Here is a 144179-nt window from a genome sequence, read left to right as displayed (position 1 = left end):
ATCTACTTTGATAAAGTCTACTCTTCACCGCTGTGTAATCAATTATTGTAAAAGTAAATGTTATCAGGAAATGATCAGACAGGAGAGGGTTTTCAGGAAACACTGTTAAATGTTCAGGTTCGATGCCATATGTTAAAACAAGATCTAGAGTGTGATTAAAGTGGTGGGTGGGTTCTTTTACATTTTGAGAGAAACCAATTGAGTCTAATAACAGATTAAATGCCATGTTGAGGCTGTCATTTTTAGCATCTACATGGATGTTAAAATCACCCACAATAATTATTTTATCTGAGCTCAGAACTAAATTAGATATAAAGTCTGAGAAATCAGACAGAAACTCTGTGTAAGGCCCAGGTGGACGATAGATGATAACAAGTAAGACTGGTTTCTGAGTTTTACAGCTGGGGTGGACAATGTTAAGCATCAGGCTTTCAAATGAATTAAAAGTCTGTCTTGGTCTTTCATTAATTAATAGGCTGGTGTGAAAAATTGCTGCCACACCGCCCCCTCGGCCTGTGCTTCGAGATTTCTGGTAGTTAGAATGGCTCGGGGGTGTTGATTCATTTAAACTAACATAATCATCCTGCTGCAACCAGGTTTCTGTAAGGCAGAGTAAATCAATTTGTTGATCAATTATTAAGTCATGTACTAACAGAGACTTGGAGGAGAGAGACCTAATATTTAATAATCCACATTTCACTGTTTTACTCTTTGGTTCAGATGTGGATACTGTATTGTTCTTTCTTTGTGATTGTTTATGTTTAAGTTGTTTGTTGCTGGTTTTTAGTTTGTTTTTTGTCTTTTTGGAAGCTGACACAGTCTCTATGGAGATGGGTTTTTGGGGGGGTAGCAGGAGGAGAGAAGCTGCAGAGAAGCGTGTAAGACTGCAACTCTGCTTCCTGGTCCCAACTCTGGATAGTCATATTTTGGGGGGTTTAATAAATTTGTCCATATTTCTAGAAATGAGAGCTGCTCCATCCAAAGTGGGATGGATGCCGTCTCTCCTAACAAGACCAGATTTCCTCCAGAAGGTTTGCCAATTATCTATGAAGCCCACATCGTTTCTGGGACACCACTCAGACAGCCAGCAATTTAAGGAGAACATGCGGCTAAACATGTCACTCCTGGTCTGATTGGGGAGGGGACCAGAGAAAACTACAGAGTCCGACATTGTTTTGGCAAAGTTGCACACCGATTCAATATTGATTTTAGTGACCTCCGATTGGCGTAACCGGGTGTCATTACTGCCGACGTGAATTATGATTTTACTGAATTTACGTTTACCCTTAGCCAGCAGTTTTAAATTTCCTTCAATGTCGCCTGCTCTGGCCCCTGGAAGACAATTGACTATGGTTGCCGGTGTCTCTAGCTTCACATGTCTGAGAACAGAATCGCCAATTACCAGAGTTTGACCCCCGGCGGGTGTGTCGCCGAGTGGGGAAAAACGGTTAGACACATGAACGGGTTGGTGGTGTACCTGGGGCTTCTGTTTAGGACTATGCTTCCTCCTCACCGTGACCCAGCCGCCCTGATTCCCCAGCTGCTTGGGACCTGCCGGGGAACAGCTAGCGGGGCCTACGCTATTTTCGGCTGCACCAGCTACAGGGGCCTGGCTAGCTACGGGTGAATGAAGGGTGCGAAGCCGAGTCTCCAATTCAGTAATCCTGGCCTCCAGCGCTGCAAATATGCTACATTTGTTACAGATATCATTACTGCTAAAGGAGGCCGAGGAGTAACTAAACATCTGACACAATGAGCAAGAAAGTGCAGGAGGGACAGGTGAAGTAGCCATGGTGCTAATGAGTCGGCTACGAGCTAGGCTAGGCTAGCGAGACAGTACAGAGACAGTGAGTGAATACTTTGGCTATAAATTAGGTAGTGAGTACACAGAAAGTGTGCTTCGGAGGAAGCACGTGAAGATTATACTATGAAAGAAGAATGTATTTAAAAGTTGTTAATTAAATCGCTAAGCAAATAAGCTACTCAGAAACACCACTGTGTTTGAGCAGGAACAGGAAGTGATACTCTACCACAGAGCGAGCGAACACCAAGTGACAGCGCCACCAAGAGTCCTGGTGGCTGGACATCAGCATCCAGCCACATTCAAACTCGGTGAAATCTCCAGTTTTCCTCATTCCGGTGTTTGCTTTGAACATCAGCAGTCATCTTGATGGTCTCGACAAAACTAAATGTATTGAGTAGATAATTGTATTAAAAAGCAGGTGAACACTTGTACCTAACAAAACGGTACTTGCACTTAGAGCTGCTGCCCTTTCTCTTTACTAGTTTATCTGTGAGCCACAGATTACTCCCTTTGCTCTTCACTGTCACGCAGGATGTTTCCTGACTTCTATTCCAGTTTATTTCCACAGCTTTGTGTAGATGCAGTCAGGGAAACATTATTTGAACCCCAGCTGATTTTGTAAGTTTGCTCACTAACAAAGAAATGATCAGAGTATAATTTTAGTGTCGGTTTATTTGAACAGTGAGAGACAACAATAATCTAAACAATGCATTTCAAAAAAGTTACAAATAAATTAGTATTTTGATGAATAAAATAAATATTTGATCCCCTGTCAATCAGCAAGATTTCTGCCTCCCAGGTGTATTTTATGCAGGTAACGAGCTGACATTAGGAGCCTTCTCGGCTCGTTACCTGCATAAAAGAGAGCCGTCCAGAGACGCAATCAATCTGTCCAGATTCCAAACTCTGCACCATGGCTAAGACCAAAACGTTTCCAAGGATGTCAGGGTGAAGATTGTGGACACTCAAGGAATAGGAGTAGGCTACAGGACCATCACCGAGCAGCTGCGAGCATAGCATCCTGCTCGCAGGGTCTCTCTGCTCAGGAAAGCCGCCGTACAGGCCTGTTTGAAGTTTGGCACTGAGCGTCTCAATCTCAGAGGACGATTGGGCGAAAGTGTTGTGGTCAGATGAGACCGAAATTGAGTGTTTGGAGGAGGAAAAAATGTCAAAAATGAAATCTAATACAAACATCACTCTGCTTCTCTAGCTTTGAGCAGGAGGTTCTCGGTGGGCCAGTACCAGTATCAGGAAGTCCACCTGTCATGGAGGCAGTACCTGTAGCTCTGGCTGTCCCAACAGTTCCAGTGGTGCGACCCATTATAGGAACCAACACCTACAGACAGGTTTGTGTGTTATAAAAGGATTGGTCTCGATGTGATTAATAACAACAGCACCCTCTCTCGCTCACACACTCCGTGGTCTTTCTCAGGTCCAGCAGACATTAGAAGCCAGAGCTGCAACTTTTGTTGGACCTCCACCACAAGCCTTTGTGGGACCAGGTAAAGACAAATGCTCACATGGCAAGAGTGTCACCATCCAGTAAAAGTCTTCCTCACCTGGAAGCACGCTGACAGTTAGATCTGCTGCTCGTGGTTCGGTCCGGCTGCTTGCGTTTGTGTTTCAAAATATTTGGATGGAAACCAAAGCTGATGAAAGCTGTAGCTGGAATGGATAACGATATCAGCTGTTTCCTCAAAAAGTACTGGAGCACTGTAACCAAAACAATTTCCCCGAGGGATCAATAAAGTATTCTGATTGTTTTTGATGCATGTTGTGGTGCTAAGATTCATTTATGACTGACCAAAGTTTAGAGGCTTAAGCAGTATTTCAGATGCCGCCACGCTGCGCTCACTCCTGCTCTCTCTGTGTCAGTTCCTCCAGTACGACCTCCTCCTCCCATGATGAGACCGGCTTTTGTTCCACATATTCTGCAAAGACCAGGTAATTTTTGAAGACTTGGTGTTTTTGCCTTGTGGGTGTGTCTGAACATTACATGTAGCATATAGTGTATGAAATCTGCCTTATTTGGAGCAAACAACATGCAGACTTGATGTTTCAGGACAGGGTGTTGATACAGCACAGGCTGATCACTCAAACTCCAGCTGAAGACGGAGTTTAAAGGAATCTGCTGAAAACACTAAGACACAAACCAGTCAGATGGGTTTGCAGAGTGTTGCGAAGCATTGAAATGGTTTCATAAACCAGTGTAGATGAAGTTTGTCCCAGCTGAACATGGATTGTGGGTTGGACTCTGTGTTGTCAGGTGGTCCGAGGCTACAGATGATGCGTGGTCCTCCAGTAGCACCTCCTTTGCCACGACCTCCTCCACCTCCACCCATGATGCTCCCTCCTTCCCTGCAGGGCCCAATGCCTCAGGGACCATCTCAGCCCATGGCTGCTCCACCTCAGGTTCACAAACACGAGTCTGTGTGCAGACTGCTTCATGTCTTACTGAGATCATGTAAAATGGACGAGCGCCACCTCGAACCCTCTCGTCCAAATTTGTCTCTTTCAGGTTGGTGATATGGTTTCGATGGTGTCAGGCCCACCTACGCGACAAGTAGCCCCACTTCCTGTCAAACCAACACCGTCAATCATCCAGGCAGCACCAACTGTGTACGTTGCTCCTCCTGCCCATGTTGGACTAAAAAGAAATGAAGTTCACGCTCAGAGACAGGCCCGAATGGTATTTTGATCCGTGCATGACGCACACATTTGTTTTACGCTGGATTCTTTCAGATGTACAGAACTTGTAGTTTCTGAGGCCTTGTGATCTGGGTGTTGCAGGAAGAACTGGCAGCGCGGGTGGCCGAGCAGCAGGCTGCAGTGATGGCTGCAGGTCTGCTCAGCAAGAAGGAGAGCGAGGACAGCGGCACGGTGATTGGACCTAGTATGCCGGAGCCTGAACCCCCCCAAACTGAGGTGGATTTCTGCAAAACACTTTGCTCTTTACTTTGTAACGAGGAGCGAGAGCCCGTAAATATTTAGACTGTGAAGCCATGTAGCAGGCGACGTGCTGGCAGTAACACTGCACGTGCCGCCGTTTCAGGGGTTATATGCATTTTTAAAATACTGGTGAATGGAAAACTTCTACGTTTAGTGCTGTGGGCGTAGAATTATAAATATTATTCTACAGCTAATTGCCTTCAACATCTAACATCGTGACCCAACCAATATGTGGGGACATTTATGAGTTTGCACATTTACAAATGAGATATTTATTTATATGAAATAATGTGTAAATCAGTATCTGTCACAGATTTGGGAATTTCTTTTGTTTAAGTTTACATTTTAGTGTTTTAGGTGCTGTTACAAATGATAAACAATTAACATAGAATGGTAAACAATATAAAACAATGTTTATAAGGTAAGTATTTAAAATCAAAATGCATACAATCAGAGTACATTTCAATGAAAATATTTTGAATATTACAGAAGTAGAAGCCAAATATTTGCTAATTATCAAAGCAAAACAAATGTTCAAAACACCTGGATACAAGCTGTTCTTTAACAGGACCATGCTTTGCTTTGCTGTTAGCGATAACGCTAGCTACCCACATAGCACAGCATTAGTTTGTTGTTATGGCCCTCTGGAGCTGCCGCTGCATTAACAGTGATGACTGAGTGCTCGTCTCAGACTGGATAGTGTGGAAAAGTAAATGTCTTCTTTTTAATAATTGTATTCAAAAAGGTAAACTTTCATATATTATTAAATGTAAAGTAAAATATTTAACGATTTTTTTTATTTTTGTTGACTGTGGTTCATCAGCAGCATATCAGATTATTAGAATATATCATCTTTAATGCTGCTGACTGTCCTGGTTGTCCAGATGATGCTTGACAACAGCAGTTTCTACCCAAAGTTAAACTTTGTGTGTGTGTGTGTGTGTGTGTGTGTGTGTGTGTGTGTGTGTGTGTGTGTGTGTCAGCATGTGGAAACTACTACTGAAGACAAAAAAAGGGCAAAATCGGAGAAGGTGAAGAAGTGTATCCGCACAGCTGCAGGGACGACCTGGGAGGACCAGAGTCTGCTGGAATGGGAATCAGGTGCAGCTCCACCAACTTCACTAACAGTAATAACAGAACAGAGACAGCTCAGTGTCATTGTTGGTTTTTTCAGTTGAGTGATGTTCTTCCATCAGTTGAATGCAGCTAAAGTAAATGCATTTAAAAAAAGGTGTGTTTCAGTAGCCATGGTGATTTTAGTTTTTCATGTGTAACATCAGCAGAATTGTCTCCATGTTGCAGATGACTTCCGTATTTTCTGTGGTGATCTTGGTAACGAGGTTAATGATGACATACTGGCCAGAGCCTTCAGCAGATACCCATCTTTCCTCAAAGCTAAGGTCGGGTCATTTGTCTGTTCGTCTTTCTTTTTTCTTCTTCTCCTAACAAAAAGACGATAACTGAGTTAAAAACGAATGACACGCTTTTAAAATAAGATTAAAATGTTATGGATAGATGAGATCAAATTAGAACAATTTGTGTAGAACATGACGAATATGGAAATGATTCAGTCAGAAGTAATCCTGTGTGGGCGGTGACCTCTGACATTTAGTTGTATTTTCATGAGAAATAAGCAGCAAAGTGCTTGGAAGGAAGAGACGAGCGGAGACGCCTCAGGTGAAGGAAAACGAGAAGCTCTGTAAACTGTGGAGCTACTCTGACCAGTAAAAACACAAACACCTGAGTAAGCTTCAGATTTCATCAACTATATTTAGTCGACTAAAACTACATAAATGTACGTTTCTAAATTTTGATTGAAGCTAAATTAGATTTTAGTCAAGACACTCAAATGAAATCATATGCTGTCAAATTCAGTTGGATAGGATATCAATTCCCTGAACATTTAACACATACGCTGTAGGTAAACAATGTCTTCCATCTGGATTTATTAATATCTGGTAACAGATGAAAGCAGAGTTGGAGACTCCTCAGCTTCAAGCTGTAAACGGTTCATGTCGTCCTCCATGAAAGAGCCTTTATGGCAGCTTATATTAAAGGAACGCTGTTCAAGAGGCAGTAAAAACCTTCATGTTTGTTGTTTGTGCCTCAAATGTAACAAAAACCTGAACTCAAGGTTTTCTCAGGGGAAACCACTGATCTGGCAACCAGTGGATTTTCAGGGCAGGTGCACTGGTTTGACCTCTGACTGGGATTCTGCGAGGAGTTTGCAGAACCCCAAAATATTTTACTGTCATCTGCAACAAACTCCTGCTGTTGGTGCAAGGAGTGGCTGCACCTGCTCGCTCGGAGTATGCTGTTTCCTCCCACAGCCCAAAGGCATGTTATTTAATTAGCAAATATTAGGGTGCGTTGGGTATAAAGTACTGTTAAAAATACAACTTCTCTGTGGAAGTGTCTCGTGTCACCAGTTGGTGGGTAACATGAAGTCATTACTAGGGCTGGGCCATATCATACCGTTCACGGTAACACCGGTATAATGTTGGGCAACGATAAGAAAATGAAATATGGCGATAGAATATGGGTAAAACGCGCATGCGCAGTGCCTTTGTTTTCATACGCACATGGCGGAAAAAGCATGGCGGCGAATGAGAAGGGAGAAAGCGGATCGTTGAATGAATCCATGAACCAGAACTGGTTTGTAAAAATGCTGCAGCTTCACTGGTGTGGAACTGGTTTAGCTTTCGTCCGTCAGATACACAACAAAGCACTATTTTTGGTAGCGCATGCTAGCGGGCCGCCGTTATTACCGCGTTGTTTGGAAAATACTTAAAATCAATCCTTTGATTTTTCTGAAAATCAACAGTGCCCCTTATAATCCCGTGTGCCTTATGTATGAACTCTGGTTGTGTTTACTGACCTCGAAACCATTTTATGTGCACGGCGCTCGAAAATCTGTCAGATGTTTCAGTACGACTTTGCTGAGCTACGAAGCCGCACCGCTTGATGGATTGTCGGAGCCTTTTGGTTAAACTGTCAGACAGGAACTTGCATTTGCACTGTTACATTTTTATATAACTTTAATGCACATAAACAGCTGCTTGTTCCAGTGAAAATACATTGATGGGTTTTTTTGCACTAATAAAGTTGTGGAGTTGTAAAGTATTTTGTGTCAATTATATCGTCACTTATATCGTCATCACAAATTTTCAAATGTATATCGTGATAAGTATTTTGGGTCACATCGCCCTGCTCTAATCATTACTGTGTGTCAGCAGGTGGTCAGGGACAAACGGACTGGAAAAACCAAAGGCTACGGTTTTGTGAGCTTCAAGGATCCAAATGACTACGTGAGAGCCATGAGAGAGATGAATGGTGAGTCTCACACAGGCTCTCGCTACAGCTGTTGTTACAGGGCATTTGGTACCATCCTGGCACTCTTACACTTCTTTCCCTCTGTTTGTCCAGGGAAGTACGTTGGTAGCCGTCCCATCAAACTGAGGAAGAGCATGTGGAAGGACCGCAACATTGAAGTGGTTCGCAAGAAACACAAAGAGAAGAAGAAACTGGGCCTCAGATAGTTTCCAGTTTGTGTGTGGCCTCAAGGCCAGACTGTGAGATCATGACCCGGTCCATGGACTCATAACTTTTTGTTTTCCTTCTAAAATAAAACCAATATTTTTAAGATGTTTGTTTTACGTGATGTGCTTACATTGTATCTCTACTGACTGCCATTGTGATCAGTTTATTTTGGACGAGGCAGTGGTTCCGTCTCCCTTTGGCTTGGAAAATTATTGGAGGGACTTTACAATAATGATTTGGTGCAATATACAATTGAACTGGAAGCCATGAGAGAAGGCTCTGCAGACAACAACTCAAGAGCTAAAGAGGGAAAGATCCTCATGACAATTCAAGGCTGACGAAATAAAGAAAATCACTTTATAACCGCAGAAACACAGGCCTACGTCTGAATGTTTTTATTAATAACATTGGCTCAATGAAAAGGCCTCAGCATGTGACATGGTTAACTGTCAGCATCTACAGGGAGAAGTAAACGCTGTTACTTACTGTCATGGCAGGAATTTAAAGGCTGGATGCACACGCTGATTTTTGAGGGAAGAGCTTTATGACGGCGCTGCAGTAACAACTCGACTGGTGTATGTGCAGGTTACATCAGCTTATCTTTATCAGCAATTACATTCAAAATAAATGCAATGAAACAAAAACAAAGATCTTAAATGTCAGGTGGCAAGTTGGCCATTTAAAGTGAAACGTTCTCATATCTGTGTCGCCACAGACCATCCAATAAAAACAATGGGAACAAAGGCTGCACAACCTGAAGCAGCTGCGCGGTGACATTCAGCCGTGTTAACACAATCTTGAGTTACACAGGCAAAAATATAAAGTTTCAGATGCATCTTAGATTCAAACCGCTGCAGCTGACATCAGTGAGCGCACTTTTTCCAAACAACGTCAGATATGTCTGGATGATTCAAGGCATTACAGGTGGTAGAAGATTCAAGCCCACATGAATCCCATGATTCATAGCAACCAGCTTCATCATACTACAGTTCCCAACAACTCCTCCACAGCTGTCCGTCCACTGAAGATGACATCATTCACTGACACACCATCGTAACAGGAACCAGTCAAGGACAGGGCTAGGTTATTGTTCTTTATGAAGCCACGCATGGACTCTGGGAAGTAGACAAAATAGCATTAAACGATTTGTCATCACACTTTGTTGATGTTTAATATTTAAACGGATTCATACTCACCAACTCTCTGAAAGTGTCCTTCATAGTACTGAGGTATGCAGTCCTGTTGAAAAGATGATCAAATATAATTTATCTCTGTTAAAGTAACTCAAAGTGCAGTATTGGTATCTCTCAACCAGAGGCCTGGGAGGGTCCTGTGCAGGATCTCAGCAGTTCCTAAGACTGCGCTCTTATGCACACAGATCTGGGATGTTGTTCCCCGGATCTGCTGGAGCCACTCGCCTAGCTTGGGGGTCACCGCACCGAGTGCTCCGATTACCACTGGGACCACCGTTACCTTCACCCTCCACATCTTCTCCAGCTCTTCTCTCAGTCCTTGGTACTTCTTGAGGTTTTTGTGTTCATTTTCCCTGATGTTGCTACCATTCGGTATAGCTACATCTACCACAGCTGACAGAACCTCTATGCTATGAACCCATACGCAAAGGTTCAAAGACTATCCAGCACATATTAGCAGGACATCCCAGTTATGCTGCAAACAGCTGATTGCAGTTCTTGCTGCCAATGGTGGCACAAACAGTCATTAGTTTTCAGGTGGAATGACTTCCTCCAGTCAAAGGCAGGAATGTTTGGATGGCCTTTTTCTATTAATAAATGAAATCGTTATTTCAAAACTGCAGTTTGTATCTGTTCGTCTGAAACATGTTTACATGACGATATGCAAAAAAGTTATTGTCCTTCAGAAATAGGAAGAGATCCCGCCATGATGACATCCGACAGAGATCATCTGACTCCTCGTGTGGCACAGTCGTGTGTGTGTGTGTGTGTGTGTGTGTGTGTGTGTGTGTGTGTTATATAATATGTGGGGTCATACCCTGTGCAGAATCACTCGACTCCAGCTGGGTGCCGCAGTGACTCCGAGGTGGCAGCGCACCGCCTCAGTGGCTCTTGATAAGAGACGCTCCGCTGTTGCAGCTTCTGGAACCCCAAACTCCTCCTCGAACCAAGCCCCGCCCATCATTACCTAGGAAACATGATGAAAAGATATGACAGATAATCACATGTGAAATGAGTGGAAGTGTTGTTGTCATTATAAAAGCTGAGTTCTTCAAATACTATGAAGATATGCTTCAGTGCTTCCTGTAGTACCCCCCCCCCCCCATTAGCACAGGATACTCCAAAGCAGTGTGGTGTGCAGAACAAGTTCATGTAAATTCATATTCTCATTCTAAGTTAACGAATCCAGTCAATCTTCCACGTTCCTTAGATCACCATGAGCTGGATGAGAACCTGCACAGTTATACTTGTAAACAGGTGATCAGGCATCCAGTCCAAGTGTTTCTGGGAAAGATACTGAACACCAGATTATCTCTGATGCATCCATCAGAGCAGTGTTTCCCAACCACTGTGCCATGGAAGACTATCTGGCTCCACCTGATTAGTACTGTAAGCAATCAGTGTGAGTAACAGTTACATTTTATTCCACTAGAGGGCAGCACAACCACCTGCTCTAAATGTGCTGCCAACTGCCAGTAAAACAGAAGAAGACGAAGAAGAAATGACATAATAGTCATGCTGTGAGACGTAATAGCAACAGATAAATGTCTGAAAAGAAAAAGTAGTGTAACAAGAAAAGACGACCATGATCACAAATCAGTATGAGCCACAGTGAAGATGCTGGCAGGCAACAAATCTTCCACAAGGCTGCATCGACCAACTGTTACACACAGAAACACACTGTGAGTGACGCAAGGTGTTGTTCGTCTGTACCGTCAGTCTAGTAGTCTGTCCATCTGGTCTGTTGTGCTGAGGGAAGGGAACAGAGTCATAGACCACCCCGAGCAACCCTCGGTCCTCCGATGACGGGACGAGGTGACCAAAACCCTGCCAACACACACACACGGACGCACACAGGTTTGAATAAGCTTGTGTGCAGTCTGTCTGATGCTCTTTTCTCCAGGAATCAGAAAAGAAGTCAGTGTTTGCACTGGAGGCTTCAGTGGCTCACAGAATGAAAGCGATGCTTCAATATAGTTTGTTTTTACAACAGTGAAAATCTTCTTGTATCTGGTAATCTCAAAATTCAAAGAAGTGTTTTTTGTGCTCTCCTGTATTCTCACCATTACAGGCAAGATGGAGCCGTCATACTCCAGATTGACCACAGCTACTGTTACTGAGGAGATGTCCTGCAGCTGCTGGGTAAGAGGTTGGCAGGAGCGGGGCAGCACTGAAGAAAGAGCTGTGAACAGAGAAACAAGGGCTCGAAAAAGGAAACTTTTAATGTCATCCTTCAAATGATCCAGAACACTTGGTGTCACACAGGCAGGTTTTCGAAATGGGGTCGCCGTCGTCTTACTGGAGAACTTGAATGCTTACATGTTCATAAAATCGACCAGCAGTTGGAAACCATCCTGCCATTTAGTGCTAACTCAGCGGGTTCAGCCGCGACTGATGGCCTGAGAAACAGTGTGTCATTACCAACGTGTCATGATGTAAAACCAGCGAGCTCAACCATCAAAGCTGAGAGGAAGCATTCTTGTGCGTTTGAATTCAAAGGAGACGATGTTAAAATGGATGTGATGATAAATCTGAGTGAGACTAAGTGAAGTGTATCATATGTGACAGGATTTCTACACTAAGAATGAAACAAGAAGAAAATGTCATGAAGTTACTTTGAAGTTTAAAGCTCAGCTCTGACCCACGCGAACGGTGCGGCTGGATGTTGGGCAACAACAGTGATTGGGTGTCCAGAAAGAGACGCCAACGTTTATAACAAGCACCGCCCAGCACTGTGGACGTGTGAGTGGATTTGTGATTTTTCCATGTTAGCGTAGAAATTCAGGAGGATTTGGATTCCTTCTGTTTGTGTCTACAAAACTACTTCCAAGCGCTCGACTCCTCGCCGACAGACTACATCCACATAGATGTGGCGTGTCCTCTTCTTCTACCTCCCAGAGGTCAGAACAAAGTCCGCATTAGTTCACAGCAAGCTCGTTAAATAAGTATGATTTCAATCATGTCACTGGTTGCTTCTGTGATTCTTACCATTTGATTCAGCTTTTGGTCTTTTTAAAATGCTTTAATAAGATATTTGCATTCAAAAGGTCTAAATTGTGGACATTCCCTTTTAACCCTTTGTAAAACAAAGCTAACAATGAGTATTGAACTACATTTGTATAAATAGCTCTTACAGGTCACTCCAGTCTCCAGTTAACAGACCCTAGTGGGTCAGCTTCCCGAGCCACTAAACTAAACCTAGTCGTACTGCAAGAGCAGCGATCTACAGCGGCGCTGTCGCTGACGTTTCTGCGAGGCTGCTCGGGACCCCGGTTGTGGTCAAAGCGAGCGGGGTAGACACCTGGAGGAGAGCGGCAGTCTGAACTGGTCGAGTTCCCTCACCCGTCGGCTGCACCTAAGTTTTGCAGCGGCTACTGAGGAAGAACCGAAGAGCAGAAATAGGACTTTTTAAGCTGACGGCCAATCTAGACTTCCTGTGTCGGAGTGCTGGTCCCACAGAGCAAGAATTTCAAGAGCACCTTTAGAAATACACGTAGGAAATGATTTTACCCACTGTACAGTCACAAGCTGTGGGTAGTGAGAGAAAGGATGATGTTACACAAAGCAGTGGAAATCCCTTACAGCTGTTGTTGCACCATCAGTGCTTTACAATCATACTTGCCTTTAGCAGGCAGTGCAGAGATGATGTGGTCGGCTGATAGGACTCCATCCTCCAAACGGACCTGCAGACACACGCAGACAGACACACGCAGACAGACACACGCAGACAGACACACGCAGACAGACACACGCAGACAGACACAGTTAACTTGTGTAGACCAAATAACAACATTACTACCCTGATGTTCAACCTGCTGGTGATGCAGAGATAAGAAGAGATTGATCTGAGCTCCCTTACAAAACCTCATGGCAGCACAGTCCAAGTTCACATCCTTCTTTCTTACGGTCGTTACTTCCTCGTGCTAGCAGGCGAGGGAATCAGAACATTACACATTCAGGAAATGTGAAACCTTGCAAGAAGCAAACAAACTGCCATCCCCGACACTACCATGTCTGATATGATGGTACCAACATAACACACCACTGCAAACCACCTAAGGTTTAGTTAAACGTCTTTAACCTCCGCACTAACCTGCCAACCAGAGGCTGAAGGATCAATCTGCTTAACAACAGCCTCTTTGTGAAGTTGCACTCTCCCACTCTGTTGTAGGTTCTCTGCAATGGCTTCTGGAAACGACTGCATGCCCCTCTTCAACGACCACTGTGCCCACGACTCCTTCTTAGATCTTTTAGCCAGAGGGCCGCGGGTAATCACCTGAGCCTCACCTGCAGGTTTCAAACATACAACCTTAGTCCTGCAATAAAGACAGCACACTTCACTGGTAGCACAGAGGAAAGTGAGACAGCCTGAAAACGCTGAATCCAAACAAATGATGACAGCACACAACAACCATCTGTTAGCATCAATGCAGGCAGAAAAATAGCCACGAAGAGCCAGCGTGTAGAACCAGAGCTCAAATCAATTATTTGATTTTATGAGGCTAAACACAGACGTTTAATCCTGACAAACACGTCAGAAAGTCCTGGGAGTGATTTTAAGATCAACTGGAAGTGCAGTGCAGGTAAATGGTTGCATGTACTGGGAAACTGTCAGAAATGGTCAGAGTGGAAGTGTTGGAGTGTACCTGAGCCCAGCAGCATTCCCAGGACGATGGAACCTCTGTGCTGCTCTGCGTTGTAGAGGACAGGAAAACAAGAGCGCACACTCAACTTCCTGCAGTCCCCTGCAAATACACCCCGACACAAGCTGTCCACAGCTATGTCTGCTAACTACACACACACACACACACACACACACACACACACACACACGTTACCTGTTTAGTTAAGTGAATCTTATGTAATTACTGTTAGAGACTAGCTTCACGTCTTCCTTACTAAATACACTCGTGTTTCCAAATGATAATCCTCGCTGCATCATGAGTGTGTCACCTCCCTCATAAAGAATGAGATAAACAGCTGTCAGGTATCTACACCTGCTCATTCAGACTTTGGTTCAGTCTGAGTTTTTGCCGGCCTCCTGGTCACGCGTCAGCTCTTTGCTTCAGAACCTTTAGATCTGCCTACAGGGGTCACTGGGTTGAATGTTCAAGCAGCTCTAATCTGAATAACGACTGGGGTGCATGATCAGGCAAGCACACGGGAGTTTCCACTTTAACTGAACGGCTGCTGCGGTTTTGTTTCTTTTAGTAAGGAGTTTTTTTGCAAAAGCAAAAGTGCAACTGAAAAACATTTGTCTGGGTTTGATAACATGTAAGTATATTGCTGATGAAAGGAGTCTTATTGAAGTTATTAAATCAGCGAAGTTTTTCCAGACTGAACATTTTGAGACTGACATCAGGTCACTTTTGTTTGGGTTTCTTGTTGCTATATTTAATAATAATAATAATAATAATAATAATAATGGATTGGATTTATATAGCGCTTTTCGAGAACCTCAAAGCGCTTTACAATGCCACTATTCATTCACTCTCACATTCACACACTGGTGGAGGCAGCTACAGTTGTAGCCACAGCTGCCCTGAGGCAGACTGACAGAAGCGAGGCTGCCATATCGCGCCATCAGCCCCTCTGGCCAACACCAGTAGGCAAGTCGGGTAAAGTGTCTTGCCCAAGGACACAACGACCAGGACAGAGAGCCCAGGGATCGAACTGGCGACCTTCCGGTTACAGATGCGATTCCCAACCCCCTGAGCCACGGTCGCCCCCGTTAGCTGGTGTTAGGTCAGTAACTTGCTTTCAATGATGCCGTTTGATTTGTGGCTCCTGTTGCATCTCTGTTTTTGCCATGTTACCACAGGTTTATTGAAGCGACTGTGTGTGGGGCTTGTTTACTGACACAAAGTTCTGCTCACCTCCTTTCCTAGCCTCCTCGAAACGAACGAATGGACTGACTCGTCGTCGTTCTTGGTTTTATTCACCAGGATCTCAGCAGCGACGCTCAGCAGCAGCGGCTGAGAGAACGGTGGGACTGTCCGCACAATCCCACTGAAGGAAAAATGCACAAGGAGACGGAGAGGAAGACGGAAAGTTACAGGTTACGCTTCGTGATTTCATTTGAAATATATGTATATTTAAACAGCCGGTCGACATTCAGCAGCACATCATGCAAAATCAATGTTTGGTTGATTCAAATGTTTGTAAACACTCACCTGATTCCTGACGGCATCTTGTGCAGCTGACCATTAACATACAGGTATCTGTTTCTGGAGGCAACGTGGCTGTAGCTGACCGGCAGGAGCTCCTCTCCAAGACCCAAATCATCCACCTGCACACACACACACACACACACACACACACACACACACACACACACACACACACAGACACACACACACACACACACACACACACACACGCACACACACACACACACACACACACACACACACACACACAGACACACACACACACACACACACACACACACAGACACACACACACACAGACACACACACACACACACAGACACACACACACACACACACACGCACGCACACACACACACACACACACACACACACACACACACACACACACACACACACACACACGTCCAGGTTTCAGTCTGTCGTGGTCAGTTCAGCTCTTATCAACAGTTGCTGTGATTTGGTCTCAGTGTTGCTGTTATGATATGAACTCACCATATTGAGCGTGTTGGAGCCCACCGCCCCTGCAGGTCGAATCCCTCTGGGTCCATGTTCAAACACTGCTCCATCTGATCTCCGAGTGGACCACAGCCAACCTCCAAAACGACTGCTTGCCTCTAGAAGGATGACCTGTTTGGATATTTAGGTTTAAATCCTCTCAAGATGTGCGCAGCAAAGGCCAAGAAATGAAAGACAAGTGAAACGGAGGTAAGAGGCACAACATCTCATATAAACATCTTAGTGACCTTCCTGAATCTTCATTTGCATATCTCATGTTTTAGATGTTCCTGGAGGACATAAAGCCCTGCACCTGCACAGGAAGTCCTTTAATCACTACATCCTTTCACACTGGACGCAGCCCTGAAACCCACTCGTGTCTACAGGTTTCGCCGCACATTAAGTTTCCTGCTGCGCCGAGGAAAGAGCATCACAAGCACAGATGTGGAGCGTGATATACTCGTGCATCGACCACGGTGCGTGGCGATGCACTTTCCCGCGACCAATAGAAGCAAAGCCTGCAGAACACATGAACGTTCTGCACACGTCCAAGTTTGGTCAACTTTTCCACATACAGGGACCTCCAGAGTCCTTTCAACGGCTCCGTGGACCTCGGGGGACTATTGTGGAAACGACACAGTCTTCACTAGTCGGGACAGTTTCAGAGCTTTAGTGCTGATGAATGAGTGATACATGTTTTATTAAACATTTGGATATAAAACGACACAGACCCTCGTAGTGGATACAACGAGGGACACAATTTTTTGAAATGAAGGAGCATCTCGTACACGCAGAGCAGCTGCAGAGCAGCTGCAGAGCAGCGCGCTCAGCGCAACACAAAGTTGGGTCATTCGCTGTAGCTAGCAGTGAGGTCAGCGCACTGATGTGAAACAGCCTTCTTATATAAAGTGTCCTGAGATAAGTGTTAAATAAAAGTGAACAGAACTGAGCACACAGGACTTCCTGCCCGTCTTAGCGGAGGACATTTTACCAATGGAATTCCTAACCACATCTCGAGGTTTCACTTCCTGGTTTGATGAGGGTTAGAAAAATGAGGGGCAGGGTTTCAAATCCAACTCTGGACTAAACAGGGAGCCAGTAAAAGAAGCTAGTGTGGGGGAAACACCACCTGCCTTTGTTCCTGTACTTACACTGCAGCACGTGGGATCCGCTGACTCCCTTTCAAGCGCGCTTTTCAAACAGTAACAAGCAGGTTTTCAGCTCACTGTCACAGGGTGTTTCTAACATCTGCCAGATGTAATAAGGGTGCTCGAGAAACTTGCTTCATACATGGAGGGTTTTTGTTCCCAGCTTTTTTCTCCTAATCAAACAAAGCATGTGTTACCTTGGTAACCTGGGGGCTCTTGCACAGGTAGTAGGATGCAGCCAAACCCCCAATCCCTCCTCCAAGGACAGCGACTGTTCTCATTGGCCAACTGCAAACACAAATGAAATCAAGAAGAGTGAATAGAGTGAATATGCTCGTCCGGTTTTTGGACACACGTTTGTTTTGGGGTTTTTACGCCACCATGGTGAACGTGACATGAAGAACCGAACTTAAAGGTTTAACATTAGAATGACTGGATTAACCATCCATCTCCAGACCTCTTAACTCTGCTCTGTTGTGAGATTCTGAGGGGAAGTGAAACACCTGCTCATGTGAGCTAACAATCCTATATGTTTAATTCAATATTAGAGACTAAAGCTGAACCTCTGCTTCATGGCAAACAGACTGTAGGATAGACAAGCTGTGAAACATACTGATGGACCTGAGCTGGGGTGGAAATTAGGACCCACCACTGGCCAAATGTGGGTAAATTTATGAAGTGGCGTGTAAATTTAAAACAACGCACAAGCCACCGTGTCAGGTTTAAATTAAGTTACGGTGTTCATACTGTGTTACATCAGTGTGTGCAGGTACACATGTATGATACACTGTAAGAAAAAATGTACTGTACAGAAATGTAACAGAGTTAATTAATTAGTTAGTTGGGCGATCGTGGCTCAAGAGTTGGGAGTTCGCCTTGTAATCGGAAGGTTGCCGGTTTGAGCCTCGGCTCTGACAGTCTCGGTCGTTGTGTCCTTGGGCGAGACACTTCACCCGTTGCCTACTGGTGGTGGTCAGAGGGCCCGGTGGCGCCAGTGTCCGGCAGCCTCGCCTGACACTGGTCAGTCAGTGCGCCCCAGGGTGGCTGTGGCTACAATGTAGCTCCATCACCAGTGTGTGTGGATGTGTAAAGCGCTTTGGGGTCCTTAGGGCGCTAGATAAATACAGGCCATTTAAGAATAAATGATACAATTCATAAGGTTTGGTTGTTCTGGCCAAATGTTACACACAGAAACTAGCAGCTGGTAAAATGTTTGGAAGATTTTTATTTCCAGCCCCGACCTGAGTGTAGCTGATAGCCGATAGCTGGTAAAGATATAGCCGACAGTTGGTTTATCAGGCCTCTCACTCTGTCACCCTCCACCCTGTCAGTCTGTCAGCAGTCTGTCCAACCGCCCACCTTCACACAAAGAGCCCTGCAGCCTGGCAGGAGGCTTTTTGTGTAGTTGATACTTAAAAGAGCAGAAATAAAGGAAAGAATTCCAATTTTCTGTCCTTGGTGTGTCGCCTTTATCCTCAGTGGATCAGTGAGCTGTCATTTGTGAGATGTGGTGAAGCCAGCCGCCTCTTATCTGACGCGTAAATGTAAGCTTCGGGCACGCGCCTCTCCTTCAGTGATGATCAGACTCACACACGCGTATGCGCGTGCACACGTTGCAGAGTCTGATTGCATCATATTCATATAAAATCATCCTTAACAAACTTTCAGCACATTTTCTCTCATCAGTTTCATCTCAAACTGCTTTAAAAACTGTAAACAATGTGATGTCATGATGTGACGTCATGTTAACATTTTATTAAAACTCATCTGAATTTTTTTAATCATGTTTCAGCACAGATGTGAGCATAACTGCCCTTTGGTTTTTTTAATATTGCAGCTGACAGACATGAACCCAGATGTTACCGGACCAGAGGAACGACGTGCAGAAAGTTCCACAGCAGGCGCGTTTCTACACCGTGTTGAGCAATCAAAGCGCTTCACGTAACTTGTGCAGTCACACCAGCACAGGTGGCTTAGCTAACTAACATCTGCACACATCCCGTGGATGCATCGGAGACGAACACGGGTCAGTATCTCGCATGCAGACTAGGCTCGAACCAGTTCTGCCACCTGAGCTACAGCCACCCACGCGCAATGTGTGCGTGCGCGAGTCTACAGACGCTGCCGCACAGCCTAGTGTAGACGCGCAAGAAGGTTTACGCGCCGCGTAAACATGTCAGCAGAACTGTGGCACGCTGCTGACATTTCCAAACAACCCGACGACAGGTCACAGTGGAAAGTGTGAACGAGCGTACTTTGGCAGGTGGACGATGCCCAACACCATCCCCGTGAAACAAACACGCGGGCTGTTACAGAGTCTGCGCCAACAGCGGGCAGAGCCGCTTCACGGTCAGCGTCCTGCTGCCGAGCTCGGGCTTACCTGTAGACGAGGCACGGCAACGAGTCCGCGCTCCGCAGCCTCCACTCACGACCACAATAACGCTTCCGACTTGTTCTTGATTTTAGATTTTTATTGGCAGCTGGCAAACAGCTGAATGGTGCATTACTGCCACCAACTGGTGTGGAGTGTGGTCTGGGTCTCAAATCCAAACAGCTTCCCCTCTTTTTTAAACTGAAATAAGGCCTGATGACCTTTGATCACAAAGGTCCTATTTGATGTTTATGTTACTGAGCATGTTTCCTCCTCTCCACAGTAGTCACACTCCCCGTATTATGTTTCCCCATCATGAGTAGTGTAGTGGTCAAACCAGTATGTCCAAATCTCATTCTTGATACGACCACCTCCTCTCTCCTACTCCGTCCTGTGGCTCCCATCCTCCTTTGAATTCTACACAGCCATCGTCTCTTCCTTTCTTCCTCCCACTGTCTTTGCCATCTTTTCCTCACCTCTTGCCTGACCATACTCTTTATCTCTGCCTGGCCAAAGCTAACAGCCATGTCAACCACCCCATGTTTTGTGCCCTTACTTATTTCCTGAGTCCACAGTGCGCCGGAATCCATAAACACACCTGTAAGTTGCATCATGTGTGCTCTGAAACGTGTTTGCTGAATCTCTGCTCCACCGTCTGAGTGACTGTAGACGGACCAACGATGAGCTTGAATCTGAACGAATGACTGCATGTAATGGGCTCATGCCTGCTACCCACTGAAAGCTTACAGTATTGTGAGCATTTCTCCGGTGTATACTGAAAGTCCATCATTAATCCTTTTGCCTATTTCAACCGTAAACTCCGGGACCACAGCTACACCAGTTTGACCAGCTGTGTTTGTATATATTTGAACATAATTATAAACTGGTCAATGAAATTCTTCTTTTCCAATAATGTGAAATCTACTGTGGCATCAGGAAGTATCCATGGAGGTGTAGCTGGTAACGGCCCTCTTTGACTGATGTCTAACTAATCCAGTTTAAATTCTGTTGCTCGCCGTCCCACAATCCACCCAAAGCTCTTTGTTTCCCGCCTTTCTTTCTCCCAGCAAGGTTTGATTACTCCTTGTGTTGGAATGCTTCCAACTTTCAGACTCCTTCAGAATAAAAGTACATCCTGACAGGAAAGAGTTTCCCGTTTTGACTTTACTGCTGCCAACTGGTTCAGGTGCGACTCAAATAACAGCAGCGCAGTTTAACAGTGCAGGTGAAAAGGTCAGTATTTGCTTTATTCATGTGGCCCTACTTCTGCTGGGTTTCAGGTTTCATCAGAAATGCTCAGCGGGCACGAGGTGAAGTACTGCCAGCTAGGACTCCTCGGTCTTTAAGGCTTTTAGGGTTAGAGCACAGTCAGTGTGCATGCTTCAGCTTTTTAGTGAGGTAGAATCCCCCCAACATGCCCCTACAGGACCACTAAAGTTTAAAAAGCAAAACAACAGCAATCGGACAGTCTGCGCAGTTTAAATTACAATTTAATTCCTGACAGATTTGCTTCTTTGTCGCAGCATCTTTTTCATTGTCATGCAGAAAAACAGTCGTTCTCCTTTTGCTTGTTTTCTTTTTTCCCAGCAGGTGATCCTGCAGATCGTCTTTTCTCACTGTCCTGCTTCCCCTGTTTTTCTTTCCCTCTCCTTTTCTCAAACTTCTCTTGTCTACGTCTTTCCCTTTCCTAACCCCAGTCACGTCTGTTCTGACTGTAATAACTTAAAAGTTAAAAATAAATAAATGAAATTATAAAGCTCAATCGAGTGGACCAGTATAGCAAAGCTGTAATGATCCACTTGGGAACATAAATCTGTGGGACATTTTTCTTGGCCTTCAGTCAATAATTCTGATGCTACAGTGCTGAACGGGACGGCAACAAAAAACAACAAAATCAGAGTTTTACTTTTCAAAAACTACTAGACATCTGAAGGATCCTAAAGATGGAAAATAATGAAATCTTCCTATGGGGACATGATGAGATGCCAGTCTTTGAAAAATGAGAACTGTGACATATTGAACTGCATGTGAAGCAGCTTAATCAACAGGCAGCTGTGGTGCAGCCAACCAGACTGAATCTGTGGTCCAAGCCTCCACAGGGCTTTGAATCTGTTGGAGCTAAATCAATCTGCAGGACCAGATCAACTTGATCCTCTTCTTAAGTTGGCTGCAGATTTCATAGCTGAACCACCAACTTACATTTTTAATCTTAGCCTCTCAGACAGTAGAAATCTGCCTTTGTTGAAATAACTACAGGTCCATATCTAAATCCTCTGTTTTTGCAAAAGTTCTAGAAAAGCTTATTAATATTAAAAGACCTGTTTGGACAAAAATTCAGTTCTTTCCCAACATCAGTGGAGATTCAGACAACAACAGCACAATAACCGCTGCATTAAAGTGGTTAATGACATCATTGATGTAATGGGCTGTTTTAGTCAACAGACTAAACAATGTTGGTCTATCTGTAAATGCTGTAAGCTGGTTATCAAATTACTTGTCAGCAAGAACACACTGTGTCCATGCTGGGTCTTCTTCCTCTTTCCCCCCACTATCCAAAGGAGTTCCTCAGGGCTCTGTACCAGGACCGTTGCTTTTTTCTCTTTACATAAACAACCTTTGAGATAACTTATCAAATGCTGCATTCCATCTTTATGCAGATGATAAATTATCTCTTGTTCATCTCCTTCAGTAGCACAAACCCTGCAATTTCTGCAGTCTGCCTCTGATGTCGTTCAGTCCTTGAACTCAACTTAAGTTGGTGTTAAATGCAGAGAAATCCCAGTTCATGTTATTCTCAAATGGCAAAGAGCTGCTAGCTACGTCTCCTAAGATTAAAACCATTCAAGGAACTGAAATTGAAATGTTCTTACGAGTATCCAGGGACCGTTATAGATCAGAATTTATCATGTTAAAACTCACATTCAAAGGCTTGTGTCCAAGTTTAAACTAAGCGACTTTTTTAGAAATCGATCCTGTTTCTCCCTCCAAGTGAGAAAACACTAGATTCATGCAAGTTTTTTCTTTCTTTTTACCTGTATTGGATTACGGTGACGTGCTTTTTATGAATGCACCTGCACCCTATCTAAAGAAATCTGATACCGTCCACCGTTGTGCTTCACGTGTCATTACTGGCTATAGGAATCGTGTACATCTTTGTATGCTGCTGCTAAATGTCCGTCTCTGTATATCCACAGACCTTCCCATTGGTCCATTGGTTGGTCTTTATAAATCTCTCCTTGGGCTGGTTCCCTCTTATCTGTGTGTTTATATGTGGAAAACAACCAATACAGGCTTCGTTCTCATAATATCAGACAATTGATTGTCTCAAAACTCAGAACAGAATTAGGAAAAAGGGCTTTTAAATACGCTGCCCCTGCTTCCTGGAACATCTGCAGAAGGAACTGAAATAGTCAGAAATGGTTCCCTGAGGGGAGTTTAGGTCCATCTCAAAGGAACAAGAGAATAATTCTTTTAGTGTGATTGTTTTAATGTTGCTCTTAATGACCTGTTATTGTAAACCTTTCACGTTTGTGCAGCATATTGTATTTGTTTTCATTCTTATGTACTTGTGTGGTACATGTATTTTTGACTTTTGCTGCCATGATGCCAGGTCATTGAAAATGAGATTTTTACCTGGATAAATAAAGGACTAATAAAAAATATATAATAAAATCTTCAGGACCAAACCCGAATGTGCAGGGAAGTAACTCTCTTATCCACTTTGGAAAACCCCAACATACAGGATTCAAACCAGTGGCTATAGGGATGCTCACCACGGCACATATTCACTGAGAGGAACTCCCAAGTCCAGCAGAATTCATTCCCTCTCAGGGAGACTGGTTTCCAGAAACCTCTGCTTTGAGGTGCACATGGATATATCAAGCCAATATCTCTCAACCTCAGATAGCAGTTCAGATACCTTCCAACCAGAAAGCTGACAGTCTGTGTTCCCAAGAACGTTTCAGCAGTTGTTTGTTGGCTCACCAAGTAGCTTTGGACTTCCCTGATCCCGGCCCCACTCCTGTAGGACAGGGCGCTGGTGACTCCACACTAAGTAGCACATTAATAATCGCTTTTGATGTAGAGAGCTATAAAAAATAACCCAGTGAATAACATCAAAATGAAAGCAATCGTCTCCTTGAGCCATGCAGGCAGTTTAACTAGGCTGCTTTCTCAGAGGTTGGATTTCAGCATTCGTCACGTTTTGTTTTTGTAAACAAGCTTTTAAAACTTTCACAAAAAGACAAAACTTACTGTAAACACCTGTTTTAAGATTTAAAACTGTTGTTAACCATAATCTTAAAAGCACAGGTTGACATGTGATTCTTTTAAACCAATCATCTGACAGTCGTAGTATATAAAGGGTACAACCTCCATTTTGTTTGTTTGAATGTTAGCTAAAAAGTGCTGGTATGAGTGTGCAGGTGAGCGCAGCGTGAAAGAAGAAAGCGCTCAAAGCACCACACAAGCATGATTCCCTGTAAAAGCTGACGGGTGAACCAGAGTGGTCATATACACGCTGAAGGCGTGTATCTGGGGCCAGGTTGCAGGGGCAGCAGCCTAGGCAGAGAAGCCCAGACCCCCAGCCACATCCCCAGCTTCTCCAGGGGATCACCAAGAAGTTCCCAGGCCAGCTGAGATATATAATCCCTCCAGCGTGTCCTGGGTCTGCCCCGGGGCCTCCTCCCGGTGGGACATGCCCGGAACAATCTCGTTCTTTTGGTTACTACCCAAAGCTCGTGACAACAGGTGAGGGACGAATTAGATCCACAGGTAAATTGAGAGCTTTGCTTTTACACTCAGCTCTCTCGTCACCACAACAACAGCATCCGCAGCACCAATCCGACTGTCGATCTCTCGCTCCCTTCTCCCATCACTCATGAGCTAGACCCTGAGATACTTAACCTCCTGAGACCCGAACTCTTCCACAGCAGCATTTTTAATTCCTCTTTGATATTCGGGCACATTGGGGCCTGATGAATGTATTTTTTTTTTACCTTACCTTTGTTTAAAGTTTTGATACAACAGTAGCAGCACGTCCTTGTAAGTGGATATCAGGCCCTTGTAGAGCAAAACTGAGTATTTTGCTCTTTAATCGACAGTACTCTTGAAGAACTGTCAATTTAAAAAAAGCTTCCAGCAGATTCCTAAATATCAGACTTTGATGATGAACCTTTTCTGCAGAGTGTTTGCTCTCTTTCACTCACAGCTGAAAATCTCCATTCAGGGAAGGAGGCACGTCTGTAAGATTTAAAGTCAGTTGAGGAAATCGCTCAGCCCAGCAGCGCGATCTACAGAATCTTTGTTCCCAAGTCCTAACCTACGAATGAGTCGGGCGAGCTTCTTACTCAGAAGTGCGGCTGCTTCTTTCCATCAGGTCATCACAACAGATCCATTACTTGCAGGGCCAACATACTGTACATCCAGTTTCTTTGGCAATGACCTTCATAAGTGCAGGGTGCTGCAGACATCAGAGCCAGCGCGTAGCTACAACTCAACAAGTTCAAAGAACAACACACAACTCACCTTTGTAAGGTCAGTGATCAGGCAGTGGTTGACATTCAGTAGGAAGTCTCCTGATGCCCAGTTCCTTTCTCCTACTTAGTTTGTGGTGGTATTAGCACCGAGCTAACAACTACAAGTGTACCACAGCTCATTCTCACGCCTTTAATTAAGACAAAAACCTTATTGTAGCCTGTTTCATGTGTAACAGCTGTTATGATGACATGTTTCATTAATTCAGTGGATATCCACACAGAAAGTGTGGTGGCTGTACGAGGAGCAAGGACGGAAAATGAGAAGTGCAGCATTCAACCTGACAGGGCGCGACGATCAGATCAGGAGGAAGAAAAGCAGAAAGCTGATGTTTGTTTGACTTTGGTGTGCAAAAGTATACTCTTTATTCTTATTATATATCCAACTTTATTTTGCCCCAACCCTTACCCTCCACCCAGCCCCACAACCAGTGGCATTCCCATGTCACCAGTTACTGTCACTGTTACAATAGCCAATCAGAGCTCACCTGCAGAAAGAAGGCAACCAAACAAAGAAGAGCAGAAAAAAGGGTTACTTTCAGTTTGTTTTTTTCTTGTTAAATAGTAATAAATACATTGAGATGCAGTGGTTCTTACTTTATCCTTTTCTCTTAAGCAGAAGGGTTAAAAAGTTTCTTTTAAATTTCTGTTTCTATTTCTTTTTCTTTTTTTATTGATCTGTGTTGGATCTTTAGCAGCAATCCGGACCAGTTGTCATGGTGATTAGCAGCACAGAGAGGAGGAGCTGTCTGGAGGAGAAACACAACAGGAGAAGGAGAGGAAGAGGAAAGCAGGGAGAGCGTGAGGCGGAGAAGGAGGAGGAGGAGATCCCTGTGAGTGTCAGCAAGGCATCAGTGTCCCGTGACCACCTCCTCCCTCCGTCTCCCTCTCGCTGTCCGTGCTGCTGCGACCAAAGAACATCAGAGGAAGAACAAACGCAAAGAAAAACGAGAGAGAATCCGCCAGTCCTCAACCACAACCTTTCAAATCGCCCCGTCTTCTTCGTGTAGCAGTACATATATATACACATACATATTATATATATATGTATGTATGTATAGCCTCCTGCCTGCATTTACACCTACTTTCAAAATGGGTCCTTTTCACTTCAACTGTGACCTGACTTCGACGTGTCAGACTGATCAATAGACACCGTCCGTCCAGACCAGCGAGGGGGGGCCTGCTACAAATCTGATCTCATATCTTACAAACACACATGCACGTGTGCAAACATGAACAGACCAATGCGAGCACGAGCCCTCCTTCAGCTTACAGCTACTTTATGGAATAAAATGCAAAAACTTCTCTCTCTTTCCCCTTCATCCTCCTCCTCCTCCTCTCCAGACTCAAACAACAACCACACAGAACACACAACTCCTCAAACCCGAGAAAAATCAAATGATATTAATCAACACTAAAATTAATAAAAACAAACTGGTCACAATCATTCCTTTCCAGTTACAGGCGCGACAAAGACAAACTAAAACAGGAAAAAGGAGTTTCCCAGCATCCTCCTCCTTCTTCCTCCTCCTCTCATGCAGTACAAAGTCTCCTTCAGCACAAAGTTCACCTCTTTGTCTCTGAACTCTGGCTGTATGTGTGTAGTTGTAGTAGTTGTAGTTAAAATTGTATGGCTTTAGGGCATGGTTCAGGTTTTATCAAGAGTTGGCTGGCCCCTCGTCTGAGTCCGGCCTCCCTCTGCCTCCCCCAGTGGGGTTATTGTTGTTGGAGGCAGGGTAGTAGTCTTCAGGGGGCTGGGCTTGTGGCCCTGGGGCGGTGGGAGCCGTCCGAGTCCGGAAGGCAGACAGTCCGATTGGCAGAGCGAGGGGCAGAGATGCAGAGCCAAACTGAGAGGCCTCCATGGAAGACACCGCCCCCAGGTGGTGCAGCCCCAGGGATACACTCACATCCATGCTGTCACTCATCTGGGGCGAGGATCCCTGTGGGCCCCCCCCTCCGCCGATGCCTGTCTGTCCACCCTGCCTCAGGCCACGGCCACCATTCCCATGGTGGGAGTAAGTTGGGTGTGGGTGGTGGGGCGGGTCCAAGAAGTGGCGCTGGTGTTGTTGGGAGGCAGCTGGCTTATGGAGCAGCAACTGGGTGTATCCTGGATCCTGACCCCCACCTCCGCCATCACTGCCTGGCCACATTCTCATCTGCTGCTGTGAGGGAGCCTAGATGGAAAAGAAGAGAGACACGGTCAGTGGGTTGGGATTATAATGGGACCAGTGACAGCACCAGCTCTTTTCCACAAGCACCGACTCAACTCAGACACTTGTTTAAGCTACTCGGCCAGGGTTCCCATCGGGCCGTGTAGAGATGACTAAATGCCACTGATTGGCCAGGAAGCGACCAATCAGTGGACTGGTCGGCTACATGCAACCACAAAGACGGCGCGCTCCGACGTTTTTGTGCCCGGCGGCTGACGACAGCATCCAGACAGAGCGAGTCGACTGTTTTACACACAGATGACATCACGGCACTTTCAGGCTGCTTTGCTATAACAACCCCACCCACACTCAGGTGGTGCTTAACAATTGAAACCAAGAGCAGAGTTGAGTCAGATGGTGCCCAGCAGGTGCTACTGGAAAAGAGGCTTATTTGATGAATATTATGGGAACTCCAGTAAGATTTGGATGGTTCAGTTCCAGGTTACAGAGAAGTCCTTTACAAACAGGCTGGAGGACGAGCGTTTAAGGACAAATATATCATGATGAATACTGGTTTTCATGGATGGAAGTGAAGAGTTTGCTATGCTTATACTGTTGTCTTTCACAATTTTTAAAGTCAATATGCAGATTTTCAAAATAAAACTACTCAAAAAGGATTAGGGTCAGAAAAAACTAGTGTGGCCAAAATATTTCATCACTGCCAACAGGAATGAAGCTGCTAAAGTAATCTGACCCGGGATAAACATTCCTGCAGCAGCGAGTGACTGATGCAAAGGTCCTCATACCGTCTCAATAATTCTCTGTTATTGTGTATGCAAACAGTGACAGTGGTACCTGAGGGCTGGTCATCTCATAGTCTGAATGTGTAACAGCAGAGTTGTAGTAACGATTACTGTAGCGGTAGTTGCGGTTGTCATTGGAAGAACCACTGGAGCCACCTGGAAATAATTGACACCAACATTAAATTCACACTTGAGCACAGCTTTACTTCATGGATATACTTTTAGCTAAAACAAGCCATAATGCATTCATTCTGTGTGAACTAAAAGAAAGACATTTACAAAAAAGAAGAAGAGGAGGGGCGTGGCTTCAGTAGGGTGGTTAGAAGGTCCCGCGCCTCTGTCGGGTATGTACCCCGCCACGAACGCTGGGCGTTCAGCTCTGACTCGTAGCGTGTTTGCGCGACGCTGAAGAAGACTAAAGAGTGGATCTGCTTTTCCTGTCACCGAGAACGAACTCGCCCGTCTCCTCACTTTCATGTTCATCAAGAAAACTATGAAAACCTGACTGAGAAATAAAGTAATGTGCTGACAGGGAGGGTGACCGTGCTGCAGTGTTTAAGTACATAGACCCTCCACTGAATATCACTGGGTCACATCAAATCTGTATTATGAAGCAGTAATAAGCATCTCACACACGCCCAGCAAACAGCATCCTCTCAGCTGTTTCACTACACTCCTGCCCCGGTCTACTTGATCCTAACAAAATCCTGCTTGAGACATTTTAGGGATGAAATCTAAACTGCTACCATTTCTTTGGACCTGTGACAAGGATGACATATTCCTCATTCTAACAGATACGGGAAAAAGTTCAAGGAAAGCTGGTGCAGAAAGAGAAGAGTCTACATTACCAGAGCTAGAAACAGAGCTAGTAGTGGAGGCAGAATGAGAGTGGTCCATGGCAGGAGAGGTGGATGTAGATGAACTAGTATTGGTTCCTTCATCTGTTGTTTTCTTGAAGAAATTGTGCTGCAGGGCGTAGAATGGCGTGATGCGGCTTTTAGGGTCGTAGTCCAGCATGCGCAGGATCAGGTCTGGAAGAGGACAAACACTGACATAATGATGGTGGCCAGCTACAATTGTAGTGTCAACCCCGTGATGTTTCTTGTGTCCCTCGCCCTCACTTGATATCTGCTCCTCATGCTAACTCCACATAGAGGTTCAGCGCTTTAATCCACGACCACATCCTTTCAGTCAACTCCCACAGGCCAAAGACAAGGGTAGGAACATAAACCAAACACTAAACTGACAGCTTTGCTTTCACACTTAACAGAGAATGATAGCCAGGACCCACTCCATGAGCCAAAGGTGTGGGGAAGCAACCCTTTTGTCCACTGGGGAAACCCCAGTGCAGCGAACTGGGAGGACACAAGTATACCGACCCCTGACTCTTACCGATGAGCAGAATCCAGCCCCATCTCCGGGACAGTGCTTCCAGAATGCAGGCTGTGCCCTGAGGTGAGCCCAGCTATAGCTTTCTGGTACCTCACTCAACAGCTCAGGCTCCTTCCCCTCCACAAGGAGGCTTTTATATTTCCACAGCCATTTTGACCAACCAGGGACAAAGTGCCGAGTCCTCCACCTTTGACGGCTGCGCACTGGCCTACATGCTGCTACTATTTACGCTATGCTTACAAATGAATATAGATTTCATCTATACACATCACATTAGAAGAGACACCTCAGGAGGACATTTACTGCGAGAATAATTTACACAACTTTAATCACTCATTTATATTTGTTGTTTCCACCTCCATGAACTTGTTTACATGAATATTAATGCTCAGTCCTGCAGTAATCATGCAAATGCCTACCTTTAAACTTTAGGTAGTCACAAGGGGCGTGTCCTGGCTCTCCTGCTCGCCGGCCCCCTGGACCCCCGGTCTCAACACCCAAAATCTCATGTAGACGCCGTGTGGCTGGGGGCTTATACTCCTGGAAAACACAAAAACACACACACGCTATGACTATTAAGGAAAGTCTGTGAAGTTCCAATAACAACATGAAGGCACGCTGTTCTTCAACACTTTGCTCAGGACACAATACTGAGGTTAACACTGAGACTCGTATTCTAATGAAAGAAAACTTCATTCATTTAGCTCCGTTTCCCAAACTCTGTCGTCTTGGAGACACAATAGTCCAGGCTTAAAGCTGAAACTGCAGGAAACAAAGGTCCTCCATGGTGGATAAAATCTATGAATCCTTCTTCACAGAAAGCCTGTGAGGAGTCCTCAGCTTGTTCGGTGCTTTGCACTTTGTACTGGGTTGGGCCTGTTTTTGTCTTAATTTTTAATGGCACAGATTCAACGAGGTGCTGGAAACATGCCTCAGTGATTCTGATCCATAGCAGTGTCTCATCGATGGCTGTGTATTCATGAAGCAATCCTCCAGTTACACCACCTCCCAGAAGTGCTGTATTAGTTTGTGATCTGGACCATGTGGAGGCCCTTTGAGTACCGTGAACTGACGGTGGCATTCAAGAACCCAGCCTGAGAGGCTGTGAGCTTTGTGACAGGCATCAGGCGATGGCTATAATGTGATGATAAAGGGATGGACATAGTCAGCACCAATCTCAGGTACCGTGTGGTGTCGTTGTGGTACTGAGTCGATACAAAGTGCACCAAGAAAATATTCTGCACCCATTAAACCACCACCAGCCTCAATTGTTGATACAAGGAAGGGTGATGTTATGTTTACACCCGACCATCCACGTGTCACAGCAAAAACCGAGGTGATGAAACATTTTCCATTTTCTCTTGTCAGTGTGGTTCTGCTGCTGCAGCTCGTCTGCTTCATGATTCCAAGTGTGAGCACTCAGAAACACTCTCCTGCCCCTGTTATAGCTTCGTCGTAACAGGTGTTGTGTTATTTATAGTCACTGTCGCCTTCCTCATTATCCTCTCATATCTGGCATTAAGAAAGCATTTTCAGAGCTGCTGCTCACTGCACATTTTCTCTTTTTCAGGTAAACCTGATGGTTAGAGAAGAACACCCCGTGGATCCTCAGGTAGAAACAGAACACACCAGAAGCCATGGCGTGTTTAGAGTCACATGTCTTCCCCAGTCTGATGCTCAGCTTGAACTTCAGCAGGTTATCTTCACCATAGCTCAGCAGGTAGAGCAGGTCATCTATGAATCATCTACCAACTGGAAGGTTGGTGGTTTGATTCCTGGCTGCTCCGCTCTGAATGCCAAATAACCTTGGGCTAGATACTAACCCACTGCAGTATGAACGTGTGTGTGACAGCAGGACGACAGAAAGGACTTGAACGGAAAAACGGGTGAACGAGGCAAGTTGCTTAAGTGCTTCGAGCGCTCAGGTAGAGTAGAAGGGTGAGTCCACCTGGATATCCTGTGTTAGTCAACACTTGGAAAGTGAACTGAACTAAATACACAAGTTAAAAATTTTCCACATGTGAAGTCAAAACAGAAGCAAACTTTACCTTCTTGACATCCTTGTTCTTCTTCACCGTCCACAGACCATCTGACAGCTTGTCAAAATACTTCCTGGCTTTAGGAGCTGCATCCAGCATGTGGCTGGGTGGAACTCCCAGAACCTCCACAATTTTATTCATCTGGTCAACCTACACACACACACACACACACACACACACACACACACACACACACACACACACACACACACACACACACACACACTCTTAATGTGGACCAAAGTAAGAGCATACCACAGACATGCTGTTGCAAACACATGCGGTCTTCAAATTCATGCTTCTCAGTACAATCTCAAAGGAACTAAGAGTAGACTGGAAGAGACAGACTTTCTGTCATCGTAACAACCGTGTCTACAACGTGGCCTCTCTACGCTAGCTTCTTAACACATCTAAATGGATGTAGCATAAAACACTGAGCACGGATGAAGGACATCCCCGATTCAAGCCCGACACTACCCGACACGTGTGTTCACGCTGGTGTTGCTGTTACCTCATTGGAGCCGCTGAAGAGAGGCTCCCCTGTGTGCATCTCCACTAGGATGCATCCCAGAGACCACATGTCGATAGCCAGGTCATACGGCATTCCCAACAGAACCTCGGGAGAGCGGTAAAACCTGCTCTGGATGTACTGATAGATCTAAGAAGGAAGTGGAGTTTAGCAATCTGACACCAAGACTTGACAGTGTAGCTATTTAACTGAACACATGCAATCACATTTGACCACACATTCATACCTTGCTTTATTCTATACACTTTAAGCACATTATCAAGGGTTGTGGTCAGAGCAGGCATGAATGTCATGGTAACTTTTTCCCACAACACAGAGAGAAGCTAACTGCTGTTCATGATTAGCAAGAACACAGTGTAGAGTAGCACTTCTTAAAGATTTAAATGGATCTGTTTATTTTTGTCCCTGCATGTAAACTTTTGAGCCTTGTGTGGATCAAACGTGTGCGCTCAGTTTTGTTGTCCAAGCTGCAGTATTGTACAATTATTCCATCACGGAAAAAGGACAGTAAAATTTTAAAAAAGCCCAAAGTTCCCATGACATTCATGCCGATGAGATGATGACAGCTGTGTCTCTTCTCCATTCCCACTAAAGCTAACCTAACCTGTCTTTGGGCAGTGGGAGGAAACCCACACAAAAACTAGGAAACCTCTTATCATGAGCCAACAGTCCTAATTATTCTGCCATCGTGCAAGCCACGCTACTTGGTATATTTTCCAAATGTGAACGTTGTGAGTAACGGGGAGTGATCCTAGTAGGTGAGCAGCGTTTATAAAGAATCATATCTGGAGTAAGTGTGCTCACTCTCTGTCCAAGCTGGCAGGAGGATCCAAAATCAACTATTTTGATGGCTGATCTCTTGGGGTTACACAGCAGTATGTTCTCTGGTTTCAGGTCGCAGTGGATGATTGACAGCTCCGGAGTGGCCAGGAATAATAGTGCTGTAGACAAAACACCAACATGTGTCAACAATATTATGCAAACTGAAGACACGTATAGTCTAAATAAGTGCACATCATCAGCATTAAACCTGCATTTACTGCACATTTCTAGAATTATTACCAGTGTTTACATATCGATCAGTAAATGTATTCAGACACCTGCCTCACTACACATGAATAACTGAACTGTTTAACATCTTTTTATTCCCTGATAAACATGTAAACAGTAGCAGGGATTGCTGTTTCCATCCTTAAGAGCTGAAGGTGTGAACCTTGGATGAGAGAGGCTGCAGGGTTAGGCCACTAACCCAACCCCACTAACTGCTTTGGACTGTGGGGGGAAGCCGGAGCACCGGAGAGAACACGCCAGAACGGGAGAACGTGCAAACTCCACACAGTGGAATCGAACTGAGGACCGTCTCCTTGTGAGGCTAGTCACCGCCGTGCTGCCCAACCACACCACATTTACAACCATTTATTCAAATGTGTTATTGTTACTTTGTGGTGCCAGCTGTGTGCTCAGTTTTAAAACGCTCGCCGTGATTGGCTCAGTCGTTCACGGTCAGCGCTTTGTTTAAGCGTAACTACAGACCACGACTATCACACATGCTTCCAGCACCTTTTGTGGAATCACAAGTACAAACGCTCAGCCTCAGTGTTGCAGCTGCATGTCGTCTCTATGCACCCACCTGTACAGAGCTGCTGTGCAAATTTCCTGGTGAGGTTGAGGGAAACTCCTCTGAAATTGGTGTTCCTCAGCAGATCGTACAGGTTGTAGCTCAACAACTCAAACACCAAACAGAGATGGTTCCTAAACATAAAGTGACGCTTCAGGTGGACTGCACAGAGACAGATTGACAGACAGACACAAAGAGACAAATGGGAGACATGGGGAAAAGTTAATCCACTGAATCGTTTAAAAATACCACAGTTTTGAGACGTTTCAGTTTCAGGTGTCAAAGGTGAGGTGAAATATTTAATATGTTTTTTGATTATTCGTCATTCCCATCTATGTCAACATTAACGGGACAGATTTGTTATTTGTTATTTGTCATTTCAAATGCAGGTAGTAAGTGCTTGCATAGACAGATCTTTGTACTTAAACAGCCTCAGCATGATAGGAGAGCGCACACTCTAAATACCTCGCATGTTTGATTTCTGCTGTTCAGCAGCCAGTGTTAGCAACAGTGCGTGTGCACACTAACAGATGTGTGTGCACAGAGAATAAATGTAGTAAAGGGCCCCCTGTGCGTCTGTAATGAACCAAGAGAAGCTGTGTTGTACAGCAGTGTACAGAGTGTGTATCTTACCTATGTAATATTTCATCTCAGTGTCGTGCTTGTTCATGAGCTCCAGCAGGCGTAGTTCTATCTGTGCCTGGTTCAAAAAAGCCTTTTTGTTCTTAATGATCTTAATGGCAACCCACTCCTGCTCATGGTGGTCGTAGGCCTTCACCACCTGTGGACACATGAACACATGTTACATCACAGGTAGTGAATCACTCAGTTCAAGGACAGCCAAACACTTCCTGTCTGACTTTGTCCTGTCATGTACACAATACATGTAGCCTGTGTCATAACAACAATGGCTTTGCCTTTGATTTCTTAATGTAACGCAATCTACTGATTACAATTACTGAGTGCAGCTCCCTGTAAGAGCACGTTGGTTTGTTTGCTGTAATCAGTGACCTTCAGATGTGCTGCTGGCTGTCGCTGGGTTAGCCATACCGACGCTTTAGCTCTGTACATGACAGCTTTTACTAATCCTTCACACAGAGTTTACTTTCAACTTTTCACAGAGACATGGCCAAATTTCACTAACGGCAGAAGCCGTCAAATAACTTTAGTTCAGACATTTTGGACTTTGCGTCCGCAGTAGTAACAGAAGTGGAGAATGTTTCTTGTGGAGACCTCACCTGTCCGAAAGAGCCTTTCCCAATCAGTGAGTCTATCTCATAGCGGTCCAGCCACTTTTCTCCATTTTTCACAATGTAGTCATAATTGTCATCGTCATAGCCATCGTTATAGATTTTTCTCTCCTTCTTCGTGCTGCTGTCCTCAGGAGGGACCTGCTGGGCCCGCCGCTTCTTCTTAGTATAGTACACCTGTGGACACAAACACAGCTCAGGCTCTGCTTCACAGTACATCTGAAAGCAACAAACCCAAATAACCTGTGCACCAGCAACCAGCTGTTACTGCGCTGTTCTTCTCGGGGTGTAACAGCAGAACTGCCTAGATTAGCCGTCTCTTAAGTGGATGCTGGATTTCAGTGCAAAAAATGACGTTCACATCAATGACCTGTGGCGCACAAGTATAATAATAATAATAATAATAATAATAATGGATTGCATTGCTTTTCGAGACCCTCAAAGCGCTTTACAATGCCACTATTCATTCACTCTCACATTCACACACTGGTGGAGGCAGCTACAGTTGTAGCCACAGCTGCCCTGGGGCAGACTGACAGAAGTGAGGCTGCCATATCGCGCCATCGGCCCCTCTGGCCAGCACCAGTAGGCGGTAGGTGAAGTGTCTTGCCCAAGGACACCACGACCGAGACTGTCCAAGCTGGGGCTCGAACCGGCAACCTTCCGATTACAAGACGAACACCCAACTCTTGAGCCACGATCGGCCCATTTCATGGATGAAAAACTATAGATCAGCGCTGCTGAGGGTTTCCTTGCTTCAGAGAATATTTTGTTTCCTTGCTATAAAAGCTTGTTCTGTTTCGAGGTCTGCACTCTTCTGGACAGAGATCTCAGATGTCGTTTCTTGGAATCTGGTGAAGCCACTGGCCCAGTTTGGGGGTCAGTGGTCCAGTTACCACAGGCACCACTGTTGCCATCATCTTCCACGTCTTCCTGCGATCCTCACCCAGCTGTTGGCATTTCTCAACCTTCTTGTGATGCTGCTATCACTTGGTATAGCTGCATCTATCCCTCCGGTTGGTTAGCCAAGATAGCAATCTCTTTACAGTCAGTCTCCAGGAAATTTAAGGTGATGTCCTCTGAACTTTTGGACTGTGACTGTGTGTGTGGTCCAGCTTTTACAAATGCAGTGGGACCAGAGTCTGTTTAGACAGTTACATTTTCCATTTTTAGGTAAATCACATGTAAGGTTTACAGTAAGTCTCCAGGAAATCATGGCGACACAATTTAAAGTACAAAATAAAAGGGTGTGTGTGTAATGTTACTGTTTCATACCTCATTGATGTGCTTATAAGTTTTGATGAGGTCAACAGAGAGTTTTCTCAATGGAGCGCTGGCAGGGTCTCTGAAACTAGGGGGAATTCTCCGCTGGAGTATGGTCATATCAGACAGCACCTACAGAGAACAACAACGTTTCACAAACTCGTCTCAGGTTTGATGCAGGAGATGTTCCTCATGTGTGTATCAGGACAGCTTCACACTAAAAACAAATGTGTTCATTCTGTGTGAGTGCACATCAATAACCTTTGCAGTTTGTACCAACTGTATTAGTTTGCTATTACAACTAATACATGATAAGTTGTTCCACTGCACCAACTTTTAACTCAATACAAACTAAGTTGCTGGTAGTCTGAAGGGAGCACAGACCATCAGGCAAAGCACACACTCGTTTTTTATTCACATACAGGCCAGTTTCTTAAAAGGTCAGGTAACAGAATCTGACTGACTGAGGATTTTTAAATTAAGATTTTAATACTTGGTCCTTTTTTTGACAGATTCCTCACCTCAGAAACAGAAAGAGGAGGATTACTGACTGATGTTCTGCTTGGATCAAGTGTTGTTGCAGGGAAACTGCAAAGTGCCCTCTGGTGGACAAACTATGCAACAGCAACACTCATAACACAGTTGAAGGGAGTTAGTCTCATCTTTTCTCATCCTGCTGAAAGTCACACTGAGGCCAGAAGAGCCACATTAGGGTAGCCACGTCGCTTGATTGCTTCTTTATAAATTCCAATGCTGGTACACTTACAAAAAGATAACGTCAGGCTCTAATATGTGGAAGAGCTTGGGACTGTGACATCACCATTTGAGTGGAATGGAAGTTCTTTACAGACTGGAGCACAATTTGTTGCTCTTTCCAGTTTGGAAGCAGCAGCAAAGAGCTAAGGTCGCAGACCAACAACAGCTTGGGCAACAGCTGGAAAAACATTACCTACAACAACATTTGGGAAAATCACAGTATTGTTACCTCTTGTAGTTTTCATGTGGTTACACAGCTGAGATGTGGCTGTTAGCTTGGTGGTTGCTACATGGCAGCATCAAAGAAACTCTATATGCTTTTGTTTTTAAAATACCGGGTACCATCAATACCTTGGACAAGTTGTTGTGGCAACCTCTGACCAGAGAACTACAAGCTGCTGCAGGTTTGTTGCACACATTACAGAGCTACGGCTCGGTCGACTGAGCCCCACACTCATGAATGTGTGCTGAAAGACACTTTAACTTGTTTGATGCGTAGGTGCTCATCACAAACAGGTTCTGTGTTTGGGATCGTGAGCATCTGTAGCTGGTTCAGATGGATCTAGGGCTGTTCGATATAACCATATATATCGGATGACGATATAAAAACGTCTGTCGTTTCATTTTACGCTGTCGTTTGTTTCGTGGTGTCGCAAAATAAACTGTTTACGGCAATATTTGTTCATGGTTCTGATGTCACTGTAGTTATTATTAATTTCTTAAAGTTCTCTCTTTCTCTTATATTTAATAAAACCACACCACGGACGGACAAGCGCCTGTTTGTATGTGTTGTGGTTAGCAACAAGGACGGTAACACCATCGTGTGTCCGCATGTTTATTTTCCACATACACTTTTCAGAATAAAGCTCAAGATCCTGTTGAGACTTTTCAAAATAAACCGAATCACGTGAAAGAGCAGATTATTTACGGATGAGAAGTAAAAAAGAGCTGCCAGGTGCTAAAAAATAAAGCTTAGACTCAAACGTTAGAGCAGGCTTTCCCCGCAGCACGCCGTGTAATAAATACTCACAAAGAAACGGCGCCGTTACAACTTATGTCTAAAAATGTATCGTTTCATGCATCGGTTAAAACTCGACTCCAGCTACATGACGCACAGCTGGAAACACTTCACGCAGGTCGAGCTGCCCGAGATTCACAGAGTTTACAGAAAATGTTACATTTCTGTGATTTATATCGTTATCGGACGATAGATGTCTCATATCGGGATATGAGGTTTTGGACATATCGCACAGCCCTAGATGAACCCATCATTTTCTCCTAGATGAGGTATAACATTATTCGTTTCTGACCCATGGCATTAGCTTTCCTGAGGAATCCACGAGCAGTTAGTAACCACTATTGGATCAACTGCAGACTCCAACTTTGCTCATACTAGTTAGCGATATTTATTCATATCATTACCACTGTTCACTAATGTAAACTACAGTCTGTTCTATTTAGCTGTGTGAGGAGAGCAGCAGTGCCCTTTGGCATACAGGCCGGTAGGACCTGAGATCAGGATCAGAAGCAAATTGTGTATGAGACAGCCGGGAGATGATTATGATGTGCCCTGCTGCTGCTGTCGCTTCAGTTTACAGAAGACCCACAATGCCCGGTAGCTGTTTGCTATGAAAACACCTTAAGTGTTCACATTTTGAGGGATAAGATGTGGGTGGAGACCTGGCATACAAATGTCAGTATCGATTACAGTGACCGCGAAGCAAACGTCTATCTTCTAACTTTAGCTGTACTGGGTGAATCTGTAACACATAAAGTGGAGACATCTCAAAACTGAGACCCACTGAGCCAGGAAACATATTTTAATCATCAACTTCAAAATGCCTCTGAAATCGTTCTCGTCAGCTTAGAAAAATCCTGGTCACATTTAGAGATATTTAGAGTAGTCGTGTTATCTTAAAGGTTAACCTACTTTCAGTTTGAATGGTTCTGGTTCTTATATAGCAGTAGGGTAAGTGTTAGGCATGAATAGGTTTACGTGCTTTCCTCTTTACTTTGCTGAAACCTGGTTGGAGATGTATTTCTGAACATGTTAAAATAGTATAACGACAATAACAACTGAGACAAAGAAAACAAAATAAGAATCATTATAAATAATTTACATGTTAAAAAGGCGGAGGAAGCATAAGCTTATTTAATCCCACCCTCTTTCCACTATTAAGTAACTCATAGTCTACACGTTCTCTTCCTTTTATGCATCCATCAGAAATTCTTCATTACAATTTGCTACATGATTTTTTTAATAACCCCAGTAACACCCGCATATATACACATCCCCACTGTGAACATCGTGGGTGAGAACGCCCTGCCTCCTCCCTGCAGTTCGCAGTATGTGCAAAGGAGGAACAGATCCAGATGTTTAAAGTTACAGAATACAACGCTGACCCCAGAGTGACTGTAAATCTTCACAGAGTACCCGCATCACAGCTGATGGTAACAGTAGCTACCGCAGACTTTGGCTGTGGGGGCAGTGCCTCAGGAAGTGTCCAGCTTAGGGACGGATCCTTTTGAATAGCACGTGTCATTAAACCTTCATGACCTCGCAGACATTTCATGTTCAGTAGCTCTGCAAAGCAACAACGTTTGAACATCTAAAATGAATACAAAATGTTGATGCATCCCTCTGGCACTGGCCCACAGGCATGCGTGGTGGGACTGCTGCTGCGTGTGGTACCTGCTGCTGCTCGGCCATGGAGTGGATGGAGCTGAAGGAGGGGTGTGTATGTGAGTGCTGGCTGGTCATGGCTGGCTCAGCGAGGGAGAAGCCCTGGGCAGTGGAGGAGGAGGAGGAGGAGGAGGAGGAGGAGGAGGAGGTGGGCGGACATCCTGAGCTGCTTACACCTAAGAAGACAGAGAGAGATGATTAGACAGGGGAACCCCGACACCTTTGTTTGCATTATGGGAACATCAGAACTACTATTGTTTTGTTCCTGCACGCCCATGCACCACGCTCATCACCATCAACACTGCATCCTTCATCCCACACGTCTACTATGACGTGTGGACTTGATATTGTTTTCTTATCATATTAATATAACACAATGTTCAGTTACCTTTGCAGAAAAATAACTTTCAAGCAGCTAGTTTTTACTAAGCTAATATTTGTGTTCCCTTTTGGTTGAGTAAAGAAGACGAATCAGCAGTTTCACAGAGAACAGCTCACAACAGAGATTTTAAACTCTGAAGCTTCTAACTGGACCAAGTCCAAATATTATGTGTGAAACTCTTTACACCATCAGACAAGGACGTGTATCTGAACCAGTGGAAAAAACCTCACAAGACTATGTCTACAGTAGGCTGCTACGATTCGTCGCCATAATCTATGATGTCATACTTAAAACCAGGTGAATGTGTTTTTGTGACTGCAGTTACACTACAGGAAGCCGTGGGGCAGTATCGCCTGTATCGTCTGCGAACCGCCAAACAGGAGGAAGAAAAAGGATTTCCCAAAAACTACGTGACTGTGCACGCTGCTGCAGCGCACGAGCATTTAAACACGGCACGCTGGAGCATCAGCTCTGAACGCTCACGCTGACACCTTCATGTTTGTGTACGGTCATTTCATCTGAGGCTTTGTTCTTCTCTGCTTGATTCTGAATAGCAAACCTCTTCCACCTCACGTTAGCTTGTTAATCTGTGGGTCGGCCTATATCATTAATTAATTATATATATAATCAGTTAAGCAATTTAATTGGTGTTGAACACTACACCTTCTGGAGGCGTACAGATGGGTTTGTCCTGTAAAGAGGCTCATGCACCAAGTCATCTCACACATGGTTATCAGCAGCTGGGAACGCTGCAGTTGTGAATTCACGACCGGAATCATCTGTGAACTTTGGAAACTGGACAAAAAATTATATTTAAATTTTTAAGTTGAAGTTTGAACTTAAGAACAGAACATCCATAGTTTCCTATCTGCACATTACTTTTGTTTAAGTACTACTCGCGCTTTGATTTGTATTACCTAATAATTAATTTGCTGTGGGATGAGACAACAGGGCGATATTTACAGGGGGGCAGCCTACAACAGGAGGTTACAGTTGACTAATTGACCGATCCAAGAACAATTAGGCAGATTAGCTGACTATCAACATAATCGTTAGTTGCAGCCCTCGTTTACAGCTGCTGCATAGCTAAAGCAACCACCTAACTGGATAATCTGCCACACCCCTAGATTGGTCTTTTCCACACGTAATCAGCCTTTTCTCCTGATTGCATGTGTTACTTCATGGTCAGAGTCCATATTTGGCTGAGACTGTCATTTCTATATATCGACGTTCTTGTTGTTTTAAAGTAGCCTTGAGAAATAGTTCTCCAGCTTTTCTGAAGGTCTTTCTCTGGACACGGTCTCATCTTAGTCCAGTCCTTATACCTGACCATTCCCAGAGTGTTTTGTTTGATACTTAACAGACCTGCATGTAAAAAACCCGAAGCTGGACAGTGTGTGCACATAAAGACAGCTGAGGAAAGAACCATTTTAAATGGTCTCTTCAGCTGTGTGAGCAAAACCGTGATCCCAGGTAAAACACAGTTACAGTGCTGTTTTACATTTTTCAGCAACACAGTAATGTAATGTTTTACTGTATTAAATTTAGTAATCAGATTACAGTTACAATTATGTTGTTACTTGCATTACAGGGTTCTTTGATTATCTGCATGACAAACTCAACTCCAGCTCGTTGCAGGCGTCCACGACTAATGAAGTGCTCAGACTTCTTCCATGTAACAAAGCTGGAGCCCTCCGTGCTCACTGGGAGCTCCAGCGTTGCTGTCTCCACCCTCAGACCTGTGCCTCCACACCATCCTGTCTCGGAGGCCTACAGACGATTCCTCGGACTCGATGGCTTAGTTTGTTCTCTGGCATGCACCAAAAATATTTCTTACCCAATTACTCAGTTAAACATGGGAATACTCGATTGCTGAAACAGTCAATAGCTACAAGCCTAATGTTGTCACTTAAGCCATGTTCGAGGGAAGATCCTCCCTTGCGTGCACATCATGAAACGCTGCACACGTTCTAATGAGCTCTTGAAATGGAGCACAAACGAACATTATCTTCAACATCCTTTGTCCAGTATACCCACTGCACAAACCATCAGTCCATCCAGTCCATGACCACTGCAAACTAGAAGAGGCTTAGAGGAGATCTCTGATGTAATTCCACCCCCACCTCGAACCCATATGTCACTCGTTTTGCACACCTCACCACTGTCCTGCACCACCCTCACAATCTTCTCTGCCACTCCTCATGCAGTACAACAGTTCCTCACACAGACACAGTGAAGCTCCTTCAGACCTCTTCTATAGCTCTGCATTAATATTCCCAATGCAAACATCACATCTGTAGTTCTCAGCATCAAGCCATGCTGCTGCTCACTGATCATCGCCTCTTTTCTTAAAAGCTCCGGACATCATGGTTGTTCATGAAGACTGCCACCTTTTATTTAAATATCTCGCTCTCCAGGATTGTGTTAAGCAATATTTATCCCAAACACCTCCACAGGTATGCAATTTGGACCAATCGCCTTTCCACATTTCATAGCTGCCCTGGCTTCCCCATTTTCTACATTCATCAGCTCCTCTGTCCACTCTGTCCATCTTCTCAGCCCACTTCTGAACTTTTTTGGACTTTTCCATTTCTGTCCTTGGTCACCTGCTACACATCTTTCCCCCTCAATCTCTCTCCCTAATAATAATAAATACTTTCTGCACACCTTTTGCATGTTGCATCAGTCCTTTTGAACAGTTATTGTAGGTGTTGCCAACAGTATGCAAAGTACGTCTGCTTCTCTGGCCAAGCAACAAACAGGTGTTTGGAAGTGCAAACCAAGTGCACTGGTGCCATTTTCATATTCATTTCATTTCTGTTCATCCTTCTAGTTATGCATTTAAGGCTCAGACCCAGAGCAACAATTCAATTCATACAAACACCCGATCAGAACAATAGATCTATCAGGACGTTGTGTCTTGTGTCTGACTCCGTGAGCCTCATAGAAAGGTCAGGTAAAAATACATTTGCTGAGCGACCCTTTTATTTAAATATCACAGTTTAAGTGTCTTCAGCTCGGCCATGAACCTACTCAACATAGCACAGTAAGTCAACTAGCTACCAAAACAGGACGTGTGACTTATAATACTCCCGGTCCTTTTACATAATTAATGACGGTTTTAGAATAAACAGGGAGTGGCCCAGCTGCTGACCATGTTTCTTCCTCCAGTTAAGTCACAAGAATGAGATGAGTGATAAAGGTTGCTCTTCTTACTATTCTCAGGATGAGAGACGCAATAAGAAGCGCTCCAACATGTCTCCCTTCTGCCAGCTGGCAAATACCAAAACCAAAATAGAAAAGTGTTATTTAGATATGTGGTTAAAAATAAGGCCGCTCACTACGCAGAGTCACTAAAAATGGGATCAAATTAGAAATTCTCGGGTCTTTGCCTCCTTCAGGTGACACGCAACTCCACACGGTGCTCTGTAGATAATCAGGTCGAAACCATTCAAGAATGTTCACATCAGGTCAACGAGAGGCCAAACCAACAGAGATGTAGCTGCTGCCATCCTCTTCAGCACAGGCACGTCTTTTAAATGATACACCTACACCTAAACTAAACTAGAAAAAATCCGTTACATACAGTAGGCATTTTGACCGCGTTGTCAAGCTCTGCCCTGCACTGTCAGCACAGCTAACACTGGTCTACTGGCCAGAATCTGACGTAGAGTATAAAACATCGGATTTTTACTTAAGAGAATATAATAATACTGATGGTCAAAATCATCCTTTGCTGTGTTTATTTTATTTACTTAAATATAATAATTCGATATTGTTACTTAAGATACAAATGAAAAAAGTACTCGGTACACAAAATGGGATGAAACTAAAATGGAGCAGAAAACTTCAGTGATGTAATCACACCAGCGACAAAAACAGAGGAGCTACCATGAACTCAAACGTTTACAAGTAGGGATGGCACCGGTTCTGACATAAACGGTAGTAACCAGACGTTCTTCTCTGCGTGAGTAGCTTAATGTTGTTCATGTGTAATTTACGTTGAGTAGGCTAACCACGTTATTACATTAATGCAGGTAAGGTGAACTAGCAAACATCATCATAGCTACATGCGGCTGTCTTCTTGTTTGATGGCAGATGCTCCCTTCACCCTGGCCAAAAAGGCTAAAATGACCAAAGAAAAAGTGGAAAACAGTTAAACATGAGAGGTTTTGGACAAAGTTTGTGTTTTTTCCATTGTTTAAGCACTGCTTCCTCTAGTAAGCGTGCAGTGATAGGAAGCTACCGCAAGTAAGAAATGGAAATACTGTTTGGGAATGCAACTGGAATTACTTATCTCAATATGGAGCCTGGATCTGTATCCCTCTTTACAAAGTGTAAACTGTGATGCATTAGACACAGTAGGCAGTGCACCAGAAATGATGATAGGTGGCTAGCATATTAGAAGACGATTAAGACTCAACTGAACCTGGTGAAAGCAAAGTTTTAACTCCAAATCACAGGAAGTACTGAGAGCTGACTAGTTTAAGTTTAAGAAACAACATGTTGTTAGTGGAGGTGCCCAGTGTTGATTGGCCCATCCTCTGATGAGGTCAGAAAAGCTAAAGCTGCTGATCGTGGGCCTCATGGAAAAGGCCAAACATCAGTTTAGATCATCATGGTAATGGCAAGTGGTTCTTATTTAGTGCTTTTCTACTCTATGTGAGCACTCAAAGCGCTTTACAACAACAATTTGGAAAGCAGCAGTCATGCTTAAAGTCCAGCGTTCACTACATCAAAGTAAAAGAGATTTCATGGCTTCATGGTTCAAGTATATCCACCATATCTATTTCTAATCAGGGCAAGCATGTCAACATGGAAAAACAACTTGCAATTCTAGGCTTGCCCCCACTATCACCTTCCATCCACAATATGAAGAGCTCTTCTGTTCATCGTTTTCTAAATGGCTCAATGAGAACGTAAACGGAGGTGTGCGGCTGGATGAAGGGCCTAGAAAGCTGCGAGTAGCTTCGAAGCTCTGTGCTGAACTGCGTGTGCTTGCTTGTGTGATGAGGTAGAAACAGTGATTCAGTGTGGGACTGTTGTGGTCCAGGTCCTGGCCTGCTTACAAACATGACACTCCTGGAGGGAGAGAGAGAGAATATCTGCCTAGTACTGAGAAACCTGCACAGTCTCTTTAAGAGACTGAGAGGCAGTCACAGCACTTCCTCACTCGGCCCCCCCCTCGCGCCTGTTCTGCCATTGGTTGAAGCGCGTTCTTTCTCTCTCAGCTGATTCGCTGTTGGTATCTAAGGGCTGGCTGGCCAGCACTCTATAAATAAACCCAGTGCTGTCTCAGCAGCCAGGCTACAATACTCATTAGCTACTTCTCTCTCCTCTTCTCCTTCTCCCCTGCTAAGCAAGTAGCTTCCAATAGCAGTCCTGGCTCTCAGCAACACTCTGACATACTCTCCCCTAGCAACTCAACCCACCCTACCAGCCGCTTTCTCCTCCCCCTCTTCTCCTCGTCATCTTTCCTACTTTCTCAAATCTCACTCCCTTCTGTCCTACTTATCCATCCATCATTCATTCATCCCTCACTTTCTCGCTTCACGACTTCAGTGCATCTCAAACAGCCATCTTTTCTATTCCTTTCCTGACTGCTGTTTCAATAATGAGAGAAACAAAGAGGAGTTACCTCAGGCAGCACAGCAACACACACCACAGTCAGAACAAGTTGGTCGTGTAAAGCAAACACTGTTCCCACTACAGCCCAGTGAAGAAAGGCCTCCTCATTATGGCAAACACAAAGACACCACCTTTCACCTTCTAAGGTTTGATACAATAATAGAAAATAACCTGGTCCTCAGCAGGGCTTGTGTTTGTGTGTCTGCACACCTGGCTGCAGTGAACAAAGGCGAGCACATGTGAATCCTGAGGTTTACTCTGAGCTTTGATGCTAAATTTTGTGCTGCTGAAAACAATAAGTTCTTAAGGTGTACATGTTAATAATTCATAATAATTAAATGTTCACCGCCCCAGGTCAGCGGCTCAGTTTCACTGGCCTTAAAAAAACTGTTATTTTTGTATTCAAAAAAAGTTGTATTCATATAATATTTTATTTCACTTTAAATCTGAAAAGATAACAACACAATGTTTTGAAAAAAGCATCGAAGCAAAACGTTTTGCCTCAAAGATTTTTATAATGAATGTGTTACTCGATGAATCGTGGCGCCTTAAGTCAACGCACAGTTTAACAGTCTAGGTGATGTTAAATGGGCTGGGATTGGCATCATCTGACCAGTTACACTGGTAACTGTATCAGCAGCTGAGTGATTTTACAGTAAACTTCACTCATAGAAACATAATACAGAACGCAGCTAACACAGCTGTGTATGAGGAATGGCACGTACAGGAGTGTAGTGTTCAAAGCGCTGTATGAATGTGTGTTTGAATCGCTTTGGTCAGTAAGACTGGAAAAATAAATAAATAAATAAAGTGTGGCCTATTTAAAGGCAGCAAGAAAGCCTGCAAAAAGGTCACTTGTGTGAATTAACAGACTTCTTAATATTATTACAACTTTATCATTAATCTATGGGAGAATCTGATGGTCCCATTAAATGCATGTTCTAACTTGCACAGCTTAGTTTTTACTCTCTCGGCTGCAGCCCGATGGTGCTGAATGGTTTAAAATGTTCAAATGTTTACAAAAAAACAAATAAAATCAAGGATCCCAGCCTATGATTCAGTAGGTTGTATGATTTCAGTCTCTCACATTATTGTGGAGGAGTTCTGGTCCACTCTTCATACAGCTTTGCTTCAGTTCATTGAAACTGGTGAGCTTTGAATGAGCCATTGCATCACCTTCAGACTGATGGGCAGCAACAGCCGCTTCTCTGAGATCACTGCTGATGTTGATCAGCAAGGACCAGATTATTTTTATGATGTCTTGATGTAAAACCTTTAACATTTTACCATTAATGTGTATACACACATGCCAGCGATCAGAGTAGAGTCAGATCTATTCAACTCTACTGTACGCTGACATGACATCCAACAATAAAACACTACATGTGTTGTACCTGTACACGGAGGACTGACATGCAACTCATGGAACTAGCAGCTCATGTTCTCTTGGTATCCATCATACCACACACAGCTTCATCCTACAGAAACTGGACTTCTGTTTCTCTCTCCACAGACAGGAAGGTGGGCGAGTTAGGGGAATGACATGGAGAAAAGTGACCAGGTGTACTCAAACCTGGGACCCCTTCTCTTGGTTCACACAACACTGGCTGTCAGAGAAGTAACATACCACATGTACTGTTGCTGTATTTAAAGTGTGTTGAGCAAACGGCTCCTTTTTTGTTTGCACTATGACAACCACAAATTTCTTGCTTGTGTAAAAATCTGGTAAATGAACTGCAAATAACGCTTTTCTACTCTGAGCATTTGCTTTAGTCAACTTGCCTCAGACATTCCCACAAAATCCTTTTTCTATGCGAGTGCCTTCCATCTACCATTCACAGACATTCATACTCTGATGGATGCATCAGACAGCAACTTGGATTTAGTATCCTTCCCAAGGATATTTGGGATGCAGACTGGAGCAGCCAGGGATCGAACCACCAACCTTCTGATTAGCAGATGATGTGCTTTACCTCCTGAGCTACAGCCCCCCCATGTCTGTAGCCATAAGTTCTTTTTTAAGAGTAAGCGCCGCAGCAGCAACAAAGCAAACAAATGTCTGTCTTTTTAAATGTTCAACGGTAACATCAATCCTCTAGTACAAACCTCCGAACTATCAACTGGGCATGGGTTTTGCAGCAGCCCACAAATGCTGCTGTAACATGCCAGCAGATGGCAGACTGTTACACCTACTGTGTGTGCCACTAGCACAACAAGAGTTATGGATTTCAATTCTGTGAATGCTTTACATAAGTGACACAGCTGGTTCCTGAAGTAGTCCTACAGGCACTCCATACACAACAGATAATTACAAAGAAACACAGCTACTGCTCTGAGCAAACAGGTCCATGAAATCCTTGGAATGTTCCACACAGTCGCTCTGCACCTGTTGTTTGGGACAACAGCGCACTGTAGTCAAGAAGCACCAGCATGTAGTGAGTTTGAAAAGGTAGCTGATGACCCGAGATGCATCAGCTGGAACATGAGTGTGTTTGTGAACATTAGACAGAAAAGTGCATGTATGAATGTGACTGGGTCAGTGAGGCTTTCATGAAAGCACCAGTCCAATGATCATTTTTCAATCAAAAGATATTGACAAGAAACTATTTTTCAACAATTTCAAACAAGGAATTTTACACAGAAACCAAAACTATGACGACATCAGTTACCGTATTTTCACGACCATAAGGCGCACTTAAAAGTCTTAGATTTTCTTCAAAAAGTGCGGCGCGCCCTATAGCGCAGTGCGCCCTATGTGTTGTAAGGAGGACGTAGTAGAGAACACCATGAGAACGTTAAAGGGTGAAGTGTGGGCGTTGATCGTATATACCGGGACAATCGCACATAACTGTATAAAAGAACAGGTATGTGCATTATGCAGGACATTGTTGTTTTAACAACCATGAAAATGGCAAAGAGACACGCTTACGAAGCACAGTTTAAACTGAAGGCCATCAGCTACGCGGAGGAACATGGAAATCGAGCAGCGGCGAGAGAATTTAAGATTAACGAATCGATGGTTCGCAAATGGAGGAAGCTGGAAAACAAGCTCCGGCAGGTCAAGAAGACGCAGCTGAGTTTCCGCGGACATAAGGCGAGGTGGCTCGAGTTGGAGGAAAGACTCGAGCGGTGGATCATCGAGCAAAGAGCGAGCGGGAGAAGCGTTTCGACGGTCACCATTCGGCTAAAAGCAGTTTCACTTTCACTTTTTATGAAACGGTGCCATTTTTCCATCCGGACCAGGACTACGGTAGCGCAGCAACTTCCAGCGGATTATAAGGAAAAGCTGGCCATCTTCCGCTCCTACTGCAGCAAACACATCGGCGACAAAAACATCCAGCCCAGCCACATCACAAACATGGACGAGGTCCCGCTCACTTTTGACATCCCGGTGAGTCACACTGTGGAGAAGAAGGGGACCAGCACGGTAGCGATACGCACAACGGGGTATGAAAAGTCTTCTTTTACTGTTGTGCTTGGCTGCCATGCTAATGGACAGAAACTGCCGCCTATGGTGACTTTTAAGAGAAAGACTTTGCCTAAAGAGAAGTTTCCAGCAGGAATCATCATTAAGGCAAATGAGAAGGGCTGGATGGATGAGGAAATGATGAAAGACTGGCTGAGGGAGGTGTATGTAAGGAGACCAGGTGGTTTTTTCCACGCAGTTTCACTAAGAGTGGAAGTAGAGCTGGGCGATAGAACGATAACGATATGTATCGCGATATAACTTTTACTCGATAGAGAAATTAAGCTATCGATAGATCTCGCCGCTCTTGTCCTCTTAAAATAAAAAAAAAAATAAATAAAAAAAAGGTCAGCCAATCCAAATTAGGTAGCGCAGAGCCGAACCAATCACAGCCGCAGCGTCACGTCGCGTGACTTGTTACGTACAGCACAAGTGCCAAGCCGCACGTGTGTTTGTTTGGGAAGCAGCCAGCGGGTAATGGAGGAAATGAGTGTGCCGACTAGAAAAATCAACCGAGCGTGACCGAAGAGAAAACAGATGATGGTTCCAATGCCGGAGAGATTGTCGAACGGAAGAGCCATAGAAGTTCCGTAGTGTGAAGGTATTTCGGCTATTTCAAGTCTGACAAAAAACAGAGTAGCGTGCACTGTAAATTGTGCCGAAAGCAAGTCTGGAAATACAATAAACTGGTGCATGCGTCACACTGTGCGCCACGTTATTGTTTCGGTGAAATGAATTTCTACAATACTGTTAATTCTACTCTCTGCAGTGTTTAAATGCTTACATATACACACAGTTACTGTCCCTCCACACATACGACTCGGTTCTGCTTCTATGCCCCAGCTTTGTTTACTTTTTCCCACCGAGGCTTCTAGACTTCTGATTGGCCAACATTTCTGCACGGTTAGGAATCTAGCGCCACCTGCTGCTTTGGCATGTTCATAGCAGCGTTTTCCTTCATTTCTGCCTTTACGTGTGGACGGGATTATTTTTAAAACGAAAACGGAAAATCTCCGTTTTCAAAAATACCCGTGTACGTGTGGACGTAGCCTCAGTCTCTGACTGGAAGCGCTAATTCGTCATTCGGCTTTTGTCAGACTAAAGTAACTGTTAAAACTGTTTGAAAAGCTAAGCTATACAACAAGGAGAGATTGAGAATTTCCTTTTAGTTCTCAGTTTATTTGATATTGACAAAAGTTAGTCAGTTTTGTCTGTTCTTCTGTAAAACAAACTAAGATTTATTTTTAGAATTAATATTTTGTTTCTAAGTGGAATTGACAATTTAGTCTGTTTCGTTTGTTCTATTTTGAAACTTAAACGCTTTAGCGGCTGCCTTTTGTGTAGTTTGCAATATTTGCCTTTATTTATCTGAAAAAGTCTCATGTTCCTTAAGTACATCTACCCTGTTGAACTTATTATGGGAAATAAATATTTAAATAAAAACAAGCTGCTGATTATTTCACATTTTACTTGTGAGCAACGGCACATTTAAATCTTACAAATATAGTTATTTGGCTTATATCGTGATAGATATCGTTATCGCCTGAAATGAAAAAAACATATCGTGATATGAAAAAATCTCATATCGCCCAGCTCTAAGTGGAAGGCAGCGCCGGGCGAGTTACGCCACAATTTGCCAATGGATTGTAGATGCTTGGGCTAACATGTCTGCTGGCACTGTTGTTCGAGCTTTCGCAAAAGCCGGCATCATTTCCGAGGAGCCGCACGGCACGGAAAGTGACTCTGACGGTGAAGACAGTGAACCTGGCATGTTTGATGGAGATTTAGCGCAGCTGTTCAATTCAGACACAGAGGATGAGGACTTCGATGGGTTTGATTGATGATAAAAGTGTGAGTACCAAACTTTGTTTTGCTCCTGCTTTATTTTTAAATACGCACACTTGTATGCTTGTGTGTTGTTGATGATGACGATTACCGGCAATAGAAATGTGAGTAAGGTACCGAATTCAGGTTTGCTCCCGCTTTATTTTTAAATACTCATACGGTACTTGTATGCGCCCTATGATCCAGTGCGCCTTATGTGTGTGTTAAATACAGTAATGGCACACATAACTGAGACTGCGCCTTTTAGTACAGTGCGCCTTATGGTCGTGAAAATACGGTAAATGAGGATTCAATCTAAAAGGCAGAGCACCCTAGTCTTTCATTTTGGATCCATGTGTTGGATGATGCTTTTTAGCTCCATCTGCAAAAAACATGCAAAACAAATGAAAGAGTATGTTTAGAAAGGATAGTGTTGCACTCCTCTGGTAGTTTTCAGAGACTCTATGAATCAATGTGAATATTAACTGACGGCCCAGCAGTTTAGTAAAGGCACCTGCATGGTTGTCAGTCCTGTGGAGAAAGGACAGACAGCAGGTTGTTTTCTGTCACAAACACACTCTGTGGGCTCCTCTTGCTTTTGCTCTTGTTGGTCCTTCAGCTGGCTGGAGAAGACTGAAGTTCTAACACGCACACAAAGCTGCGTCTACTGCAGCCACACTCTGTCCTTTCCCCACGTCAACTATGCTGTCAATCCCCTGGAATGGCACACTGCACACTCAGAATCTTTCACTCTGTGCAGCCGAATAGCAACACAAAGACACTAACGAGCAACCTTGAACCCTGATTAAGACACTGGACATTAGGTGTGAGCCATATGGCCTCAAAATAAAACCACGAGTTTTCAGGAAAAGTTTGCAACAACTTGTTTTATTGATGCGTGCAGCTTGCATTTACAAGTGCACGTTAATATAACTCATTTTGTAATGAGTTACTGTCACTGATGACACACTGCCAGGTTTGAATCGTGAACCTACTGAAATAAGCAGCAGCAGCATGATAGTGACACAGTCTTAGCTGAATGTAAGCACAAAAGCAGGTTAGATGGATTTTGCCCTGGAAATTTCCAGCAAACGTATTAAATTACTAATTAAGACTTTAATTTAACAATAAAGTAACTTCATCCTTGTAATGCTTCAGTATTGTTACAAAATACACAATCATACATGATACAATAAAAGTGAAAAATCATTTCTAGCTAGGATGTTGTCGTTTTTTTGCTCATGGATTTCCATTTCAGACATGGACATGTTTTAATGGTTTAATGCACATCTGTCAAAAACCCACCAAACCCTTTGATGATAGCATTGTATCTTCTAGATGAGGTAGGTTTCATGTGTGTGTCTGCACCTTGAAGTGTATTAGTGAATGAGTAATTTTAAAAGAGTACGTTAGGCTACAACAAAGAAAAGTGAGCGTATTAGCTAGAGCTTACACTGTGATGCTAAATGTTGTGCTGCTGCAAACAAGATGTTAGATGCTCAGGATGAGTTCTACTGACCTGCCAAAAGACTTTTCTATTTATATTGGAAAACACAGTTTTATTAATATTTGATTTCATTTAGCTTTAAAACTGAAAAACAATGTTACAAATGCTTTGAAATGTGGTCTAGTACACCCCCATCAGACTCCCCTCTACTACTGCTCTCTTAGCAACGTAGAACTTTAGGTTTTTTGATTTGACCTATGGTTAGTTTCTGGTGTGACTTTGCTTGTTGCACTGTCATTTTAATTTGTTTCAATATGGGCTGAATTTCTTTTATTGTTGTAAAGTGGGTGATATTTGCACAGGAAGATTTCAGAGAACTTCCAACACAAACAACAGTTGAGCAGACATCCCAGCCTCAGTAAACATCATGGCCGTGCTGATCGGTTTGACACAGACTAAAGGAAGACGCTTCCACTCCAAGTTTTTAGCTCATTTTGGCTGTTTTACGTTGTGCCAGTTTTGTAAGCACACATTGTTATTTCATTTATGTGCGTTTGTAGTCTGACCATTCAAACTAACTGCATGCCACATTTAGCTCATTACCCATGTTAATAATCTCACGCACATCAGTGCTTTATGCACGTTGCATTCACGAGTACAGTTGATTAGAATCACCAATGAAGCTAACAGATGTCTGCACTGTGGGAGGAAGCTAAAACACTGTCCTAAACACTAATCACATCTTTTCCAAAAGTCTGCTTATTATTTTGACTTGAGTTCAATTTGTTAACTTTGATCCTCGTCTATGGGCAGTCGTGCCCTCACTTCCAAATGGCCTCTCCAAGTGTTGAGCTTTTCTCTGTAGGACACTGGCCTGTTTGTACCTCTGTATTGTGTGTCAGATATCGCCTGTCATAATACCAGGACACATTTTAGGTGATATAAACATGTCAAAACACAATATAATAGCAAGCAACGGCATCCAGTTACATTTCGTAGCGCACACAACGGCACAAGCTAAGATATTACTGAGAGACAGAAACGTGTCCGTCTCCAGTGAGCATTTAGTCAATCAAAACTGAGCTTCTTGAACAATCTCACAATACTTGGAAAAATATGCAAAAAAGTAACAAACCATGTGACTCAAACACACACTATCGAGTACAGCCTGGCTATGACAGCGTGCAAGGAAGAGATCCTGGCAGCTGCTGATGTGCAAACACAACTCCACCAAGCATCGCTGCAACATTTCAGCTAGCTGCCCTCCATATGACAGGAGGAGCAAACAGCGTGATGATGTAGTTACATGGTGCAAAAGCAGCTCGTTAAATAACTTGACCCAAAATACAGAATCAAAGCCTGAAGATATGTTTTAATTGTAATCTTATTGTGCAGATTCTTGAAGAGTTACAGAGTGAAGTTAGTTATTGTTAAACTAAAATGGCGGGATATACTTTTCCTTTAAAATTTCCTTTGTTGTCAATGTCAGTAGCTGCTGGAAAAGAAGGATGGAAAATGCAGTTTTGTTTGCACTTAAAAATACAGCTGCGCCAAGCTGCAGTTAATAACAAAACATCAGTATTTGTTTTCTATACTGTCAAACATATCACAGCTTTCCTTTAAATGCTGTAACATATATATATATATATATATATATATATGTCAGAGATCTCTGTCCAGAAGAGCGCAGACCTAGGAACAGCTAAGATACTGTGCAGGACCCTCAAGCTCCCAGGCTGTGGTAGAGGACCCGAGCTTGAAGGATTGACTGCCCGCAGGGGCGAGTGGGGAATTTTATATATATGTATATAACTAAAAGCAGAAATCCAACTACAGGCCAACGTCAGGCAGCTAGCATACATATAACTGCTAGCAGTAGACAGAGATACTTGTGTAGGCTACATTAAAGGCTATACATAGGTTCACTGCACCAGCATAGATCAAGTAGAAGCATTTGCTTTTGTGTGTGTGTGTGTGTGTGTGTGTGTGTGTGTGTGTGTGTGTGTGCGTGCGCGCGCACGCGCGCGTCTGTGTAATTACACAGTCGCATTTGAACCAGGTAACCTTTCATTGTCATTTGGTTTAACAAAGTCCTAAAGGCACACTAGGTCCAGACTGTCTCACGTGGTGTTGCTCATTACTATTAAAGGTCTGACTAACCAATCTTTGCTAAACATCAGGTATACATGGACTACTGAGCCTAAGAACATCAAGGCCAAACTTTGGCATGTTTAATCTCAACCCAGAGGTAATCCACTGCAAGGACTCTAGATTTACCATCAAACACGTGTGATATAGATGTTGTTCTTACAACAACAACAACAACAACCCACTGAGAGAAACACTGACCTGTGTGAACACATAACTCAAGTCCACTCAGGTGCAGAGTATTTGGCAGGAGTGGAACGGTGGATCAAACACAGGAAACAACAACATGAAACAACTTGCACTTGCTGGTGAATAAAATGTTATAAACTCACTGACTGGAGAAACAGCAATGAGAAGTATTAAGATGCTTTAGCGCTGACCCATCTGAAATCTTCATGCAAGTAGAAGTATTCACTACATCAGCCGGCCCTCTGGTCTAGTCCTCACAGTTGTGTTGCAAGAAGCACAGACAGACCTCAGAGCAATTATAATTCATGCTGACCATGTGCTAGAAAACAAAAGCCATTTGTTGCACTTTCTGAACACTACTAAATAAAAACTGAAAAGTTACGGCCCATCAAAACCATTCTTTTTGTTTATTTGCTTTTTTAAGCCCATCGAAACGCTAACGGTCCGACTGTAGACAGACATGTGGCCACTTTTAGAACGCCGGGGTCACACGCCAGGACCCTGACACAGTCAACGCACAATTTAAAGTCAACACATGCTCCTAACATTGTGTATATATATAAATGATCACAAATGACCACACACACAGGTTACTATACTGTGAGTAAAGAAGAGTTTCCACTGTTTTGAAATCAGTGGGATTGTGTATATTCTGGTGTGTACTAACTCTTGTTCTTGCGGAGCAGGGCTGAGGCGATCCAAGGTTCTGACTGGACCATCCTGCAAGTGGGCACAGTCTGGTCTTCCACAGATGATGACGTGACAACCATGGAAATGCTTGGAAATGTCCAACGCAGCAGGGAAACAGTGTCAATCAAAACGCTGTGACAGACGAGCAGAACTCGTGCGGGTCAGGTAACTGTCATCAATCCCAGAGTTTGCTTCAAAAGTTTACATCCAACTAAAAAAGGAATCTTGACGTGGTGGGAAACCAACCAACCAACCAATCAAAAGGCACCGTCTTCTCTGGCTTGTTTTAAAAAAAATGTTTTTTTAAATCTTTTGTGACTGTGGTTTCTAAGGCAACCAAATGGTGTACAGGCAGCTTGTCTCTCGGAAGTAAAAATATAAAGGATGTAATTTCTGTCTTTTGTGGTGTTACACTATATATAGATCTCTCATGGTACATATAGATATATATTCTGTCTCTCTGCAGACATGGGAGTGGAAAGGAAAGAATATTTGGTTAGTCAGGTCAGTTTTTCGTTAGGTTGGTTTTGGCAGTTTCATGCATTCTTTCTGTGCGCTGGAGGCGTATATCACTCCAGGTCGCTGGTGACTGATCTTTCAGGTAGTCAAAAGCAAGTGTTTTATCGAATCTAGTGTCTACTGCGATCACGCGTTGAGGCCAAACGTCCCAGGGATAAAGGCATAGAGTCTCTTTGATACGTTCAGTAAGTCCTGGCCAGAATAAACCAAAAGTAAGTAGCTAGTTCTTCAGCCATTTCAGGAGCAATCCAGAACGGGCTTTGTGTCCGCTGAAGATTTGACTAGTGGAGCACAGGACTGCTAGTTTTGCCAGGTTCCTTAGACTACATGGTCAGTATGGTTCAAGCACATCTTTTATTATTTATTATTATGCAGCAGAGTATGTCCAGTTGTTGCTGTTTTTCCAGACTACTTATAAGCCACCTCAACTAGCTGTAAGTGGAACCTGTGCTAACCAGGCTCGCCAAGCATACTGCCAGGTGGACGAGCGAGGTAGGATGATAGATGGGATGGAAGAGAAGGAGATGGAGGGGAGTTGGGTTTCCAGCTGCCTGCTTTTACCCCATCCCTGACACTAAAAATAGCCCCAATTACTGGTGCTTTCTGGGGGACTCGTTGCCAGACAGAGTAGGACAGCACAGAGTGATGTGATCACTCAGACTAATCCAGTGACACAAACAGCCTGCACCGAGAAAGTCACACAGTATATTCAGCCTGAGCCCCACGGAGTCCTGTGCCGTTTCCCTTCAAAGCCTACAGCAAGAGGTGGCTGCCCTCTGTCAGGCTAAAAAGGCGCCCTTTTATTAGCCAAACAATATTAGTATACACTCAGCCTTAACAAGAAGCACTTTTTTGCGCAATCCAGTGCGCCTTGTTGCTTCAGAGGTGTGTAGCTCCACACAAAGTTACTCTAACTGTACTTGAGCATTCGCGAGTCAACGAGACCGCCGGCTGGCGCGAAGTGACGAACCACCAGCACGGGAACACTTCACCTCAGCCGAGGAACTCTTTCAGCTCCGATTCAGAAGCGGAGGAAATATCGAGAGGCAGTATAGCTCCAGCGTCTGTGCGCTGGGGCCGAATGTTCCCCGCGTTAGACAAAAGCCGACGACGGGCCGCGTTACACTCCGAAACACCGGCACAATAACACGGTCCAGGAAGAGGTCGAGTCTCTGAGGTAATTACTCGCTAGTAATATCGCAAACAACGACTGAACTGCAACAAGCCAAAACTTCAGAGTCGCCTCGGAGTAAACAAAAGAAACCAATTCCAGAGTTCCTGAGCTTGCTGCCTTTCGCTTCTTGACGGGCCCACTCGTCAGTCTGCTTCCGCTTTCTTCTCTCGCGCTTACTGTCCTCGTATACTCGTCCTTCTCAGAACGGGAAAAATAGTTTTATTCCTTCAAGGTGGAAACCTTCTCCGGGGCGATTGTGAGTCATATTTTTCGCCCGTTTCCTTCTCCGTTAGACAGAATCTGTGCGCCTCTCCCACACGCTCCCCCACCCTGCGATAGGGACTGTACCATGTGCCGGTGGCAGGGGTCGGGGCTGGTGTGTCTGGCACAGATACACCGAGTACTATTAATACCAGCAGAGCTGCGAACACAGGTTAAACACGTGGCATTGTGGACGTTCCACACAGACTGTCATATCAACTACCAAAAGTATTTCAAATAACTATACGAAACAGCATCAACAAATCAAGTGAGTTAGCGGTACAGCTGCCTTCCCTCTGACAGCAGTAGTCTGCTCCAAGCAAACCTCTCCCGTCCTGTCCATTTATAGTAACAGCGGGATATATATACTGGAAGTTTATACACAGGCATACATGGACAACGTTCACTGAAAATCGAAAAACGATTGAACATTGTATACACGGGACAGCTTTGACGGACGACTGTTTTACATAACATTAGTCCGTGTTAACAGTGTTAAAATGAGTGAAACAGATAATCTCTGTTTTACTTCAAACTACATCAACCTTAGTTTGTTCTCGGTGGACAGCAGCCTGTGAGACCGTAAAAACGAGTAGTTAGATGACAGTTTAATTAATGCGTTATTCGGTTGTCAGAAATGAACCAAATGCCACGTTTATGTTGCTACCGTGTAACACACAAAGGCTCTTTTTGTTCTGGCTTTCAAAATGTTCTAACTTCTCTGTACTCTGGCAGTCGTAGCCTCTACCCTCACTCTGCACGCACACTCTCTGTTGCTACCCGACGCCATGGCAGCTGCAACGCAATTGGCTACATAAAGTCCCATCCCCTGCTGTAATTGGGTAGCAACGGCTCTGTGGGCGGGGCGGTCGGCTTAGTTTCCCTGGGTCTCTTCTGACGGCGCGGTGCGAGGCAGTGGTGACGCGGAAATAGTTTGAAGATGTCAGGTAGAAATGGAAAGAAGGACAGGCAGACCGAAATGGTGGGGGTGGAAATACAGCGGGGAGAGAAAGGGGCAAAAGGTTCCAATAAGCACATGGTCACTGAGTGACTTTACAGCTGAGAGGTTTGACTTGTCTTTACAAACCAGCCAAAGCTAAAAGTTGTTCCTGTTGCTATCCGAGCATTCTGGCTAAATCAAGCACAATGCTGCCTGGGAACAGCACAGTGTTAGAAACCAGCTGATAGCTCCTTGCTTTAAAATCACCCTCAAACTCAGCTGCCTCAACAAATGTGTCAGTGCTCATCAGTTTTTAGGATTTGTTTTAAATACAGGCTGACTCTCGAACTGGTGTTGAATGAAGTCATATATGGTTTTTAAAACAGTAACAGCCTAACCAGTCCACAATAGCTTTGTGTAATCACCTCCCAGTGCTTCATCATTCTAAATGTAGTGCCCTTTCAAAAGGGCAGAATCTTCTGTCACGTCTACTGGTTACTGTTGGACTTCACATCCTGATTGTTGTATTGGTGTTATATTTCTGTTATTTTGAGATGACTCCGCTTATTAGCTCCAGTATGTAATTCATTTATGGGCAAATGCTGTTGATATAGTCCTATGAAGGGCATGCTACAACAACAGACAGATACTCTAGTTCTGAACACCAAGCTAAATTTCACACCAAATGTATCAGAAAGTCCCCAATTTATGCCTTTGCAATGTTCCTCTGACTGCAGCCATCTCCAAAACACTTGGGGTCCAATTTCCCTCACAATCACATGATGAAAAACAGCAGACCAATCACAGTTAAATTAAGACAGCCTGGCTAAATAATCAAATTTGCATTTTTAAAAAAATCAATGAAAATAAAAGGCATAACAGACAAATGCAAGACAGTGGCAACAGGGTATTACATGAAGATTTATTGCTACAGGTGCTCTACTTCAAAAATGACTCATGCCCAGCTAAGGTTGACTGGGCCTGTGTAGGAACCAGTGCAATGTAAAGCATGCTACAAAGGGGAAAGTGCAGGCCCCCAAAGTTCTACAGGAAGACAGTGGTTTGGCGGGTATGATGGTTTTAGTAAATATGATCTAACCTAAAGCAAATTTCTCCTGAACAATGATTAAGCTGATATTTGGGTGCAAATGCCAGAAATCTCACTGGATCTAAAGCTGGAAATAAAAATAAGAAAAGCCCCAAACTAAGCTGTAAAACCAACAGTGAATAAAAGAGGCAGATCAGGATTTATAATAAAGACCGATGAGTAAGGAAGGTTTATACCTTACAGCCAGATGTATCCATAACAATTAAAAAGACAGCTTTTCACTGTCCTACCACAGTGCAGACCTGGACAGCTTATATGTGACCTTCAAAATAAAAGCAACAAAGGTGCATTATAATTTCCATAAAAGTAAAAAGAAACAAACAAAAACCTCCTGATGAGGAGTTTATCAAAGACTGTGTGACTCAAAGACTGCTAAATAAACCCTGAGCATTAGACAACGTGCCCCTCTTCAGCTGAACCATAACAAAGTGGACAGAGAAGGTGGGAAATCTTCAGTTTTGACTTTCTCCTTGACACTGGACGAGAACTTTCAGATTTGAGACACAGCCCAGTTTCTCATTTTTGTATGTGGGATTACAAAAGTGTTTGATATTACGGATAGGCTGGGGCTGAAATGGATCAAACTGGCAGGTGTTACAACGATGGCTGTCCAAATCTGATAGAAACAAAACACGTTTGAAGCAGGTGCAAGAAAATGAAGCCAGAACTGAAAACAGGTATTTTTGCATTTATCATACACCAGCAGATGTTGTATAGCATAGTGTTGATGTTAAAATCAAAATAGTTAACTTCATTAGGCAAGAGCAATGATCATAGACAGTTTATTGAGCATCTGGTGACATAGGCTACCACACATCTGGTGGCTCAGCCAAAGTGATACAAGAGTTTTGTGAGAAGTAAGGCAAGGACATCCCAGATCTCCCAGATGCAGAGTGGAAGGGCGATGGTGCATTTGCTCAGACCCTGAACCTGACTTTAATGAACTAGTTCAAGCCCAAATCAGAGATGTCTCTCAGGGGATAAGGAGAAAGAACTGAACAAAATGAGAGATGAAGCAACCGAATTACAATTAAAATAGCAGTAACACTTTATATAAAGTTAAAAGTCACGTGCACATTTTGTTCATAATTGATTTTAGGAAAACTGATTATATGTTGGTTTTTGCTGTGCTGATTTCACATTTTCATTGGCCAAGGACAAACAGCACTATGACAAAGTTGACGTCAAACTGATGTTACATCTGCTGTCACTAGCAGCACTGCAGGTCATGCACCTCTTAATGCTTGTAACCTGTCATGCTGTGCTGCTACCACTGATTTGAACACGCAACTGTATAATCAGTGCAAAGATCAGAGATTCACAGATTATACAGAAAGATATGCTGCAACAGTTTGAAAATCGGAGATTTTTTGGAAAAAAACAAAACAAGCTGTAAACAGTTTTAGGTGTTTCTCCTGCTGTAGCACTGCTGATGGGAGTTACTGTCTGAGAGGCGACGCCCATTATTCAGTGATGATGTTAACGGCGATGTGCGAAGCAACTAATGACAATTTAATTGTAGCATCCACTCTTACCAGTAGGTGATAAAAATTAATACTGATTATAAACAAGTTTATCTTATTGGTACTCCACAACAGACCTGGGTTTTTATGTGGCCCTTTGGGAGAATGAATTGCACAACCCAGAGCTTATAACAGTTCTACTCTCACGATGCAGTCCGCCACCCTTCAAAACTATCAAAACAAAAACATTTAATACAAATATCTAAACTATGACATTTATATACAACAAGTCTTGACTCACATTTCTTTATATTTATCGTCCAAGGAGCCAGAGTTACTTGTCATTTTTTTTCACAGTGGTCTTAAGCAAAACTTCTTCTACTTTCTGAAGGTCTTTCAGAGTTTTTATTTGGACATTGGCTTCTTTTTCACTTGTTTTTAGTCCAACACTTGTACCTGACCACTTTCAACACTGCATCTTGATATCTGGCCCACGAAACATAAAAAAGTACTTAACAGACAGTTCAGCAAATAACCAGTTTTAATTGTTCTCTTTAGGCAATTTTATAATAGCAGCCTTTTGCAAAAAACTCATCATTTGTTCTCATTCTTTTAGTTGACTCAATTTAAAAAATGCAAATATAGGCATTAAATGGTATTTTTGAAGTAGCAATGTGATTCCCAAAAAGCTATTAGCTGAAAACTATCATATCTTAAGAGAGTGTTTGCAGTGTCCTTAAAAAACTGAAGGTGGACAAGGGAAGGAGTCCAGTACAGACATGAACCTTGACTGCGAGATGCATCTACTATCCACTGAAGCCTCATCAGGAATGGTCTCAGTAGAAGGGCTGCTGTCAAGAAACCATTTTTAAGGAAGAAAAATGGGAAGAAAAGACTGAGGTATGCCAAATTACACAAGAACTGGACTGAAAAATCAGGGGAACAGGTCTGACGGAGTGGTGAATCCAAATGTAATAATCAGTTCAACTTGAGATCAGTATGTATGAGGAGGTCAAGGGAAAGGTCCAAATGTGAGCTCTGTCATGGTTTAGGGTGCATGTCACTCAGTGGTTTTAGAGATCCTGTCAAAATTGATGGAAGTATAAATGTAGAAAAGCATTCGGATTCAGTCGGGAAAAGGTTTGGTTTTTCAGCAATGATCCAAAACACACTGCCATTGCAGTAAAAGCATAGTTGGATAGAAAACATCACAATGATACACTATCAGTCATGGATTGGGTTCCCTCAGACCTCATCATTAAAACAGGATAAGATAAGATACGCTAAGATGAGCTTTACTGCCATTGTAAGCATGAGCATACAATGAAATTGGAAACATACAATGAAATACTGAAGCAGTGTGGGCTCTTCTTGACAAACAACAGAGCAAATACAGAAACACCCAAAGAGATTTGAATGTCCTTCAAGACGCCCGGGAACTATTCCCAAAAACTATTTAAAGAAGTTACGGGAAGCTGCTGAAGAGAGCAGTGAGAGGAAGAGAGGTTGTGTTGAAGAGTGAAACTGGTCATACCAAATATTGACGCTCAAGCTAGTTAGAACTGTATGTACATACTATATCTCCATGTAAGTGCAGCATTATTTCCCGTTTTCCTAAGAAAATATAAAGAAACGTGGAGTGGCTCATGACTTTTGCACAGTACTGTACACTCAGGACTTCATTACTACGTGGATACTGGTGTATATTAAGCACTAGTTTCATTTAAGTTCCTTTGTACAAGGAGTTTTGATCATAGATGGTATTTTCTCAGAGTCTTGCTTTTTCACATTTTTTTGTGCTTGATTTTAATCGGTACTTGATGAATAACAGTTTAAAATGTATCCTGACCTGTAGTAACCCGGTACAATTGGCTTTAATATAGATTTTCTCTCGTAGTATTTTTGATTTTGACTTTGATGTAAAATAATTCATTCTAAAACTAACATCCAGCTCAAGTACACTATAATTATGTGCGTCCATTTCCTGCTGAACTGTTCTTTTTGTGTGTGTGTTTTATTTCTCTACTGCTGTCTATATTTCCAAATATGTGAATAAACTTTAGTATTTCCCTTCATGGACTTACTGTCTTCCACTAAATCACGTTCAGCTGTACTAACGACCAGACAGCGGAGATTACAGCAGCAGTGCATGGAGGCAAGCAGACTTTGAGTCTCACGTGCCTTGCAGCAAAATTCCACCCGGCAACTATACACTGTACCATGGCAACAGCCTTGCTATTGGTCCCCGGTGCGTTTTCAAATGACCAATGGGATGGCCAGCCGCGGGTGATGCTTGTTGCTAGGTAAACATGATGCAGAGGAAAGATAGAGGAGCAGAATTACCATGCTGCTACTGCAGGGTGCTTTAAGCAAGGAATGGAAGAGCACTTTACAGTCGGAGATACCCTTCTCTTTCTCAGCACTTGGCGGTGCCATAGAGACAAAGAGAAGACGAAGCAGGAATGACACAGTCAAAAAAAGAGATAAATATTAGACTGGTGAGGATGGCACTGCCATAGGGAGAGCTTCCTTAGAAAAATTTAAAACAGTAACGTTTTCCAGGTTTTTGTGTGTGTGTGTGTGTGTGTGTCACCGAATATTACTGATTTAATGAACATGTCCATTTCCATAGGAGAAAAAAAAGCTGCCTCAGTACAACTCAGCAAATGTGGGTAACACACCCTAACAGATTAATGTTAATGAATACGATAACACAGTAAAATACATAGTGCTTTAGCATGATAGTTAAAACAATCATGTAGTGACATTACTATAAGCCTACAGTACTTACTAGCAGATCAGGACACAGGGCATATTGCATAGATGACAGTGATGCACATATGAACAGCTGTGATCTACTTCAAACACTGGTTTTCAGTTAAATGATACCTGGAATAAAGGAATTACAGACCAAAAGATACTGAACTTTCTGTTTCAACTGTACAACCTGAACTGCACATGACCTCATTATTCTTCTACCAAACAGTCACCCGTGTACATATCCAGTCATCTCACATCATCAGCATCAGAATACTTTATTATTATGTGGTCACGTAGGGTTCCACCTAGCTCAGGGTTACAAAGTTTCTGTATGACATGCCCTCTAACAGCATCTTGATTTCATTTATTTAGAAATGTTAGGAAAAAAGAAACGTACCAGTTGGCTATTGTTTTAGTAATAATAACTATTTGTTATTAATAATAATAACTAATAAATAAGCCACACACTAAAGATAAGTATACATGTGTGAACCAACAACTGTAGAAAAGGTGGACGACTTGTTTGTGGGGGCTGCCATGTTCCACTTTAGGAGCCAGAGTCTGCGCAGTATCGACTTTAGGTGGAGTTGCGTCAAACCCCGCCCACACGCCCGCTGGACTTGCACGCGAATACGCCCCCTCTACACTTTTTGCGTAGCTTGGCTGCTCCAGTTTTGAGGACATCTGCTGAGTGGGGTTTCCACGACTGACAGATCGCTAAATTAGGATAAGTACAAGAACATCACCATAATTAAAGAGACACACATCTTAATTTGTTATAGTTCTACAACGTCTAATATCACTCTGTAGTTCCTGTTGTTAATTCTTTAGCTAGATCAGCCATTAGCATGTCTATATTCAGTCCTGTACAAAGTTATATACATATAAAATATGCACATTACTCTCTCTGATGACTCTGATATGAATGACACTGAAGTATTTTATGCTCCCGTATACTGACACCAGTTACACGGATGATAAATCCCTTTGACTTTTTGTCAAAGCTGGACCTCCTCTCAGTGTCCCTGCTTTATCTGCTGCTCCCAACAAATATACGCAAGTTTCTCTGCGACTGCAGCTGCCAGTCAAAGTCTTGATATCATGATGATGTTGCACCTAAATTTTACAGCAACAAATTAAATCAAATTTATGAGAAAGGAGACCCCCCTCAACACAAATCAGTTTGATATGAACTACTAATAATGGCAGGAAACATCTTTGGGAAAATTCCAACTTGGAGTTAGTATTTTGCCCAAGCAGACTAGAACAGAGTTCGAACCACTCACCTTCTGATTAGTAGATGGCCGGCTCGACCTCTGAGCTACAGCCACCATCACCATCAGTGGTTCAAACATACAGACGCATAATAGACCATGCAGTCAGACATTCATTCCAACACACATGCAAACAGTCAAAAACTATGGCTGAAAATAGGAGAGAAAGATTACATGAACGTTAACCTAGAAAAAGTCATTTTCAGCAGCTGTTTCAAACAAATCTCAAAATCTGCAGACCTGATTGGCTGAGGAAGGCTGCTCCACAGTTTGGGCACCACAACCTCAAAAGCATGATCACCTCTGTTTGTAAAATCAGAGTGAGGGAGTGAGGAGACTGGTTAGAAGATCGGCTGCAGTGATAAGGTCTCAGAAACTCTGCTACATATGCAGGAGCTCATATTGGAGTCATATTTATTAATAACAGGATTTTAACCTCCTAGGACCTGGCATCCACATATGTGTGGACGTCACATTTTGGGTTATTTAGACCAAAATACTCTATTTTGCTCTACAAGGGCCTGATATCCACTTACAAGGACATTATCCTGCTACTGTTCTATCAACATTTTAAACGAATATCCTCATATGTGGATCTCATTTTTCTTAGAAACAAAAATTAGGTAAAAATAAAATCTGGTAATTCTTTGTTTTTACATTCATCAGGTCCCAATCAGCCCAAATATCAAAGAGAAATTAAAAATGCTGCCGTGGAAGAGTTCAGGTCTTAGGAGGTTAAAGTAGATTCTAAACGTCGCCAGTGAAGGGATGCAAGAATGGGTGACTAGCTGAAGAGGTTACTTGGATGAGTGATGAAATGTTTCTCCCACTGAAAACGCTACAACCAGATGAACAGAATCGACTTTTTGGGTTCCCCTTACCTGGATGATTGAGCACGCATCAAGACAAAAACTTATTATAGTACTTCACTCGTGATATGTGTTGCAAATGTAAACACTTTGCTATTGCTAAGTACTGCAGTAACATATATTGGGGTGGCTGTAGCTCAGGAGGTAGAGCAGGTGCTAATTGGTTAGTGGTTCAATCCTTGGCTAATCCAAGTCGGCATGCTAAATACTAACCCCGAGTTGGTCTCTGATGCATCCATGGGAGTATTAATGTGTGTGAATGGTAGATAGAAGGCACTTCTATCGATGAAGTGCTTGTATGAATGGGTGAATGAGAGAGTATCAGAATCAGAATAGTTTAATAATCCCAAGAAAAAGTAAAAGAGTAAAAAAGCGCTATAAAAGAATCAGTTCATTTAAACACTTTTCTTCAATGGCTGTAGCTGTACTATAACTTAACTTTACCATTATTTACCAGGATTATGACAGCTGTGAGAAAAACATTTAAACAGTGTCAGTACCCGGGTCCCAGTGTCATGAGGAAGAAACCAGAAAAAAGCCTTCATTTTGTAACAACGTCAAACACAGGTGTTTGCACATAAAGTAGATGATGGATTGTGTAGCTCACAAATCTTAGTGCTTCTGATTGCTTTCCCTGATGCCACCACTTTTTTTAACTGTGCAGCACTAATGTTAAATATGATATGAAAAAATGTTACGACAAAAGATTAAACTATTACAAATATATTCGTTTTTTGGATATTAAAAATATCCAAAAACTAATAAATTGAAACTGATCAATTTTCTTGCGCTTATCTGAAGTCAGGTTGCAGGGACACCGGCCTACGCAGGGAAGCCTCCCTCTTGCCCGCTACCTCCACTAGCTTGTCCAAGGAAACCTTGAGGTGTTCCCAGGCAATCCGATATAATCTTTCCAGCATGTTTTGGGTGTACCCCAGTGCCTTCTCCCAATAGGAGAGAACACCTTATCCCCTACACACACAGATTTTCTTTAATATTCCTACGTAACAGAGCGTGTGCCTGCGCTGCCTCTGTGCTGTCTTTCAGTCCAGCCACTGGTAGGATTTCTGGAGGTCAGCTGCCTCCTCTATCTGCTGGTGGTACGTATCGTGCAGGGGCCTGTCCTTCCAGGATGGTTCCTCCTCTTGCTCCTCTTTCTTGGGTTTCTGCTGCCTGAGGTATTCACTGAGCAGATGTTTGTCTCATCCTGGACTGTGGTGCTGACACTCACCAGCCCCCAGCCTCCTTCCTTTTGCTTAGTGTACAGCCTGCATGGTCAGGAGCCTCCTTGTGTTGATGTCAGTGGCTTCTATCTCCTCCTTTGGCCAGCTTATTATCCCAGCAGGGGACCTGATCATGGACAGGGCGTAGGTGTTGATAGCCCAGATATTGTTCTTACGGTTCAGCTGACTTCTCAGGACCTGCCTGACCCTCTGCAGGTACTTAGTGGTTGCAGCTTTCCTAACAGGGTCTTCGTGGTTTCCATTTGCCTGTGGGATTGCCAGGTACTTGTAGCTGTCCTCAGTGTCTGCAATGTTGCCTTCTGGTAGTTTGATCCTCTCAGCTCTGACTACCTCCCCTCTCTTCATTACCATCCAACTACACTTCTCCAATGTGAACGACATGCCGATGTTGTTGCTGTGTATCCTGGTGGTGTGAATCAGTGAATCCATGTCTCGTTCACTCTTGGCATACAGCTTGATGTCATCCATGAACAGGAGGTGGCTGACAACTGCTCCGTTCCGTAGTCGGTATCCGTAGCCAGTCTTGTTAATCATCTCACTGAAGGGGTTCAGGCCTATGCAGAACAGCAGTGGGGACAGAGCATCTCCTAGATAACGCCCACACTTGATGGTGACTTGTGCTATGGGCTTGAAGTTGTCCGCCACATCCCCATTGAGTTCCTGATGAAGGCTCTTAGGGTCCCATTGATCTTGTATAGTTCTGGGCATTCCAGTATCCAGCTGTGGGGCATTGCATCATAGGCCTTCTTGTAATCAATCCAGGCAGTGCACAGGTTGGTCAGCCTGGTCTTGCAGTCTCGGCTGACTGCTCTGTCTACCAGTAGCTGGTGTTTTGCTCCACAGGTATTCTTGCTAATTCCCTTCTGTGCCCCACTCATGTATTGAGTCATGTGCCTGATCTTAGCCGCTATGATGCCTGAAAGGAGCTTCCACGTGGTACTGACGCAGGTTACTCGCCGATAGTTGGATGGGAATGGTCCCTTCTGGGGGTCCTTGGAGATCAGGGCTGTCCGGCCAAAATTCCTTGTGAATTCCCTTAGTGAATTCTCATTACCGATATGCGCCCGGATCCACCTTTCTAACATTTTTGTTAATGTCATAAAAATTCCTTATCGTCTAAAATAAATAAAATTTTGCCGACATATATAAAAATATCTATAATTATGTTTAATATTAAAATATATTGTGTTTAACAAAATAAAACATTTGAATTTATTAAAAATGACTAAATGTTTCTTATTAGCATGATGCGACTTCACCTGCTCTGACCAGGCCAACAGCAAGTTTTCATAGAAGATTCAAACTGTTCTCTCTTCTCTCGCTTTGATATTCTTGTTACTGCATCTCCCGTCTGTGACTCTGCCCATTATCATTACCCATATGGGATTATACTCCATACTTTTCTAAATATAACAAACATTTTTTATAATCACAAAGAAAATGTAAGGCTCCAGCATGAAGCAGTGTTCAAGGCTGTGCAGTATGCTAGCATTTCAGCTTATTTGTGAACTTAGCCGAGAGCGTCTCATTAGCGTTGCTCATGATTGTCATTAACACGCACTCAGAAGGATCTTAAAGGTGACGAGAACCTTTAATGCGGAGATGCGACCCGCATATAAGCTTCATTTTAAAAGCAGTTAAGAGATTTTGTGTTTAAAACTTTTCAAACGTACTAATATTGTATTTTTAGATTAGCTTCAGAAACAAAGGGAAAGACTGTATATGGATCGTGAGCTGCTCGAGGAGTACAGGACACATTTGGGCAAAGTACTTCAAAAACACGAATGATCACTTTGAACAGTAATAGCAGTAACATCAGTCTTTCAGTTGTTTTTACTTTCTTTGTTGCTTGCATCTTTTCTCAGTCAATTGGGTAAACTCAATTATTTTCATTACCATAATTCTTATCTCCACAAGAGACTTTTCATTACTGCTATGCATGAAAATGTTTCTAAAATGTTTTATCTTCCAGAGACAAGAATTTGTCATATTTATCAAAACATTTTCTTTAATCGTCGCCCTGCTGGTGTTTTTGTGAGCAATAACATTAATTAAAAAACGAGCTCTACATTTACATGTTTGTGTGTCGGTCATGAGAAATATATAAATCATTAATTTTCATTAATTTTCATTTATTTAGGTAAATCAGAAAAGATCTTTTAAAAATCTTTTCCTAATTAATGGTCTCAGTTTGTCGGTAATGAGATTAATTTTTGGATCATGCTGCCATTAAATGAGAATAAAAAGTCCATGAAACTGTTTTATAATAATACTTTTATCAAACTGTATGGCAGGTTTACAGAATCGCTTAAATAAGAGAGAGAATATTTATATTTTGATCTTCGTGAGAACCACCCGTGAACGGAGAGGTCAGCAGCGTGGTACGGCGGTATGTGGATTACAGGTCAGGGTTTGGGTTGATCTGTCAGTGATGTTGGGACTCTTGTGAAAATTGATGAAATTATGAATGCAGATCCACCGTGCAATACCACCTGGAGAGGATCTGGCTGGAAACAGCTTCATTTTTTTCAGCATGACAATGATCTCAAACACACTGCCAATGCAAGAAAAGCATACCTAGACAGACAAACTTACAAAGGAACGATCAGTCATGGATTTGTCTCCCCAGAGCCTGGATCTAAACATCATTGAAGTGGGGATCATCTTGCCAGAGAACAGAGCAAAAGGCAGAAACATCCAAATTAGAGCTTTGAATGTCCTTTAAAAAGCATAAAGTATCATTTGTATAGACTAAAAGAAATTATATTAAGCTCCTGAAGAGAGCTCAGGCTGTGTTCAAGCATAAAGATACTCACACCAAATACTTTTCAATCTTATTACAATTTTATGAACTATGTTTGTACTCTGTTCTGTACTATGACAAATTTACATCCAAAAAATAAACTGAGTGTGGCGTATTGTGCTGTACATTATGAACGACGCACGCTGTTCCAAAGTTCACGAGAACAAGTTCAATAAAAGTTACAATCTAAAAAACAAGAAAAATTAATTATCCATCCACTACAGCCAAAAATATTTATCACGATATACATTTGAAACTTAGCGATAACGATATAAGTGACGCAAAATACTTTACAACTCCACAACTTTATTAGTGCAAAAAACCATCAGTGTATTTTCACTGAAACAAGCAGCTGTTTTTTATGTGCATTAAAGTTATAAAAAATGTAACAGTGCAAACTCCTGTCTGACAGTTTGACCAAAAGGCATTTCCAGTGGAGCCGACATAACCATGTATAACATCCACAGAACTTAAAGAGGTTAAACACACACAGTAGGTAACATGTTGAAGCACAGTACGTATCACTGCGCGAGGCTCCGCCTACGATAGCCGTAACGCTCCGACAATCCATCAAGCGCTGCGGCTTCGTAGCTTAGCAAAGTCGTACTGAAACATTTGACAGATTTTCGAGCGCCGTGCACATAAAATGGTTTCGGTAATAACGACGGCCCGCCTGCATGCACTACCAAAAACTGCTTTGTTGTGTATCTGACAGTAAAGCTAAACCAGTTCCACACCACTGAAGTTTTCGCATTTTTACAAACCAGTTCTGGTTCATCGTTTCATTCAACGATGCGTTTTCGCCCTTCTCATTCTCCGTCGCCGCCATGCTTTTCGGCCATGTGCGTATGTAAACAAAGGCACTGCGCGTGCGCGTTTTACCCATATTCTATCGCCATATTTCATTTTCTTATCATTGCCTAACATTACACCTGTATTACCGTGAACGGTATGATATGGCCCAGCCCTACCATCCACTTTATTCTGCTTATCTGAAATTGGGTCGCGGTGGCAGCAGCCTAGCAGGGAAGCCCAGACCTCCCTCTCGCCAGCTTTCCTTGCTTATCCGGGGAAACGTTCCCAGACAAGCAAATAGATAGGCTCTCTCCAGCGGACACTGGGTCTACGCCGCGCCTCCTCCTGGTAGGACATGCTTGGAACATCTTACACATGAGCTGACTGCCTCAGCTGTTTCCTTCCAATGGCGGCGCCACTCTGAGCCCCTCCCGAATGACTCTTCCTCACCTCAACGCTAAGGGAAAGCCCTCATCAACCCCCCAGGAAAAGCTTCTTTCTGCCCCTTGTATCTAATGTTTTGTCTACTAGCAATAATAGTCATTTATGGCGTTTCTCACCTGTCCACTTGGTGACAGATGGTTGCATATAAGGACTTATCAGTAAATGACTAGTACCTCTGGTACCGACTAGCAATGGCGGAGGGTCAGGGTGGCTGGGGTGGACGCAGAATCCTGACCACCCTATGCCTGCACTGGTGCCGCACTTCCAGACACGTTTGGAGCGGTCAGGAGGTGTGTCCCAATTTAGGGACTACATCCTTTAAAGGACCCGGCCAATCCAAGCAGGCCAGGTCTTTTGAAGGAGGCAGCTGAGGCTGTTAACTGCAACCATGACACTAGCGGGTAGAAACATTTTATACAGCATTGCTCGACAGAAATGAAGGTGAACATCTTAATTTTTTACGCTGGTATGTATGTGAGGCTGAGAGACCACGGCAGCAGGAACTTTAACATTAGCTGATTAACAACAGTTAACTAATGTAGTTCATGAGACTAGTGTTGGTAATATAATGTAAAAATGGTCAACATTAAATTTAATGTATTAATATATGAAAATTAATTAAAAGATTCAATTCAAATATTGAGCATCAGTAAAAAAATAATTCAAGGTGCATTTATTTCTTTTTCATTTCACTTTATCTCTTCATCTCAAGTGAGATGGAGAAGATATGAAAGTCTTAAATGGGGCAGAGATTTTATTAAAACTTTTAAGGAAAAAATAGAAAAGTAAAACATCAAAATAAAACAAATAACACAGAAAAGAAGCAACTACCATTCTGAGGTGGTTTTCTGACCATCCATCCACAAATCTGTCTGTTTCTAACGGTAGTCTTGCTGTCATTTTTTCTTCTCAATCGTTTTCTGCAATCAGCAGCATAATTCTTAATAGATATATCAGTTTCTCATTTATTATATTGTCCAGGGGTTTGCCAAATATATAAAGTTACAGATCTAACATAGCATCAATTTACAACATGTTTCATCTCTTTTTGAAAAAATAGGGTACCAGAAAGGACAGGTGGAAGGACCACGCGCAACAACAACATGCTTGCCCAAATTACCAGCACGTATACTGACAGGAAGCTCAGAGCTGAGCAGACTGCAGGTGTCTAACACACCTGTTAAGGAACTTGGCTGATTGTTAAGAATTTTGCGTGGCTGCAGATTACTGGGCAAAATCACACATGAAGCATGAAGACATGATGGTAAACTGATAGGAATTCATACAAACATTCACACAGCTCTTTTTATTCTGTGCCTTTAACCACTTTCAACACACACACAGGAGTAGCTGGGGATCAAACCACAAACCTTTTCCTAGTGGATGACCCCTCTACGTCCTGAACTACTACTTTTGAGAGTGTGAGAGCCTGTATGTGTGCACCATAGACCTACAGAGACAGCAGCAGCTTAGTACATGCATCATATTTCTGAGCGGAGATTCATGGTGGATATTATAATGATGAACACGCCTTGTAAAAGAGAGCCTCCAGTACCTGTCATTTAAACTTAGGCTGACCCAGTTTACTGGAAACGTTTCATCACTTCACCTCCAGATGGTTAAGTCAGAGTTCACTTTCCAAGATTTTCACCTTGTGATTGTGAAACTCAACTGCATTCAATGTCCATCCTTAAAGTGACATTTCAACTGCCTTTTATTAAACTGACACATTCTGTGATTTCAGTGCTTAAATGCTAACTGCAGTTTTAGCTGCTTCCATCTACGACTCGACTGTATCCAAGGTGTTTGACTCAGCTGCCCACAGCGTGCAGCCATGACGCAAAGCAGGGCTGCGTTAAAGCAGCACAGCAGGTGCCGTTGCTGGGAGTTGCAACTTGAGACGTTAAGCGCAATTCAATTGCTAAAAGTAAAAGTGCACAGTGCTGAAAAGCTAAAGCTCTAAAAGACAGTCAGGGCAGCTCCATCGTTCATTGTGACAATTTTTCTGGAAACTGTTTCACTTTAAAATCATCAACTTGTATTGATTACACTTTACTAAATAGTTATTTCTAATTAAACAATTATTTCCAATCAGCAGTGTTTGGTTTGTTAATGAACAAAAGGAATGTACTGCACATTACTCATTACTCTTTTTAAAAGTAATGCAATAAGTTACGTAGTTACTCGCTGGAGAAAGTAATTTGTTACACTACTTGTTACTCCATAAAATGACCTGAAACGCCAAACTTTATACATCCCAGATATATCGCTGTAAAATAGTCACTTGGAAAATGAATTTAATAATAATAATGATGATAATTAAATAACTGTGTGAGAATTACAGGTAATTAAAACTTTACACTGAAACACTACCAGGACTCCTGGTACTGTACATATCGTAATCAATAATTCAGCATTCGAAAAGCTTGTGGGAGGGAGCTGTTGATCAGTGCTGCCTTTTATACTGCAGAACGTTTGCCTAATAGCAGCAGTTCAAAGAATATGTGGAGAGGGCGTAAGAGGTCCTTCATGACGATCAGTGCCCTAATCCTGCAGAGGCTCTGAAAGAGGTCCTGGAAGGAGGGGAGGAAAACTCGGATGACGTTCTCAGCGGCTCCAGCTATCCTCTGAAGTGCTTTTTTGTCTGACCTACTGCAGCTGGAACATCACGCTGATGTGCAGTAAGTGAGAACACTCTCCACCACGCCTCGGTATAAAGTCCTGAGGATGCTGGAGGAGAGACGCCTGTTTCAGGAAGTGCGGTCTCTGATGGACCCGTTTTGTGATCACGGAGATGTTCTTGCACCAGCTCAGGTCCTTCGAGATCTTCCACTCTTTCCACTGGGCAGCTGCTGATACCCAGAGGAGTTTGCTCGATCTGCGTCTTCTGGAAGCTGTGATCATCTCTTTTGCTTTGGCTACATTTAGCACCAGATTGTTTTCTCTACACCAGCCTGTTGTTTAAACAGCCTTGAGAAGATCCAGTGCTCAGCCTGATGGCTTTGTAGAGTTTCCTAATATGGGATGTAAGGATGCATCTTCTATGAAGCGGTTGGGACAACAAGCAAATTGGTCAAATGATGCAGGAAGGCTGGCTGTGATGTGTGGTTTGATAAGCAGTTCAAAATACTTCATTACAATTGGTGTCAATGCGACGGGACGGTAGCCACTTAGACAGGATACAACTGGTTTCTTAGCTACTGTGGCCTGGCTGAGAGAGGTTAAAGGTACCAGCGCGGACATCAGCACGCACGCCAGCGCAGTCCCTGAGCACACGTCCTGGGATTTTATCTGGACCTGCTGCTTTCCGTGGGCTGACCCTGACCAGGGTCCTCTGGGTATCTGCTTGCTTACGATAACAGCTTTGTAACGGGTCAGTGCACTCCCTGCCACATTGGTCTGATATTTCTTGTCTTGCGGATTCTCTCTGCATAGGTGCCAGTCTGGCAGTTTCTTCGCCCGCTCCAAAGCTGCATCAGGCTGTCAGCAGTGAGCGCAGTTCTGTGGTCATCCAGGGTTTCTGGTTGCCATGTGCATGACGGTCTTAGCTACAGTGATATTGTCTGTGCACTTGGCAGTGTAGCAGGTTACTGCTCCGCATACTCCTTGATGTTTATCTGGTCTCCCAGTGAGGCTGCCGTCTTGAACAGCACTCAGAGTGCCTAAAGCAGTCTCGAGGTCCACCCTCTGGCCAGAGGCTGGTCTGTGTTATCGCTGGTCTGCTGCACTTCAGGAGTGGTTTGCAAGCGGGCACCAGCATGTTCACACCATGCACTGCTTCAGCTTGGGAAGCACAGTCGTTAAACTGGTATGGTTAAAATCCCCCACCATCACTCCACAGCTGTCTGCCATAGCTGTCCCTCTTCTGTTTGCATTCACAGCGCTTTCACTCTATCTCTCCGACAGGATGCCGTATTGACTTCGTACGACCAAGTCAGAGCTGAGCTTTGCAGTTCCAACCACATACTTTGCCCTGAGTATTACTGAGGTCTCTCGTTCTTAAGTTTCACAGCCACAACGTTGAAACACTCTCACTTGTCCCTAGAAGAGCCGCTGCATCCATGCGCTACGCCATCTCTGAAAAATGTAATGTGATTACAGCAACACATTACCCCCAGCACAGCCAGTTAAATTATAATTCATTATCATTCGTTATCTATGAATAATATACATTGTATCGTAGCTGATAAAACATGAGCTACATAAGCTTTTATATATCATGTACTCATAAAAGACAAATGTTTTTATTTATTTTTAAATAATAAAGGTTTCACCACTGATCAGTAATCCTGTCCTCATTCCCAGCATCACGATGGTTCGTTTCATGGCTGGCACTAGCTGCTAGCTATGCTCTCAGTTTCTACACTACGGATGCTTGAACAGTGCCATAACCACTGACATCAGTTAGTATGGCATGAGCTACTGCAAGACAGTCACCTATCTTTTGGAAATGCATCCTACAGATACCACTACCATGTCTCAGCACGGTGTGCAGTCTGGCCTTAAAGAATTTGAGGAAGCTGGACTCTCTACAGGCCTACAAATCTCTCAACTGCATCTGAAATCATGTCCTTAACAATAACAAACAAACCAACAAAAACGATGATAAGTAGTACCCCTGACACTAATATTATCAATAAAGTCTTACAGATATCCATTCCTGCTCAGCAGCACTCGTGTCCACACACGACCAGAGGCAAATGTCACACTACTACACCCGCGCTTAGCACCAAACTTCCTCTATTGTTGAATAATTGAAATGAAGGTGCTGAACGCAGATGAAGCATAAGCTTTGAAATTGCTCTTTTTGACAAAACCTATAAAATTATAAAATTATATTCACATAATTTCTTTGAAAAGACAAAAGTCTAAATTTATGGGGCGACCGTGGCTCAGCGGGTTGGGACGCTCATCAGTAACCGGAAGGTCGCCGGTTCGAGCCCCGGCTCCGACAGTCTCGGTCGTTGTGTCCTTGGGCAAGACACTTCATCTACCGCCTACTGGTGCTGGCCAGAGGGGCCGATGGCGCGATATGGCAGCCTGGCTTCTGTCAGTCTGCCCCAGGGCAGCTGTGGCTACAACTGTAGCTGCCTCCACCAGTGTGTGAATGTGAGAGTGAATGAATAGTGGCATTGTAAAAGCGCTATAGAAATGCAATCCATTATTATTAATTTCAGTTGCATCATGTAAGTGCTTTAGCCGTTACTGTAAGAATTATGGCCAATGACATGCTTTTGGATAATATGAACTTCAACATTTGTCCAAACTGCCCCAAACATTTGTTTTAACAGAGGGACAACATGGCATCTATAAACAAAACACTTTTCTTTATAAAGTATACATTATTTCTATTTGCACACAATAACAGAATTATATCAGAAAAACTGAAGTTGTCTGTGTAGCTAGTTAAAGCCTACACAAGCCTTTAGGATGGCAATAATTAACCAGTTACTAAAAACAAGAAACAAAACTGTCTTAACCCATCGTAGACCAATCTCTTACATCCTTTGTCTCTATGTTTTGAAAGAGTAGTTGTCAAACAGCTAACAGATCATCTGCAGAGGTTTATTTGAAGAGTTTCAGTCAGGTTTCAGAGCTCATCACAGCACAGAAACAGCTTTAGTGAAGGTTACAAATGATCTTCTTATGGCCTCTGACAGTGGACTCATCTCTGTGCTTGTCCTGCTAGACCTCAGTGCAGCGTTCGATACTGTCGACCATAATATTTGATAATCGATTAGAGAATGATGAAGGTGGGTGATTCTCACAAAGACTGCGAGATCTTTCATATTCTGATAAAAGTATTATTATAACACAGTTTTAAGGAACTGTAATCTTATTTAATGGCAGATGATCCTAAACGATTCTCATTACCAATATAATAAACGACAAACTGAAATAATTCATCACTATTTTTAAAGAGTTCTTAGACTGACCCAAATAAGCATATAAATGAACAACACACTCCATGAAAATTGATGATTTATATATATTTATATATTTCAAATCAAGTCTCATGACCGACACACAAACATGTAAATGTAGAGCTCATTTTTTAATTAATGTTATTGCTCACAAAAACACCAGCAGGGCGACGATTAAAGAAAATGTTTTGATAAATATGACAAATTCTTGTCTCTGGAAGATAAAACATTTTAGAAACATTTTCATGCATAGCAGTAATGAAAAGTCTCTTGTGGAGATAAGAATTATGGTAATGAAAATAATTGAGTTTACCCAATTGACTGAGAAAAGATGCAAGCAACACAGAAAGTAAAAACAACTGAAAGACTGATGTTACTGCTATTACTGTTCAAAGTGATCATTCGTGTTTTTGAAGTACTTTGCCCAAATGTGTCCTGTACTCCTCGAGCAGCTCACGATCCATATACAGTCTTTCCCTTTGTTTCTGAAGCTAATCTAAAAATACAATATTAGTACGTTTGAAAAGTTTTAAACACAAAATCTCTTAACTGCTTTTAAAATGAAGCTTATATGCAGGTCGCATCTCCGCATTAAAGGTTCTCGTCACCTTTAAGATCCTTCTGAGTGCGTGTTAATGACAATCATGAGCAACGCTAATGAGACGCTCTCGGCTAAGTTCACAAATAAGCTGAAATGCTAGCATACTGCACAGCCTTGAACACTGCTTCATGCTGGAGCCTTACATTTTCTTTGTGATTATAAAAAATGTTTGTTATATTTAGAAAAGTATGGAGTATAATCCCATATGGGTAATGATAATGGGCAGAGTCACAGACGGGAGATGCAGTAACAAGAATATCAAAGCGAGAGAAGAGAGAACAGTTTGAATCTTCTATGAAAACTTGCTGTTGGCCTGGTCAGAGCAGGTGAAGTCGCATCATGCTAATAAGAAACATTTAGTCATTTTTAATAAATTCATTAATTTCATTTTTTAAAATTTAAATACCATATAAGTTAATGTTAGGCACAATTAGACATTCTTACATATCTTGGCAGAATTGTATTTCTTTTATATGATAAGGAATTTTTTATGACATTAACAAAAACACAGAAAATGGATTCAGACTCACATCGGTAATAAGAATTTACTGGGAGAATTCCCCGGGTTTCTTGGTTAAATTATTGTGAAACTGGGGTTAAATCTTTCTTTACATCAAATATCATAGTTTATATTAATAAGAACGGAGCCTGTTGAGGTGGTTCCAGCATCTGACTAGGATGCCTGCGGGCATGTCCCACCAAGAGGAGGCCCCGGGCAGACCCAGGACCACAGTGGAGAAGGTAGATCTCTTGATGGGTTTGGGAAAGCCTCGGTGTTCCACCGGCAAAGCTAGAGCAGGTGACCGGGGAGGTGGAGGTCTGGGCTTCTTAGGCTGCAGCTCTTATGGTTCTGCTGGTCCTGTACAGTCGTAGGTGAAGCATTGAGTTACAGTCAATGCAGGTGGTCCAAAGGTCGATCAGCCTGGTCTTACAGTCATGAGTGACTCCTTTCACAGTGCTTCACTTGTTCTACATTTTCTCATGTTATTAGAGTTATTATTGCAAAATGGATTCAATTCATTTTTCACCTGAAAATTCGATAAACAACGCCCCATAGTGAGAAAGTGAAAAAAACAGCTTCAAATGTTTGCAAATCTATTAAAAATAAGTTCTATTTCTCCTGACTTGCATGGTACAGTTTCCTCTTCTCTTTTTTTCATAGCATTATTCCAGTTTGTATCTGTTCTTTCCACTCATCTGCTGCAACACTGAATTTCCCAAATCTGGGACAAATTAAGGCCGTCTTGTCTTGTCTGAAGTCTTTTTGAGTATGATACTACAGCCTTGCCACACCCATTGTTGTTGTCCTTTTAGACGATGAACCTTGCCCCAGTCCCAGATCCGGAGCATCTTCAAGCTGAATGCTTAGATTGGCCTAGTGACCAGCTCCTGGTGATTCCAAACTTTCATATTTGTGGGTGATGGAGAACATTGTTCTCCATTTTCAATTCAGTGTTATGTGTATAGCATCAAATCCCAACAACAATCACCTTAAGGCAGTAGGATAAATAAAATACAGAGAAAATCCAAACAATGAGATGATGCCCTATGAGGAAGCGCGTGGTAATAGTGGGGAGGAAAAACTCCCCCATTTACGAGGAAGAAAAGTCCAGCAGAACCAGGTTCAGGGTCAAGAAGAGAGAAACCGCTCCACAGCAGGAGCTCACACACTAGAGAAGCACAGGGATTAATAATAACTGATAATTCAATTCAAAGTGGTGTATAGACACACAGTGAGTGAAGGAGAAACACTCATCATGGGAGCCAACAGCAGTGTAACTAATCACCTGATCCAGCCCTAGCTAGCTTTTATGGCTAATGTTTAGAGTATAGAGGGTGTCCATCTCCTGGATCCAAACTGGGAGCTGGTTCCACAGAAGAGCAGACTGAATCTGAAGGCTCTGCCTACTTTAAAATAGCCTTGGGATCACAAGTACACCATTAGTCTGAGAGCAAAGTTCTCTATTGTGCTGATACCATACTACGAAATCTATAAGAAAACATGGGTGCTGATTATCAGGCTCTACAATGCTGCAGACGTCTATACCTTTGCCCAGATCTGTGCCTGGCTCAGCACTCTACAATCTCAAATTCTCCAGACGTCATGGATTGGTTTGTGCTCTGACATACACCCTCAGCTCTGGGAAAAGCTATGGACTTTATATAGACAGGCTTTACAAATCAGCTCAAATCAACTGAATTTACCACAGAATGGCCTAAACTGATCATTTTCCTACTGAAGTCAGCTAACTGTTGAACAACATGATGTCTCAATACTAGTGTGGTGTTCAGTAGCTCCACTGATACTTGCATGTTCAACAGCAAGTTGAAAAGTTTAACATTTTAAGACAAAAGCCCCACACTGGTCACAATATTATAGTGGAAAAAATAAAGGTTTTGTCTCACCAGCATAATTCAATTATTTGAACTGATGGAGTTTGATGCAGCACATAAGACTTGATGTGGAGTTCAGGTCATCTTTAAAATTAATGGGCATTTATTTAAATTTACCTATCATAAAAAACCCTATAACAGTTATACTGTGGTTACTTTTGGAACGGTCTACAAGACTTTTAAATGCAAGGCAGCCAGCTATACATGTGTTTTAGAGGTAAATAGCCTTAAGTTCCTATGGGCCCGTGATGTTCAGTTATTTTGAAAAGAAGCGCATCCAATGGAAATCAACTTTTAACGAGCAGACCCAAACTCTTTAACTAGGATTAGTGGTGATATTTAAAGAAAAGAAAAGAAAATACACCTAATACCTACAAAAACACGGCTCCTCCTTTGGCAATCGTAGGAAAACCCTTAACACGAGGGCAAAAAGAAACGCTGCAGAGGATACACATCCATCCTTCCCCTGGTCCAAATATATGACCAGTGTAAAGAAAAGGAAACAGGTCTATCTAGGAAGCAACAGACAACGTAACTGCACAACATGGACTGATTGGGATTCTTGTACAGCGCTTTTCTGCTCTCCCAGAACACTCAAAGCGCTCTATACAACATGCCACATTCACCCAGTCACACGAGCATCTTCTTTCTATGCATTTAAGTGCTTTCTAACTACCAGTCACACACATTCATACTCCAGTGGATGCAGCGGGATTACTATCTTGCCCAAGGATATTTGGCATGCAGATTAGGGGGAGCCAGGGATCAAACCACCGACCGTCCAATCAGCAGATGACCTGCTCTACCTCCTGACCTACAGCCACTCCTAAAAGTGGGGAAAAAATTCAGCTTGAGTAACAGTACCAGCACTCCGTATGTAAAGAGACTCGGTCATCACTGAATGTGGAGGTGTGTTCAAAAAGACCCCATCAATTTTTGGAATGAACCTGTGACGAGTCGACACTAATTTTAAACTGGTTTGCAAGAGCTGTCACACAAACAGACTTAGCTTGTTGTCACAGCTGTGCTATCAGCTGGGAACAAGTCTATTGACCATTTGTGGCCAAAAGACACAGGCTGCACACCACTCCAGTGGTCAAAGTAAACCAGAACATTTACTTGACATTTTATCAGTGAGATGAGGCGTTATCTTGGGAGTAAGACAGAACACTAATAAAAGTGACTCGTGCGCTCCCACAGAGCGCCCTGCCAGGAATCCAGATGACTCTTATTGTATTGTAGTTAATCTTAGGATTTGTTTGATCACAAAGTATTGGTTCATGATAGTTTGAAAGATATCAGTATCACAGCATCTTTAAACATACTGACGTTACTCTGGGTAGGACAGTGCTTCCCATACACACAGCCACTACATGGTAAGTGCTGATGACCCAGGGAAAAGATATTCAGTGAAACTGAGCTGAATGAATGTGAATGCTTTCCTTTATTTCACTAAAAGTCAGCTTGGATTCTTCTTTTATTTGCCGCCTTGCATCTCATTGTTAATGCAAAATGACGTGACGTTTGAATGAGAACAGGTCAGAGAAGTTTGCAAATCACAGGTCCATCTTCTGTGATGTGCAACTGAAGCACAGACCATCAAACATTCAGCCTAATTCCTGATCACACAGGATAATGAAACGAGACTAACATTTTCTCTTGGAGCCATGGAGCGCACTGTGGCTGCAGCTGCCCAGACGCCAGGTTCAATTCCACAGGAAGCTCACACTGAGTAAGCACACCTTCACTGAGGCATCAACATGATGTCACAAAGAATGAATGGAAACAATTAAGCAAATTGTCTTTCACCCATTTTATGACCGACCCACCAGCACCCAAAAAACCTACAGAGCGCTAAACTGGGTGTGTATGTAGTGAGGGCATTCTGTGACATTTAAATAGTGATAAATATCTGCCTACTGTTAACCAAGAACAGGAAAGGAGCACGGAAATAGATTAAAAAGGTGTCAAGTTATGACTGTTCCAGATGTGCTTCGGCACCGTCCATTTGTCGTTCTGTTCTTGGCTACGAATAGCTATCTCCAGGCAACTGGATGCCAGTGTGCCTCTATTTGAGGGTAGGGTAGGGTAGGGGCTGGGGCTGATGCGGTAGCTAAGCTAGCGGCTATGTTAGCTGCCACAGCAGATGAAATGCTGCAGGTCCACTGAGGACAGCCCGGGGTTGCTGATCGGCTGCTATGTCACCTAAACTCATCCGAGTCCTCGCGGTACAGCAGAATATTCGCACATATGCTAGAGGACAATCAACACGTCTCTAATGCAATCGTGTAATAGCACACTCATTCAGCTCCCATCGCTTTTCCCGTTTTGCTCCGCCGGCATCCCATCCCAGTCTACTGGATGTCGCGCGTTAACGCGAGGCAGGTCACAATATCACAGTATGACACTTGTGTTCGAATTAACCAGTAGTCCCTTAATGACCAGCACAACTATGTCAACTCGCCAGATGGTTACTTGTCAGTCACAGGCTAAAGTGGAGGAGCAGGGGTTGGCAACGCTGCACACTATTAAAAGCCAGAGTAACGACTAGTTATCGTAAGGCACGTCTCAGCCACCGAGACGCATCACCCCAGCTTAAGCTGTTCAACATCAACTACTGTGCACCAGCAATGGTGACCAACCTGTTTCAGTCGAAGCCTGCCTCTTTGCCTCATCAGCTATCTGAGGCGCCGCGCCGGAGAAGCGGTAACACGAGGCCGGTAACAGGGGCGAAAAGAGGGTAACGTTCTTCTACCAAGCACTGTTACCACTAACCCAGTGTCAGCCTCCACCATAACCAGCAACTCCTCCATAAATAAGACCAACGCCGGCCGGCTAGTTCTTACCTCAGGCGGTGTGTCGAACCAAGTTCCGACTAGCAGCCATGTTCGGAACCCCTATTTCCCTTCGTCCACACGAACCGAGCCCCCTCCCCCAGGTCAGTTGTCCTTCGTTCAAAGCAGAAATCCAAAATAATGTCGAGTTGCCTTATTTGCCAGGAACTGGTTTCCCGTTTCCAGTACAATATGATAGTCTATGTTCTTCGGAGCTCGAGGAGCGGGGCTGTCGATGGGGACTGATTGCCGGCGCAGCACAGCTAGCCGTGCCTAAGGGGTGGTGGGCAGCCCGCCGCTTCAAACACGGACACCTCGAACTCAGTCTTCTTTCTGTTAAGCAAGCTTAATGTACTGGATCGATATTTATTCTCAGGTGCACAACAAAGTCCCTTGCAACCACAGCGTGGGGCAACTGAATAGGCGATCTCGTCCTCTTCTCAATTAATTTAAAGGCAAGATGCTAACATTAGCTAGCTAGCTAGTAGCTAGCATGCTAGCTGTCTTGATTAAAACACTGCCATTGGAATTTGAAGGAAGACAGTCCGCAAAGTGCAGGCTGTTTGATAGTAACGGCCAGCCGACGGACCGAACCTGCAGACGCTATGAGAAAGACCGTATTTTAGCAGACACGGCTAAAGCTAACTCTATGCTGGCCAGCCCCTCTGTGATGTTAATATCGGTCAAAGGAGAGGGGCTGCATTGAGAGCGCACTCCCGACACTAGGCAAGTACGGCCCAGCGCGTTCCAGAGAAATTTCCCACAAAATGGCTGCCAAAACAAACCGCACCGCATACTATCATACAAACTTCCCAAAGTTCAGTCTGTAATGGTGCTAAAGCAATCATTTTAGAGGTCTGCCCGATGCAGACCGTGTAACGCTTCGAAAAGATGATGGTAGCGTTGTCACAAACTAGCACGAGTCACCACTTTAGAGAGCACTTCCGTTCCTCTGCAGGTACGAGTAGTTCGTTTCTCCTGTAACTACACAAAGCGATTAATGTGAGTTTCACTGACAGCACGGGCACAGGCAGCAACGAGCTAAACGGCCAAACACCCGCCGCACACAGCGCTCGTGCTACCTGTCCACACATGAGCTCCGCGTCACACCTGAGAACAGGTGGACACACTCGTGTTCGTCGGGGGGAGGACTGAGCGGTTACAGCGCGAAACCTGAGCTGTGGTCGTTAGTGTTGTACCCCAGCACCTGTGCGCTCCACGGTCACGTCTTTGAGTGACGCGCAAAGTCAGCGTGGAGCTGCACCCACGGACACTTGTTGGTTCAAAGCTGCCTGAATTCTTCAAGAAGGCGCTGGAAACGCTTCAGATTCTGACAGCATGACACACCTGCTGCACAGCTGACCGGTTGAAGTGACACGGTGAGTCATCGTCACACAGCTACAGCGTGGATACGACACGGTAACAATGCTCCAGTAAGCTGTGGCGTTTAAATGATGCTGCGTTGGTACTCAGGGGCTCTTGACACCACACGTATGGAGCCGTGCTGCCATGTTTGCCAGCAGGACTCAGGACTGACGTCCGGTTGGAGCCGGTGCGGATTGCGGTCCGTTTCCCGTTCTCAGCGGCAGGACTGGCCTGCGTGGGCTCCTGCTCCAGCTTTTGACACGTTGAGTAGAGCTGCTGCTCTGCATGCCTTTGTTGTAACAAGTAGATGAGTGACTGTTGCATTTGTATGACCGGTCTCTTACCTGTGGCAGGTATCACAGAACTGCTGCTCACTGCATTGTTTAGTGGGGGGACCAGTTTCTGCAACCCTGTGGGACAGCTGTGCCGTACAATCCAGGGCCCAGCAACCTTCCACGTTCAAAGTCATTAAAGTTACCTTTCTTCTCAGCTTGAACTTCAGCGAGTTGTCTAAATACATCAGGCTACTGCCACGTGACCGCATGATTAGACCGTTGACCATGTGTACCTAACAGAGTGAGTAATGGCATTTTTAAAACCACCTCAGTGCTGTGAATCTGGACCAAAGAAACCAAGAGAGCAGTCAGATTAATGTTCGTCAGTGTGATGGTGCATTGAGCTAAAGAGTTCAATTATAACCAACCAAAAACATTTATTAAAACAAATATGGCAGCTATGTGGAAAACAGAAAAATACTTAAACTGGTTCAAACAAACAGCTACAAAACAGGAAGTGTGTATAATGGACGCTGTTTGTCACCCGAAGAAGCAAAAACAACATTCACTTTGAATAAATGGTCCACTGTTAACCATTTAAAGATACCAGCAGTGTGGGTGCAAGTTCAGAATATGGAGCCAGTCACAGACTAAAAGAATCATTAAGAAAATAATCAGGAGCACAGAAGCCAACAAACAAAACAGCAGAGCACACAAGCAACCTCGCTGCAGTCAGACTGATCAGGGTCCTCAGCACAAACAGCTGGGTCCAAAATCCCAGGACAAGGCAGGTTCACAGCACGCAACAGTGTGTGTTACTTTGTAACCTCATCTACTGTATACATGTACATTATAAACAACGGGACCTTTTCACAGCGCAAACAAGGTACTGCACTGATGGACCCAGGTATCACATAATGTTCTCCACCTGATCTGTGAGAACTGGAAGCACCAGAGGAGATGGATGGTTGATTAAAGGACTGGATGAGAAACCCCAGCTGAAGGTCTGCTTCAATGTGCTTGGAGGAAGCTGCAGACCGGTGCCTGAAGCCGAAGAGGAGGGTGACAGACGGCAGACGTGCCAGAAGGAGGTTGCAAATCCATTCTCCTCCTCCGGCCCAGCTTACACGCACACATCATTTCTTCTGTTTTGGTGGAGGTCTGAGAACAAAAAAGAAAATGCACGGTTACCACAGATACACACAGCAGGTACTATGTTTACAGACACATGCAGTGTTTTTGGTGCAGGTCTGTGTCTGACAAATTCAATGAAAATCAATATGGGAGGGGAGGGGAGGGGAGGGGAGGGGGGTCCTTAGTAAGATGGCTGAGGTGTTTAAGTGGTTCATGATCTGGTGACTGTAGTCATGTGGTTCTCATGTTGCCTTCAGCGAGCCTCTGCACTTACAGTAAAAGCCAGAAAAGGTCAGAAACGATTCTTTGAGCAGTTCGGCTGCAGCTTGATCTGGTTCCAAACACAGACACATATCTGTAAATACATTTATGCATCCATGTGGCTCATTACCTGAACTCTGAATGGTAAGTTAGCAAGTTCTTAATGGAAGCAGTGAGAGGTTTTCCTTCCATCTCCTCCAATGAACCTTAAATAAAACTACAGACTGGAGCTGACAGCAGGCTGTTTCTTCAAAGCCACTGTGCTGCTGCCAGCTGGGTTTTGTTTTTAAGGAGTCCACCAGATGGCGCTGCCGCAGCGCAGGAGCTGAGAGCTCTGTCCTCAGGAACCAGAGGCTGAGGAGCTTTATATGCCTCGTGTGCAAGTCCTTAGTCTGAGCCCTGATGCAGAGGCAGGAAACTGAACTGATTAACTGAGTTTCAACTGAGCAGAATAAGCTCCGCCTTTCTGATAACAATGGTAATGTTAGGCTGCGTGTTCTTTAAAAACTAAAGCAACATTACATGGTTACTCTGATAAACAGTTCCAGGTTACTCAGCAACTGTTCCAGTCCAACTATGTTGGATCCACTTCAAAGAAAGCTTTCAGAAAATGTAACCTTTGACCCGGAGGTTCAGCAGCTGCAGCCATGGCTGCCCGACCGACAGGCTGGTCGCCCGCCCGCTGTCATCAACCGGGGTTTTTGTTTTTCCTTTAAGAGGCTGGTATTCAAAGGCAGCCAGCCTCCCCTCATCCACACCAGTTCCCCTACAGGCAGGAGCACCATCAGTGTGGTTCCTCACCCCGCCCTGCAACATCTGGGCGGGGCAGCGGAAACTACCTGCCAATGCTGCCCATCGACATCAGCTCTGCCTTTAACAGTGACCCCAGACATACTGCCTTAACCACACCTGCACGTGGATTAAAATCATCCTCACCGATCGGGCCAAGCTTTACAAACAGTGAAGCTCGGCCCACATCTCTCCTCCACTCACTTTGTAACGGCTCTACAAACTCGTCCCCCTCTAACTCTTTAATCCGGTCGTTCAGTCTGATGTCACTAGCCGTGTCTGGGCCTAAACTCCGCTGCAGGTCCATATATCAAACGATCACTATGGCATTACTGAGAGTTGAAAAACTGTCTAAAGTCTTTCATCTTTAATAAAATGATCAGCGTTCTGCTCTACCAGGTGTAACAACTGAGTTTAACATCCAGGCATCCATGAAAACGGAATTTATGACATTTAACGGAGTTAGAAGTTAGCAGGGAGTTAGCTCGCTAGCTTCCATCTAAATACAATATAGCATGTCCTGACTGCGGGGTTTTGGAAACAAATTAAAACGTACAGCTCTGTTATCACTTCCAGTATAAATGAAGACAGAAAACTAAACAGCAGTGACGTTTGTAGGGTTACTGAAGTTTGGCTAGCTGGTATATAATGATGTGCTACGTGACCGCTAGCGACACAGCTATGTTAGCATAATATAAACAAGCTAACTTTTTTTCCACTGGATAAAAGTTAACGTGAGTGTTCTCGGTGGTCAGGAACAAATGTAATCGCATGGCAGGATGCTGTAAAAGGACCAAACTTCAGCCAGGAGAACAACTGAGATAATCCATCCACAATACGAGGTTAGTCATTCATATACTGCTGCATGGGCTGGGCTGTAGTTACATCGTAAGGTTTTAAAAACTGAGCTTAAATAAATGATTAGCGGTAATAAAAGCCGAGGGAGGTCAACAGGGATCACTGACTGTTTTAGGAGCTTTTTGAGATCAAATAGAAGAAAATACATAACATTAAACATGTTAACAACACAAAAGCCATATTAAACGCAGACTACTTTAGGCCCGGAAGTAGGATTCGTCACGTCATCACTTAGCAACCGGATAGAAATAATCATGTCACAGTGGGCATAGCTGGACTCATCTCAGACAAGGTTCACCTGGTGCCCTGAACAGCAAGAAAACAAAAGAGGTCATCATGGGTTTTAGGACGTGCAGAGCAGACTGTGTGGACACGTTCCAGCATTTCCCACAGAGAACATTTGGTGGACTGCCCACAGCACCGCCGCCGTGAACAAAGGTCAGGAGCACCTACGCTTCCTGAGAGATCTGAGGGGTTGTAGACGCAGCTGCTGGTGTCTCGCCACTCCTCCCTGCTGTAACGTCAGTGTGTTTTACAAACTCCTTGTCCACAGTAAAAAAAAAAAAAATCGAAGAGAAATAGCATCTCAGCAGGAGGATGAAAATGGCGAGGGAGCCTTCACATACTTTACCTGGTGCCCTCAGGGCAGCGTGTCAGGTCTGGTAACCCATACAGGGACCCTTCATGTGAACATGCAAAGGAAACACTGGTTTCCAACTTGGTGAGTTGCTAAGCAGCTTCCTGTGACCGTTTCTCCTGATCACCAATGTTAGTGGACGTGAATCTGGGTGCAGAGCCTCATTAAGGGCGCTTTACCTGTAGATGCCCACCACCACAGCGTGGTCTCTCTCATAGGGCTCCAGCGTGAGCTGTTCCTGTGGTTTCATGTTCTCTGCACTCATCTTCTTCACTTCTGAGGCAAACACTGCCTCTGGAGCTGCTGTCGAGTCTATACAGTTAGCCTTAAGGAAGAAGAGCACAGCTGGAATCAGACTCACGAACAACAACAAGTCCTGAACAGGTAGACATTCCTCACCATCACACGAGTATCCTAGCACACGACTAAAACTAGTTTGAGTCCAAATCAAGGATTCAGTCACACATAAGCTGATTTAGCAGCCGTCTACAGTCATTCTGTAGTGAAGCAGGAGACGCCCTTTTATTCTCTTTAGCTTTAGCAACATTTGCTATTAGAAATCACGCCATGTGAGAAACTTACTCATGTTTGTGGGTCAGTAACTCGAGATAACTGACTCGGAAAATGTCTTCATTCGTTTTTTGAGATTGAACAAAGCCTAAGCTAAAACGTGTGAAAATGGTCAGCAGCCACTGGCCGAAGAGGAACCGTGAAAGACCTTTAAGGCCTGGAGAACTTCTGCATAAGACAACGTTAAAACCTTCAAAGTTTAGCGTTCAGGGAGCCGTTACCTGTTACGGCAGTTATCAGCGTACCTTGATTGAGATAACAAAGTGGCCGCCGTTCTTCAAAAAGTTGTGAGCGTTCAAAGCAACGATCCTCGTCTGGTCAGGCTGGGCAACATCAGCAAAGATCACATCCACCATGCCTGCAGAGGGACAGACGGCACGTGAATGCTCTGCATGTGTTCACCGTGCAGGTTCCTGATGGGACGATGGCCGCCCCTCGCCTTCGTGTCAAGGATTACAAACAAACCTGTTCGTCTTTCACCAGCTCACCTGCATCACACTACTCACCAACAAGCATTCTGTATTTGTGCGGGTGCCGAGCGTCTTCGATGATTGGAATGATGTTGGTGCGTTTTTTCGCCACGTTGAGAAGGTCGCGACCCGACCGGTGGGAAAACTCTACTGCATAGACCAGCCCTTCCTGTCACACAACACACTCATGTCAATGCAAGCTGCTTTTGTTTCCTGTGTTAAATCTACACCACCCTAGAAATCTTGATGATGCAGCCCATTGGCCCACTCATGACTTTATTTCCACCCAATTCTGTCCCCATTTTTAATCCACTGGGAGAGAAACTCCAGTGAGCCGTGTTTGTCTCTTTCATTTTAGGAACATCCCATGACACAGGGATTTCCCACCGTCCGGTTCCCCAGTTTTTGATGGAGGAATGAGGATCGTAGTTTTAATTATTGTGCGTTTGATCCCTTTGCCCCTCCTGTCACGTCCCCTGTGGTCAAACACTACTGCCAGCAGTGGTCTGCCCGTTCGGCAGCTACAAAGAGAAAGTGTGCGGTACTCACGGGTCCAACGATGTCGGAAACGTGGGACACTGTGGTGCCAGAGGCAGCTCCCAGGTACATGACCTTGGCTCCAGGCTTGATGTGGATCTGGTCGACTCCTCCCAAGATGGCCGCAGCCAGCTTGGAGCGGAACGGATTCCAGGCTCTGTATTCAATCTTAGTCTCTCCTTCCTACCAAGACCGAAGCGAACATCGACTCAAAGTGTGGTCACAACAGCAGGAAGAGCACACGTTTTCATATTTGGCATAGCAGCAACAGCTGAACTGGACTCACTTCCACACTGATCCTCTTCTCTCCATACACAGACTCTCCTACCACCATGTTTTTTGTCACCAGGGCATCCTCCTTTCCCCTGCAGATGAACACTCCTGAGACACACACACACACACACACACACACACACAGACACACACAGACACACACACACAGGAATAAGCTTCCAAATGAAGGCAAATGCTGAAAGGTGAATAAAATGTGACAAACTGTAGCCGAGGCTCAAAACAGTCCAGCCTTCAGTGCAGAAAATGCCTCAGTCCTCTAAAATATGAACAATCACCTTCATGTCTGTGAGGCTCGATCAGGACCTTCTTCCCTCCTCCGAAACCACCTCGGCCACCCCTCCCTCCTCTACCCCCTCTGCCTCTTGGGGTTCCTCTGCCACCACCACGGCCCCGAAATCCTCCACCGTCTGGGGACTGGAAGCCTCCACCTGAAAAACAGCCGCGCACAAGAGAAAGTTCCAGAACCTGGATCAGCAGGTCGCAGAGTGATGCATTTCTGTCCTTCACTGGGACGTTGGCTGGACACCTTTTGCTGATCATTAAATACACAAGTAACTGTTTTGTTTAAAGAACAAACCAGTAGTTAGACTTTTTGGGTCTCGCTCCGTTTTTTCCATCCTCAGGTGTGTGTTTACAACAGCATGACCCTCGGAGGGCGATGTAAAAACATAATGGAATGAAAAAGCCTCCCACCCCTGCTTTACACTGAAACAATTCATGCAGAATGACGACAAGCACCAGTCACCTACCACAGAAATAACTGTTTATTAAAGACAGAATCATTGAAAAGGCAAAGCAGCTGCTCACCAACCAAGTCCTTCCACGGCTGCGCTGCTAACGGCTGCGCTGCTAACGGCTGCGCTGCTAACAGCAGCAGATGGTCCCAGCTTGGTACACATTACTGCCATGATGGCTTTAACAACGTGCCCAGTGGCCACAGTGAAACGAGTCATGTGGCTCATATTTACGTGGAAACTGATGTTTTCTTCCCAGAATAAGAACAGACGAGCTGAGGTCTGACTGTCAGTTCACTGTTTGTATACTTCGTGGCAACTTTTATCTTGATTTAATCATCCAGGTAGGTAAAACCTAGAAGGTTGATTCTGTTCTTCTGGATGTTTTCAGTGGGAGAAACGTCATCATCATCATCATCAAGTGTCAGCTGACTGCAGGTCTACAACCTTACAAACAGGACATTTACATAATGACTGAAACCAGCACCACTGAAGGAACAACGGGCTGGAGGTCAGCTCCTCGATCACTGACCAATGGTCATGAGTGCCATTCACAGAGAGTGGGGGGATGGCTGCAATCACATCATTGTAAGACTTAACCTCCAGTGTTTGCTGAAGGTGGGACCTCTTCATCACCATCTGATGGTCTCGTTTTTCTTTTCCACTGTTTGAATCCATGTGAGCTGCACAGCTGTCTGTAAGACTGCGGGGCATCAGTGAGCCAACACACACCTCTGTGGACAAGCGTTGCAACTCTGTGGGCCTTGTATCTGAAATCCACTTTGTGTTTGTTACAAACAGTTATGAATGCTGAGAGTTCAGGAGCTTCTTTTGCCATCGTGTTCGTTTAGTCGAGGACCCCCTCCGAAACGTTTCACTGCTGCTTAAGTCTTTCACTAAGCAAACGTCAGCCTCACAGTTACTGAAATAAAGCCACAGTGCTGTGGGTTAGCAGGCATTATCACCTATAAATGAAGGTGGAACTGCTCTGACGCCGAGACCAGAACTTTAGCTGTAATGTTAACCTTTCAAAGCCGGTCGGAGCGGCACGCTCTGTTTGGCGTAACCATTTTTAAATTCCCGTAGAACTGGAACCACGTAAGCTTGTGCAATCATTTTTGCACATGAAACCGGAGGAGTTGTACTTACATCTCATCCTCGGTCAGTTTCCTTCCACATGTGGCTTTATAGCAACAAAAACATAATATTCCAGAAACACGCTTTGCCGATCCGATCAGCTGTTCGTAACACTTCCCACATTGGAATAGACGTCAGCGTGAACTGTGGCATGTTCGCCACGACCTGCCCGAAACCAGAAGGGACGTCATTTTTGCAGAAAATGTAGTTTTTCTTACCTTCGGGGGCTCATAAGCCTACACTGGTGTTTTTAAAAGTCATGTTTGACTCTGTGCTTTTCTCAATAGTTTCCGGGATCCTCAAACTGCACTGCTGGAAATAGTTTATTTTGATGCACATGCTGGTTTTTATGCAAATTTGCATTTCATTATGTTTTTCCTGCAGTGTATAAAAATTGGTGTATTTCAAAAATAAAACTATGAAGACCATCAAAATAAATTTCCTGTGGTTGGAAACTATTTTGTACAACTTTTTTTGTATTTGCAGTTTTGAGGGATAAGCCTCTTAAATTTCTCTGAATAGAAGTATATGTAAAAAAACAAATGATTTTTTTTTGTAGTTTATTGCACTTTTTTGCAATTTATGCAGTTACTATGGACTCGATGCCTACGTATCATTAAAATGTGGGCTATAACGGTTGTATTGATATATAACAACTTGAAATGCTCCCAAAAAATGGCGCTATATAAATGCAATACATTATTATCATTATTATTATTACTATTACAGCATGTGCAAATATAAAGATAAGCCCTGGCGGGCTTGGTTCTTAAAGGTCTTAAAGGGTTAAGAAAGAGTGGAGCGCTCAATGCGTGGTTAAAACGCGGTGGTTGAAGATTGCTCGGTAACTGGAGAAACAAATACAAAGCAACACTTCATCTGCTGTTTGTGATCAAGTGGAGCACAGAGTGTTTTGTGAGCTGCTTTAACTCTGAGACTGTCACTATTTGAACTTAACAGCCTATAATATTATATTATTAGCAGATACCTGAATAAAAATACTTTTAATTGCTTCAAGTCGTCATCCTGGCATTTGAGGATCACATCCACGATGTGATGATACGAACGGCACGTTTCCAGTCTCACCTCTTCCTCCCCGGAATCCTCCCCGGAATCCTCCTCGTCCTCCGCGGTCACCAAACCCTCCTCTGCCTCCACCTCTGCCTCCACCTCTTCCTCCTCTGTCCATGCGAGGACTGAAACCTGAAACCATGAATCGTTATTATATGTGTAAACAGACACATCTAGCAACCAGTGCGTGGCTGCTTACGCCAGTGCCGCCATCTTGGATCGTTAACCCGGGTCGCTCCACATTTAAACACCGACTCCGACCACTCGGGGGACCCAGCACAACACGCACACAACGCGGCTGTTCAAACACACACTCGGAAACACGCTTAATAAAAGTAACGGGGCTGAGACTCGACTCACCGCCTCCTGTGTGGGCTTTGAACGACAGGCGTGCTCGCGGCGTGCTCCGCGTGGCCGTGATGTTTGGACACTCTCACGGAACCGCAAACACACAGACCGGGCTAACGTTAGCGCGAGCTACGTCTCGTGGAGCAGAAAACAGCTGTAAACGGCTGGAACGGGTTTCAGCCGGCGTGACCCGACTTTGGCTTTTCCTCGCGGAATAAAACCGTAACTCTGGTTGTAACGGAGCTCGCTGTGTGGGCCCCACGGAGTCCCAGACACGTGCGAGGAGACACAGCGCGTGTTCAACTCAGAGCACTTATTCCGCCAGCGCGGACACACCAACGGCTCACCGTGAACAAACCACGCGCTCAGACAGCCAAGTCTGCGGTAGTTTTCACAATAACGTGGCCGTGTAGGCCGTCCACGCAGTGTACCTGACTGCACAGACTCACCGAATACACGATCAGACGTAAGCACGTGTGTCTTACTGTACCTGGCCTCATCGTTTCTGGCGTAAACTACTGAAATGGACGCAGCCCGCGGAGTTGAATCGCTTCTCTCCTGTGTTGATCCTCAGTGAACAGACACGGCGTGATCACGTCCCACGTGCAACTGTGCGACCCAGAGCAAACTTTCTTCTTCTATCTAATCTATTGTTGCTTAGCAAGCAAAACGGCGCATTAGCGCCACCAACTGGCCACAGACGGAGACCTTGTTTTCAAACAGAGGACAGCTGCTGTCAGCTGCCGGATGTTGTGCCGAGACAACCTTCCTGTCACAAGGTAGAAGCTGGAATCCGTCTGTGATTGCTGATTGATATCTGCATCTAAACGATAACGGTCAGGCTTAATGTTCACATCTCACATGGTTTGAAAGAGGCACTTATCTGCACAATCTCATGCACACATATGCACACATATGCACACCTGCATACACCAAGTTACTTTTTGCACAACCCACTGTCGTTGTTGCACTTTTGCGCTGTCTGTATTATTCGGTTCTGCCTGGCGTTGCACTCTCTTTGCTTTGGTTTGTTGTAATCCTGTTTGATTGTCTGTAGCAGCGTGGTCTCAGAGGAACGTTGCTCCTTTCACTGTGTACTGTACCACTGCACATGGTTGCAATGACAATAAAGCCACTTGACTTGAGAACCACCGATGTCCACTGTGAGCAGCCATCTTTGACGCCATCTGTCTGCCATACAAAGCCGTTTCAGATTCCTTCCCAGACGCTTAACAGACGCTGACCCTCACATCTTGTGTCAGGTGATCTCAATGGGTCGCATAAGGTCTCACAATAACTTCACCCAAAACCTCTGCTAATAAGGACCCCACGCCCTTTTTCACACCTCGGTACATGTGATAAGGCGGGTGATCAATATAGTTGGTCCTCTTAAGGCTCCCACATGGGATTACATACCCAGGACTCTGCACCCTCTGCTTTTAGAAGTGAAGAAGCTCGATGAGAGGTGAAACATCTTCAAGGAACTTAAAGAAGTCCAGTTGTTTTTTTCCAAGCTCCATAGACGAGACAACTATTAAATGACCACTTCAAACTGACAAGAAAGTCTTTGTACTGATGTTAGCTAAATGATCAGAACACACAGACCAAGCACATCACTACTGCTCAGAGGAGCAGAGTGTAACTGTTTTTGAAAGGAAATCAGATTCATTTCTATTGAGCAGAAATGTTGGAAATCACAGTGAATAATTGCTGAGTCATTTGTTATTCTGATATAGGCTCAGAGCATCAGGTGAATCCCCCACTCCTCTTTTCACTCCCACTGCTGCATGTCATCAACATCTTCGTTCCTCTTTTCTTCACCATTATCTGAACGATGGCTGAATCAGAATCTTTATTGTCATTGTGCTTTAAGAACAACCGAAACTGTATGCAAACCTGCTCTAAGTGAAAAGAGCACGCTGTTAAGAGAAGAAAAGAAGAATATATGGTAAATGGCCTGTATTTGTATAGCGCTTTACTAGTCCCTAAGGACCCCAAAGTGCTTTACATATCCAGTCACACACACACACACACTGGTGATGGCAGCTACATTGTAGCCACAGCCACCCTGGGGCGCACTGACAGAGGCGAGGCTGCCGGACACTGGCGCCACCGGGCCCTCTGACCACCACCAGTAGGCAACGGGTGAAGTGTCTTGCCCAAGGACACAACGACCGAGACTGTCCAAGCCGGGGCTCGAACCGGCAACCTTCCGATTACAAGGCGAACTCCCAACTCTTGAGCCACGATCGCCCCATGTATAATAAATAACAATACAACAATAAAAAGAAATGAAACAAATAAAAAATATATATTACATAGTATATCCAAGACTGTATATAAGAGTGAACAATGGAAAATACGTTGACACAGTGATTTTTCACAGGCTGCCCTTTCATGACCCTGGTTTCTCCTTGTTACTCTTACAAAGTGCTGCTCAGAGTGGAGCTCTGAGTGAAGGCACCTTGATTAAACTATAAAAAAGATATAAATAAAACTGAACAAGTCAAATTTTAGGCCCATTTTCAACAACAGTGAGTTCCAGTGTCACATTAATGCAAGTTTAAAATATTAAATGAACAAACTCATTGGATATAGGTTTACAGTTTTTACACACACAAAAACGGATGAATTAACACAATTAATCAATTATCAATTTTATGTAAATCTGTGTTGCTGCTGAGGCGGAGACCATCCAGAGATGCTGGCAGCATTGATGTAAATGAAAAACAAACACAAGGTGAAATTAGCTATCATTAGCGTTTAGGTGTACATAGAAGTGCGATCAGTGCAAAAAACACGACTTAACACTTAATTTGAATTTTGAATTTATTTATTTTAAAGGGACAGTGCAGTTTAACATAGTTCAAGTACAAAACATGAAACTGATGTAACGCACATACGTTTATAGCTCATTTTCAACAATTGTCCCTTGTTGGGCTTCAATCAAAATAGATACATTTTACAATAAAACATACATTTTCATAAAACCAACTTACATCATAAATACAATTAATAGACAATAAATTAAAATTAAAACCATCAGTCAAAATGACTACATCTCTGATTTCCCTTTAACCAAACTTTAACCTTCATGTAAAGGATCTGATGTCTGTAATCAATCTGATTTCGGTTGGAAGTGTGCTCATCGGTCAGTCAGGCCTGTATGGAAAAAGCTGACTGACCGGATGTAGATCTGCGATATATCTTGCGGTTGCCGTTCACCTTGCTCCTGGTAATACGATTACTATCTTGTCTCTGGATGTATCTATTGAGACACTCTGGGGCCATCCTATTTATACATTTAACGACTAATTTAAGAAAACACAGATGATTAAAACTCTTAAAACTAAGTAGATTATATTTCTTTAAAATGTCCACACTCCAGTCCAGCAGGCGGCGGTAATGCGCATCTAAGCTGGTTGACCAACCGCCATTAAACTGAAAAGAAGAAGAAGGTTACAGTCTCATGGCCATCAGTCGCAGCCCGCGCACTGTTTAGCAGCTCTCAGTGTTTATGGTTTTAACTGTCACAGGGACATTAAACTATATTTTGATAGGTTGGAGGAGCGCCTACTGCGCTGCTTATCTAAATATCCCAATTCTTTTATCATTTTTGGTGGAGACTTTAATACAGTGTTTAACAGGCATTTGGACCGATGGCCTTCAGACTCTTAACTCATTCATAAGACTGTTGGCACAAAGATTCAACTCAGTCGATTCTTGGAGGGATTCTCATTCATCTCAAATAGCTTACACGTGGTGTAGTAAGACTCAAACCAGGCACTCGCGTATCGATTATTGGCTTATCTCAAAAGGTTTAGAGAAAATTTAAACGGATCCTACTCCACTCTCAGACCATAAAATGGTTAGCTTATCAATCCCATCCTCCCTCATCATTAAAACCTCATAATGGAAGCTAAATAGAACCATTCTTCAGCATAAAGAAGTGATTTGTGAAGTTCAGAGATTCATTAAACTTTATTGGAGTAAAGCTCTCACAGATAACACATTTTGTAGCAAGGTTCAAGGTTCTTTATTTGTCACATGCATAGTTATACAAGTATAACACACAGTGAAATGTAGCCTGACATGCTCCTCGACATGTGCAAAAATTGGGGGGGGGGGGGGGGGGGGGTGTAGAGGAAGAACATTATATATATATATACATACATATAGTATATACACTGGGTGAATGTGCAGTAGTAGCAGCAAGCAGGTGAATTCTGTACATTAATATGAATAGACATCTGACTATTTTACAGGATAGACAATATAAACATATTTAAAATTAAAGGAATTGAAATGTACATTGTGCCTTGGTTTAGTGTCTGGAAGAGAGTCCTGTCTCAGTCAGTTATAGATGATGTGAGCGGGCGGGTGTGTGTGTTTAGGGCACGGATGGCTTGGGGATAGAAGCTCCTCTTGAGTCTCTCTGTCCTTGCCCGGAAGATGCGGAACCTTCTACCAGATTGCAGAAGTTGGAACAGTTTGTTGCCAGGATGGGACGGGTCCTTCAGTATCTGCTCTAGTCCGGCATCTCCTGGTGTAGGTGTCCTGAAGCGGGGGGAGAGCAATCCTGCAGCAGCGTTCTGCTGTACGGATCACTCTCTGGAGAGCTTTTTGGTCCTTCACACAGCTGTTCCCGAACCACGATGTCATGTTCTGTGTGAGGATGCTCTCCACAGCGCCTGTATAGAAAATCCTGAGGATCTTTGGAGAGACCCTGAACTTCCTCAGTTGTCGTAGGTGATACAGGCGCTGCCTAGCCTTTTTGGTCTGGACCTGAATGTGGGCAGCCCATGTCAGGTCTGAGGAGATGTGGACACCAAGATACTTGAAGGACTGCACCCTCTCCACTGGAGCTCCATTGATGATAATGGGCTTGTAGTCTCTGTGCTGACCCCTTCTGAAGTCCACCACCAGCTCCTTGGTCTTGCTGACGTTCAGCTGGAGGTGGTTGTCCTGGCACCACGATGCCAGATTCTTCACTTCATCCATGTAGGCCGCCTCATCGTTGTTGGAGATGGCACCCAACACCACTGTGTCGTCAGCAAACTTCACAATGGTGTTGGAGCCGTGGGTGGCCACACAGTCTGAAGTGTAGAGGGAGTAGAGCAGTGGCGAGAGGACACATCCCTGAGGTGCTCCTGTGTTGATGGTGATGCTGTTGGAGAAGCACCTGCCCACCCTCACCACCTGAGTTCTGCCAGTGAGGAAGTCCAACACCCATGCACACAGACGGCTGTTAAGTCCCAGTTCCCTCAGCTTTGTGAACAGTCTGCAGGGCACTATTGTGTTAAACGCTGAACTGTAATCAACAAACAGCATTCGCACATAGTTACCCTGTTTCTTGTCCACGTGGCTGAGAGTGGTGTGTAGGACGTGGGCGATGGCATCCTCTGTGGATCTGTTGGATTGGTAGGCGAACTGGAGCAGATCTGTGGTGTCTGGGATGGAGGAGGAGATGATGTTCTTCAGCAGCCTCTCAAACACCTTCATTACTACCGAGGTCAGTGGGAACTTTTGAAATATCAAATTGGAAAACTCTTTAGAAAATACAGCAGTGATTTGGCAAAAAAAGAAGATCTGATGAGACACAGGTGATACAAACGATCACATGCCTGACTTCCAAACCAATAGACACCCTCAGTGAATCTGATAAGATAGAACTGGTTGACCTGCAGCACAGGTTGGATGAGATTTACAAACGTAAAGCTGACGGAGCATTTATTCAGAAAATGGTTCGAAGAAGGAGAGCAGAATTCAGCCTATTTTTTCAGACTTGAAAAGCATCAATCTTTTTTTTTTTCTGCCTGTCCCATTTGGTTCTTTAGCCATCAGAATTGTTGTCTGAAGACCAACAAGGAGACCCAATGGATTTACTTTGCCAAATGGATCATCGTGGCATTGCCGTATTGGTCCATTTGATCGACCTTTGTTTTTATTATTTATTATATTTTATTTTCAGATGTTACAGACGGGACAGACATGAGTGAGGGATAGGAAAGGGAGAAAGAAAGAGGAAGGAAAGGAAAAACAGAAGGGGAGAGGGACAGTGAGAAAGGGGGGGGGGAAAAAAAATCTCCTGGATCACCTGTTGAGAGAAGAAGAGAAAACAAGCAAAAAAAACAGAGCAACATACTAAACACAACACCATCGCATTAATCTAGCTAAGTGTAAACAGCAGTAAATACTAAATATTCAATGTTGTTGTGCAGCACGCAGGACAGATGTGCTTCGAAGTAGCAGCCAAGAAAGGTGTAATTTAAGTCTACGAGCAGTGAACACCCGTGTGCACACCTGTGTGGATCAGCGCGCTTGTATTCAAATGGTTTCCACATGTAATGGTCTGCTAGAGGATGTAGAGAGCCATAGCCCCGCCCCCCAGGGCATGAAGCAGGCATGGAGGAGATCCAGGCCCCAGACATCCAGACATCCAGAGGCCCCAGAGTGCGAGAGCCCAAGGAGGACCACCGGAGGGGCATCAATCTAACACCAACTCCATCCTACAACTAAATATTAATGGGACAATTTCTAATGATAAGGATACCATAGCAAAATATTGTTCAAACTTTTATTGCAAACTTTATTCTTCTAGTTATTGCCCTGAAGCTTGTCTGACTTTTTTAAATTCTTTAGACAAAATCACTCAGCTGAATGAGGAGGAAAGTCAGCTTTGCGACAGATCAATTTCTTTGATCGAGGTTGCAGATGCTATAAAACATCTAAAGATGAACAGATCCTCTGGAACTGACGGCCTTACTGCCGAGCTTTACAAACAGTTCGCTGACAGTTTAGCCCCGTTTCTTTTAGACGTTTTTAAGGAAAGTATGGATAGAGGTGCACTCCCTAGACAACTGGCGACCAATCTCTTTACTGAATAATGATTATATATTGGCTAATAGAATAAAACACGTATTAGGTAAAGTTATTGATGAGAGTCAATCTGGATGCATGCAGAATCGTCATATCTCAAACAACATAAGATTCATTCTAGACATAATAGATTACCCAGAACTTGTACAGGATGAGTCTTATTCTTTTTTTAGATTTCTACGAGGCGTTCGACTCCTTAGAGCATGGGTTTATTTTTACAGCTTTAAATAAATTTGGGTTCGGTCAGTCCTTCTGTAATGCCGCTCGGACACTGTACTGTAACAGCTCCATAGAGCTTGCCACTGGTACTTCCCCGAGAGTCTCTCTAAAGCGTGGAGTGAGGCAGGGTTGCCTCCTGTCCGTATATTTATTCCTTCTTTCTGTGCGACTCTGTAATTCGCACATTAAACTCAGTTCTTTAAAAGGCCTGGTCATTGCTAACAGAGAAATACTCATAAGTCAGCTGGCAGACGATACAGCTCTCTTCCTCAGAGACGCCTCGCAAGTTTCAGTGGCCATTAACAATACAGCCATTCTCTAAAGCCTCCGGACTTTCACTCAACCTGCATAAATGTGAACTTTTACCAGTTAAAAGTTGTTTAGCAACTTCAATTCATGGAATACCTGTAAGAAACTCTGTAAGATACCTTGGAATTCAAATAATAAAAAATGAGCTCCACAAACTTCATTCCTATTATAGATAAATCCCCAAAAATCACAGTGAGACCTGTCGTTGAAGGGAAGAGTTCTGCTGTCGGAGGCTGAAGGTATCTCCCGTCTAACCTGCTGCTCAGTCACTACATGTTGATAATACAACCTGTAAGTCAATTAACAAGTTATTATAAAGAATTTTTTATGGAAAAATAAAACTCACTGCTTGCGTAAATCAGTAGCTTTAAATTCATATGATAAAGGAGGCATACATTTTATTGATTGTGGTGCTCTTAACAACACCTTTAAAATAAAGTGGATTAAAAAGTATTTAAAGAATCCCACTTCTATCTGGAACTTTATCTCACATCATGTGTTCTCTAATGTAGGCGCCTTAACTTCCTGCTGCTCTGCAGTTATAGTATTCCACAAATACCACTGAAACTTTCTCACTTTCATCAACAGATTCTTTTGGCATGGGCGCTGATTTACAAACACAATTTCTCTCCACAAAACGGTTTTATTTGGAATAACTGCAATATTATTTATAAAAATAAAACTCTTTTTTTAAATAACTGGTTTAATAATCTTGATTAGTCAGTTAAATAGAGAAGATGGACTCTTATATAATTACTCTGAGTTCCTCAGGAGATACAATGTACCAGTAATGTACATGTACATGTAAATTCTGGAAGGACCTCCACAAGTTTATTACTGTTCTCCCTAATTTTCAGTTATACTACAAGGACTTTATCTTTGGCTGTTATCATTTTAAACACAAGGACAGTGATGCTTTCTTCTTTATAAATATGTTTGTTAGTTTTGGCAAAACTTCACATGCACAAAAGCAAAGTCCTCGGCAGAAAGCCTGAACTTCTTGTATTAAAAATAGAACTCGCACAATATATAAGGACAATCTCCTCATCAAAGAACACCGAGGCTCTCAAGTTAACATCTGGAACTGTTTGAAACTTGATTTTGGCTCTCGCAAACTTTTGTTTATTTATGTTCCCCTTAATTGATTTTATTTTGTACTCACTGTAGTCTCACTGTCCCTTCACTCTCATTGTTCCTCATTGTAACACCACAATGTCATCTTTTATGTGATTCCTGTTCTACCTAACTGTATGTCTAAAATGTGATAAATAAAGTTTAACAAAAAAACCAAAACTTTTTAGCAACTCAAACAGTTAAATAAGCCAAAGACACTGTCAGGGAGTTACATTTATTAACAGTTAGACACAGGCTAAGGGTTGAATCACACGATATCACAGGAGCATAGGTTTAGAGTTTTAATTGCTTTTACATTATGGAAGTCTGTGAATTTTAGCCAGTAAAATGAGTAAATTAATCAAATAAAATGTGTTTGCCCTATTTGCAGATTAATCAAAAAAATATTTCCCACAACAGAGAGAGAAGTCAGAATAAATAAAAGAAACAACAAAAGTACAAAAATCTGTCCACAAAAGATTAGTGCAGTGAGACAGTAACAAAATGAACCGTTAACATCAGCGTCTTTTTTATACAAGAAAAGTTCTGGTGGGGTATAAACGATGAATGATTTCAAAAGACATTTTCTTTACTTTGTTGGTTAACAGGAATTTCGATGGAAAGGTCAAATTCTCTTCCACTCCAGGTCCCAGTATAAATTATTCCCATAGGAACGGCCATTGGGACACAAATTGTGTCTTTCTGCACTGGAGTCCTCCCTGCATGCCAGATGGTGAGGAGAAACCCACTGTGTCTGTATCACGTACACTGAGTGTAGGAGAAAAGAACTACTCAGAGCCGGATAAAGAAGGATTAGCTGTAATATTTGGTGTACAGTATCTCCATCAGTACTTGTATGGCAGGATGTTTATGATTATCATGGATCATAAGGCATTGATACGTTTGTTTCATGAGATGAAGGCGGTGATACCAGAACGGCGTTCTTGCCCCATGCTGGAACAGCTACATCACAGTCGGGAATGAGCCGCGTGAAGGGCCTGGCCAGAAGTTACCTGTGGTGGCCACATATGGAGACTGACATTGAGCATGAGGCAAAGTCCCGCATTACTTGTCAAGAACACAGACACAGGCCTGCTGCACCCCTGAGAGTGGTGAGCGGTGCAAACTTTCAAGGAAAAAAGGAAAGAAAAGAAGCAGGAGACCTCTGGAGCATATGAGAGACTGATAATAACAGGAAGGGGCGCTGACAGGATTTTACTGTTATAGTGAAGTCTGTCGGATGGCTGGTTAATTAGTAGTGAGTGAAATTTGAGTAAATTTTGTGGGGTTTGTTTTATATTTATATATATAAGGTTAAGTTTTTATATGGGTATTTTATTTACTAATTAAACTACAGAGTAGTTTCAGTTAAAGGGGGAGGAACATTATGAAGTAACAGTTGGTGCACACGGGTTTGACCACCAGGGGGCAGCAGTGTTTTGAGTGCTGTGCCGGTGTCTTTATGTCCAGTTCCGGAAATTAAGCGATGGCTGAGGTCGAAGCCGTCTCTGTTATTCCTTAACGCTCAAAATATTACAAAGAAATTAAAATTTGCTTCTGCTTTGCTCTGATGTGCAGAAGGACAAAACGTTTTTTCTTTCTATCCGCCTGAAGAACTTTTGTAACGCAACTACACAACTAAATGTAGTCCAGTAACGCGTTACATAAGTAAGGCGTTACATTAACGCCTTACTGGAAATGTAAAGATGGCATTTTAACCAATGCTGCTTATTGTTCTACAGAACCGTGTTGTTCCGGTGTCCGGCCGCACGTGGAGCTCGCTCACGCTGCAGGTGGAACAAACGCTCGCGCGCTCACAGCTGACGGCGGAAGTAGCCTGACGTCACTGAGATTTCGGGAGCAAAGATGGCGAACACCTTCCAGAGTTTCAGCTTGTAAGTGCTGCAGAACGAAACAGTAACATCACACAGCCTGGTTTACGGTCCACGCTGCGTGGAGAGGCGTGCCCGTCTTTAGTAGGAGTGTAACTACAACGACACGTTTGAGTTACGTTCCGTCAGCTTCTCGTTAATTGTCGAGGAGCTGACGCTAACGTTCGTTTTATCCCAACTTGTTTTGTTTTTTTAAACAATTTCAGTTGTTTCTAATCACATTTAAATAACACATTTAAATATGGACGCGAGCAAACGCAACTTAGTAACTGAGCTTCTAAGCGAGGTTAGAAGATGTGATGGAGCCATGTTCCAGAGCAGTAACCGGCTCCTTCAGCGCTGCTAATGTGAGCTGCCCACGGGCTCATGGTGGCTTTTAAACCGGGTCTTGTCTTTCGCATCAGGCGCACCACACCAGAGAAGTTTTACATAGAAGCTTGTGATGATGGCTCCGTGGATGTCCTGGCTATTGACAGGGTGTCAACTGAGATGACTCTAACAGGTAAGCAAATGGACACGCCCCCTGCCAAAGGTCGGGATGCTGTCTAAAAATGTAGAAGAAAACAAACGACTGAGACCATTTAAACCTTTAATGAAAAGCCCAAAGAAAACCTCTGCTCGTTATGGTGAATGGACAGCTCTGCTCTGCCTGAGCACTTTACACAACCTGCCTCATTCACCCCGCAGCTGTTTCTGTGTAAGCGCTTTCCATCTAACAGTCACACTGCAGCCCGGGTCGCTACCTTGCTGAAGGATATTTGGCATGTAGACTGAAGCACAGGTAGCAGATGATCGGCTCCACATGCTGAGCTGCAGCTCAAAATGGCATTTAAGTTTATTGTTATTTAAATATGGAATTAAAGAAAGTTTATAAAATTCAAAAGATTTTTTTGCCAGTCTTGATAGACACTTTTTATTGTGCTATTTCTTACTTCCTGTATTGTCTGTTTTTGTTACTGTTTGGACTGGAGCACTGTTAATTTCCCCTAGAGATCAATAAAGTATTCTGATTCTGATTTGAGCCATAGTTTATTTATAAAGCAATTTATTAAACAAAGTGCTGTACAACAGGAATATAAAAAGTACAATAAAAACATATAAAAATACAATAAGAAAGACACTTTAAGTAACACTTCAGTATATCTAGCTAAACTGTATTTTGTGTGAACATTAAAATAGGAAATGTTTTCTAGATCTTATAAAAAACGAAACAAAAACATCTCCCATTAAATTTAGTTGATTTGGCAGATAGTGATTTAGATTTCCCGTCTGCATGCTAAACATCCTTGAGCACGATAGTAACCCCAAGTTGCTCTCTGATCCATCAGAGTGTGAATGTTTGATTTAAAGCATAGTTAAAAGCGCTTGTATAAATGGGCTGCACATAAGTGGTGCGCGTTCGCTGTCAAAATAAAAGACGTGCACCAGATAAGAAGTTGGACCGCGCGTTTGCATACATAAGATATTTGACCACATAACATCCACAGAGTATTTTGATTCTGAAGACAATGTGTGGCTAAGTGTTAAACACGTTTGAGGATACTTTCCTTCTTATTTGTTATTGTTTTGTTATTTCTTTTTTGGCGTGGGCTGAAATTGTGGGAGTGCCAAGATTTTCTCTGATCTTCAGTTGATTTCTTTTCTCTGTTGGGCTGCAGTAAGTCTGGAGAGTAGATCATGAAACGATAATAGATGCCCTCCTTAGTTATAATCCCAGCTTCGATGATGTTACAGATATATTTCCTGTGTCCATAAAAACCATTGTTGTGTCCCTGTCGCCCTTCTCAGTGAGACAGGATGTCCCTGCATCAGCTGAGACCAGGCCAATATGTGGACTGATGGGAACTATACGCTTAGTGGCAGGTAAGATCAGCATGCACACAGTATGGAGATACATTATTCTACTGTGAAATATTGGAAGTTGGATAATCCAGTGCATTTTTGCTCTGCTTTCTCCTTTTTCTGGAAGGCATGTACCTGGTTGTCATCACAAAGAAGAGGAAGGTGGGAGATCTGCTGGGCCATGCTGTGTGGAAGGCTCTGGACTTTGACGTAATCTCCTATAAAAAGACAATACTGCACCTCACAGACAACCAGGTAGTGTCTTCTGATTCTGCGCCTTAGTAGAATTTAGCAGAACAACCTTTAACAGCAGTAACACAAAGGAAACACATCATTGTGGAGGACTTTTGTCTTCTTTACAGAGTTCCTTCAGTTCACTGAGGTTTGCAGCCACGTGTTTATACACAGAAATCTAAAAGTCCAGAGAGTTTTGAACTTTAAATGCAGCAACTGCATCACCGTCTTGTCTTTTTTCAGCCATTGTGCTACAGATTTGCTGCTGAGCTTGAGATGGATGTGCTGTTGACCCAGTTTTAGCTAGGCTTTGCTGTGGAGCACACGTGTTGGCCTCACATTTGATGGTAGATACTTTGGTATGCTCATGACTTCATGGTCCACTCGGTGCCTGTCAGGTCCCCGTGTCCTGTGGATAGAAAACAAATCCAAATGACCCCTGAAGTATTTTTGCTAATGTGTTTGGTTTGTGCTGTGTACTACGGCCCAACATCTCCTCTATTGCACAATCTGACAGGAAGTTAAATTTACTGGGACGTCCAATCGACAAGATTGACCCGTAATGATTATGGTTTGTGAAAGAATCGAGAACGAGCGTGTGGATAATCTTTCTCACTGATGGACACCAGTGATCTCCACGGGCGTGTCTTTGGAGAGTTAGTGCACTCCCAGAACAGTGTTCCTGAAGTTAAAATTCAATTAATTGAATTAATTTTTTAAGCAAATTTGTCAGATGGTTCAATAAACTCTCCATTAAAAAAAAAAATTGTTTTATTGTTCAGAGTTAAAACGATGTCACGTTAGAATATTAAGCTTCAAAGTAGTTAAACTTGTTCCAGTGAACAAAGATTTGCACTGGCTGCTGCGCTCTGCTTTGTGTTGTATTATGTTTAAATGTTTAAGTAAAAAAACGTATTGCTCATTTCCTTTGTAACAATCCCAACTGGTAGTCTGAGCATAGAGTTAACCCCGAACACAGCCCGGTTACGATGCGACCCTTCAAGTTTAGCTTGAATAGAATTGTCTGTCCATATGCTAATCAAGTCCAAAACCTCAGTTTCTGTCCATTGACTCGCTCCGTCTCCAGTTACCGCCGTGCTGTCTCGCTTGTCTTCTCCGGAGCTGATAATTGGCGTCTGTCTTGTGTCAGCGTAAAAGACAGATTTCATGCAACATGACCATCAAACAGCAGTCGCTTTCTAAAACATCGGATATGTATCGGATTCAGCACCACATACGAAAGTGACCCAGGTCCGATTTGAAAATATGGGATTCGTGCCGTTCACACTGTCACAGCACGGTCGTATACGGGTCACATAGGGTGATGTGCTTTGGCCTGCAGTGTGAACGTAGCCTTTGTACGCATGTTCAGATGTTCCTTACGTGAAACATTATTGCTCAAGCAGAGATCACAGCTGCTTCACCCAGGTTGTATTGTCGGCTCGTGTGTATCTCTTGCTTTGTTGCTGGATTTATTTCTTGTTGCAGATGCAAGACAACAAGACCTTCCTGTCCATGATTAACAGCATGCTTCATGCAGACGGTTTCTACTTTGCAACCGACTATGATCTGACACACACTCTGCAGCGCCTGGCAAACACCAGCCCAGAGTTTCAGGAGATGAGCCTTCTGGAGAGGGTAAGATGTTTCTGATGTAAAGTCTTTGAACTGTTTGTGTATTTGGACGACTGTGTGGCTGCAGTTCAGGGCTTAGCTGGAAGCACTTCTTTTTTCAATAATGGTTTAGAGCAGGGGTGTCCAACTCCAGGCCTCGAGGGCCGGCGTCTTAGATCTCACCCTGGGTCAACACACCTGAGTCACATGATTAGTTCATTGCCAGGCCTCTGGAGGTCATTTAGCCATTTAGATCAGCTGTGGATCAAGGACACATCTAAGACCTGCAGGACACCGGCCCTCGAGGCCTGGGGGCCCCTGGTTTAGAGGTTGGTTTTTTGTTAAAATATGGACGTGTCTCAGTCACTAATTCCACATGTACCAGTTATCACTAACAGGGTGTTGACCAGCAAAGTTAAGCTTTTTAACGCTGCACTTGTTTAATTCATTCAAGTGTGAGCGAGGAAGATTCAATTCAATTTTATTTATATAGCGCCAAATCACAACAACAGTCGCCTCAAGGCGCTTCATAGATACAGAGAAAAACCCAACAATCATGTGAGCCCCTATGAGCAGCACTTTGGAGAGCTTGTATCTCTGACCTCGGGTAGGGTGAGACCATCAAATCATGGTTAAACATGTTGGACACACAGCGATAAATGATCATAATATGGAAATCCAACAAAATTCTATATACTTTGCTTCCAAGGAGCCAGACTCTGATTTTCTTTTTTTGTGTTGAAAGTGCTCTTGAGCAATAGTTCAGGCTCCTAACTCACGGCATGAACCTGGGTTGTGTCTACACACAAAAAGGCAACTAAGCAGTGAACAAGTTTTAAAGTCTGTTTAGGCAGCCTATCATAAAACAACATCATTTGTTCCCATTTCTACTTGAATATGGCAAAGATAACACCGTTTAATGTTTTTGCACCAACAAGTTGATTGCCAAAGAGCTCTTAAACATACCTATACTGTTTGGTGCTTCTTAAAAATCAGAGGCCGAATAGAGGAAAGAGTAAAAGCTACAGGACCTGGACACAGGACATGAGACATGCGTCTGGATTGTCAGTTGAGCCTGTTTATCAAAGCCTCCTCAGGAATGATAGCAGAGTGGCTGTCAAGAATTTATTGTTAAGGACGGGAAGCAGGGAGAAAATGCTGAGGTATGCCGAATCACACGAGAACAGGATTGAAAATCAACAAGTCTCATGAAGTGATGAATCCAAACATTTGGCTCTTATTATCATCGCTGTGCACTCAGAGGTCTAAAGAGAGGTCCAACAGTGAGTGTCTGCAGCTATCAAAATCAATGGCATTATGAATGAAGAAAAGCACCATCAGATTTTGCTCCACTATATAAGAACTTCTGGAAAACATCTTGTTGACAGCAGCATTTTACATTTGACCCCAAACATGCTTCCAGTCCAGGAGAATCATACCTGAAAACCTCACATAACACTGTTCGGAGCTCAGACCTCAACATTATTGAAGCAGTGTAAACAGTGTAAAAGACAGCAAAACATCCAAAGAAGATCTCTGAATGTTCTCCAACATGCCTGGAGAACTACTCAAATCAACTTTATTTACACAGCGCCAAATCACAACAACAGTCGCCTCAAGGTGCTTTATATTGTACAGTAGATCCTACAATAATACATACAGAGAAAAACCCAACAATCATATGAGCCCCTATGAGCAGCACTTTGGCGACAGTGGGAAGGAAAAACTCCCTTTTAACAGGAAGAAAGAACCAGGCTCAGGGGGGGGCGGGGCCATCTGCTGTGATTGGTTGGGGTGAGAGAAGGAAGACAGGCTAAAGACATGCTGTGTAATAACAGATATGATTCAATGCAGAGAGGTCTGTTAACACATAGTGAGTGAGAAAGGTGACTGGAAAGGAAAAACTCAGTGCATCATGGGAATCCCCCGGCAGCCTACGTCTATTGCAGCATAACTAAGGGAGGATTCAGGGTCACCTGGTCCAGCCCTAACTATATGCTTTAGCAAAAAGGAAAGTTTGAAGCCTAATCTTGAAAGTAGAGATAGTGTCTGTCTCCTGAATCCAAACTGGAAGCTGGTTCCACAGAAGAGGGGCCTGAAAACTGAAGGCTCTGCCTCCCATTCCTGAAGCTGCTGAAGAGGCTTGAAACTGTGTTGATAACTCAAGCTGGTCATACCAAATATTGACTTTCAAGTTTGTTAGGACTGTAAGAACTCAGTATGAGCTGTGTTATCATTTATGCTAGAATATGTTTCAATAAATTGCTGCACCTATTTCCTGTTTTCTTAACAAAATATAAAGAACGGGGTGGTTTAGGACAGAGGACTGTACGTTATCTCAGTTAATAGTAGCTTCGGCTTGATTTGCAATTCTGTATCTGTTCTTGTTTCAGGCAGATCAGCGATTTGTGTGGAACGGACACTTGTTGAGAGAATTCATAGCACAGCCAGAGGTAAGATCCAATTATTTAGTGAGTAAGGAAGATTATAAAAAGCACAAGAAAACATTTAGCATGGTGAAGGAAATCCCTTCAGTCCATAAGGCTCTAGAGTTTGTTTCATTGTGAGCAATTAAGAAAAGAAGAGAGGCAAGGCTGCAGTAATCCAAAACACACTAGAAGCATTTCTATGACTTGATGAGGAAAACATCAACCATCAAAGTGATGGAGTGAGGAAAAGTGTGGCACAAAACAAGGTAGGATGATGAGCTCCAGCACCCTCTCATCTGATGAAAATTCCTAATGTACTGATCATTTACCTGCTGCCAGAGGCACCAGGGTGAATTCACTCCAGCAACATTTTACGATTTAGCAGGAAAACGATGGTACATGTAGCCAACGTAACCAAGGAGCTTGTGTCATGGAAACTTTGAAATGTTCAAGTCAGTCGGCGAGACGACTTAAGGAGTTGATGCTGTTTTCAGTGAATCGTGTCATCGGGAAAAATAAAAACAGCAGATGTGTAGCTGCAAAACGGCTTCAGCTAATAAGTTTGTCTCCTGCAGTTCTATACAGAAGCAAAGCTGCTGAGCTCACCGTCCATTTTTCATTTTCCAAAATATGTGTAACTGTGGAGAAGGTCCGCCTGTAGCAGACAGTTTCATTTCAACATGTTTAAATATTCTGCTGCTGTACATAGAAACATTTACCGCTGCTCTCCTTTCACAGCTGCACATGTTTGTGTTTCCTGTTGTCCACGGCTGTATCCTTTCCTGTTTCCTTAGTGAATGGCAGCTTTCATGTTACCTGTGAAAGTGGAACTGGACGGTGTCATTTAATGACCACTGAAGCAGACTGGTCTGTGCGCTCTAAATGCTTTGTTGTGATTGCTGGAGCACTTTTTTCTTCTTCTTGACAGAAAACTATCAGATGAGTAATAACATAACAATAAAAACATCCAGAGGACGTTGTTTAAAAATGTACCGCAGTGTAGATGTTTCGTACCACTAGACTAAACTTGAGTAAACCTTACAAATGTTTCATACTCAATGAGTCTTTAATATCATATCCCTACATGTGGTGATGTTTCCTGTCAGCACTGTTGTGTCCTTAACACGTGCTAATCAGTCATCACTGTGAAGTCGAGCTGCATCAGTGGAAAGGTGTTTGAGTGGAGCGTTATCTCCAGGAGGAGCTGTTTCAGAGCAGGGGTCCGCTACTATGTCCGAGGTAATTTATGTCCTTTGAGCTAGGGCTGGGTTTTGATGATCGATTCATCGATTAAAATCGATTCTCGCTTGGATAACGTGATATCGAGTCATTAAAATCCAGATTTTTTTAATATGAATTTATTTTGCCCAAAACGCCAGAATCTCAGGTGAAACCTCACAAAATATCAACACACACAGCGCGGCCCCGCCGACGGATCAGAATCAGTGAGCTGTGACTTTCTCACCGACGCCACGGACACGGTCGGGGCTGAAAGCTCGCTGACTCTGATGTGTCGGCGGGTCGAGCTTTATGTTCACGCCCTTTTTGCGCTGATTCTGAAGCTGTTAGTTTATCTCTCTCCAAACAACATTGATCCAAACTAAGCTTCACATAAACATCGTCATGGATTCACTCTGACTTTTGCTGTTTTGCTTCCACCAGGATAAAATTCGCTTGCTTGTTACGCACAAGTCTACGTTGTTTACAGGCTGTCAGCCGCTGTTTTTTCCTTTTACTAAGAAAACCTAATTTCTGCCGTTCAACAGGCTTCTGAACAAATTTAAACTTTTTAAAATGATACAAAATGCAAAACGCCGTGTCTCTAATCAAACCGCTGTAACGTCAGAGGTGATGTTCATTGTTGATTAATGGTTTTCTTTCGTTTTTGATCGACTGCAGAATACTTTTATAAAATCCCAGAACAGGAAAATCTCCTTCATGTTTTTCTGTTTTATCTTCAGCTGCTTTGACACAAAGGCCTCTGCTGTGACGCTCACACCTTTGATAAAGTCTGGAAAGTGTCAGCTTCCTTTTTATAGATACAAAAAGATGTAAATGTGCTGATCTGAGTTATAATATTTCTGACTGTCTGAGGCAAAATTTCCCAGATTCAAATCGAATCGATTCTAGAAACCAGCCTTGACCGAATGTTCTGGCTGCTTTATGTCTCTGAAGAAATGTTCTCAGTAAATGCATTTTGTGGTATTTTCTTCTGTTTTTATAACAACACTAAAAAGATTAGAAGAATTTACAGAAAGGATATTGTTGTTCTGGGAGGATCCTGCTGTGTTTGACACATACTATCCACCTGAGCAGTGTAGCAGACACAGCCTGGCTCCACCTGTTCAAGTGGCCCAGCGCACACGTTGCTTAACTGCAGGTGGGTACATGCAGCGAGCGCACGAGTCATTTGAACATAGTGGAGTCAGTGCGTTTGCACCTCAAGTCAGTGACAAGCTAATCAGCTCCTCATGACTTTGAAGGATTCAGATAACCGAGTTTGTCAACAGTTTTTGTGTGTGTTTGTGTGTTTTTGTTGTAGGCATTGATTCAGAAGGACACGCTGCTAACTATGTGGAAACAGAGCAGATAGTGCAGTACAACGGTGCAAAGGCTTCTTTTGTTCAGGTGAGCCAAACACTTAGTGCTCCAGCAGAGATTACATGAAATCTGCCGTTCAGACCAACGATAGCAAATAGGAAAATGGTCAGTAAGTGAAGGAACATGGGTCCAAAAGCTTCCTTCAGTCTGTTGGCTTCCCAGGGTGCAAAAAAGTTTACTCTAAAAACAATGTAAAAAGATGAAGAAACAGAAAAATTCCAAAAAGTTGATTCTGTTCATCTGGACGAAGCGTTTCATCAGGTGACCTGTGAGCGAGTGTGGCATTTACTTACCTGGATGATTGAAGACAAATCGTGTTCAGAAATTCAACAGATTAACATCTAAATCACTGCAAAGGCACCTGAGACCAAGTCTGGGAGAATGCTAAATATCTGAGTGCAATGAAGTAAAAGCAGTCCAAATGCAAGTCTCACACCGAGCCCACGTATATAACTCAGGCCTTACTCTGCCCTAAGTGTAAAATAGAGGTGGACAACCTCACTCACTGTCTGTGCTCATGCAGAAAAATACAGCAGTATTGTTCATAAAGTGTGACCTGGATCAGATCTCTGCTGCCGCTGAACCCGTCGCGTTTGCTGCTCCGAATGACAAAATCGGGGAGATTAGAAAAGCAGCTTTACAGGCTGTTAACATCTGTGCAAGCAAGTGCGTCCTTTTGAACTGGATCACGGACAAGGCCCCATCTAAACCTCGGAGACAGTGGACTGTACTGGAATGTGTGTCATTGGGTTACCTAACATGCGAGTTACATAGTAGGGACAATGTGTTTGATCAAATATGGGACCCTTCATGTTGTTTGGATATTTCAGCTATTTTCACACAGGCGCTGGTTTAATGTAACGTATGGATGTATAGCTTAATCTATTAAAGTTAATATCTCAAGCCATACATGTCTCCACAGTTGGGTCTTTTTGAGCGACCAAGAGCTTCATGGGCTCATCCTGTAGACACGCTTCAGAAACTCTGCCTTCTCTGGGTCTCTCCTCTGATTTCAAATTCTCGTTGTTAATGGTGTGTTTGCAGACCAGAGGCTCCATCCCCTTCTACTGGTCCCAAAGGCCTAATCTCAGGTACAAACCAAAACCACAGATCAGCAAAACAGTCAACCATGTAAGTTCTTTACATGCAGATTCAAGTGAAAAAACAAATACCTGTTGTTTATCTTCATTTCTGAAATCTTCCTGTTTTTGTCGTAGCTGGACGGATTCCAGAGACACTTTGACTCCCAGATCATCCTCTATGGAAGACAAGTCACTTTGAACTTGGTGAGAACAATCCGTTAGCTACTGATTTTTGCATTTACAAGACCATGATATAACCTCACAGTCAAATGAAATAACAGCAAACCCACACATACCCATATGCAATCGTTTGCAAAGGCTCTTTGTTTTATTTGTTCTGTTCTTTCACAGATAAACCAAAAAGGCTCAGAAAAGCCGTTGGAGCTGGCATTCGACAACATGGTCACAAACTTGGGTAATGGCTTGATCAAGTAAGATTACCACTAATTCAGCCTCAGGCTTCATCTGTCTGGCATTTACTCGACATCCTGCTTTCCTCAGGTAATTAAAGCCTCGCTTTTGTCTAGGTACATAGCTTTTGACTTTCATAAGGAGTGCAGCCACATGAGGTGGCACCGCCTTCAGATCTTACTGGACATGGTTGCTGAAATGCAGGATGACTTTGGGTCAGTGAGCCAGTAGAGCAGCTTGTGTCTGTCCAATAGTAATACACTCTTCATGAGAAGTAATGTTGTGCATATGGATGCAGATATTTCCTAGTGGATGCAGATGGAAAGGTGCTGTTAAATCAGGAGGGAACTTTTCGGAGCAACTGCATGGACTGTTTGGATCGTACAAATGTCATCCAGAGCCTGCTGGCCCGACGCTCTCTTCAGTCACAGCTGCAGGTATTAAATGCATAGTCACATATAATAATGCGTAATGGTTCTCACATGCAAGAACTTGCTTATCCTTCAGCACCATCAGGAAACCTTGAAGTACTTTACTGTACAAGCACATTTACACACATTTAGACGTATGAGTCATGTTTTCTGTTTCTGTTCACCACCACAAGGATTTTAAACCCAACAGTCAGTATGTGACTAAAGTGATTCAAGGGTTTAACAAAAACAGGAATCCAGCCTGTTTTAGGAAGTTTTTCCAGTCAGTGGAAAGGACCCCGACATTTTGAGGTAGAGCAACGCACAACCATGTTTTTCATATACTGCTCTTGAGCTGTGCTGGTCTGCTTTTCCCCTGCAAGCTAAATTCTGAATTCTACTGATGGCTGAGCTGGTTACCCTAAAGGTTTGGTGAGCTCTGTGGTTTATTTGGGCTCTCGACCCGTCCTCGAGCTCCCTCGCTTCCATTGGACCGTATTTCCTTTTAGATTGCTGGAATTCATTTTTCATTAACTGCAAATCAGTTAATGTAATAATTTTGCTAAACTCCTTAAATCTGAGCTGAAGGTCATTATTTGGTTTAAAATCTAACACAGTACGTGTGCAGAGGCCAAATTACAGAAGTGCTTTCATGTGTAAACAGAAAGAATGCACAAATAAATAAACAGCATGTGATACTGATACGAACATGATACTGCTTTATTTAACTGGTGATGATTAATTGTACACATTACACCTTGATACAAAGCCTGTATAAAGGTAAAGGCTCAAATCTGTGTAACCTGTTTGCACTGTGCTCAGTCTGAGCAGCCTTGAAGTGGCCACTTTCTGCTTTAATGCTTCCTTCAGGTTGTTGGTCTGTTTGGGGTTTCACTGATCCCTAACAATGTGGTCAGAGACGATAAGAACAGTAACAGACTGAACTAGCTCGAGTCTAAATATCCACAATATTACAGAGATTAAATATATATCGTGTACATTTTACTCTAATCTATAAAACGTCGTTACTTTCACTGCAGAGGATGTGCGCTATTGTACTATTGTATCAGTGGAGGAGTTGTACAGGGAGATGGCCACAGACAGGAATGATTTCCTGTGGCGTTCAGTGGTGCATTATGGGTAATCTCAGCCTCTCAGTGAACGTGCTCCTGTGACTGGCCAGCATGTCATGGAGGTATTGTCCAGCCTCATCTTGGACAACATCCGCCTCTCCGACACCACCTTAAGGAGTCCAGCTCCGTCCCCACAGCATTACTGGCCTTACGGATCAGTTTGAGTGTTTGGCATCTGTGACCCTCAGCCTGCTCCCCCAGCGTGCAGCAGCATAGAGGATGGCACTGCCACAACAGACAGCATCGTCTGACAGATGTTAAAAGACCTTAACCACTTGTGCAGTGTTGTTTTTAATCCAGTCCAGGTTATTATCTATGTACTCCAACGGACTTGTAGTCTTCCACGATGTCCACTTCAACCCACTTCCCCCAGTGCTCTGCCTCTTCACTGTCACTGATGCATTCATGATCAGAAAACCTCTGATGGCAGGTTTCTGTGCAGTGGCTGAAGTCTGTGGTGTACACGGTGAAGAGGAAAGAAGAGAGGACGGTCCCTGTGTTGCTGATCACCTGACACACAATGTTGCATCAGCAATCCAGGACACCAGAGAGGCATCCACCTGCATCGCTGTCAGCGTATCACCCAGGAGGGTCGGCCTGATAGTGTTGAACGCCTGGAAAAGTCAAAAAACATGACCCTCACAGTGCTCGCCGGCTGGTCCAGATGTGCATAGACACCATTGAGCAGGTAGATGATGGCGTCCTCCAGGCCTGCCTGGGAAGTCAGTGACACAGGTCTGCAATCCTGGGGTCAGTGGAATGTGTCGACTTTGGTACAGGACCAGGGCAGGACGTCTTCAGCACTGGGAGCCTCTGCAGACTCAGACTCATGAACAGAGGGAGAGAGTGGCTGAGCGTTTACTGCAGTGTCAAATCTGTTGAAAAACACATTGAGCACATTAGCCCCTTTTTAATCGGACCTACTTTGATCAGCTTGCTATGGCTCACCACAGTTGGTTTTTCCTTACACTTGAGTAGCACCTAATGTGCCTGGTTGTTGTCATTGCTGCCTAGCATCCTGTAACGTAGTTAGTATGCAACATGAATGGTACAAAAAAGGTGGAAGTGGAGGCGTCGATATACCCGCTGCTCGGTCTCTGGCTTTTCGTCAAACTCAGGGACCGTGGCTTTGTTTCGTATTTCCCTCATTGCCGGGTTACAAGAACGGCAGGTTTGACTTTCATGAACGAGACGCTCTCATGACTCATCGAGTGACGCTACTGACCAGCCAATCGCTGGGATGCAGTCTCACGACGTCACCTGCTTAGATCGCTTGGAACGTACCGGCCCCAGCTTTTAAGGAGCCCCTGTCTTTATGCCACTCCACACCTCGCTCATGCTGTTCTGCTCCAGCTTTCTCCGGTAATTATTGTCTGATGTTACCTTTCAGTAACTGAACCATGCTCACCTCCTCTCTATTGTCCAGTCTGAAGGCCTTCTTCTTGTCGTTGAGGAGGGCTTTGATGTCCTCGTCACCCACAGCTTGTTATTTGGATAACAATGTCTGAGCTGGGACAGTGGAGTCGGTGTGGAAGGTGTAGTCGGTGAAACACTCACAGTCTCCCAGTCTGTCACAAAACAGCCCTGTAGCTCCACTGAGGCCTCCTCCGACCCCCTCCTAATACTACTGGTGGTCACAGGCTCCCTCTTCACAACAGGCGCATAGTGGAGGGTGAACTGAATCAGCTTTTGTCTGACCCAGCCAGTGGGGGTACAGAGGAGACTGACATTAGCATACAGTAGGTCTAAAAGTCTCTCCCCCCTGGCGGGACCGACCACATATTGTGTGAAGTTGGCAGTGACGTGTTTGAAGTCACCAGAGAGGCTGTAAGCTGAGTCTGTAACCGGCCAATGGGAGAGTGAATAATGTCCCATGCAGCTGTGAGCTGTGGGGTAGCAGTGGGAGGAACATAAACAGCCACATGGGTCCTGGGTCCAACAGCGCACAGTTCAGTGTCCGGGCAACAAATCCACAACTTGATTGTTATATGAGCAGAGTTACACAACCGTTTGTTGCAAGAACAACAAGCCCTCCTTTCTGCTCACAGCTGGCGCTCTCGTCTCCTTCCTCTCTCCCCCAACATGCCCCCCCCCCCGGTTCTGTTGCAGGTTTCTTCCTGTAAAAAGGGAGTTTTTCCTTCCCACTGTTGCCAAGTAATTGCTCATGGGGGTTGTGTGATTGTAGGGTTGTTTCCTTGCTTTGCAAAGCACCTTGAGGTGATTGTTGTTGTCTGTTGGTGCTATATAAATAAATGAAATGGAACTGAATCAGTCCCAGGCCTTTATGTTGGTGTTTTCTTTACACTTTCACCATCATGTCAACATCTGCTTCTGTCCAAATTATAAATATGACATCAAAGAGCAAATAAAAGTATCTGAGCACACAGTTCATTAGTAAGTTCATCTAGCTGAAGGACTGTTGAGCAGCAATCTGTTGATGTCAATAAACTGGTCATTGATCATGATCAGGAGTACGTCTCCTCTCCTGAAACGTGATTAATTTGCCCTAGATGTAACTGTCTGCAATTCTTCTTGGCCTTAGTTGGTGCATTAAAGCTAACCAATGACAACAAAACGTTCTGTTTGTACTGCTTTGCACTGTAGTATCTGCAGCTGTGTCCGTAGGGACAGAGGCCACATCACTCCAAGGTCACCTGTTCCTCTGAGAATAGCAGACTTGTTGCTGAGCGGGTTTTTGAAACCCTGCTGTGTCTATGATTGTTCTTCAGATCTGGGTGCTCCTCCTGGCACCTTACAGTCAAAGTAGTCCCACTGCTGTCTGCAAATGCACTGAAATTAACTCCATACCATTTTGCAGTGGGATTATATTTGCTTTGATTCTTCTAAATGAAGGCAGCAGGTAAACAAGGAAAATGTTTGCATAACCTCTTAAGCCCCAAGCCCAACTGATCCCCTGCCTTTTGCCCCCGTATCAGGGGGCGTTGGGGCTTAAGAGGTTAAACGAGTTAAAACAGGGCTGTATTAGAAAACAGTGGCATTCAGACTCGAGAGCATTTGACAAAAGGTGTGTGTGTGTGTCTTTAGAGGATGGGAGTTCTCCACATAGGCCAGCGGATTGAAGAGCAGACAGACTTTGAGAAGATGTACAAGAATGGTGGGTGTTCCCTCACACAGCTGTAGCCTGAGTAGTAACAACTAATCAGAGTTTGTTGTTTTCATATCTAAACCCTGCCTAATATGCAGCTGGTCCTTTGCATGCTCGCAAAACCTTTTGGATCCACTAATTTTTACAGGACATCTAAAGGGCATTGTGTGGTAAACACTGCTTCAGTTTGATATGCTCTGTCCCAGCTACTATCTGGCCAGCATGATTTAGTCTTTGTCACAGTTTTACACACACACTGAGCAGAAGACTGGTCTCTTATTGCACTCTTTGACATTTTTGCTTCATGGTTAGACTATAACTTTATAAAACATTTAGTCATTGAACATTCCCACACATTCATACTCCAGTGAATGCATCAGAGAGCGTCTCAGGGTTCAGTGTCTCGTTCAAGAATACTTTGACATGCAGACTGGAGTAGCCAGGGCTTGAACGACGAACTCTCTGATTAGTAAATGACCTGCTCTGCCTCCCCTTCTGTGTTTCACACACAGCCTGGGCAGACAATGCTGACGCTTGTGCCAAGCAGTATGCTGGAACTGGTGCCTTAAAGACTGACTTCACTAGGTGAGTGTTCACAGCAAACACATGCTAACAGGTTTTTGTTTTAGCCCTACCTGTCTTCAAGTTGTGCCATCAGAACTGACAGTCGTCTCTTTCATAATGAGGTGAAAGCAACCACCCACTCTTTCTTTGGAGTAGCTATTTCCTTTTAGCGTTTTGTTTCTGACTTGTGCTACAGTCGATTGTACTCAGTTAAAATATAAGGAGTCTTTAGAGTTGCAATAAAAAAAAAGGGAACGGTGATGCTTTTCATGTGTTCATTGAACACACAGTAAAAGCTCCCAGAAAAGCCAAAATAATGTGGATTGTAGATCGGGATGCACCGATCAAACTTTTCCAGTTTCAATACGAAACCAACATCTTGGCTTTGAGTATTATCAAGAACAGTACCAGTAATTAATGAACATGTTATGTCTCACTGTGAGGAAGACACTAGCAGCATCAGACCCAACGGAAAAACTGTTTTCCTACTTAAAAATACAAATTGGGGGCAGCAAGAATGGCAGCACCTCCCTCTTCCCAGCCACCTCCTCCAGGTGGCCTCTTTGCAAGGAGAAGCAACAGTACTCTGAGACCCTCTGAACTCCTCACTAGGGATGGGTATCGTTTAGGTTTTATCCGATACCAGTACCAAACCGGTACTTTTGAAACGGTGCCGGTGCTTAAACGGTGCTCAAACCGAATGGAGAACACACACAAAGTCCAAAAACCTCTCATGTTCAGCTGTTCAGCTCTTTTTCTTTGGTCATTTTAGCCTTTGTGGCCAGGGTGAAGGGAGTATCTGCCATCAAACAAGAAGACAGCTGCATGTAACTACGACGGTGTTTGCTAGTTCACCTTACATGCATTAATGTAATAACGTGGTTAGCCTACTCAACGTAAATTACACACGAACAACATTAAACTACTCACGCAGAGAAGAACGGCTGCTGCTGCATCATCATCCTCATCATTTCTGCTACACTGGCAGGGCTAGGGGCCAGGACTCTCCTCTTCGGGTTCTTGGGGGATGTTGCTAACTCCGGGTCCAAAAACAGGCACCACCAGGGTAGGGTTATCGGGGTCCCAACCTGGGAGCAAGGCCTGGAGAGGGAGCTTGACGGAGAACGCCTGGTGGCCAGGCCACTGTTCTCTGCCAACTTGAAGAAGGAAATGACCCGCCTTCTTGTAGGTTTGACACCCACAGGAGATGCTGTAGGGGTTGGGTCCATTGTGTGTTGGGCAGTGGGCAAGAGCAGGAGCCCTGGTGAACTGATCCGCAGCTTTCGAGGCTGGCTACTGGGACATGGCGAGGTTCTCAAGGGTGTTCATTCTGCTGTGATGCTGGGAGACTTCAGTGCTGATGAGGGCAGTGACAGCGAGACCTAGACGGATGTGATTGGGAAGAGCGGTCCTGCCTGGTCTTTGCAGCTGTTGCTGGTTAGTGTTGTTGGTTAATACCTGGTTCTAGCCTGCAGAGAAGTCTAATATTTAAAGATCACTACAGCCGCACATCATCAGAATATTACAGTTTGTTTTGTTTGCGAGGGCAAAACCAAAAACCCAAATTGGATCTTGCTCTTAAAGAAAGTTTCTAACTGGCGATAGGTTCTCCTCTGCGGACCGTCCTTGAGCTCCTTCATTTTCCTGTGAGTTCTGTACTTTAACACTTATTAAAATGATAAAGTAGCTGTAAATGCTGCTGCTTTTCTTAATGGTGCTGAATTTCATGTTCATATTTCAGGACAGGGAAGAGAACACACTGGGGACTGCTGATGGACGGCTGGAACTCGATGATCCGATATTACAAAAACAACTTCTCTGATGGCTTTAGACAGGTGGGTACCAGAGACGAGCTTCATGGCTGATCCACCAGAGTCAGAGTTACAAATATATGAACCCAACAGAGTAAATTATTCACCATTTGGCTCCAGCCAGCTAGTAGAGGCACTTCCTGCCTTCGTGCTGCCGGTGAAGCAGCTGCTGCTGTTCTGGACATTTGATATTGCTTTTTAGTAGCATTTCATTACCTGATTTCTGCATTCATTTAGTGGGAAGTCAGTGGTAGCTGCCTCAGTGCACAGCGGCAGCGGTTGAGACAGATGTTGAGAGATTAATTATGAATGGAAATGCTCCGTGGAGTCTAACGCAGCAATGACGACTGCCTTATCAAATAGAAACACATGATCACAGCAGCAGGAGTTGCTGCAGACCAGAAGCACCACTGCTACCTGCTGCTGCCCTGAGCCGGTCCTTCCTCCCATTTGATTGGCAGCAGTTAACAGGTCATGTTTCATATCAGCGTTCTTTACACGTACAAACTGTTTAAATTAACCTTATTATGGTCTCACCTTTACTTATGAAGTCCACACACCGACCCTTTGTTCCTTTTTTGCACCATGGACTCACGAGCGCCCCCTATCAGTGCCTCGTTGCATGGCAGGGCACAGTTTGTGTGAGTGTGTGCAATCAGATTGTTTCATAAAAAATAGTTCATAGATCAAACCATTCGATAAAGAAACGATTTCATTTATTTGATTATCATTATTTTTTTTTATGATGACCTCTGCTGACCACACGTCACTGGTGGGTTCAGGTCGTCCTTTATGTGCTACTTCATCAGTGTGGAATAGTGTGAATGCCATATTGCAAAGTGAAATGAATCTGTTCCATCAGATACTACAGCAATATCACAATAATACAAGCTGCTAATGACTCTCACATAATCATCATGTTATGAGTAATCAGACCGCTGCAGGTAGAGTTCGCTTTACAGGCACGTATTCTTTTAAAATCAGGCCGTGAGCAGCAGGGCTCAGCACTGATGCTGTGGAGATTTGGACAACACTGTGAAATGTAAATAAAAACAGAATGCAGTGATTTGCAGATCTCATTAAGCCATATTTCTTAGTCCGAATCAAACATGGAAACATGTTTAACATGAGAAAAATATGAGCTCAGAAAAGCTCAGAGACGGGGCCATGTTCCCCACTTCTTTTAACAACAGTCCAGAATGAAGGAGCCTCTGATGAGAGGTGAAAAGTCTTCAAACACATCCAGTCTCACTCTTTTAAAGCCATGACCTCGACGAGCTACACACCCTTCAGTGAAATAACTGCTGATCCCCTTAAAGACATCTTTGGTTGCTCTTTTGTAAGCAGAGACGAAAACTGTTAAGCTGTGTTCAGTGTGGTCCTCGTTGCTTTGTTGCATTCTACAGATCAGTAATGACATCGGTAAAATCTTAAACCTGCATACAAAAAGACTTCAAAGTTAAAACTGTAATTCATATAGAAGAGCGTACCTGTGATGATGCCGCTGCAAAGCAGAGTTCAGGTGGGCTGTTTTTCCTGCAGGATTCCATCGATTTATTTCTGGGGAACTATGCTGTCGATGAAGCTGACTGGACCACTCCACTGCGAGACCCCAAGGACTGGAAGTTTCTGACAGTAAGAAGAGCTCAAGAAGCTCGACTCACAACATTTTCTTTTTCTGACGTCTTTAATGTGATGCCGCTTTTCTTTCTTCTAGTTGCCCATCATCATGGTTGTTGCCTTTTCCATGTGTATAATCTGCCTTCTAATGGCCGGTAAGACTAACTGCAATAAACTGAATGCAAATAAATTTCCTCCACTGACGCAGTTCGACCTGTTGTCTCCTGTCAGGTGACACGTGGGCTGAGACGCTGGCTTACGTCCTGTTCTGGGGAACAGCCAGTGCAGTAACCGGTGGGCTTATCCTCTTTTATGGACGGGACTTTGTAGACGCTCCTAAGCTGGTCCAGAAGGAGAAGCTGGACTGAATGTGTGCGTGTGGAAAGCAGCTGGGCCCTCGCAAACTCACCACCTCGTCCTCTTCCTCGTCATCACTTTATCTGCATCAGCAGGCCTGGAGCCTTTACTAACGCTGGAGCGAGGAGGTTGGTGGGCAGCGAGGGTGGCTTTGTGCACCACAGCAGGAGACTGAAGAGTGCACAGGCCTGCTGCTCTCCACACTGTAGCGGACTGACGGTCTGTCTGAACTCGACACTGAACTCAGGAGCTGTTCTGACCCGATGTCTTTGTTCCTCATTTAACTGGAATGCTGTGGACCTGTTTAAATGTGTTTCTTGTTGTTCTCCACCTCATTCCTTTTATGAAAACATGGGGATCAGACTTCAAACAGCATAGCTGTGAAGATATTCCTCTCATGTAGAACTGGTGTGTCCTAGGTTAGACACTGCCTGTGGTTCATAGTCTGCGTTTTAAGATCAGTTTTAGCTTGAATGGTTTTAGCTTCTTTTCTGGAGTGTTTGCAGGGATCCAAGTGTGCTCGTCCTTCAGAATCAGTCAGCTAGAACACGATTTATGGTTGTGGAGTTAAAAACGGTCCCTTGATGAAGAAAGGGGATTCATCCTGGAAACCCTGGACCTTGAGAAAGAAAGTTGTCATTAACTCGTTTTCTTGTATTACATTGAACTATTTTGCATGTCACTTCACCAGAGGAAAAACACTCCATCTGTGTCACTGTGGTACTAAAGGATAAATCAAATCGAAACAGTATTCTCTTCACAGAGACACCATCGTGGCTGACAGTGTGCTGATGTTAGGGCGATGTCATTTCTTTGGCTCCAAATTAAAAATGACATTTATAAAAATGTTCGTCCTCTAGGTCTGTGCATGTTCATGTATTTTGAAAACACGCCTGGAGTCTTCAATATCACTTCAATTCAAATGCTTTATGTGTGCTTTATATTATCATTATTATTATTAATAAGACAAATATCTACAATATAAAAGATAAAAAGCCCAACAATCAGCGCTGTTGTGACAGTGAACAAACCCGAGCTCAGCGGGCTGTGAGGGGCAGCAGAGGGACCCGTGTGGAGCTGCGTCGGGGTTTTGCTATTTAAAATAAAAAAATGTGTTGAATAAATTTGTTTTTTCAGCTTCAAATTTATTTGTTTGGTGTCAGATTCTTTTTCCCGTTTTTAAACACTTGAAGTTGTTGAAGTTTGTTTTTGTGAAGTCCAGTCTGTAAAACCAAATGAATGGTGAAGCACTACAGAGCTCATGCTCCCTGTGTACTTAGTACACACTCATTTAATTCCAATCTTTGGATAATAATACATTATATTTGGAGGCGCCTTTAAAGACCCTCGAGGTCACCTTACAGTAGTATGAAAACATGAGTAAAACATTTTTTAAAAAGCAAGCATGAAAGTAGAAAAGGTAAAAATAGAGATTTATTTATAGAAAGCTGAATCTGACGGCACCGCTGTGACGGCTGCAGGAAGGAACTGTGTGTGTGCGAACTGCCTCTTCAGCTTTGATTTTACCCTTTATCATTAAGTCACACCTTACTGTTTAATGGTGGCCTACTTGTCTAACTGCACATAATCATTAACTGTTATCTCTTTATTGTCAAGATGAACTCTACTGAACTGAGACTGCATGAAGCAGTTATGTAATTACAGGTGTGCCCGTCATTTGTTGTAGAGTCGCAGTATCAACCAGTGCAGATGAGCCTTTTTGTACTTTGTTCTCAAAATCAGCTGAGGGATGAACAAGAACGCTGAGTTTTCAACATGTAGTTTGTACCTCAGGAACGTCCAACACAGCACCAACGAATTACCGTTATCATCTTTGGATCTTAGAGGGGAATTTGGTCTGTGGTTATGTTAATAAGAAGTACAAATCATTTGTTGGTTTAATGTAAAGGTTTATAGAGAACAGCTGAGAAGTGGAACCCCATAAAACTCTGTGACTAATGTGTTTGCAGGCAGATTAATTCATATGGTTTGATGCTTCAGGGTGATATTTATAGATAGATTCAATTCAATTCAATTTTATTTATATAGCGCCAAATCACAACAAAAGTCGCCTCAAGGTGCTTCATAGATACAGAGAAAAACCCAACAATCATATGACCCCCTATGAGCAGCACTTTGGCGACAGTGGGAAGGAAAAACTCCCTTTTAACAGGAAGAAACCTCCAGCAGAACCAGGCTCAGGGAGGGGCGGGGCCATCTGCTGCGACCGGTTGGGGTGAGAGAAGGAGGACAGGATAAAGGACATGCAAAACCCGTGCACCTGCTGGGGGAAATCTACTCTGAAGACACCTGTGCCTTAATTCAGCTTACACTACCATCAGTTACTGTCAGCTCCAGTCCAGACAGTCTGAGCTGAAGGCTTTTGTCTCTGTGATGAGTCTGGCTGACTAAGAATGTGTGTGAGAGCATAATAATATTTTTATATATTTCTTCACCTCCTTGAATGCTGCAAAATATCTGTTTCCTCCTCGCAGCGACTCGTGTTTACTGCTGAAGACTATTTCAGGATGTGATTAGATGTGATCTTAATTACTGTCATATATCAGCGTAATGACTGAAGTACTTTGAACTTTGATTTTATAGCATTTGATGCACAAAGATGTTTCTAAATAAAGGTGTTTATTATAGGAACTGTTTAATAAACTCAGCCGTCTGCTCCTTTCTATCTAAAATATAACAGGACACCGGAGTAAATTCTGAGCATCTCACACTTCTGATAATCAGCTGTCTGCTTGACGTTTATTCAGCTGTGTAAAAACTTTAATCTCAGCCAAAGAGATTTACTCAGGAACAAATAAATACTAAAAATAAGCCAAACAATAACATTTTTAAGTTATCTAAGTGACTCATATATCATGTTTAACCTGAGTAGCGAAAGACGGCGGTGGGTTTGAAAACGATTTGCCGGGAGTCCGGTGTTCTCACGGCTCTAGCTAGCCTCGCCCCCGGCTCGCTATCGAGCTAGTGGGTAACAGACGTCTCCGAAAACGTCGGAGCGCTTTTGAAAATATGCGGTGTCTTGATAAGCTGAGCAGATATTTGAGGTTTACACAGCTACATTCTCGCCTGAAAATATGTTAAACGTTTATTTTGTGACCCAGAAAGAATAATAAGAGTAATATTAAAACTAACTAACTTGTTGTAAACTGAGCTGGGATGCGCGGTTCCTGAATTTGGACACAGCTACGACACCGGACACAGCTGCTTCTTCTTCGGGGTTTAACGGCAGCTGGCATCCTTGTACATGCAGTGCTTCTGTCTCGGTCCGTTATTACACTCTTAAATCCTGCTACTGCGTCTTTTGGGGTCTTACAAAGCTTCAAACAACACGTCGACTATTAAATTAGTCATCGACTAATCGTGGCAGTAATTAATCAAAGATTTCACTCTTGTTCAACAAAAGGATTTTAGGAGTAACAGTAATACTATACTGTTTACATTGAATTAGATTTAGGTTTCTGTATACAGTGTCATTTCATAACAACAATTACCTCGGTGTACTCAAGGACTAATTTGCTGTGACGAGGATCAGTTGATGACGAAACAGGGAAGCTTAAAATACCAAATCAGATTAACCTGAATGTTCAAGAAGAGAAACATGCTGGGCGACCCCCCACAGGTCAAACCTGCAAAACACCAAGAATAAAATACAGCTTCCCACTGTCTTTGTATGGGTATGGACATTTTATTTTTTCACTTTAGAGAAACAGGCTTTCAGGTATCGTGTGTATAAAGTATGGTAGCTGCTAAATAGTTTCAGTACACCAAAAACAGTACATTAATAAATAAATGTGTCCATCAATGTGTAATCGGTTTTCAGGTATTGGGATTCAGTGAGCCAGATCACACTTTTACAGCTGACATTTTTTACATCCCCACGCAGTGTGACTCTGCACAATGATACTATCATGGTGCATCATGATCATCAGAAGAAAGGAAAATACAAAAATCTTTTGGCAAACAACATCACGAGGACTCATGTAAAACTGACCGGTTGGATTGTAGCTGGCGATGCTTTTTCTATAAGAGTCATTCAAAGTGCTTTTTTCTGTATATGCACCTTGTTTCACATTCACACAATTCACTGTGCGTCAGCTCAGGCTTTAGTATCTTGCCCATGGATAGCTATTCCAGTCTGCACGTTCAAGCGAGGAGCAAACCACCAACTTTCCAACCCACCTTATGAGCCACGGCTACCCCATGTTTAGAATGTCAGCATCGTGTCATAGACCTGCTGATATTTAGTTTTCAGCATATTTCTAAACCCTTGCAGTTTTATTTATATCGAGCAAAATCAGTACAACAGTTGTCTGAAGGCACTTTACATTATAAGTGAAAGATCCTACAAAGAACACTCCAACAATCAGACGACCGCACAAGAGCAAACACTTATAGTGAGAAGGAAAAACTCCCTTTTAACTGTGACAGGTTAGCGCCTCCCTGACCGATGAAACCACCTGTCCTGTAACTGAAGTTCATAAAAATGTATTCCATAACAAGGATGGAACAGTCTCTCACAGTCTGTTTCTAAAACCTAAAGAGAATTATGGATTTGATCAACTGGTCTCTGAATGCTACTGACTCCCTTTTCTCAACGAGAAGTCTGGAGGGACTTTCCCTGCCGGATACACGATGGACGGGTGGCAGACATGGAGGATCGTGTGCCTGGCGGGACTGTCAATCGAGGACGCTGAAGATATCTACCTATTCGGAACCATGATAACAGGGTTCTTGCTGATCGGAGCTGGCTTGGCTCTGGCTTATGGGAGGATTAAGATAGCTGAACCGGCTGTTCAAACCCCCACAAAGCTGCCCGCTGGGATTGAAACGGTGGGACGAGACGCGACTTCTCAGAACGGGCTCATTGAGAGCAGCATGGTTAAGAGCTTGGAGACGCTTACAGCTGCCGTGAATACTCAGAATAAGACATCTGAGCGTATATTGGGATACATCAAGGAAAAGTCCACTCAGAACAACATCTCTGAGCGGACGTTGGATCACATCGTGGAGCAGCTCACTGCAGTCGTGAGTAATCAGCTCTCTGAGCACAAGAATGAAAACACCAGCAAGTTTGATACCATCATGGGGAAGCTCGCGGCTCTCCAACGGGAGATTGAGAGACCAGTGTCGGAGTGTTAAAGAACAGCTTTGAAATTCTCACGAGTTGTCGCAAAAGAAAAATCACCATCATAATCCAGCTACCCCTTCGGAGCCAGCTGTGGGCTCAAGGCTGGAGCCGAACAAAAGCTCCCTGATAACGACTGTGTTTAGTCTGTTCTTCCCATTCCCTACAAGGTTGGCTGGGTTGGCTGGAAGACTGTTTACTTAGCCTGGCAGGGCGAAGGACACTGTCTCAGCTGAACTATGGACACACACACACAGACATATACTGATAAGCACTCACTGACGCATCACCCTCCCTACCCCGGATCCAACGCCACCTCCAACGCTTACCTCCCCTCTGATGTGGACATCGGGTTGGCTGGAGGCGCAGTCGAAGATTGCAGCGGTCCCAGATCAGATGTACACACTGGGACTCTTTCCCATGTTGCTGTCTGTGTTTATTGTGCTATGGTGTGTTGATATCTGTGCATTCCTGTATTATCCTTTTGTGTTACACATTTCGAGGGTTTTTTTCCTGCTACCTGGCCTGACCTGTCTCCCCAATGTGATGTTTGTGTATTGTATGTACGGTCGGCAAGGTCTGTCATCTCAGTTGTGGGTAAAAGACCTGCAACTGACACATAAAGGCTATCTCATCTCATCATCTCATATGAAATATGCATGAACATTTAGATGCAACAAGGTTCATAAAAACAAGACACAGGAACAGACAAGACATTTTCATGTAAGGTCAGGAGCTTATTGTGGAGTTTACATTTGACTCCTACAGTCAGTTATGAATACCTGCAGGTGGCAGTATGCAACATCTGAGTCCAAATGATTACAAACATCACTCCATTGATGTTTGTAATGGTTAAAGGTCAACTGGCTTTACATAAGAAGCAGTTTCAAACTCGGTATTAACAGATGTACTGGGACAGAATCCACCAAGAAAAAAGAGACGTCTGTCTTCTAAAAGACACACACGCACATAAATGTCTTACTTCTTTAATCAAAACCCCCCAAATAAATTTCAGATGAAGCTGAAAGACAACATAGTGACTTACAAGACGCTTTATGTCCAAGAAAACTAACAGTTCATCATTTATTTACTCACTGGCACAAAAAGCAAAAATCACACTTTTGATTAGTCCAATTATTCGGTCATTCGATGACACATATCCAACAGTATATACACATTTGACATATTTGGGAATGTACAAAGAAATTTTTTTTTATTACAATTGTGTTTTGGCACAGCACTGTTGGCTCATACAGGTATTTTGGTTCACAATGAGCTGCCAGCCCTTTTAAAATGAATAAAAAACTAGTTATCAAAAATCCTGTAGAAAGCAGATAATTCGTACACACATAATTCAGTGCCAGCTCTAATTCGACGACAGGAAAACCCAATGACTGATATGTCCATCATATTTACCTTAAAGAAAGAAAGAAAGGAAATCAGCCGATGTGGTTTGATACGTCTCGGCTTTCTGTTGTGCAGTCCAACAGGTCCAGCTCGAGTCTTGAATCAAGTGTCATTTTTGGTAGTGATGCAAAAACACCACTTTGCTCAAAGATACTTCAAAACAGAAAGTAGGACCTCTGTAATCAGATTGTTGTCACAGGCTCTAATCTAGCATGTGTGTGAGAATTTAACCAATCACTATTCTTATTAGACAGAAACAGGCGAGTCCAAATAATTTAAAAAGTCCACTGTAGTGCGATGTTATAGTGTGATAGGACAGGACTTCCTTTTTTGATGCCTACGATATTTTAGTGCTCACTTCTGTGCACTACTGCTTTAAAACATGTTTACAGTGTGTAAGATGGGAAAAAATGATTAAAACAATACATTTTAAACTCACAGTAGCTTATGTACATACATTCATAATACTGTACTACTATTTAGAAAAATAACAACAAGCAAATGACCAAATTACAACTATATTTAAACATCTGACAGTCAGACAAACTACATCTGTGAGCAATAATGTTCCACAGCTGAGATTTAGAGGATATTCTTCTGAATGTACTGACAGACGTCTGACTTTAAACTGAGACAAATAATACAACAGATTCAAAGGAAATATGGACCGTATTCTGAACAAAGAAGGCCTGTGTCTGATGTCGCCTAAGCTGTTACTACGGCAACACTGGAACGACGTCGTTTTTGCAGACAAACAGTCCAAAAGGGCCGTCGCTAAGGTGAAACTCAAATCAAACACCACACACTCTGGATTAGGTAGGAAATACTGTACTCCTGCTGCTCAGCTGAAGTGCAGATATGGAGAGGTCCAGGAAGCAGGACAGGTTTGGTCCCTACACTGACACTGTGCTCACAGCAGATGGACGCTTTTCATAGGCTCGATCTTTCCTCTTCCTGCAGAAGGCATACAGAGCTGTGAGGGGCACACAGCTGACTGACGACACCAGCAGCAGCACGATGAAGACCTGACCAAAGACGGGGTACTCCGTCACTGCTGATTCACCCTGGGAAGCCACACATACAGTTCACCATTAGCAGAAACTTTTGCTATCAACACTACAGTCTGTAGAGTGGTACAGCTGCAAACATCCGGATCCTAATCTTGGTAAGGACTCATAACTATGTGAAAGGTATGGCTGAATAAAAATGTCATCACTGATGTTCAGTTTGACGAGTGTGGATTCTGCTTGTACAATAATATCACGTGTCCATCCAAATCACAACACGTTATAAATAAAATTGTAGAATAAAATAAGATAACATGACAGTGCAGTTTAAAAATAAATTTGCTGTTACACTGGATTACTCATTTACACTCCAGCCAACTCTGCCAAAGTAGTATCCAATGTCATCACTAACATTGTGTCAGAAGGGTGTTCTTCCTGTTTCTGATTCATTTAATTATACTTTTTTGACTGCTAATTTTCAGTTTGATCTCTGTGTACATGGATGGCATCAAACTTCCTTCCCTATATCAAAATATCCCCGTGCTTCCAAGAATGGTTGATTAGGATTTTGGTGGAATTCAAACTCTTGAATGATAGATTTGCTTCAGTCTGTTATTGTTAATAACATTTTATTAATCACCGACTCAGGTGGCTCAGCTGTGCTCCTGCTTCTAGATTTAACTGCAGCCTTTGATACCGTTGACCACAGTAATCTGATCTTGCGATTGGAGCAATGTGATATCAAAGGTATCCCTTTGGAATGGTTTCGGTCCTACCTCTCCGAGAGGACTTTGATGATTTTACGTCCTCCACAGCTCCATTTACTTGTGGTGTCCCGCAGGGTTCCATATTAGGCCCAATTCCCTTTTCAATCTATATGCTCCCCCAGGCCTAATTTTTAGGAAGCATAATATCTGCTTTCACTCTTACGACATCCAGATTTATCTTCGGATAATAGAAACACCACTCCCATGGAATCTTTATTCAAATGCCTTGACAAAGGTAAAACCTGGATGGTCTCAAATTTTTGTACCTTTAATGAGACAAAACTGAAGTAATTATTTTTGGACCAAGCTGTAACTTTTATGCCCCAGATTAATTAGCTATACGCTGGTGTCAGTCCAGTCTGGCACGGCTTCTACTCGTACACAACGCTGCAGCCGGCCTCTTGACCCGTGTAAGGAGACAACATATCACCGCGGCGCTCGCCTCTCTTCATCGGTGCGTTTTAGAATTAAATTTTAAAATCTTTTGACTTATAAAGTGCTAAATGGCCAAGCAACAAACTATTAGTCTGACCTTTTGCAGCTTTACACGCCCTCTAGAGCCTGAAGATTTTCTTGAAAAACAAAGGACGGCCTAACAAAAAGAAGTTTGGGAACCACTGCTATACTGCATGAGAATTGCCAATTTTTTATTCAAATCTTCCTACCTGTTTGATGATGTTAATGTTATTGTTTAATTATTACGTTGTACAGCACTTTGGTCAACTCTTTTTTTGTTATTAAATGTGCTTTATAAGTAAATAAATGAAATGACAGATACTTGTTCTTCATTGAACATCCCCAAACTGTTGCCACAAAGTTGGGATCATAAAATTGTCCAAACTGTCTTGGTATGCTGAAGCATTAATGGAATTTTGCAGGAACTAAGGGGCTGAGCCCAGCTCCTGGGAAACAACCCCACACCATAAAGTGCCCCACCCAAACGTTACACAGTACCTTTCTCCTAGCAACCACCAAAACAGACTGGTCCATTGGATTGCCAGACATTCAGCAAGCTTTGAGATCACTGCTTCAGACACTTTGCACTGCGCTTGGATGCAGCTGCTCGGCCGTGGAAATAATAATAATGGATTGCATTTATATAGCGCTTTTCGAGACCCTCAAAGCGCTTTACAATTCCACTATTCATTCACTCTCGCATTCACACACCGGAGGAGGCAGCTACAGGTGTAGCCACAGCTGCCCTGGGGCAGACTGACAGAAGCGAGGCTGCCATATCGCGCCATCGGCCCCTCTGGCCATCACCAGTAGGCGGTAGGTGAAGTGTCTTGCCCAAGGACACAACGACCGAGACTGTCGGAGCCGGGGCTCGAACCGGCGACCTTCCAGTTACAAGACGAACACCCAACTCTTGAGCCACGATCGCCCAAATGGAAACTCGTTCCATTAATCTCTGTGCAATGTTCTTGAGTTAGTCTGAAGGTTATGGGATATCTGGAGGTCTGTAGAGATTGACTTTGCAGAAAGATGGCAGCCTTTGCACCTCAGCATCCGCTTTGTGATTTTATGTGGCCACTTGGTGGTGAAGCTGCTCCCATTCCCAGTCGCTTCCACTGTGTTATAATCGCACAAACAGTTCACTGTGGAATACTTCACACTGGAATTCCTGGAGCTCCTGAAAGCGATTCATTCTTGCTCATGAAACAACAAATCTCGGTCTTGAGCACAGTTTGGGTAAAAAAAACTTACATGATAATTATGTGCAATTTAAAACTTCAGATCAATACTGTAGGAGGAGTACAGATTCTTGTTGGATGGCAGACGGACTTTGGTCCTTTGGCTGGATGAGCTAATGAAAAAAACATTTCCTTTACTTTTGCTTCTTGATTTGTTGAGCTATTTGGAAGTCGTCGATTCACAGCATCATTTAAATCTAAACGATCCTATTTAATAGTGCACTACGCCATCTTTTTTGCCATTTTCCACCAGACTTTTCCGCTCATTTCCTTTTTGGAGTGCACGGTATCACAGGAGACTTTGTTAAACATGACCTAACCCAAACCTTCAATAATGATAATCCATACTGTCTGTTGAGGAGAAAGTAAAAATGTCTACACGTCGGGAATATTGAAAGCAGAACTCACCAGCTCTTTATTCCATGCTTGGTAAGTGGGTGTCCCTCCTTGGATGTAGTTAATGATGTAAAATATAAAGAGGCCAATAAGGAGCAAGGGACTGGTTACTGCCCACATGATTTTCCAGTACCAGTTGGGACGATGACCAAGCATGTCTTCTATGTCTTTTTCAAACCTAAAGAGAGTAGAAAACATGCTCGTATCGATTATTGAATTTTACAGCAGTAGAATAGTAGTACATTATTTATAGCCAGAACAAAAAGGTTTTAATCTACAGTAACAAATGTGGAAACAATCACAATGACAGCACATACCTCTTAATTCCATAGATGTAACTAACAGCTATGACCTCAGTGAGGACAATGAACAGCAAAGAGAAAGTGGCTGCGTAGTCGTTGAATATGGTAAACCAGTAATTCCCTGAGGTGGTGGTGAAGCCCAGGCCCAGCAGCAGACAAAACACACACACCAAACCTGCAAGAAAAGCTCAGTCACTGGTGCACCAAATTACAACACCAGTCACAAAGAGGATTAGGGCCACTGGGGGGAAAAAGGGGACACGTCCTTTTTTCACTTCTTTTCAAGAATTCTGATAAAAAAGTCAGAATTCTGACTTTTTTATCAGAATTATTTTTTTCAGAATTCTGGATTTAACAGGAAGCCAAAACAGGAGAAATCTGCTCTCTCTTTCTAGTCCCTGTCAGGACTCTTGCTGCAGCATTTTGGATCAGCTGAAGGCTTTTCAGGGAGTTTTTTGGACTTCCTGATAATAATGAATTACAGTCGTCCAGCCTGGAAGTAATAAATGCATGAACTAAATTTTAAGCATCACTGTGAGACAGGATATTTCTAACTTTAGAGATGTTGCACAAATGGAAGAACGCAGTCTTACATATTTGTTTAATATGTGCGTTGAAGGACACATCCTGGTCAGGTGGCTGCAGCCTGGCCCTGTACCAGGAGCGGCTCAGCTGCTGGACACGGTGTTCCCAGAACGATTCGTGGAGGAGCTCCTGGCAACAACGAAGTGGGTCTGCAGTCACTGGCAGGCAAGCCTTGAGGTTGCCATGACTGTTTAGCCAGTGGCAGGAGCTTGGCCCCAAGAGTCCCAGCACCGCCATTCTTCTCCAATAATCTGTTTTCTTCTGTTGTGTCTCAGCATCTCCTGCTATGGAACGGCTGGCCCGGGTTCAGTAAGTTAATGGGGCAGTGCGCAGTGGTGCATTCACAGCTGGTAGAGGCATGCGGTGTCTCTGCTGCACTCAGCTATGGTGTGGGGCCATCGGACACTGATTCTGGGGGACGTAGCAGGGCCTTCACAGGAGATCATGTTGGTTCCAATAGGTTTTCCACCACCGCAGCAGTGTCATAATAACAGCCTATACTCAGCCTTTGACCAAGTCATGAAAACTGATGGTCAAACAGTGTGCCCTGATGTAACAGTAACGCACTTTGTGTTCATTGGAGACAGATTGTGTCGAGTGACTGAGACACCAGAAGAACACAACCAGTTTCAAGTGTTGAAAAGCTGGCGGAAAAAACACAAACATAGATGGCTGTAACGAGCCACCCGAAAAATCATTTCGGCTGCTCACATAATAATAATAATGGATTGGATGTATATAGCACTTTCCAAGGCTTCATTCATTGACTCTCACACACTGGTGGAGGCAGCTACAGTTGTAGCCACAGCTGCCCTGGGGCAGACTGACAGAGGCGAGGCTGCCATATCGCGCCATCGGCCCCTCTCTAATAGGCGGTAAGGTGAAGTGTCTTGCCCAAGGACACAATGACCAGGACAGCGAGCCCAGTGATCGAACTGGTGACCTTCCGGTTACTGATGCGCTTCCCAACCCCCTGAGCCACGGTCGCCCGTGGGTTATGATAAAACTCTGGAATCGAATCATGGCCTGATTCTACTGGCCGAGCATCTGGGAGGATGTGCAGCGATGGGGAGAGTTGGTTATTGCAGCTAAATGTGTGCTGTAAATGCATAAATGCTCTGTATACCCCTGTCTCCTTAGTTAGATCATGTTCAGCTGTGTTCCCTCCTGTGGTTTGTTGCCTCGCGTGCATATTTATGTCTGCGCCTCCCACCGTCCTCTTCCTCCGAGCTGTGTGCTACTCCCTGTGTTCCAGTTTAGTTTAGTATTTCTGGCACCCAGCAATGAAGCTGTGTGTCTGTGCTTGGGTCCAATCCTGCCTGCTTTACACACCGAGTATTATAAAGCCTTTCTGTTCTGAACACTCAAAGCTCTAAAAGCCAAATTCTCACACAGCGTAAAGCTCCTGGCATTCCCAGACATCTGCCTTGTCACAATGGTAGGACCATAAAGAATCACTTTGATAATATCTGCACGGCCTGTCGTAGGAAGTAGGAGCATCACAAGTTACTACTTTGAATTCTATTTAACTTTGTGCACTCAGCTGAAAACTAGTTTTATAGCTGCAATAAACATAAATGCTGCTCTTTACCACTGTCAATGTGTTTGTAACCCAACCAGACAGACAGGAAAAGTGTGGCAACGGTTCAGTGAGAATACATAGCAGCAGAAAGTACGAAGACCTTCTCCACCAACATCAGTACGGATCTTACCACTGAACAACTCGTTGCTCATGCGGGACATAATCTTGAAATCACGTAACGGGGTGATGATGGCTGTAACGTTTCCCAACATGCTGCCCATTCCTAACAGCAGGAGCATGAAGAAGTACAGTACAGACCACAGCTGGGGCAAAGGCATGTTCTTAATGGCCTCACTGTACACTATGAAGGCCAGGCCTGTCCCCTCTACTGCCTGAAACAAAAATAACGGGAGTTTATAGTTGAAATAGAAACTGAATTTAGTGTCAGTGTTTTACATGTCAAATAAAAAGACTTCAAAATGTCTCTTTATGAAGTATTATTCATACAGACACGCTTCACAGAGATCATTCATTCTTATAAAATACCTATAAGTGGATGCACATGCCACAACCTTATCTCAATAATTATAATTACAGTAAAGAGGCTTCATGTCTGTGAACATGGAGACGATGTACTGTATCATATATCATACTGATGGGGAACATGTTTCCTGCAGAAATATTATGCACAGTTTTCCAAAAATACAGTGTACTGAGGTGCTTTTAAAATTTTTGGTAATATAGTAAAGATTTTTAACCTAAATAAGTAATAATATTTTACAATTCAGCCAGGGTGGAGTGTAAATATGCAAAGTACCAACCCAGTATCATAGCAAAATGTGTAATAGACACGCCGGCCCACCGTGCCCACTTCACACTTTGCCTCTCTAAAACGTGAGAGAGACAAACATGCATGAGTTGCATTACTGCATGCAGAAATTGCATTACCAGCAGGGGGAGAAAATATATTTAAAGCCACAAAATCGTAACGTACAAAGTAGATCCCAGGCTCCCAGCATCGTCACGGCTAATATGGATATACATGCGAATGTGTTAATATTGTCTGTTTAAACGCTTTCCTGTTATTATTTTCATGTTGGCTTGAAATCAAATATTTCCCTCTGCTGGTCCTGCAGCTTATTTCAACTTAATGCAACGTGTAGATTTTACGTTTTGGAGGCAAAGCGTGAAATGGGCACTGTGGATCGGGGTGTTTGGTATCGGGTTGTACAGACAGGCAGCAGCAGTGGTATGTTTTAGTCATTAGCTACAGGTTTTTAATTAAACGGGCTACACAGAAAAATACACAAAAAACCACTGTGTGTTGTAACAGGAACAGGAAGTGATATAATACCACAGAGAGACCAAGTCTACAATAACACATTTGTGGTTTAAGCAGTCAAATTGAGTTGTTTGGTGTTGTTGGTTGGATGGATGGATGATTAAAGAAACAACACATACTGACAGTTAACAAACAGGGGCCTGAGGAGCATGTTATTATTTTATTATTATTATTATAAGTGATTATTCTTTTGATCAGCTTGGTCAAACACTGCTGCTGGATGGCATTCAAACTTCCAACCAGGATCTGTCAGTGTGGTCGTGCCACTGGCATGAACAGCGGACTCAAACTAACCCCACACGTGTTCAGCCCTGCAGGCAGCTTCTGTCCTGGCTCTTTGACACAGTGTTTAGAGTTTTATTTTGGATTCATGATTCTTTCCTTTACATTCAGAAGATGATTGAAGTTCAAACTTCGTATGGTTTAGTCTTGAGTTGAGTTATTTTAGTGTCTCTGGGTTTATCGGTCTTTCATGGTCTCTTGTTTGATATTATTAGGTTCCTTCTGTGTCTTTGTCTCGTCTCTGTGTTTATTTACCCATCTATTTCATGTCTCTGTGTCTGTCCCTCAGCTCAGTCATGTCTCTGTCTGGTCTGCGTTCTGTCTACCTGTCTATGTTTCCTCTCTTGTCTTGTTTCATCCTTTGTCTCTCCAGTCTGTCATGTATCTGTTTATCCCTAGTCCCAGTGTCTATCACGTCTTAGTCTGGGTCTCAGTGTGTGTTACTTCCCATCTTATGTGTCCCTATGTCCTTATTTGTACTTATGCCTGTCTCTTTGTTCAGTTTTACTTCCTCTGTGTTCCCTGGTGTGTTCCATCTCCCTAATTATGTCGTGTCTTTAAGTCTCCAGTGTCACATCGCTGTCATACATCCCCTCATGCTGTGTGCTCTATTTTTGCATTTCTCCCTAGTGTCCATGTAAAGAGCTGAAAATAGCTATCTGTTAAAACATGGCATTGAAAACAAACAGAGAAAACTGCCAAACTTAAAGTTTTTCGTTTGTTTGTTTATGTTTGTATTTGTTAACCTGTCATTTAAACGTTCTTGGTGGACTGTGGCAGTTTCAGGTATTAAAATGCTATTCCACATCTGGACACTAGAGGGTGCATAGTGTTTTTGTAGTTCAGTTAGTACCTCGCAACAACAAATTGTATTTGATTTAAATTGAACTCCAAAGTGAAGGAGGAGATCATTAAGATGAAGAACTAAAATAAAACTGTAAGAGAGACGGCAAAAACTTAGGAGTGGTCAAATCAGCAGTTTGGTACACCTGGTTACCTTTATCAATGCATGTACAGAGGCTTTATAGGAAAGTGCAAACTACCGTATTTTTCAACCATAAGGTGCACCGGATTATAAAGTGCATTGAGGTAAACAAAACAGTCAGATAAGTCAAACTTTACTCAACTCATTCTTCCTCCTCTTCCCTACCATTGATTCATTAATGCTGAATTCTCTCCAGCGGCTCTATTCCCATGTTGTTGCAGTATATTAATGACTAACCTCGTGTTGAGGATGGATTATCTCAGTTGTTCTCCTGACTGAAGTTTGGTCTGTTTACAGCATCCTCCATGCGATTGCATTTGTCTCTAACTATCAGGAATCCTCACGTTAACTTCTATCGAGTGGAAAAATTTAGTGTTCATCCTTTTAATAAATCCTGTTTTCATGGATGCCTGGATGTTAAACTTAATTGTTACACCTGGTAAAGCAGCAACACTGATCATTTTATTAAAGATGAAAGAATTTAGACAGTTTTTAACTCTCAGTGATGCTGCAGTGTTTGTTTGACTTGGGGACCTGAAGAGACGGAGTTTAGGATCCAGATTACTCCGCGAGGCTCCTGACTACGGCAGCTGTAATGCTCCAACAATCCATCAAGCGCTGCGGCTTCATAGTTTACCAAAGTCGTACCAAAACATTTGACAGATTTCTGAGCACCGTGTACCACATAAAATCGGTTCGAGGTCAGTAAGCACAACCAGAATTCATACATAAGGCGAACTGTCGATTTTTGAGAAGATTAAAGGATTTTACGTGCACCTTATAGTGCGGAAAATACGGTAGTGGTTACCCTCAAAACAGAAAGGGCAGATTAGATTGTCAGAAAACATCTAAATAGCATGCACTGTTCTTGGACAGACAAAAGGAACAGCTCATGATCTTAAGCTTTTTAAAATTGCAGTGGTATGTGCATGTCAATCACATTGTCACTGTTTTATTTAAAATATACTGGGGTAGTGTACAGAGGCCAAATGACAGAAATTGTGTCATGGTCCAGAAACGTATGGACCTGACTGTACGATCAGACTCTGGGTGACAAACGTTGATCATTTATCGTTTCTCTTTTTCTTCCCGATTTAAGTAACTTCCAACTTTCCATTATTTTATAACTGAATAGTGTTTCCTGTGTGGTTACTGTATGTAGATGAGTGTAACTCACTGTGTCTAGTTCCTTTTCCAGGTTGCACTCTCCCTCTCTTACTTTGTCGGCAATTTGGGCAAACTGCTCTGGATATGTTGTGTTCAGCTTCTCAGTCCACTCGAGAACGCTGTCCATGCTGATGGCGTCTTCTGCTAGATCAAAGGTATTTAGCAGCAGAAGGCGCATTCTGAAAACAAAGAAAAAGGAGCACAAATTAACCTGACCTTCAACAATGATTGCACAGGCCATTTTGCAACCTGTTGAACTTAGACGTATTTCACAAAGTGTTTCCTTTATTAGACTGGGAACTGATGTGATACTAAGTTTACAGTCCACTTATGTTTTTGCGGCAGATGAGAGACAGTTTTAACTGTTTTTGTTCTTAGTTGTTTCAACTGCAAAAACCAACCATTTCGTTCTTACTTTTTTGTATTACTTTTGTAAAATCATTGCATTTATTCACTTCATGTTTTGCTGCCAACCACTGGCAGGTGTAATGAATGACACGTATGTTAATGAAAAACAATGTTCTGTTGGGTTTTGGCATTCATGTGGATGGTACTTTGACCCCTACCACATACCAGCCCCCCACCACTAACCCCCAACTACTATCAACTCCAATCCCCCCCATCCACCCAACCCTCCACCACACCACAGATATTTGTTCAGAGTTGTTATGTCTTGTTATTAAGTGATCTAACACTGGACACATGTTCTGTATACCAGATTCTAGGTCCAAAGTCCTATTGTGCAAAAGAAAGAACATTTCTGGGTTTTTCTTTTCAATGATAAAGATAAGATAAGATAACTCTTTATTGTCATTGCACAGTCATACATAGTACAGTAGTACAATGAAATTGGAAAAACTGTCCTACGTCGGCACTACATATAACACAACACGACACGATATGACACATCACAACGTAACAAACAACACAACACAGTATATTAACTTAGTATAAAAAAGAAGAATAAGTGTATGTGTATTGCACACTGTTATTATTGCACATTAATTATTATTGCACCTTGTTATAAATATAAATAAAGCAAAGCAACACGCTGTGTTGTTAAAGTACCAAATTACTCAACTGACAGAGAAATGCACACAGCCTGTTTTCAGAATACAGTGACAGACTATTCTCTCGATGAACATGGTGTCAGCTGTTATCACAACATACAGCTTCATTTCAATGTAATCTTTATTGGAGAAGTGCAAAATGTACACTGGTGTCGTCATTTTCAGATAAGTTTTGTTGAGCTTGTCTGTAACTTTGTTAATAATGTAACAGAATCAAAACCATACTCTTTCCTCATCCTCACCGGGTAGTTTTTGTTCTCCAAGCCTTATGCTAACCTCTAAATCTAAACATAACCAAGTAGTTTCGGTTCATCAACCTAACCAAACAATGACTAAACCGCAGTTTTACAATGGTCCCAAACAACTGGTCCAGGCATTACTCGAGCGTCCTGGTTGAACGATTAATGTGTTTGTACCACCTCACCTTGATTCTAAAGAAAACTTTTTAAAAATGGTTTCAATGTAAAAGCACTAATACATGTCATTGTAGAAGCACTTGCATGAAGATGTTTAGATGACAGTAATAAACACTGTTCATTTGGAGCCCTTGTTGCACTTCCATAAGCTTGTGATCTCACAACTTTGCAGCCACTGGTCTCAGACATTGCCCTAGCATGGCCAACCAGGACCTACTCTCCATCCCTGAGCACCTGCATCACCGACTGCTATTAACTTCTTGCTAGAGTCGCTTTAGCTAACTAACACTAAAATGTCTCAGCGACAAACAAAACTCACCAAATGTTCAGTTGTTGGCTGCGAGCGCAAACACAGACGTCTTCACGCACTCCCAGCATCTGAGGAACTGAAGACCCAGTGGATTACTTTTATTTTGATGCAATGTCCCCACAACAATAGGAAAATCCATTGTGTTTGGCTAATGGCTAATGTGGCTAATGTTACTGTTAGCTTTGATTTTATGCCCTCAGGCCAGAGCTATGTTTAAATTGTAGTCTAGGGTCCAAGTGAAAAAACAAACCAAACAGATTTATATGTCTCTACGCTCACTTCTACTGTTAGTTTTGTTTTGGTTTATTTCATTTCTTTCATCAAAGTCAGTCAGATTTAAGACTTCTATGACGCATTTAAAACCACTCTGAATGAAAAGAAAACCCAAGAAAAACAAAACTAAAACCTCAAATGCTTCTGGGTTTGGGGCACCAGCTGTTTTGATTTTTTTTTTTTTTTAACCTTAAAACAAACTCGTCCTTGGTATTATCTCCAACAAGCTAATGTAATGTGCACGGCTAGTCCAAAAAGCTGATGTAGACTGCCTTGTTTGACCTCCATACAAATGCGTTTGCAGTTTCATGGTCCGGGAATGCTGAATTATGCTGAATTTAAAACTTTTCCTGCACAAGACATAAATGTTGCTGACCCTACTGTGCTGATGTGGATAGTATTGATATGGGATTAGCTTGGTGAATGGTTTAAAAACTAATAGCTGACACACGTTATTTTCACAAATATCATAACAGAAAAAAATCCCCATGTCTTATTTTCTCTATGTTGAGAAAAAAGATTTATTCAAGATATTTTGATGCCAATTAAGGCCAATAGTTTACTCACTCTGCCTTAAATATTGTCGTTTGCAGCTTGTATTCTTAACCAGAAGTCATTTACAAGTCATTTTCCATGCCAGTGTTTTACACTGTTACAATCCTGATCTTATAATTGTAACATCATATCATAACATGCAAATTTGGCTGTTTTGACATATAAAATACTGGTTCAAAGATAAAGTTTGTGGTATTTTTTATGTTACTCAGTTGGATTTGAGGCCACAAAGAGCCTCTTTAAAAATGAGCTAGTATAACAGCATGTTACAAAGCATGTGTGATATTCTGAATTTTGGAAATTGAAGTACACATGCCTGGATTTGTAATAACTTGTTGAACCGTATAATATATCACGCCTATAGGGACACACCTGTAAATTTACAGGCATGCTTGCATGTGTAGCGGGAACCCTGCATTAGCACAAAACATACATACCTGTCCAGGCAGTTCTCGTAGTTGAGAGTAGCCTTGAAGCCATAGATGGCAAAGGTGACGATGCTGGCAAAGATAGAGGTTCCACTGTTGATAAGTGAGACAACGATGGCCTGGTTCTGAAAGTTGTTGTTGTGCTGGTTGTAGCTAGCAAAGGCTATTAGTGAGCCAAAACCCAAACCGAGGGAGAAAAAGATCTGAGTGGCTGCATTGATCCACGCTCTAGGATTGGCAAGTTCAGCCATCTAAAAGCAGACAAATGTACATACACATAAAAGATAAACCACTCTAAGTATGAAACCTGAAGAGCCTTATCTGCGTAGCACATTTCCTAGACACTCTTACCTTGGGTGTGAACATGTATTTGAGGCCATTGATGGCACCATGAAGAGTCACACCCCGAATCAAGTAGATAAACAGGACCAGATAAGGAAATGTAGCTGTGAAGTACACCACCTGTAGAAGCCAACCAGCACAATCATAGAAAAGTTCAAATGTGTAAGTGTGATGATGGAATGTTTATGAATTTTATCATAACTTGGTAACTTTGTGTTACAGTATGTTTTAGTTAGGCACTAGGGTCTGCTGGTTTAGAAAATATTTGTAAATTACATTCACCAAATCCTCCATTAGGTACACATTGCTACTAATGGGGTATAGCCCATATGCTGTGTGGTATAGAAGGCTTGTTAATATTGCTCAGAGATTTTGGGGGATATTGACATAACATCACACAGTTGCTGCTGTTGGTCCATATCTAGGAACATCTCCACTTCCACCACACCGCAAAGAACTGTGCTAGATTCATATTAAGTACAGTGAACTGAGAGAACTAATTACTCATAACCATCTCACAGATGGAACATTCTGTACAGCCACTTTTTATACTAACTTAAAACAGTTAACTGTTACGGTTACTTAAAAATCCATCATTGACCCATCAGTCTTAGCCAATTATAGGCCAATCTCCAACCTTCCTTTTATCTCAAAAAAATCTTGAAAGAGTGATTTTAAAAGACAAATGGTTTATTTGAAGAGTTTCAGTCAGGTTTCAGAGCTCATCACAGCACAGAAACAGCTTTAGTGAAGGTTACAAATGATCTTCTTATGGCCTCTGACAGTGGACTCATCTAATGTTACTGTAAATGGAGAGTCCTCTTCACACACTGAGGTTAATTATGGAGTTCCACAGGGTTCAGTGCTAGGACCAATTCTGTTTACATTATACATGCTTCCCTTAGGCAGCATCATTAGAAGACATAGCATACATTTACACTGCTATGCTGATGACACCCAGCTCTATCTGTCCATGAAGCCAGATGACACACACCAATGAGTTAAACTGCAGGAATGTCTTAAAGACATAAAGACCTGGATGGCCGCTAACTTTCTGCTTCTTAATTCAGATCAAACTGAGGTTATTGTACTCGGCCCTGAAAAGCCTAGAAATATGGTATCTAAGCAGATTCTTACTCTGGATGGCATTACCTTGGCCTCCAGTAACACTGTGAGGAACCTTGGAGTCATTTTGGACCAGGACAT

At 43.3% G+C, this 144179-nt stretch overlaps 6 protein-coding genes across 12 annotated transcripts in view; 2 read left to right on the top strand and 4 right to left on the bottom strand.

Moving 5' to 3' along the window:
* rbm42 (RNA binding motif protein 42) overlaps nt 1-8398 on the top strand; it is a 14243-nt gene extending 5845 nt beyond the window's left edge. For 3 of the 4 annotated variants that reach the window (XM_085472859.1, XM_085472858.1, XM_085472860.1), the window contains exons 3-12: nt 3015-3150; nt 3237-3306; nt 3680-3748; nt 4071-4216; nt 4323-4493; nt 4595-4729; nt 5737-5854; nt 6056-6153; nt 7990-8086; nt 8180-8398. In XM_085472859.1, coding sequence (XP_085328985.1) covers nt 3015-3150; nt 3237-3306; nt 3680-3748; nt 4071-4216; nt 4323-4493; nt 4595-4729; nt 5737-5854; nt 6056-6153; nt 7990-8086; nt 8180-8292 — 1153 coding nt within the window. In that variant the 3' untranslated portion in view covers nt 8293-8398. Of the gene's footprint in view, nt 1-3014; nt 3151-3236; nt 3307-3679; nt 3749-4070; nt 4217-4322; nt 4494-4594; nt 4730-5736; nt 5881-6055; nt 6154-7989; nt 8087-8179 lie in introns of those variants that run through there. The other variant, XM_085472861.1, reaches the window with a different exon arrangement.
* On the bottom strand, nt 5145-19757 carry ppox (protoporphyrinogen oxidase). 2 transcript variants are annotated; one of them, XM_085472856.1, is made up of 13 exons: nt 19683-19757; nt 17500-17590; nt 16152-16286; nt 15660-15775; nt 15363-15495; nt 14133-14277; nt 13580-13773; nt 13109-13169; nt 11550-11668; nt 11200-11313; nt 10304-10453; nt 9490-9532; nt 8874-9408 (listed from the first exon to the last, which is right to left on the bottom strand). In XM_085472856.1, exons 2-13 carry the CDS (start codon nt 17581-17583, stop codon nt 9272-9274), a joined length of 1431 nt encoding a protein of 476 aa, XP_085328982.1. In that variant the 5' UTR covers nt 17584-17590; nt 19683-19757; the 3' UTR covers nt 8874-9271. The 2 variants fall into 2 exon arrangements, with proteins under 2 accessions (XP_085328983.1, XP_085328982.1); XM_085472857.1 differs by lacking the exons at nt 8874-9408; nt 9490-9532 and adding an exon at nt 5145-6195.
* Nucleotides 19758-25897: 6140 nt separating this feature from the next.
* Nucleotides 25898-83737, bottom strand: dyrk1b (dual-specificity tyrosine-(Y)-phosphorylation regulated kinase 1B). 2 transcript variants are annotated; one of them, XM_085472854.1, is made up of 13 exons: nt 82884-83737; nt 39700-39866; nt 36264-36383; nt 34977-35165; nt 34372-34519; nt 33751-33900; nt 32925-33061; nt 32103-32249; nt 31601-31741; nt 29972-30092; nt 29009-29191; nt 28213-28316; nt 25898-27381 (listed from the first exon to the last, which is right to left on the bottom strand). In XM_085472854.1, the coding sequence occupies exons 2-13, from the start codon at nt 39766-39768 to the stop codon at nt 26866-26868; spliced, it is 2025 nt and encodes a 674-aa protein (XP_085328980.1). In that variant the 5' UTR covers nt 39769-39866; nt 82884-83737; the 3' UTR covers nt 25898-26865. The 2 variants fall into 2 exon arrangements, with proteins under 2 accessions (XP_085328980.1, XP_085328979.1); XM_085472853.1 differs by lacking the exon at nt 82884-83737 and adding an exon at nt 55442-57518.
* A 1191-nt stretch (nt 83738-84928) lies between these two features.
* On the bottom strand, nt 84929-93996 carry fbl (fibrillarin rRNA 2'-O-methyltransferase). The gene is made up of 9 exons (XM_085472852.1): nt 93842-93996; nt 93019-93135; nt 90337-90489; nt 90054-90148; nt 89780-89950; nt 89267-89399; nt 89006-89118; nt 88370-88515; nt 84929-85672 (listed from the first exon to the last, which is right to left on the bottom strand). The coding sequence occupies exons 1-9, from the start codon at nt 93849-93851 to the stop codon at nt 85648-85650; spliced, it is 963 nt and encodes a 320-aa protein (XP_085328978.1). The 5' UTR covers nt 93852-93996; the 3' UTR covers nt 84929-85647.
* Nucleotides 93997-103374: 9378 nt separating this feature from the next.
* Nucleotides 103375-124125, top strand: LOC146697918 (phosphatidylinositol-3-phosphatase SAC1-B). Of its 2 annotated transcripts, XM_085472851.1 has the most exons (20): nt 103376-103766; nt 104168-104265; nt 105552-105626; nt 105733-105860; nt 107328-107477; nt 109847-109906; nt 110621-110654; nt 111020-111121; nt 112425-112510; nt 113528-113614; nt 113701-113769; nt 113917-113996; nt 114093-114191; nt 114275-114413; nt 118565-118634; nt 119138-119210; nt 120931-121024; nt 122543-122635; nt 122718-122775; nt 122852-124125. In XM_085472851.1, exons 1-20 carry the CDS (start codon nt 103738-103740, stop codon nt 122986-122988), a joined length of 1761 nt encoding a protein of 586 aa, XP_085328977.1. In that variant the 5' UTR covers nt 103376-103737; the 3' UTR covers nt 122989-124125. The 2 variants fall into 2 exon arrangements, with proteins under 2 accessions (XP_085328976.1, XP_085328977.1); XM_085472850.1 differs by having other exon boundaries at nt 103375-104265.
* Nucleotides 124126-129095: 4970 nt separating this feature from the next.
* slc6a20 (solute carrier family 6 member 20) overlaps nt 129096-144179 on the bottom strand; it is an 18043-nt gene continuing 2959 nt past the window's right edge. The window contains exons 5-11 of the mRNA XM_085472849.1: nt 142983-143093; nt 142641-142882; nt 139590-139758; nt 135994-136195; nt 133712-133871; nt 133407-133572; nt 129096-130594 (exon numbers count right to left, since the gene is read on the bottom strand). Of these exons, the coding sequence (XP_085328975.1) occupies nt 130424-130594; nt 133407-133572; nt 133712-133871; nt 135994-136195; nt 139590-139758; nt 142641-142882; nt 142983-143093 (1221 nt within the window). The 3' untranslated portion in view covers nt 129096-130423. The remainder of the gene's footprint in view (nt 130595-133406; nt 133573-133711; nt 133872-135993; nt 136196-139589; nt 139759-142640; nt 142883-142982; nt 143094-144179) is intronic.

This window comes from Copadichromis virginalis, linkage group LG11 (assembly GCF_057382275.1).
Source record: "Copadichromis virginalis isolate Kocher_CV1m ecotype Utaka linkage group LG11, C_Virginalis_male_GT1.1, whole genome shotgun sequence".
NCBI classification, from domain to species: Eukaryota; Metazoa; Chordata; class Actinopteri; order Cichliformes; family Cichlidae; genus Copadichromis; species Copadichromis virginalis.
This window is presented reverse-complemented; position numbering and strand designations above follow the sequence as displayed.

What these genes read in the sequence shown, in the direction of transcription:
- ppox (XM_085472856.1), bottom strand. Translation starts at nt 17,583, where the DNA reads ATGAGAACAGTCGCTGTCCTTGGAGGAGGGATTGGGGGTTTGGCTGCA. An exon ending in CGAGGAGGCTAGGAAAGGAG is followed by an intron (nt 14,278 to 15,362) that starts GTGAGCAGAACT and finishes GTGTGTGTGTAG; the next exon opens with TTAGCAGACATAGCTGTGGA. An exon ending in GCTCCATCTTGCCTGTAATG is followed by an intron (nt 11,314 to 11,549) that starts GTGAGAATACAG and finishes GTGTGTTGGCAG; the next exon opens with GGTTTTGGTCACCTCGTCCC.
- fbl (XM_085472852.1), bottom strand. An exon ending in TTTCCGACATCGTTGGACCC is followed by an intron (nt 89,400 to 89,779) that starts GTGAGTACCGCA and finishes GTTGTGTGACAG; the next exon opens with GAAGGGCTGGTCTATGCAGT. An exon ending in GTGGTGGTGGGCATCTACAG is followed by an intron (nt 85,673 to 88,369) that starts GTAAAGCGCCCT and finishes TTTTGTTCTCAG; the next exon opens with ACCTCCACCAAAACAGAAGA.
- LOC146697918 (XM_085472850.1), top strand. Translation starts at nt 104,130, where the DNA reads ATGGTGGCTTTTAAACCGGGTCTTGTCTTTCGCATCAGGCGCACCACA. An exon ending in GAAATGCAGGATGACTTTGG is followed by an intron (nt 114,192 to 114,274) that starts GTCAGTGAGCCA and finishes ATATGGATGCAG; the next exon opens with ATATTTCCTAGTGGATGCAG. An exon ending in TGAGAAGATGTACAAGAATG is followed by an intron (nt 118,635 to 119,137) that starts GTGGGTGTTCCC and finishes TTTCACACACAG; the next exon opens with CCTGGGCAGACAATGCTGAC.
- dyrk1b (XM_085472853.1), bottom strand. Translation starts at nt 55,544, where the DNA reads ATGGTTGTCACGTCATCATCTGTGGAAGACCAGACTGTGCCCACTTGC. An exon ending in TGCACAGCAGCTCTGTACAG is followed by an intron (nt 33,062 to 33,750) that starts GTGGGTGCATAG and finishes TTTTGTCTACAG; the next exon opens with CACTATTATTCCTGGCCACT. An exon ending in TCTTCAGCGGCTCCAATGAG is followed by an intron (nt 31,742 to 32,102) that starts GTAACAGCAACA and finishes GTGTGTGTGTAG; the next exon opens with GTTGACCAGATGAATAAAAT.